Here is a 141,461-nt window from a genome sequence, read left to right as displayed (position 1 = left end):
AAATGTGAAACCAAAAGCAAAATATTCAACAACTTTATCTTTTCCTAAGAAAAAAAGTTTAGTTATTCCTAAGGAGCCAAAGAAAATATCCGTCTAGTCCAATCTATAAATCTCTAGATCTCATAATTTTCCCACCACAGTCTTGGCCTTCCTTCTTCTAAATGGCATAAGTAGCTGGTGCATTATTGAGAGGGTTGGGGAATGAACCAAGAGGAGTAAGTAAGAAAATTCTAGGTCTTCAGAAGATGAATGAATTGGAAATAGAGGGATAATTGAGGCAGAGGCTAGTTTTAATATGTCTCTATTTCCTTGATGGCCCAAGACGTATAATTAGCTGATGACAAGGTCTCCATCAGTTAGGACAAAGGCTTTTTGCCCTTCTTTGAAGGTGGTATTTTCACATATGATTCTTGGACTATTACAGTTGCTTGTAAAATTCCTAATGTCCCAAACCGACTAAATCAAAATTTCTAGGATTGGGTTCTTGATGTTTATGCACACTTAGGTCAGAAATTCTGCCAGAAAGTTATTAACTTGATTGCACATACAAGTACAAACCTTTATTGAGGAGCTAGTTCTCCAAGAATATGTCAAACTTTTGGCAACTTCCTGTAGCACCTATTAGAATGGATGGTCATTAGTGAAGACTTGCTTACTTGGTGCATGTAGCATTTTGTCTCAGGGAGTTGGACTGTCAGATGTTTACTTGTCTTTTTTTTTTTTTTTTTGGCCACTTCTGTGGCATGGGAAAACCTGGGCCAGGGATTGAACCCAGGTCAGTGGTCCTAGGCTGCTTCAGTAACAACACCAAACATTTAGCCTTCCATGCCACAAGTAACTCCCTTTCTTTTTTGATGGCAGAAAAACATGAAATTTAAGGGTAAAGAGATAGAGCAGCATTGTTTCTTTAACCAGGCCAATCAAATTAGTTTCTATTTAATCTTGTTAATCTGCATGTAATTTTGCAAAATAAGCAATTATCTTTTTGACAGCTTATTACATTTTAAATTTCATGTGACCTGTATTTGATACAATCAGAAGAGAATAATGTCTAAAGCAGTAGTCTCTAATTTCCAGTGGTAATAAAATATTTTTAAGTCTTCAAATAGCAAATATTGCTTAGTCATAGCTATATAAAGACTAGAGAAAAAGTTAAGAAGACAAAGTTGAGAAATGCTTCAAAATGTTAAGTTATAGTACAACTCCACCCAATGGATTTCTGTTGAATTTCACTTCTGCTGAGAAACACTATGTATGTTAGATGTCATCTGAATTTATATTTATATTTGATCCCAAATATTTGATCACAATGATGTGAAAATTAAATGATTAATGATATGAATCGAGAAAGGGCTGGAAGAAAATATATCCAGATATAAACAGCTTTAAGATATTTTCTATTCTAAAAATCTTTTCTACATTTTCACATAGCTGTCTATATCTCTGCATCTATATGTAAACTTAATAGTGAAAAATGTTAATAACATGAAAGAAAACTTTACAAAGTTCTAACAGCCAGTGTTTCAAGGCCCGTCATATACATGATTAAAAGGTTATAAGAGCTTAGCTTAGCTCTTATATCATGGTTTTAATTGGTTGTGACTTGTAATCCAATAGTTCAATAAAAACAGAAGTGAGATAATTGCATTTTACTTCCACATTTTCCATTAATTTGGTTTTCTCCTATAGGCAAATAATTTAATATCTCTGCTTCAGTTTATCTTCAGTGAAATGAAGACAAGCACTTTTTTTTAACTTTAGCATCAAGAATTAATTGAGGCAATGACTGGGAACAATTGCAAGTATATGAAGAAAATATTCATTACTATTCTGCAAAATAGTATCATTTCTTTATTTCTTGGAACAATTTAGAAATACTAGTAACCTAATACTTTTGAAAACTTAACCCAAATAAAGAGTGCTAAGAAACACACGAGATTGTGATAAAACAAATAAAAATGAATAAAATAAGTGGTGGTGGAGATTCGTTTAGTTGAGCATAAGAAATAATTGGATATACTCCATGAATCAGTTAAGGGAAGACTTAGGCTGCTAAAAGCAAATTCAAACATAGTGGCTTAAATAAGAAAGAAGTTGATTTTTCTTTTTATATAAGAGTCTGTCTGGAGATGGATGTCCAGACTAGAGACTCACATTCCCAATGTAAGAATTTAGAAATAGATACAACAAATACTAACAGACATAAAAGAAGAAATTGATGGGAATACAATAATAGTAGCAGACTTTAACACCCCACTTACATCAATGGACAGATCCTCTAGCCAGAATTTAGTCATATAGCAGCACCTAGTTTTTAGAGAGGTTAGGAAATGTAATCCCTAAATTGTTTACTGTATTAGCAGGGAAAAGGGTAAAAACCCTTTTGTTTTGTTTTATTTTCTGCTAATTAGCATTCTCCTAGTTATTGTTATATTTAGCTTGGGCTCTGAAAGCAGTTTGTGAAATTGTTACATCACCAGATAGAAACCATATCTTACACTTACTCCGTAGGGGATCTCATCTCATCCCATTGCTTTAAATTCTACCCATATGTTGAAGATCCCCAAATTTGTAATTCCAGCTTTGATTACTGTTGGAAATATACCAGAGTGTCATGGTGAACAGTTTCCTCATCTGTCCATTGGATGTCAAATCAAATAATGGTCATCAATATTCATCCAAAATCTAGAAGCCAGTTTAGATTCCTCCCCTTCACATGAAGGCAATACCTGACATTTCCATTTTGTTTTTCTTCCATTTGTAATAGAAACCCCAAGCTTTAGATGGACACTTGTATCCCAGTTACAAATTATATTTCCACATTCCATTGCAGTCAGTTGTGGTCACATGCCAAATCTCTCTTTAATGGGATACAGACTGAAGCCATACATGGAATTTCCAGGTCATGCCCATAAAAGAAGCAGTGGTAAATGGCATTCTCATACTTGCACTAAATGTTTATAGCAACTTGATTTGTAAGTGACAAAAACTAAATACAATCAAATGCCCATTAAAGGGTGATGTATAAACAAATTGTGGTATATTTAGCCAATGAAATAGTTCTTAGCAATAAAAGGAAACAGATAGATACATTAACATGGAAAAATTTCAAAAACATCATGCTGAGTGAAAGAAGCTTTACACAAAAGAGTATAAACTGCACGTTTACATTTATAATGAATTCTAGAATAGGAAAAATTATTACAGAGTGGCAGAAAGCAGATCAGGAGTTGTCTGGGGGTTTTCACTGCAAAGAGGCAAGCGGTAACTTTTGGGGGATTTTATATATATAATACATTTAAATTTTTTGTTGAAGTATGGTTGATTTACTACATATATATATTTTCTACAGCTCAATTTTAGTGGTAGTTGCATATACACATTTGCTGAAAATTGTTGCCAGTAAATTTAAAATGGTGTAATTTATTATATGTACATCATATATCTATATATCTATCTATCTATATATATATCACAATAAAGTTGAGTGAAAGAAAAGATGACCTTTTTACAGTAGAGACCAAATAGTAACAATTATAGATTAATCATGTCGACAAGGAGCATTTCACAGAAATAGAAATACAAATGTCCATTAGAAAATGTTCAAACTCACAACAAAGTACCTTCAAATTTAAAGTATGCTTTTCACATATCAACTATTAAGAAACAAAAGAGAATTCCAGTGTTTGCTCTGGCAAGAAGACTGGATGTCACCGTTCAGTACTTGAACAAACTGAAAAAAATCAACAATGCTTCTAGGCATTGGAAGTGAGGCCACAGGGTAAACCACTGCCCACAAATTACAGAGACCTACAGGCAAATAGGGAGAATCACAACTTTCTGGAACAGAAATCTCCTGGGGAACTAGTGCTAGCATCAGGAAACCTGTAACTGTAATTGCTGGAGGTGCAGTGTAGACAACTTAGAAAGTTAGAAACTGAAGGGGGGGGGGCTCAGTCTATGCAGGGACCCCACACTTTTGTAAATTTTGCTTCCTAAAATTCTACCAGGACCGTAGAGTGAATATTGGAGGAAAATCCCTCATGCTTTTGGTAAGAGGAGGGGAAAATGTTATTTTTAAATATACCAGAGCTTTTTTTTCTTCTTAAGAAGATCTACCTTTAGGAAAAATTATTTGATCAGATTCTAATCTTCTGGAGCTTTTTCTGAGCCTAACTGACCTGGAGAAAGGGAAATACCCAACTCCAGCTGGTTTTAGTCATTCTCTTCCAGCTGAAGGGGAAGTGGAACAACTGAGAAGCGTATGTGGAGTTCAAGTCCAGAGGCATGGGCTCACTAAAGGACTGAGATCCAATCATAGTACCTGAATATTCCCCACCTCCTACACCTTTCACCACATTGCTAAAGACCTATTTACAGGAGTTCCTTTTACCCAGTATATCATGTCCAGCTATCAAGAAAAACAATACAAGTCATATTAAAAAGCAAATAGCATAGTTCAAAGAGAAAAAGCAAGCATCAGAACCACACTGAGATATGGCAGGGATGTTGGAGTTATCAGATCAGGGATTTAAAATATGACTGACATGCTGAGGGCTTTAATGGATAAAGCAGACATTATATAAGCATAGATGGGAAATGTACACAGAAAGATGGACATTTTAAGAAAGAACCAAGAAGAGATGCTAGGAATCAAAAACACCATGGCTGAAATGAAGAATGCCTTTAATGGGCTTATTAGTGGATTGCACATGGCTGAAGAAAGGGTTTGAGCAGGAGGATCTCTCTCTCTCTCTCCCTCTCTCCCTCTTTTTTCTTTTTACAGATATACCTACAGCATATGGAAGTTTCTGGGCTAGAGGTCGAATAGGAGCTGCAGCTGGGGCCTGCGCCATAGCCACAGCAACACCAGATAAAAGCCACATCTGCAACCTACTCTGCAGTTGTGGGAGCAAGGTCAGAGCTCAGAGATCTAATTCGCATACTCACAGAGACAATGTCAGGTTCTTAACCCCCTGAGCCACAAGGCGAATAGGTGAATTCCTTTTTTTTTTTCCCCAAGGAGGGTATCTTAATAGGGACCTCTGAAACTGGAAAAATAAATGGGTTAAAGCCTGAAAAGAACAGAATGTTCAAGTGCTGTGGGATGACTACAGAAGGTGTAACATTCATGGACTAGGAATACCAAAAGGAGAAGAAAGAAAGGAACTGAAGAAATATTTAAAACAATAATGATTGAGAAATTGCCAAAATATATGTCAGATACCAAACTACAGATCTGGGAAGTTCAGAGAAGATGAAACAATAAACCCTCCAGAAAACTATATCTAGGCATGCCATTTTCAAAGTATAAAAAATCAAAGATAAATAAAACAACTTACACAGAGCCAAAGGGAGAAACAGCTTGTGTGAAGAGGAGCAAAGATTGATCTCTGCTTAAAATCATGGAAGCTAAAAGAGAATGGAGCGAAACATTGAAAACGTTGAGAAAAAGTCTCATCACACTTGAATTCTGTGATTTCAAGAGCCAACATAGAATTATTCTTCAGAAGGGAAGGAGAAATGAAGAATATTTCAAACAAAAATTGAGGAATTTGTTTCCAGTAGACTTTCCTTGGAAGAAGTGTTAAAAGAAAGTTCTCTAAAGAGAAGGAAATGATACAAGTCAGAAACAGATCTACACAAAGAAAGGAAGATCACAGGAGAAAGAATAAATGAAGGTAAAAGAAACTTTTAGGTTTCTTATTCTCAACTGAGCTAACAGACAGCAGTTTGTATAAAATTATAATGGCAACAATGTATTCATTATTTTATATATATTCATATATATGAATGAAGTGAATTACAGCAATGATATAATGGAGGTGAGGGAGGAGTTAGGATTTTTTTGTTATTATGAGGTACTCACACTATCTGTGAAGTAGTATAGTGTTATTTAAAAGTGGACTTGGATTAGTTATAAATGTGCATTGTAAACACTAGGATAGTCACTAAAAAAACATTGTTAAAAGGTATATTATTGTGCCAAGAAAAGAGAGAAAATAGGATCCTTTAAAGTGCTCAACTGGAGTTCCTGTTGAGGTTCAGTGGTAACAAACCCAGCTAGTATCCATGATGATGTGGGTTTGATACCTGGCTTTTCTCAATGGGTTAAGAATCCAGCATTGCCAAGAGCTGTGGTGTAGGTCACAGATGTGGCTCAGATCCTGCTACAGCTCTGATTTGACCTCTAGCCCAGGGAACTTCCATTTGCTTCAGGTGCAACCCTAAAAAGCAAAAAACATAAAATTAAATTAAAAAACATAGTGCTCAACTGAAACCATAAAAAGCAGGAAAATAGTGGAAGACAAAAATAAGAACAAAGAACAAGAGCAACAAAAATAAAAAGTTACATAGACATTAATTTAACTATATCAATAATTACTTTAAATATCATTGGTCTAAACATACCCATTAAAAGACAGGGTGTCAGAATGGATCAAAAACCAAAATCTAACTTTATGTTGTCTGAAAGAAACCCACTTTAAAGTAAAGACACGTGTAGATTTAAAGCAAAAGGATGGAGAAATATAAACCATGCTAACATTAATCAAAGAAAGCAAAAAGTAGTTATACTAATTTCAGACAGATCAGACTTCTGAGCAAGGAAAGTTATTAGGAACATAGGGAGGCATTGCCTTATGAGAAAGGGATCAATTGTCCAAGAAGACATAACAATTCTTAATATTTATATACCTAATGATAGTTTTAAAATATGTGAGGCAAAAACTGGAAGAACTGCAAGCAGAAATATATAAACCTACTATTGTAGCTGGAGGCCTCAACACCCCTCTATCTGAAATAAACAGGTCCAGTGGGAAGAAAATCAGTAAGGACAAAGTTGAGCTCATCAGCACCATCAATCAACTGGATATAAAGGACATCAATAGACCACTTTATTCGACAAAAGCAGGATACATCTTGTTCTAAAACTCACATAGATTTTCACCAAGATAGACTACATTCTAGGCCATAAAACACATATTAACAACTTTAAAAGATTAGAAATCACACTGCACCTGTTCCCAGACCATAATGAAACTGAACTAGAAATCAATAACAAGATGATTGCTGGAAAGACCCCAAATACTTGAAGATTAAATAACGCATTTTTAAATAACACATGGGTGGAAGAAGAAATCTAAGAGAAATGAAAAAGTATTTTGAAGTAAATGAAAAAGAAGACACAGGAGTTCCTGTCGTGGCACAGTGGTTAAGGAACCATGAGGTTGCAGGTTTGATTCCTCGCCTTGATCAGTGGGTTAAGGATCTGTCATTGCTGTGAGCTGTGGTGTAGATTGTAGATGTGTCTCAGATCCCACATTGCTATGGCTCTGGTGTAGGCTGGTGGCTACAGCTCCAATTATACCTTTAGCCTGGGACCTCCATATGTCACGGGAGTGGCCCTAGAAAAGGCAAGAAGATTAAAAACAAAGTTACAATTTATCAATATTTGTGGGATGTAGTGAAAGCAGTGCTTAGGGGAAATATTATAGCATTGAATGTGTACAATAGAAATAGAGGAAGATCTAAAATCAGTCACCTAATTTTCCACATTAGGAAACTAGAAAAATAAGATAAAATTAAACCCAAAGTAAGCATAAGAAAATAAACGATAAGAATTAGAGCAGAAATCAATAAAATTGAAAATGGGAATGCCCATCGACAGAGGAGTGGATAAGAAGATGTGGTACATATACACAATGGAATATTATTCAGCCATTAAAAGTAAAGAAAAAATGGCATTTGAAGCAACATGGATGAACCCAGAAATTATTATGCTAAGTGAAGTTAGTCAAACAGTGAGACACCAACATCATATGCTATCACTTACATGTGGAATCTAAAAAAAAGACACAATGAACTTTGCATAACAGATACTGACTCAGACTTTAAAAAACTTATGGTTTACAAAGGAGACAGGTTGGAGGTGGGGGGTAGGCTGGGGGATTGGGATGGAAATGCTATAAAATTGGGTTGTGATGATCATTGTACAACTATAAATGTAATAAAATTAATTGAATTTTTTAAACAAATAAAAAACAATGTAGATTTAAAAATAAAATGGGAAATCAATATAGAGAATAAATGAAACCAATAGCTGGTTCTTTGAGATGATCAATAAAATCAATCAGCCTCTATCCATGCTACCTAAGGAAAAATGAGAGGACAAATCTATGCTCACAGATTTGATAACCTAGGTAAAATGGACCAATTTCTTGAAAGACATAATTTGCCAACACAAATAAAGGAAGAAATAAACTATAAGGATAGGCCCAAATCTATTAAATAAACTGAACCAATAATTTAAAACCTTTCAAAGCAGAAAGCCCCAAGCCCAAATATGTTCACTAGTGAGTTCCACCAAAAGTTTAAGGAAGAAATGATACAAATCTTATAAATCTCTTTCAGAAGATAAAGCAGAGGAGATATTTTCTAATTCAGTCTATGAGGCCTACATTACTCTAATAATAAAACTAGAAAAGGACATTACAAAAAAAAGAAAAGAAAAGAAAAAACTACAGACCAATATCGTTCATGAATATAAATGTAAAAATCCTGTCTTCAGGTCCATAAATACTGGAAATCATCCAAGTACATTGATGAATTTTTCATTATAAATATTGGATTCTTACACTTTCCTTTAATCAAGCTATCTTGTCCTAGGCCACTAGTATCTGCCCTACTGTGGCAAATGGCCTCTTAATTTGTCTCTCCTTTGCCAAATTGTATGATTGTCACTTGTTTTGTCCCTCTTTCTCACTTCTCCTAAGTCTCTTTCAGGTTTTAGTAATCCTGGACATTTTCAGGTTCTCTAAACCTACCATATTTGGAGTTCCTGTTGTGGGTCAGAGGATTAAGGACCCTACCTTGTCTCTCTGAGGATGTGGGTTCCACCCCCAGCCTTGTTCAGTGGGTTAAGGATCTGGTGTTGACATGGCTGTGGCACAGGCCTGCAGCTGCAGCTCCACTTCGACCCCTAGCTCAGGAATGTCCATATGCAGTGGGTGCAGCCATTAAATAATTAAATAAACTTCCTATATTCTACTAATTTTACTCACTCCCCCAAACCCTTTCTGGACCTCCTACTTAACATTTGAGCCAAAGCTATATAGGGCATCGTGTTAAGAAGCCTTTCTTCAGCCTCAACTGTTGAATTAGTGTCCTTCCCCTGTGCTTCTAGAGTATTATGTTCTCACATAGTTCTAGCAGCTACTATTCAGAGTTTCTTGTCTGTATCTCCCATCTAGACTGTTTTTGTTTTTGTTTTTCCTGAAAGGACAGAATACAACCTTGTTTATCATTGTAGCCATTATTTATCCAAGTATCTGGGACACAATAGCTCCTCTAGTACTATTTGGTGAATGCCCACACCTTCACAAAAGCTAGGCACATTAGAAGCATACGGTTTTCTGAATTAATATGAAAATGGACACACAGGTCATGTTAACTCATAGTGGAATAAGGATAGTAATTCTGGTTTGTTCCATAGCAGAGAGAGTTGTCACAGCTCCTTTGGAATGTTTTGGGAGTAACTTCTGCAAAAGGTAAGGCTATTATAAAATGTTTCACAAAATCTGATGAAAAATCTACCCTTGGGGATCAGAGCTGTAGAAGAAAGTTGATGAAAGAAAATTACTGTTAGACATCTCATGTCAAACAAACCTTATAACTCTTGTTTTGTGCCTCCCAGCTTGAGTGCACAAAAGAAAAATGCAAATTTTCCAAATGAAGTACAGCTAACAGTGCATAAATCTCAAGAAGACAGTAAGATACACTTATTAAAACTTGGCAAGGCTCAAAATGAATGTCTTTTTCTCTGAAATGCCAGCTTTTTTTCTTTTTAAGATAAGCTTTTCCCTAAAGCTACATCAATTATAAATAATTGCTAGCAAAACTGGCACAGCTAAACTTACAGCAAATAAACTAAGAAATTAAACTGATTAAAAAATAAACAAGAGATTTTTTACCTTTTTTGATGGAATGGCTTCAAAAGAATGCCAGATGACCTTCCTTTCTTTGTATATCTAGGAATATTAATATAAAATTATGAGAGACATAACGTTCAACAGTCATTTAAAAGAATTCTCTGGAAATCTAACTTAGAACTTGCCTTATGAAGAAAGTTACTTCATTACATTTCTGACAGTCATCTTTGTCAAGATTACTGAAACCAAGCCATGCCAGTTTGAGCAACAAAGGGAATATATTTTAAGGATACAAGGGTATATCATGGAACCCAAAGGATAGGATGTAGCTAGTCCATAGGAAAGAGAAAACTTCCATACATTTTCCTCCCTTCCAAAATTCTGTTTATCCTTCCTTTTTTCCCCCTTTTTGTAGTTCACATAATAGAATATTGCTAACCAAAGAATTACTCTCAGTCTCAAATCAACATTCTCACACGAAAGAATCTTGTTTCAATTTACTCATGTATTTATGGACTTTGTCTAATAAATCATTACAAGGATGGGCTGCATTGTGTAGGAAAACATGGCTACCAAAATTCATGGGTTGTTACCAGGCAGTGAGAGGGAGATGAGGGGCAGGTTTTTGATGCCAACAATAACTGTTTATCGACCTCTGGATGGAACCAAGAAATACTAGTCTCATATTAAATTAGAGGGTGTAGTAAGAAAAAGTGAAAGAAGGTAATGTTAGGTTCAAATAAACTGTCTTTCTAAAGACACCAAAATCTGAGTTCTATCTCTACCTACTCGACATGTTTATGTAAGTTGTATGTAAGTGATTCAGGAACTGACGTCAGACTTTCTTTTTTTTTACCACTTAGGAAGGTGACTGCTTCTCAGAGGTAAATGTATGAATGACACAGAATAATTTAATATCGCATTAATAAATTCAGGTTGTCGTGTTCATTTGTGAGGAACTTGCAATAAACCCTGCTGGATAAAAAGGGTCAAATATGAGTCTCATATCCATCTATTTAAAGAATGTTAGATGAATGTCTCTCTCAACACCTCCTCCATAATTTTTTGAAAGCTCCTGGGACATTTGAACTTGTCCTTTAGCTTTGGTTTTTCTCTGTATGATGATGACACTCTAATATACATGGTCGGACCCATCACTTTCTCGGCTAGACCTATACTTTTTGATATTTCCAGTTGCTATCCCCAAAATAAAAACTTCAGAGCTGTATTCATTTCTGTGCTATCTCCTCAGTTCTCACTCTGTGAGTAACCACATTTCTTCAACAACCACATGTCTTCAGGCTTCAAATCCTGTTGGGGTTTATGAAATTCCCTTGACTATTTCTTTTGGCCTGTGCCCTCTGCACTGATTTATTCCAGACTCATCGTTTCTCTCTTAGACTAACATAACCATATTGCAAAAGTGTCTCTTTGTCTTCATGTTCTCCTTCAGCTCTATACTCACATTACCATCAAGACTATCTTTGAAAGATCCTCTTATAAGCATACCAAGATGATTCTTTTCTGTTTTCAAAATGATTTTGTAGTAGTTTCCATTGTGAACAGTGTAATGTCCAAGGTGCTTTTAAATTTGACCCCAATACAGCTTTTTATCCTCTCTCCCTGCCACATTGAACCACCCAGAACTAGTGGCCACGGCACGCACATGCACCTCTTGCTCCCATACTTTGTGAATATAGTACTTGGTACATTACATATTAATTATTTGTAGACTCTCACTTCCCTTAATAGACATTAGGTTTCTCAAGGCCAGAGATAGAATCTCTGTTCTTATTTGTATTCATTTTAGGGCAGTGTCTGCAATACAGATGTTGAATAAAGGCTGATTAAAAAACCCTATGCCCTTCCAAAAAACTTAAGCATTTAATTTTCAACTGGGAAAGGACTGCACGTTGCAAGAAGCAGGAATTTATCATATGCCCTGATGATTTTCCCCTACTTGTGAAACATCAGTAAAAATTGCCTTGTGTTATGGAAATTTATTTGCTGAAGAATTTTGTGTTGTGGGTGACAGCCAGAAATTACAATGCTGAGAAAAATTATAAAAGGACAATGTCACCTCCTAACTGTAAGTTTTTCCTTTGCCTTCTTAAAGTAGCTCTTCAGATACTTTTAAATATATTTATATCATAATAATTTGGGTTTTTGAGAAATCTTTTTGTAGTTTTTTTTGCTGCTAAAGCTTAGCTCTCCTTAACAATTTGAAAAATCCCATACATATGTCATAGGATGTTAGAGTCAGTGCCTGCCAGGGCATGAAGAGAGTAGATGCTCCATTTTAAAGTAAGGCTAATTTTTAGGACTCGCAAAAAGATGGGAGAAAATATTTTCTAGAATCTTGAACTGACCACCAATTTCTACTTATAAAAGAGTTTGAGGCACTAAAAGTAAAGTGGAGATTTTAAGAGTACTTTCAAAAACTTGCTGATCTGCCATAGGTCCCATCTCCCTTCAGAAGAGGAAGGCTTGGCATTTGCCCTCAAAATATAATTTCAATAGTTAAGGGCATGGTGTTCTGCACATATAGAATGAACATCTTCTACAGTTTCTTATTAATTAAGGAAGGAGCCACCAGGGTGGTAAAGCTGGTTCAAAAATCTAGGTGCAAGTGACATGAAAACTGTAAATGAAAAAAGCCTACCAATGACATGTAACTTCACAGAATCAGAGCCTTATGAATCGTAAATGATAATCATGCAGAGGTACATTTTCCTAGAGGATAAGATAATCTTTGAGTCTTCTTAGAGTGTACTGAAATGACATGTATTTATTTCCTTATTTCCAAGTTTTAGACGATGTCTGTTAACAGAGCCTGACTGTCATTTCAATCCTGGTTAAGACATACATCAGTGCAGCTGGGGACACAGTAATCTGGTTTTTGATTCCATCTGAGTAGTCAGAAGTGTAACTGTTTGGCCTTGTAGTTGCTGGTATTTAAACAAAAGAGAGGTGACTGTGTTGGCTGTCATACATTCCCAAAGCGTGGCAGGGCAAATGCAAAAGAGTAATTTCTGTAGGGCAGATATGGCACATGCAAAAATATAAGAAATAGTGGATCATTTAAAATTCCATCCAGACAAAAGGACCACTGAGACCCTGCAGAGAGAAGTGAGAATGATCACTTGATGCCTCTGGGGCCAAAGTAAGCAAAGGTCTGAGGAGAATGCACCACCTGCATCTAGAGGAAAGCAGATGAGTGGTCCCCAGTGGATGGGGTGGGGTAAACTCTGGAGAACCGTCTGCTTTAAACACCTGAAGGGCTCATGCCTGTCAAGTTAGGACTTTTCTGCCTTAATCCTTATCCTTTCCTGTGATCCTAACATAGGTAATCATAAGACTCAGTGGATGGAATGATGAGGAATAGAAACATAAGCTTTCCTTTCTTTTTCTTCCTTCCTTCCTTCCTTCCTTCTTTCCTTCCTTCCTTCCTCCCTTCCTTCCTTTCTTTCTTTCTCTTTCTTTTTCTTTCTTTCTTTCCTTCTTTCCTTCTTTCTTTCCTTCTTTCTGTCTCTTTCTTCCTTCCTTCCTTCTTCCTTCCTTCCTTTCTTCTTCCTTCCTTCCTTTCTTTCTTTCTTTTTCTTTCCCTTCCTTCCTTCCCTCCATCCCTCTCAACCTTTCTTTCTTTCTTTATTTGGCTGTGCCCACAGCATTCAGAATGTTCTGGGCCAGGGATTGAATTCGAGCCACAGCAGTAACAATGCAGAGGCTTTAACCTGTAGGCCACCATGGAACTCCCCATAAGCTTTTCTTAATAGTTCCTAGACTCCAGGCTTCCTTGTATTCAGGAAGTACAACTGCTGCAAAAGAGAAAAGCCTTAATACTAAATCACATATGGACCTTTGACAATTATGAGGGACCGGACATTTTCATTACTCATCTAAGAACTTTTATTACCTGTGACTAGAAAGTCCTACCACAGTTTTCTTCCAGACAGTGCCTAGTGACTATAATAAAGTTACTTAATGAATTGGGCTTGCTTAATGGAAGTGTGTATGTATGTGTGTGTGTGTGTATATGTGTGTGCATGCGAGCGTGCATGCATGTGCGTGCATATGAGAGAGAATGTATCTTTTAAAGCATGACTTTGCAGTTATTTCTTGAACTCGATAAGTCTGTGCTCTCCATTTCTCCATGAGTAATTTTTTCTCTCTTAAAATTGAATATCCCTAGCTCAGAAAACTTGTGTTCAGACCTTATCTTCAGACTGGCACAATGAAGTACGGGTTTACCAAAACCCTTAAGAATACTATCCTCCTAACACAGACATGGTAAACTATTTGCAGAATTGCTGGTGTGTGCATTAAATGCACTCTACTTTAGTAGAGAGGATATTCTATCTCTAGAGGTGTTACTGTTTTTACATATTTCATTTCATCACTAATGAGGGTTTTAAAAGACAAGCAATTCATATTTTTCATTTTACTACTTAACTTGGCATGGGCTTGTTTTTTGGCTCTGTTTTGCATGAGTATGCAGAAGAAACTTTGCTAAATATAAGCATGATGTCTTTCTAAGGCTTTTGAAAAGCACCAGAATAATTTACACAATATTTTTATGAGTTAAATTTTCTATTGCACCAGTAAATGCATTGTAGAATTCTGTTTTTGTTTTGTTTTGTTTTTGTTTTGTCTTTTTGTCTTTTTAGGGCCGTACCCACGGCATATGGAGGTTCCCAGGCTAGGAGTCTAATCGGAGCTATACTGCTGGCCTACACCACAGCCACAGCAATGTCAGATCCAAGCGGCATCTGCGACCTATACCACAGCTTATGGCAACGCTGGATCCTTAACCCACTGAGCAAGGCCAGGGATCAAACCTGCAACCTCATCGTTCCTAGTTGGATTCATTTCCACTGCACCACAATGAGAACTCCAAGAATTCTTTTTTGAAGTAAAAAAAAAAAAGTGCTATACAGAAGTGATCAGAAGTTTTATGGAAAATACTGCTCTTCATTGGGTCAGTATTTAAGTTTGTTTACTGTTTCTTCTGTCTGGAATATTTCTTGCCCTGACTACCCTCTTGCTTCCTCTATCCCTGCATTCAGAAACTTCCCTGACCATCTAACCTAAATTTGAACTCTTATTAATTTTCTCTTTCTTGATTCTTCTTATTTTTCAAAGGTCTTGACCTATATTGATATGTTTATTATCTTTCTGCAGCCATTGAAATATATGTTTGATAACAAGAGGGGCCATGTTTTCTTCCCTGCAGTATTTTCAGAGCCTTGGAACAGTGGGCTCTCAATAAATATTTGTTGAATAAATGAATGAATGGATGAATGAAGGGATGTATGCTGGAAATGCCTTTCCTGGTAATTCAAAGCGGCATAGCTGTCTGGGAATCAGTCCTGCACAAGAAACTTCTAGTGGTATTGCATATCCATTTGTAACTTGTTACTGAATTAGATTTAAAGGAAGGACTTGGTGAATTTATACCATGACCACTAAGATAAACAACATAGCTGTGATATCACCACCATTTTTCAAACCACTATGGGCTTGGCTTAGTGCTAAAGACAATATACATTGTTACATTTACTCTTCCATGCTACACCATGTATGTACGCAATGTACTGTTACCTCATTTATCGAATTAAACTGGATCTTATAACCTGCTCAAGGTCACATGGCAGGTGAGCTCTGGCAGCACCAGGACTCAAACTCAGGTCTGCCTTCATTTCAAAGCCCAGTCATAGCCACATGACTGTCACTGTGATTGTCATTTTCTTATGTATGCTGGTTATAATCTTACACAGCTGACTCTTCCAGAGGAAAGCATTCAACGTGTTCTTAAATGAGTACTGTCAGGCACATTAATGTGGAAAGCAGTGGTGCAATAGTTAGTATCAACTGTAACAGTTGAGCTTATTAGTCCAGTAACAAGATAGATTCAGTGTGGATAAGTATAGAATCAACCAGATAGCCTACGTGCATCATATATAAAAATAGAGGTTAAAAACTACAGAATATATAGGAGGCCAAAAATAAGTTTCAGGTGACTCTCCGGAAGATAAAGTTTGTCCTTCCTTCTCTCTCTCTCAAATCTTATACTCCCACACCACCCTGGGTCATATATTTGATATAAGGAAAAGAGAGTTCTAGGCTTGTCAAAGGCTTAGGTTCTAGTCCTGACTCTGCCTATTGTGACACTTGCTAAGTGACTGAACAGCATGCATCTGGGGAGTTCTGAATTGCTTGGGTTAATTAGTGGGTCTGCCATTTGCTGCCTTTGTAATTTTGGATGTTATTCAAACTTTCCGCACCTTAATATTCTTGGATATAAGTTGAGCTGTTACGAGGGTGAGTTAAACAGTACAAATAAAGCTCTTGGAATATGGTAGGGGCTCCGTAAGTGTGAGTCAAACGTTACCTTCTCCAGCGCAAATCTTCCAGCACCTTCCTGTCCCTTCCTCCTCTTCTCCCTCTACCTCTGCAGGGCTCCTTTGCTCCCCCCTGCGGGCCAACAGCCGCAGTAGCAAGCCTTCTGGTTGCTATAGATACCGAGGTAACGCGGTAACCAAGGAGACCAAGGCGGAAGCTCTGGGCGGCTTGCTGCGGCGGGCCACAGTGGGTGACGCAGTTATCTGGGGGCTGCAGGTGGGTCGGTTGCTTGCGGTGGCGGCGGGCGGCTGGCGGCGGGTCTCGCATTTGGCATAGCGGGCTGTATACCCCTTCTGGGTGGTGCGGGTAGCAGGGCGGAAGGGCGAGAAAGGGGGCTGGGCCCGGGGGGAGCTGGGTTCGTTGGCCCAGCAGATGTTTGCTGAGCAGTTGCCTTGTGGCCAACACGGTGCCTGCCAGCTGCAAGAAGCGGCCTTGACTTCCGGAGTTGAAAGTGTTCTTTTTGTCTGAACAAAAGACTTCCCAGCCTGATGCTCATGGAAACATGAACAAAGGTGAACACCAAACAGTGAAACCAGGGCCTTCGTCACATCACTCTGACCTTTTCGAATGAAGTCTTCGAATCTTATTTGAAAATTTTGATTTCGTGGCAAACCATTATCACACCCCTTTGTGTAGCCTTCTTTCTGCCTGGGCGGTCACATACGTCCACTTGGTTCTAAAAACCCACTCCTCCGAGTAAAGGTCACAGTGAGGGGTGTCAGATTCCTGATAAATGTGAAGCTGTGGAAGTTTTTCTTCTCTTATCAATCAGCATTAGAGGAACTCAGATATACAAGTCAGTTTTGTGTGTTCTTATATGCAGAGTTAGCAAGACTCATTAAAAAAAGGAGTCATGTAAAGTTGAAGCCTACACAGGGTTATAAATGTGCAAACTGTATGCTTAAGGAAGACGAGGGGAAAAAAAAATTCACCTCTACTTCCCTCTAGCACCTTATTGGCAACTAGAGGTCTGCCCTGACCTTGCATAATATTGCGAGTTATATTACAAATTAATTATTTGAAAGACCCTAAGTCCTTTGTTTCCTTCAAAACACTTAATACTTCCAACAATTATTTTGTTTGCTTTTAGATTTTTCCCTACTTCCTTCACCAGAGTATAAGTTCAGTGAGGGATAGTATCATACCTGTCTTATTCCTCAGTGCTTAACCTGATACCTGGCACATGGAAAAAAGAAAAATAGATTTGTGGAAGTGGGGAAGAAGGTGTGTTTGTTTTAATTTTTTTCCCATTGAGTTAACTAGTTTAAAGCAGTAGAAAAAAATTAAATACTTAAATGGCACATTATTACTGACTGTACACTATATGTAGGCACTCTACTAATTGCTAGGGATTCAAAGGTCAGTGGTAGGACTGCCCTCAAATATTTGGGATACTTGAGGAAACAACACCTATATAAGCAAAGTAGCCAGAAAAAAAAAATTAACACAAGGCAGCATATCCAAAAGATACACATGCTGTCCTTACAGGAGGAGAAGCTCACTTCCGACAAAAGAAGCCTTCATGATAGGGGTAGCCTTCAAACTGGGCCCTGAATAGAATAAAACTTGGTAAGCTGAGAAGTGGGAAAATAAAGCATAAGGCTTAGGAAGATTGGAATGCATAATGGAGGATCTTAAATACCAAGCAGAGTAGCTCAGTATTTTTTTCCTGTGTATATAGGGAACTATTTAGAGACAAAAATTTGTGACCTTGTATTACATGGGAGCAATTTAACGCCCAGACTAGTTTAGATGATGTTTAAATAAAGTGCTATAAAATTTAGAAAGTAGTTGAGGTCAAACAATTCTTTCTCTAAATTTCCTTTTAAAGACAGGAGTGTGAAAGGGGAAAGAATCTGAATGATATTAATTAGTTATTTTATGTAGAACAATTTAGATTTCAAATCCTAAGAGGAGCTAACAGATTGAGAATAAAATTATAATTTCTGGCATTGTCACCAATCTTGGATTATTTTCCCATACCTAAGATATTCACAAGAGAGCACCTGGTGTAACAGTGGATTGTGTTGAGAATAAATGGGGTAAATAAACTATCAAAATATAAAAGGACTTAGGTTTCTAAAAGATTTAAAACTTGTATTACTATTTGTAATCATACAAAGTTTTTAGTTGATAATGGAATTAATAATACTTTCATATAACTTTACTATTGTGCCTTTCAAACTTTTTTTGAGCTCTTGAATAGTTTGACCCAAAAGCTTAATATGTAAATAGAATGAAATCAGAGCAGCTGTGGGCAAAGCAAAGTATCTATGATCCTCTCATTTACTTTTCAGGGTATTTTCTAAGGCTCTCCACTTCCCTGAACCCCGGACTCTCTGAAGCCCTTTAGTAACCCACATCACTATAGGCCAAGGCTTGGAGACCTTTTGTCCAGTATTCAGCAAATTAGGGAAGGGGAGAGCCCCACTGTTTTTACTGGATAAACAAACTGAAACTCAGAGACCCCACTCACACAAAGGTCTTCAGAACTTAAACCTCGTATCAACTTTTAATATTACTTATCATTTGTAGTTGGAAAGTATTTTAAAGGAATATCTTGCCTCTTGATATTTAAAGCCAAACTTTTTCAGTTGTTCTCAAGGGAACCTGCACATACACACTAGGTAAAAATAGTGCCCTGAAGCAGTGTTTAATTATCACACATCTTGCTTGGTTGAAAGATTGAATGCGCCCTGGATGTTAATCTCTAATTTACTTTTAAGACCTATGGTGGGAGAAAATGGCCTATATTTTTTTATTAGGCCACTGGAGCACAGGATATTATGCTAGGGATCATATGTTTTCAGTTCTTTCCTTAGATTAAATATATATATGTATAACATACATATGTATGTTTAAAATAGGGATTATATCAGGGAAAATATTAAAAGTAAAATTATTTTGTTTATTTAACTCTTTTTAATTAAATTCATTTTCCTTTAACATTTCTTGCTTGGGTCTCTGACTTCTAAGTATTGTGGAAACCATTCTACTCCATCTGAAAGAGCTTGCTTATTAGACCCCATTAAAGTACATGCTAAAGTAAGGAAATATCTTTATTTATTGCTTTTAGGTTTTCAGCTCTAAGATGATCTGAGTCATTAGAAGAGCCAACTAACCTTAGATAAGTTTTCAATTACCTAAAAACAGTGGTTTCCCAAATACCCCTTCTACCAGCGGTGTGATGGTTACGTTCTCCAAGGCTAGAGCAACTCGAATATTCTGAGTTTCAAGATTTATAGATCATCGTAAATTCCCTATTTCCTTTCTGTGGTGGCAGGCCTTGATGCTTAGGTTGCTTTCCCCAAATGGGAACTTATGTGGAAAGATCACTGAAACCGTCATGTACAATTTTGGGACATATTGTGTGTATATGTCTGGGGAAGAACAAGGTTGGGGACAGAAAAACGATGCAGTCTAATAAATCAGGTAATTAGAAAACTTTCCAAATAACGACTGAACTTGTGGTATTTAATTATAAGAAAAAACTTGATTGACCAAAGGACACAGAATTATGAGGTTTGCATAATAGGGTTTATCTGTATTTCTCTGGTTCCATTAGGTGACTAAAGTTTTGTGCTTTCCTATTCTTCCTGCTGATATTGTTATATCCTTGCTATCCCAAGAAAGGTGACTAATTCTCTGTTGGTTTAAGGAAGGAAAACAGGCAGAACAGCTTGACTCACAATAATAATCTTCCTTTTTTCTTCATACAAGAAAATTGGCTTATGTGTGTGACTTGATAAAACATTTAATTGCTAAGAAGCCTTACTAATTGCATTCAGTGAAGTGAAATGCCCCCTGAATAAGACTATTTATTGGTTAAATCACATTATCAGCAGAGCTATAAATCTGAATCATCTCATCCTAATGAAATTTACAGATTTTTTTTCATTCATTTCAGTCTTTATATATCTGTTCAGCTTTATGCATATGTACATACATGTATAAAATTATATATTCAATGCATTGGTGACATTAAGCAATTTAAATTATTAATCATACATTAACTTTGGAGATTCTTTTGTTTTATTTTTTAATGAAAATGGTTAATGATAACATTATGGAACTTTTCATGAACAACTTATTGACAATAGATGAGGGTCGAGAGGTTAGATTTCCTGATTAAGATCAAAAAGGGATATGGAAACTGTGTTACTCTATGCCTTGGAAGTTTTTAAAGGTACCTTTGGTAGCCTCTGATAAAAATGAGACAAAGGTTTTACCTACAAAGAAGGGGTAGAAGCAAAGCAAATCTTAGTTTTTCATTCCTGTGGTATCTTTTGTTCTCTTTGACCCTGGTTTTAGCTTTAGAGACAAAGTTTGGTGGTTGAAAAGCAAGTCTGAGTTAGATATACTTGCTTCTGTCAGAATGTTTCACAGCATTGTCATAATTTCTATGGTTTTCCCTTTGATTTTTAGTTCTTTGAGGGAAGACACTGTGTCTCATTTACCATTGTGACTTCTGTACCCCCAATTGGGTCACATAGGAACAGCTAACTAACTGTAGATCGAAGGCTCAGATAAAATTAGTCCTATGATGCAACCATTATATTACTTACAATATAAAATTTTTTTGTGTAATTCCATTTTTGAATTCTCCTCAGAGAATATATTCCTTCAGAATTTCCTCCAGGATAGTAAAAATCTACCCTTTCAGGCTAGATTTGATTTTTAGAGGTAGAGTAATTGAAACTAGATTTGAGTGGACAAAGCACTTGCTCCTGCTGGACAGTATCATTTTTAGTTTTGAATGAGGCACAGCAAAGTAGATTTGTGTGTGTGTTAAGATGGACTCTGCAGACAATTTCAAAAGAGACATTCCAAAAATGTTTGATCAGTTCTTGCACTGCTTAAAGTATAAAATAATTTCCCAGAGATTTGATCCATTCAATTGTATCAACTCTAGTGTCACAATAGACTTAAACTTGGTGACTCCTGGTCTGATGCCTTTTGTCCTTTGTCTTTGAGCAAACCTCCTAACCTATTTTCTTTTCTTCCCTCTAAACTTTTCACTGACTCTCATTCACTACAGAATACACTGCAAATGCTTTTCTTGGGCATTTAAAGTTTCCTATTATTGGGTCTCAGCCTACATTTCCAAATTTACACCAATTTCCCCCTCTCCATTCAAAAGTTGTTCTTTCCACAATGGGGAAATTTCAACCATCCACATCTTCATATATTAGCCTCCCTTTACCTTAAAGTCCCACTTTAAATGACAGCCAGTCTGCAATCTCTTATTTCTCTCCCTTTTTATGTTTTACAGCCTTTGTAATTACTACCTTGTGTTATGGCTTTTGTGTATAAGTCTTTCTTGTATGCCCTGACTCTGCAGTGTTTGAGCCCAGAAAACAAATCTCCTTGGGCCCTGACTCCTTTATGTCTCTCAGTAAAGTACTGAACCACAATGAATATTTATAGGGGTTATGAGCACATAGGAGCATATATGTATAATGACTGTATCAAATGGTTTGGGCATTTAAGTCTCTGGACTCTATAATATTGCCTCTTATATTTCTTTAAAAGTGTTTTAAGTTTGGAAACTCTTATTTATGTAAAAATTTAATAGTGCATGCAATTCAGTAATTCAGTATTACAGAGTAAATTATTGTAGAGCCATGAGTAATTGGGATACTCAGGAACCAGGGTATTCTGAATAATTTAATTTTCTGGTTAACTTGGAGTTAGGTAAAAAAATCTTTTTTGTTTTATTTCTTGTTGAAAAATTCTCTCTAAATACGCTAATTTCTGATCTTAGGCAAAGAGCATCATTAAATTTTTCTTTGATAAATGAGGATATTAGAATGCCTGTGAGTAATTACTACATACTTTAATTCTCATTTTTGTAAAAGAAGATTTTTGAGTTTGGATTGCATTTCTGAAGTTTTCACTATATTTAGCCTTGGATGTTATTTTTGGAAGAGAACAAATACTTGATATGTATTTTATAATCGTAATCATAGAGACAGAATATGTACTCTATTTGTCTTAATGAATTCATTCTTCACTTTTAGTTGAATGTTTCCACAGTCTTTGGCTATAGGATTGTTCGTAAAATTTTAGTTCCATCAGCTATGTTATAGTTATATTAGCATATAAATATTTGTTAAACATAACATATAACTTTTGCTGCTTAAACTTTGATTCAGCCTTTTCCCTCAAAATAATTTCTGGTTTTAAAGTTTTCCTGAGTTATATGTAGTTTCAAATTTGTAACTTAACTGCTTTACCTCTGACATAATTCTTTTGTCTTTGTTATTTTTTCAGAAGGTTTTGCAAATCACAATAATTTTTAAACAATACTAAGAGAGTAATCATGAACACTAAAGATTTTGTGGTTCTTCCATGGGGAAAACCTGGAAATTCTGTAAAGCTAAAATATAAGTAAGTGCACATATATTTATTGCTTAACTATAAGTAGTTGCTGAAGTTTCTGTATGCTATAATTTAGAGTATTCTTTTCACATGAGGCTGTTTAGAGTTGAAATCAAATTTTGTGAATTTTTATCTCCTTTTTCCTCACATTGCTTTTTATTTTTATTTTATTTTTTTGTCTTTTTAGGGCCACACTAGCAGCATATGGAACTTCCTAAGCTAGGGGTAGTAGAATGGGAGCTCTAACTACCAGCCAGAGCAACAGCAACGTGGCATCTGAGCCACATCTGCAACCTATACCACAACTCACCACAACACTGGATCCTTAAAACACTGAGCGAAGCCAGGGATCAAACCCTCAACCTCATGGATACTAGTCAGGTTTGTCACCACTAAGCCACAACAGGAACTGTCCCTACATTGCTCTTTTTTTTTTTTTTCCCTGAGAAAGTAGATTTGAAGTATTATAAATCTATAATTTAAAAATTAGGACTAAAAATATCTCTTCCACAAGAATCAATGTAAATTGGGTTTATCAACTATTGAAGCAATATAACAGAAAGTTGCAAATATTTTTGTAACACTTATTCAAAATGTTAAAAGAATCACCCTAAGAAACTGAAAGAAACTGAAATTTAAGGAGGCCATTAGAGTGAGGGACCTTTAAACAGGGAAGAGAAATCAGGAACTACCCTTACACTTTGCATAGTTAAAGGACATCAGGTTAAATTCACCTTTTCTGGGAAGGGTATTTTTTGTCTTAGATTACCTGGGAGATGTATTCAACCTAAGCCAATCAATTCTGGGTATCTTGTCAATTTCATGACATGGTAGGAGTACCAGAAGGATCAATATACTGTTTCCATTTAAGATCATCTACAGTCCCTGGAAATTCCCAAGGCCTTCCTCTCAGATATTTTTCAGGGCCAATCAGCATGGGTGAGGGGCAAACTGTGGATTTTTGATTTTAGTTTCTGAGTTCCCTGATCCAGATCAATAGTCTGTGGTTATTCAGTGTCTTTAGAGCTTCCCTAATTCTCCCTTCACATTTGAGATCCTGTGTGTAAAAGCATTGTGTCAGCTGGAAAAATGTTACATTGCATTACCATCATTAGGTTTACTAGTTTTTGGTGGAGAGGGGAACTATCCAATTGCTAGCATTACTAATTTTCCTTTATACAAAAAGAGAAGGAGCTATGTGTTATCTGATTTTGGTGATATGTTTTAAGTCTGTGTTTATACCTATAAACATTCATCCAACAAACATTTACTAAGTACACATGTTCTACACACTGTGCTAAGGAATGATGGATACAAAAGAAAGAGGTCACAATCTTTGCATTCAGGTAGCTTGTATAAGATGTGAGTAAGTAAAATTACTTTTACAAAATAGTGTTAAACATGATGTAATATTAAAGCATAGGCAGCTATGAGAACATGGCCCAGACTGCTAGAGCAAAGATAAGGAGGTCTCTTGGCTTTGCTGGAAAAGTTGTTAGTTGGATAGTTACTGGGTGGAACTTGTGCAAAGGCACATAGACACGTAATCTGTGGACTTTGAGATGTAACCGGTTTACTAAGATTTGTAGAACAAGATTGGAGAGAAGGCAAGGCCGTATAGTTAATAAGTTAACTTACATGGAATTTATCTTGGAGGGGAGGGGAGACATGTTCCCTGGCCTGCATGTCTCCCTGATCCACCCATGATCCACAACTCACAGAAGCTAGCATAGGAACACCCAGTCTATAGTAATTGCTCCAGAGTTTCTTTCTTGCCCTTTCCTTGTTCCTTTCCTTGTTCCAAGTCCTTTTATTTTGACATTCTCTTAACCATTGTTTCAACATCGCCTGACATTTGGGTGGTCTCCAACCCCTTTCTACCTCTTTCCCAGCCCCCAAACCACTTCAGTGGGCTGTCTCTGGCTCTTGGATTTGTTGTATTGACATCATCTCTGTAGGACCAACTTGAGTTGTCCTTCTTACTGTGTCTAAGTCTGTCTTAGACACAGGAGGAATCTTTGGTCATGTTCCAGATCCATGGAATCCCACCATCAATTTGCCCAAGTGGCCAGTAAATAGGCCAGTTTTTTTTTTTGTTTTTTTGGGTTTTTTTTTTTTTTTTTCAGTCTTACCTCTTTCCTCTACCACAGTGGGAGTTTCTAAAACATCAAAGCCAACAAGTAACACAGTCATATTTGTGCTTTTGAACTCTTCCTCTGAAGGCCAATTGAGACTTTGTGCAGGAAGACCAGCTTGGGGACCAATCCTGAACTGTGTCCTTAGCCCTCCCCAGAAATAATGAGCTCAGGAAATGACATCACTGTCCTCCTGGTCACTCCAGGGATTGTCCTGGGCTCCTTCTTTGTCCCTTCCCTGGTCGGTCACCTCCTTCTGCTTGGTCTCCAAATTCAGTTAATTGTTTCCTTATATTTCTCAGATGTTCCTGTTTTTCTCTCCACTGTCTCCATGCAGTCAGACCAGCACAGTCTCTCTATTATTAGGATTACTTAAATAGTCTCCTAACTGGCTGCCTTGCTCTCAACCTTGTACCCTGTAATTAATATTCCATTATGCAGTAAGAATGATCTTTCTAAAATGCAAGTCTGATCAATTCCCAATTCTCTTAAAACCTTTTAAAGATTCTTATTGCTCATAGGACACAAACCCAATTCCTCATCATGACCTGCAGGGCTCTTCATGATTTGGCTGCTGTCCACTTCAGCAGTTCCATCTCTTGCTACTTTTCCCATCCTGCACTTAATGCCCAGTCACAGGGAACTTATAGTTCCTTGACTGACACATTGTTTTTTCCTTCTGGTGCCTGCAGTTTTCCTTCTTCCTGGAATACTGCTCTTACCACCTCCCTTGACTGGCTAAGTCCTTTTCATCCTTTAGGGCTCATCTTAGTCTTCACCTCCTCCAGGAACTGTTCCTATGTTCCCAGGGGCTGGGCATGTACCCTTCCTATGTGCTCAAGTATCTCCCTGTGCTTCTCCAATGAGAGCGCCATTATACTTGGCTTCAGTTACCTTCATGCATGTCTTCTACAGTGGAAGCTCCATTGGGTCTCACATCCTATCACTTACTATAGTGCTTGTTTGTAGGATGGGTTAAATTACTCCTTGTGGAGCAGTTACAATGAAAATAATGCCTCTCTTTCTCAGTCTCTTCAGCTTCTCTGTACCCTTGGACAGTTTTTGCCTCCTATCACTCTCCACATAGCTCTCTGGATTTGTCCACTTGGGGCATATCTTTGGCCCATTTTCTCTTTGGTAACTGCTCACAACCTCTATGAATTATTTCTCTTATCTTCATTATTCTTATTTTGGTTCCTTGCCATTGCATGCATAGGTGCCCACACTATTCAATTATATACATACTAATGTAATAATGAAGGAAGAGATTTATACTCATGACAGATAAGGAAAGCTAGAGAACTAGGTTGGCTTTTTTCTGTAAAGGAGAGAGTCAGTGGCTAATGCTGATAAGGAACCAGAGTTATAAAATGAAGAAAATGGCTTATGTCAAAAGCTTGATGAGCTTCAGATATTACTACAAAATCTCTTGTACGAGAATCTGTAAGGGGGCTCTGCTCTGTCCTCAAAAATTTTTCTTCTTGTTGCTCTCCTTAAGAGGAAACAATAGGTGGTGCATGGCTCAGCTGGAATTTATCCCTTTGATGGTACCAAAACCCTTAATATGTGCTTTCTCCCTAATAGGCCCCAAGCAGGCTTGCTCTTTTCTGTTTTCTTTGTATTATACATACACGGCATGTTTTCCAAGATGATTAGATTAGCAGAAATGTGTATTCTGCCCATACAGAATAATTCTTTTCTTTTCTATTTTATATCTATGTTTTTCATTTTTTTATTTTGAGAATTGCAATGTTTTTAATTTTAATTTTTAAAATTTATATTTATTTATTTATTTATTTGTTTACTTTTTAGGACTGCACCCATGGCATATGGAGGTTCCCAGGCTAGGGGTCAAATCGGAGCTACAGATGCCAGCCTAAGCCACAGCCACAGCAACGTGGGATCTGAGCCTTGTCTGCGACCTACACCACAGCTCATGGCAACTCCGGATCCTTAACCCACTGAGCAAGGCCAAGGATCGAACCCGCAACCTCATGGTTCCTAGTCAGATTCATTAACCACTGAGCCATGACGGGAACTCCCAGAATAATTATTTTAAACATTATGATTCTAACCACTTGAATCTTTCAGACTAAAGACAGTATGAAAATTAGAGAGTAATTTTTATTGTAACTTCTATTTGTGTGTCATGGATGTTTTTGCATATATAAAGACATAGCTCATGTATCAAGTGTATTATGCATTGAAATCTCTAGCAATGTAACAGGAAAAACAAAAGTCTAGGATTTGAAGCAATACTTTGTTTCAGGAGAATATTAATGGAAGGTAAATGCTAACTTTAGAAACCATATTTCAAAGAATACAAAGGAAGTTGTTAAAATACTTAACCATGAATTTATTATCCATAATTTTAATGGAGGGCAAACAATGATATAAAATTATCCCACCTTTTCTTTCTCTCTTTTTTGTTTGTTTTTTGACTCTAAATGAACATTCTGTATTAAAACCTTATTCAGAAATGCTCAAGAACTGAGAATGGAGAAAGTCCAGTTAGAGTTGGAGAACCAAGAGATGGAAAAGAAACTACAAGAATTCCAATCAACAAGGAGCAAAGAAAAGGAAGAAAGAGGGTACGTGACATTTTTAGAGAATTTTAGAGGAATAGACTGAATTATGTCATGAACTATTTTATACATTATTGTCATTCCAGTGATGATCTGATCTAAGTGAATCATTTCTGGCTTTTCCTAATGAACAAGCAGTATTAAATTTCCCCTACTTTTTCTATTTGTGTCCCTTTTCTCCAAACCTTATTTGGTCCTTAATACACTGACTTATTTCTCTTCTTACATTACCCTTTTGAACCATTTATAGTCTGGAATGTTTAGAACAGAAGTGCTAAATTTGTCCTTTGCTCCCATAAAATTGCCATTAACAGGAGATTGCCAGTTTAGGTTTAAGGCATTTTTATTTATTAAGAGACTTTTGGGGGCAGGGGCTTATAGGTACATAGACAAGAATCATATGGACCTTCAAGCATGTTTAAAGTATTTTTAGCAAATGTGCTTTACCTGAAATTTTATTAATGAGAGCTCTCTGATATTATGTTTGCATATCTGTACAAATATTACTGAAAATTTTGCTTTGTTGTAAAAATGATAAATATCATTAAAAATATAATTAAAAGCAAGTAGAACGGATAGTTATATAGTGGAAATTATCCCTTCTTCACTGTAGGCTGACTCTCAGCCTATTTAAAATGTTTCTCTCTACAAATGTCTTATCTTACCCTTGTACAAGCTATGTGTGTATATATGTATATATGTATGTGTGTGTTTGAAAGTATGTTTGTGCTTGTAGATTAGTATCTGACATGTCTCTTATGTTTCTATAAATGAGGTTATCTATAAAAATATGTGAATGGATTCACTCCCTCCTTGTTTATTTGATATCTCTTAGTGCCCTTGCCGTATCAGTGCACTGTGATCTCATTCTTTTAATGGATGCATTGTATTTCTTTGTGTGGATATAACAGCATTTATTTTTCAAGTCTTGATTAAGTTTTTAGTATTTTGTGATTATACATGCTTACATGAATATGCTTCTACATTTATTTTTGCTAACATATATGAGTATCTATGGGATAAATTCCTACCCAGGTAATTTTAGATCAGAATATATGGCAGTTTACACTTTGGTAGACATTGGAGAACTTGTCTTTCCAGTAGGCTTCAAAAGTGTACAACTTTCTCCTACAGAAAATGAGAGCGTGTGTTTTGTGTGCTTCTGGTGGTACTAACTGTTACCAGACTTTTTGTGTGTATTAAATTTGCTTTTTTTTGTGTGTGTGTGCTCAAAATGATGACCGTCAAATATCTCTGAAGTACCTCCTGAACCATTAAAGAAAATTCAAAGGTGTATTGCAGTGTCATTAGTATTTATTCTTATAGCTTTTCTATTTGAAAAGCTATTTATGACACATAACACAACCCTCTCAAATAACCAGAGCCTGGGTTTAATCAAAGACATCTCCATGTGATACATTATCCCAGCTGCCTAAGTTTATTGTTTATCTTGCCGCTCTTATCCTCATGATCCCATAGCCACTTCTCTTGTTGGTTTGTTTGTATTTTTTGTTTTTCCTTTCCTTTCTTATTTGTTTAAATCTTTACTGCTTTGGACTTAGTTTGGGCTTCTCACTGGATCATGAATATATCTGTGAATCAGAGTTCCTGAAATCAGCCCCCAAGAGCAAGTTTTCATTAGTTGAAGAACCTTTTTTTTGGATGTTTTCAAAAATATTATAAAGCTTGACTGGGTTTTCAGCATAGTTAAATGCTTTTCTAAGGTCACATAGATAGTAAATGTCAGAGCCAGAATGAGAACCTGCCACTCAATGGTCAGGAAGATGGAAATCCAGTGTTCTGATCATGGCTTTATTATTTATTATTTCTGTGACCTTGGGCAAGTTTTCCTCTCATTATTTTTTTAAAATGGGAATTAGACTCTCTGCTCTGTTGACTTCACAAAATTTTGTGAGGCTCAAATAAAAGTGCTTTAAAAACTGGAAAATGAAACAGTTTGACTTTGCAGTCTCTGTTTCCTTTCACTGTGGGAGCTGATTTGTGGTCTTAATAAGGAATTCATCACTTAGTAGATCTACTGAATATTTGGGGTATTGTTTTGCTTTCTTTATCTTTTTACGTTTGCAAACCCTTAGCCTTTAAAACTACTTAGAAATCTGTAAGATTTCCTATAAGTCAGTAAAGCTTTCTTTAGTCATTGTTCAGTGTCTAAAAAAATGAAATTCTTCATTTGTGTTTGGACATTTCACTTTTATTCATTTCTTCTCAAAATTTCACAATATAGTATAGCTATGTTTTAGAATTACTGAGGATATTGTGGCCTTATTGATATTTCATTTTCATTTTGTGGTGGCCTGTTACATAGTAACAACTGAATATCCATTTCCTGAAATAGGGAAAATATATTTATTTTCGTTAAAAAGGAGAAATGTATTTAGCAATTACATTTTGTCTTCTGTTTATATATATTGAAGGTCAAGTGGGTATCACTGGAAATCTGGACAAGTGAGCAAATTGGGTAATCATTCATACATGATGTCACAAGATAAAGGAAATGTTATTAAGGTAAGAAAATACCATTTGATTCTCAGGCCATTTGCTGGGAAGATATAAAACATTTTTTCAGATCTTGTGTTTCCTCCCATCCTGAAGAACCTACTAGTCCTGTTTTAATAACTTTACATATTATTGGATTTTGATTAAATTTTATGGGTTAATATACAACTTTCTCTATTCTAATATATTTTTGTTTTTTATATGCAAGTTGATTTGTTGAAATTCGCCTTCAGTTGAATTTTTCTAAACTGAATTTTTCTATTCAGTTCTGGTTTTAAATATGTGAAATAGAACTATGTAGTTCTACACTAAAGTGAAAGTGAAGTTATTTGATATAACAAAGAACCGACTTATTTCTGCCTTTTTATTATTTCATATTTATTTAATGTGTTTATGTTTTGCTTGGATAATAATTATTAATAAACTTGATTCTATGTGTGAAAATACCTAAGGGGAAAATGCTTAAAGTTTTCTCAGCTATAGAATTGCTTTATCTTTACTATGCATTATAAAATATGACATTACATTATATTTAAGTTTAAAAGCAGATGAGTGTCCTTATGTAAAGAAAACTGTTTTGCTTCTCTGGATTCTTTAGTACAAGATTCGTGACTTTGTAAGTTTTAACTTATATAGCTTTTTCTCTTTTATATACCTGTCATTAAACTTTCATTGGGCCCGTTGGCCTCTACGAACATCTTACTCGGCACTTCTAACCTTTTTGCTTTGAAAAGGCATTTTATTCTTTAGTGTCACTCTCTTACTCAGATATGTTTCTTTAATTTTTGGATTAAAAGTTTTATAATCCACTTTGCAATTTTCATTATCTTTCTGAGAAGTGTTCCATGCTTTAGATATTGTTGTAAATATAGTATATTAAAAATGCTGACCCTTTGTGATTATTGATTTATTTATTCAATAGCATTTATTAAAGGCTGTCTGTCTTATGGTGAATTATCCTTGTTCTCAAGGAGATCCTTACCTAATGTAAAAGATGATGCACATATGAAAATATTTACAGGAAAAGTCACTATAATTTTTGCCATTTAGTGTATGAATCATTTGTGCTTAGGAAATAATAGTTGAGTTCTACAAATATTTGAGTCTACTAGATATATTTATAATGAAAAAGTGACAAATAAGTCATAATGTCAGTTCCCATAATCCTCCTAATTAGGTAGGAGGGTGAAAGCATAGGGGCTTGGGAAGGAGTAGAAAGTAAGACTGGGGAGTTCCTGTTGTGACTCAGCAGTAATGAAACGGAAGATGTGGGATGTGGGTTCAATCCCTGGGCTCGCTCAGTGTTAAAGATCTGGAGTTGCTGCGAGCTGTGGTGTAGGTCTCAGGCATGGCTCAGATCCCATATTGCTGTGGCTATGGCATAGGCTGGCAGCTGTAGCTCTGATTTGACTCCTAGCCTGGGAACTTCCATATGCCATAGGCACAGCCCTAAAAGGCAAAAAAAAAAAAAAAAAAAAGGAAAGTAAGATGGTAAGATTGGGCAGGCAGGTAGGGGGCCTGAGTACCAGACTCAGGAGTCTAGACTTTTACATTGGGTGAATAGAATTCCCTGATGGCTTTGGAGCAGGAGAGTAGCAAGGTTAAGGTAATGATGTGTGATCATTGATCTTGATACTATCCAGTGCATTTGGAGTTTATGAGTATAGAAAATGTGATATTTGAATTCTTTTGATCATGTACCACGTCAATAAAAAATATATTTCAGGGCGTTCCCATTGTGACTCAGCGTAACAAATCCCACTAGTACCTTGAGGATTAAGGATCCGGGGTTGCTGTGAGCTGTGGTATAGGTCACAGATGCGGCTCAGATCTGGCGTTTCTGTGGCTGTGGTGTAAGCTGGAAGCTGCAGCGCTGATTCGATCCCTAGCCTGGGAACTTCCATATGCTGCAGGTGCAGCCTTAAAAAAAGCTAAACACAAAACAAAACAATAACAACAAAAATAATATACTCAGAGAATGGACTTTCTATCCATGAACTTTTTATTTACGTATAATTTATTTATATACATACTAATTTAGTAATATATCGTGTGCATTGTGGAACAAAATATGGAAATCAACCAAGGATGATATAACCATGAGTAGATATTTCTTTTTTTCCCTTTGATCTTTTCCTGCGCTCCCTCAGGCATGCATACATGCTACTTTGGAGGTCAGAGTTACAGAGTACAGAAGCAGTGATATAGAAGACTATTGAAAGAATCTAGAGGTCAGATGAGAAGAGTCTGAATTAGAATGTAGCAGAAGAAATATGAAGGAAACATGGAACCAAAACACAGTGAGAAAGAAAATGAAGTCAAATATATAACTGATATTGCCCAGGAGATAGAATAAATAAGGGAGCTAGAAAGAAGTTCTGGTGTTTAAATTTAGAGCTAGCTAGTTGGCTTCCTCCTTCCCTCCCTCCCCCGATTTCTTTCCTTCCTCCCCGAAGCTTTATTGAGGTATAATAGGCAAATAAAATTGTAAGATAGTTAAAGTGTGCAACATGATGATTTGATTTATATATACATTTTGAATGGATTTCCCCTGAGTTAATAAACACATCCATATTTACCTTTTTTTTTTGTATGAGAACACTTGAGTTCTACTCTTAGCAGACTTCCAAGATGTAGAGTTTTGTTTGCATTCTCAAGTGTTAGTTGAAGCTGAGAGAGTAAATGTGCTACCTAAGAATATATAAAAAGGAGAAGAAAGGTATAAAGATAAAGGGCAGGTATGAATGAATAAGCTCAAAGAATATGGAAGCAAAGAGAACTTTAGTGTTTACTCACAGTTTTATATCAGTCAACAGTGCTTTTCCTGTTTTTTCTCATTAAGTGCTTGTGTCACTCTTAAGAGGCAGTTGTTATTCTTCCAGTTCCACAGATGAAGTAATTTAACATCAAAGAAGTTAAATAACTTGCTCCTGTCAAGGGTCAGGATTAAGAACTGGAATGCAGTCTAGTTCTAAGATAATTTGTCAGCTCTCCAGTAAAGGGAGCCTGAGAAGAGAAAGAATGGGAGAAGTAGAGTCAAAGTAATATAATTTCATAGAAGACAAAAATAAATGAGGACATTTTTATAAAAAATGGAGACGTCAACCTTGATTGATGTGCTGTGTATTGAAAAAAATTGAGTATAATTTATCCAGTGTTTTTCAGCAGGGCATTTCTCCCCCCCCCCCCCCCCCAGGAGACATTTGGCAATGTTCGGACATATTTTTAGTTATCACCCCTGAGAGGAATTTTTTTTTTTTTTTGAGGCTAATGGTGTCTCGTGGCTACAAGCCAGGGGTGATGCTGCACATCTTACAGTGCACAATGTATAACAAAGAATTATTTGGCCTCAAATGTCCATGGTACCAAGGTCAAGAAATCCTGTGCTAGATTATATAGATTAAAATCCTGACTTGCTTCCTTAGCTTTATGTTTTTAGGCAAGTGACATAGCCTCTGGGCCTCGCGTTAGCATATTTGTAAACATGCATAGCCATACTTGCTGACTACTTCACAGAGTTTTGAGCAATGTGAGAGATAATGTGTGTGAAACCAATTGTAACATTAACTAAAAATCACATTAAAATGTTTATTTACAGAGACTGAGAATTTTTAAAAACAATAAATTTGATTTGATGGTTGGATTGTTACCAGATGTAAAATATGTATTTCAAGTGGTTAAAAAAGAAAGGCAGATGGCAACAAGTAAAGACTGAAGATCAGTGAACATGAGAACAGAGGGTGAACTCTCAAGGCTTTAATGGGATCAAAGGAGATTTTATTACATGTTTTTTAGAATTGGGGAAGATGTGAGCCAGTTTGTAGCTGAGGTATAGATTCATTCATGGTGACAAAATTGAAGAGCCAAATAAGAGAGGAATCAGTTGCTTTGAAGATGTAGCCTTTGAAGACGTAGCTCAGTGAGGAGGGTTGGAGCCGGGGAAAGAAGCAGATTTTCTCTGAGACAAGAAAGATGGAAAAGAAAACAGGTGGTAGAGAAGGTGCATTTTTACTTTTATTTATTTATTTAATTATTTTAAAATTTTTGGCCACATCCACAGCATATGGAAGTTCCCGGGCCAGGAATCAAATCCAAGCTGCAACTGCATCTACATCACAGCTGCGGCAATGCCAGATCCCTAACACACTGTGCCGGCCAGGGTTCGAACCCACACCTCTGCAGCAGTCTAAGCCACTGCAGAGACAATGCTGGATCCTTAGCCTGCTTTACTAAGGTGGGAACTACGAAGGTGCACTTTCTAGAGGTTGCTTTTGACAGGCATTGGGGCAGCAAGCTGTGGAAAAAATCTTTTTTATTTTTTATTTTTTGTCTTATTGCCTTTTCTAGGGCCGCTCACATGGCATATGGAGGTTCTCAGGCTAGGGGTCAAATCGGAGCTGTAGCCACACCACAGCTCACGGCAACGCCAGATCCTTAACCCACTGAGCAAGGGCAGGGATTGAACCCACAACCTCATGGTTCCTAGTTGGATTTGTTAACCACTGCGCCACGATGGGAACTCCCTGTGGAAAAAATCTTAATGGGAAGATCTTAACATTCTTAGTAAATTTGAAGGCAAGATCATTGTTCAGATTAAGGAGGGGAAATGGGGTGAATTTGAGTTTTGGGAATGGGGAAGGTTTGGAGTAGCCACTATGGGACTCACATTTGAGGTTTAGCTGCAAACGAATGGATTGCTGAATCACCCTAAGAGCCCACTGGGCTTATTCAGCATGGATTTGCAGGGGACCCAGGGAGTATTATTTCATCACAATGGTAGGTAGATGGGAGGTCTAAGAGAAAGGAGGTAAGTTGATTGTAGCTAGCACTGAGAAACTCTGAGTTTGGGCTTTTGAGGGTGTGGCTATTCAGATTGATGCTTAGGTTCAAGGTTTGGTCATAATGGTCAGCTGGCTGAAGAGGCACTTAGATATTCATAGTAGTCAGCATGTCAGAGGGTTTTCAGCATCAGGATGTCAGGTGACCAGGGACAATGAAGTCTCTGTACTCATCACCCAGAAATGTGATGGAGAGAAGCACTGAGCGGATTGCTGCGGTTCAGGTGGAGGAAAATCCTGGGTGTTGATAAAGGCAATGAGTGGGTGGTAAGGACCATCAGTAGAGGCAACTTCGATGAATGATGAGAGTAGAACAATATTCTGGAAGTAGCACTGAGGAGCAAACTGGGAGAGCATTTTCCTTCTCTCCTGGTGAGTGAAGGGAAGTAGAGATGGAACTATATTACCTCTGGAGAGTTCTATGGAGAAGGCTGTTTGTGAGGAAAGATGGGTCCACTTAGTGTGAACTTTTGGAAGAGAGATTTTTAGGAAGGGTTTAAGACATAAGATAGTTAAATTGACTACTTAATAAAACTTTCATGGAAGGGCACATAGAAAAGAATGGCAAAGGTTAAATAGCTAATTGGATTACAAATGAGAATATTTGGAGGGGTGGCTTGTATGGTGAGGAGTGTAGACCCAGCACGGCCGATTTAGGCATTGGTGGCAGGTTGGAGGTGTTTGAGAATGCCAGGAAGGCTGATGACAGTGTAGTCTGAGCCCAGAGGCCCAGGTGATATGTGTCTGTGCGGTAGAGCCACCCAGCTGCCCTGGGCCCAGATGGCGCACCCCTTGAGCATCTCCTGGTGGAGGTATCACTGAGTTAATAAGATATGGGCTTCAGTATATTGAATTCCTGATGTTTTATATATACCTGCATATGCATATCCTTATATATATATATTTGTATGTGCATATGCATATAGATGTGTGTGTGTTTGCATGTATACGATTGTGTGTGTGTGTGTGTGTGTGTGTGTGTGTGTGTATCCCTGGCCCAGCCCTACCCCACCCTCATCTCTTTCCCCAACAGATAAAAATCAGACTCAGGAGGAAATTCTATTTACCTAAAAATAGCAGCTAGCAGTTTGTTCACTGAAATATTTTTATGCAGTTTGATTCATGTGAAGTAAATACTCAGAGAACAGAAAAATATTATTCACAATAACAAGAAGGACCTCTAAAATTTCCCTAATAATGAGTTCAGTTTTCTTTGGTGTATCTGTTCTGCCTAGGTAGCCTATAACCACGTAGATCATGTTGCAATTTGGATGTATCATTAAGGTAATAATATTGGATAATTTGGTTATAAAAATGAGATTAAATTATCTGTAACTTGTAGAGCACTGCCAGTTTAAAAATAAAAGTGTAATTCACATAAAATTGATTATTTCAATCCTATTTTCTTGTCTGCTGTGTTTGGTACATAGCATCTGAGCAGCTCCTTCAAGAATGTGAGTGAACAAACAAATGCCCTTTTGAAGCAAAACCGCTGGATTCACTGAGAATAATCAGGCCTAAATTTTCAAAGATGACTGCAGTTGGTACAGCCGTAGACATAGAGGCAACCATTGTTCTCATATTCTCATGTACAAATTGGGCAATTGAGCATGCAAATTGCAAATTGAAAACGAGGCATGAATCGACAGTGTGTGTGTAAATGTGCACCATGCTCCATAAATGGCTATGTACTTCAGATGCTGGTTTTAATAAGACCAAGGCAAGACCAGCTGGCGAGTCTGTTTCGTTTCTTAAAATCTTAAGAACCAAAGATTTTAAGTGACCATTTATTTGGAATACCTAGCTGTGATTCTTATTTACTCTTTTTTTTTTGGCTACAACTTGGGAGAGTCAGGGATCACAATAATATATTTGAAAGTTATATCTATGATGCTTAAACATGTGGTTCTCTAAATTGGGCAAATAAAGATAATATTAGCTTCTACAGTAACATAAGCGGAATGGTTCAGTCAGAATTCAATTTAGATTTGGTCTACACAAATATTAGACTTGGAGTGTTTCAGAAAGATCAGAGATAGAAAAGGCTTACTGAACCTTTAAAATAATTGAACACTAGTGCTTTCCTAAAATCATTTCATCATGATATATCATTTTTGTTTGAAGATAATTTATGACATTTTATAAAACCGGTTTATATATATTTCCAACATTTAGTTTTCCTTTACAAATTTTCTTTTGATTTAATTAAAAGTTCTCTATATGCATTAATGATGATCTCCTATTATATTATTCTTTCGAAATGTTTTGTTCAAGATGCACCAAAATGTTACGGCTTTATAATATTTTCATTAGTAACTTAAACTTTGAGTTTGTATACCTGACAAATAATATCTATTTTATTAATACAGCTTTCTGCTGGAAAAGTGAAATTAAAATTACTGAGGGAACAGCTTCAAGGTAAACAGTTTGCCACTGTATTATTAGTTGCTGAAGATATAATTCCTTTTACATTTGAATTACATAGAAAATTTAAGTGCTAGAACAAGAACTGTTCATGCAGTATAGATTCTAAACACAAAAATTATAACTCTTTATCTTTGATATTCAAAATATAATTTATCTATTTTGGGGGGCACTTATGTCAAAAATCGACTTATTTTTATTATATGATTATAATAATGGTATTTTTGAAAAGCGAAGACTTTGATGATATTGTTCCTTAAACTTTAATATAATCTTTTAACCAGGAAGAAAATTTTATCAGTACAAAATTATAAATTGAAAATTACTCTGGGAAATTAAACGAATGTTGAAATTTCTTTAGATTTTAATAAATTATTTGAAAATGACAAATACCAAAAGTAAAGTTTGATTTTACAATAATTATAAAAGAAATTAGATTTTTAAAATAAAGGATAAATGCATTCAATTGAATAGGTAGGATAATTTGATAGAGCAAGTTCTAGAAATACATATGACATTTATTATAGAAGTTGTTCTGTGTTGCTTCAGTTTGATGGATAGATGGCACTGAATCCTATAGGAATCCTATCAAAAGCATAGTCTTTAACATTCTGTTACTTTAGTTCAATTACGTTATTTAATTTCTGTTATTTAGTTATTTAGTTCAATTTCTGTTATTTAGTTCAATTCGGTTTACAGCAGAATGGATATGGGTGGATTTGTGTGACCCTGTGGTTGCAGGGGGTGGGAGGGAGGACCCCCCGGGAAGATTAGACTTGGCTACATGCCATTCTTCTTGGGGCAACATATTTAAATACTGTTTGAGCATAATTTCATTACTTTAACAGAAAACTGAACATCATATTTTAATGTGATTGATCTGATTTTTTTTTTCCTTTCAGAGCCAGTGAAAGAGCCATTTAATTATAAAATGGCAAATTCTTTTGAAAGTGAAAAACCCAAGATAAAAGGGAAGGTTTGTGGACAGTGTGAGACCAAAGCTGCTCTGCTAGTACGTGCACTGTAATACCATCGTAGAACAGAACTTTTACCTGGGCTCATATACCCCTCCTCACTTAGCCTGCTTTGGTAGCCGTGTCCTTTTCCTTCGTGACTGTTACTAAGGGTGGAGTGTGCAGGCTGCCGGGAAAGGCCAACACTGCACAGTGCACTGACTCTCAATCTCCCATTCCCGTTAAGGACACCACCTAACCTCCTCTCTCCCTCGGATCATACCTGTCAGCACATAAACATTCTGCAGTATTTCCCAAACCAAAACCACACCAAAAATTCTTCTCTGGTCTCCACACCTCCCTCTGTACCCCTATAACACTTCTAAAGAGTGGTCTTCACTTGCTATCGTTGTATTTCTTCTCCCATTCTCTTTTTTTAATTGAGGTGTAATTTACCTGCTGTGAAATGGATAGATCTTTTATCTATCCCCATCAGGATTATAGATTACCCCATAGGGTTCCCTTGTGCCTTTTCCAATTAACTCCCACAACAAAGCCAGTCACAGTTGTGATCATTTTTAGCAGCTTACATTTAGTGGTGCTAGACCTGTTCTTGAACTTTATATAAATGGAATGCTATGGTATGTATTTTTCTGTGTGAGGCTTTATTGGTTTTCTGTATTCTTGACCCCTTAACATGAGAGTGCCACAGAGCTTAGTCCTCAGACCTCTTCTCTGGTCTATTTATACTTACTCTTTAGGTGGTTTCATCCACTCTCCTGGCTTTAAAGACAAATTCTATTTTGTTGGTTCTCACATTTACATCTCTAACTCACACCTTTCCTCTGAACTTCCAACTCATACTGCCTAATCAATACTTCTACTTTAGCGACTAATAAAAATTGCTAATTTAACATGTTCAAAATTCAACTTTTGAATCTCTCCATCAAAATGTCTCCCCCCAAGTTCTCCTCATGTCAGTAAGTTCAGCTCAAACTTTACTTATCCTGGTGCCCTTTATAAAAGAGCAACAACTGGGCTGTACTCTCTAGTTTTGTGAAGCTGCTTCATCATCTGCATAACGTTTATCACTCTTTAATGTACATTTATTTGTTTGCTTTCCACAAACCTACAATGTAGACTTCACGAGAGTAGGGATTTAGTTTTGTTTGCTGCTCTGTGCGTATCACTTAGACTTATGCCTACATTTTAATAGATTCTCAACAAATATTTGTTGAATAAGTAATTTCTTTAAAACTTTTCTGATATTGAAAAAATTGTTATAATTAAAGCTAACCAAAAGGAAGCTCTCCATTATCTTTTGCAAATAAAATATTATACACACTTAAGAAGCAGTTTTCCCCTTAAAGAATTTGATGATTATAATTAATATTTATGGATTACTATAACTATTTATTATAATTTCAGAGAATTTGCCTATAATCCCTTCTAAGATTGTATTACAAGCCTTATTTCATGGCAGTTTTAACTGAGCTCAGAGAGTTGGAAGGCTCTAATAAAGAGCTAATAATGTCAAATATAAAACCCTGGCTCTTGGTATTAAGCTCTTACTATTACATCATACTAATTTTTTTCTTGCTTGATATAATGATGAACAACATTTTAAGAAATTTTAACAAATTATACCTATCCAGAAATGTTTAGAAAATATAAACAAATGCTAATATTCCTGAAGCTTGAGTATAAAAGCTAAAAGGGACTTACTGGCAGAATTGAACTATTGGGAGTCCACTGCTTATGATCTGAAAAAGCATTTGTATAGGAGCTCTGAGTCACTATTTCTTGTGAATCTTGTTCTGTGTAGAACACTGTTTAAAGGCCATGGAATTTCAACAATACAGCATATGGAGATAAGGCTTGACTTGCTTGGAAGTATAGGCTCTGTTTTTCCAGAGAGAAGGAAAAGCAAGTGAAGGACATCCCAGACAGAATAAATGGCATATGCCTTGGCTGGAAAGCAGATGAGAGTGATGAAGTGTGCAGTGATTACAAAACTGATTTTCCTGAAAACTATTGAAAAATAGATGCCAGGATTTAGTCCCTAACTATTCCTAAAGAATTTCACCAAGATTTTAAGAAAGCGTGTTTTTCTATTTGAAATGCAAATGACATCCCACAGTACTTGCTAAAGCACAACAATAAGTTTTTTTAAGAATTCAAGTGTGGCAGATATAATGACCTCTGCAGTGGTGAACTCTGAGGTTACCTTATGTTCTTAGCTTCCATCGTCTAGATGGTTATGCTGACTGGATAATCAGACTGAACCCTTCCGTATCTTCATCAGGGAAAATTATGTAGGGCTGGGAGGTAAGGATTAATAGCTTACATTTTGGGGGTTTGAATCTCAACTTTGCCTGTTGTTAGCTCGATGACCTTTAGCAAGTGACTTAAATCCTTTATATTTCTCTTTCCTCATTTGTAAAATGGGATAAAACAGGTAAGAGTAGTCTAGAGCTCCAAGTTGTTGAGGATATTGATTAATGTGTATGGAGTATTTAGCATTGTACCTAGCACATTGAGAGGAGATAGTAAGTTGTAGGGCTTTTGTTGTTGGCACACGGTGTATACGTCTCATTCATATATGTTTATAGTAAAAATAAAAACTTCAATTTCCAGATTTCTTATTTTTACAAGAAATTCCATGGGCTTTGGGCTGTTTCTACATGACAAAAGTGAAATGGATAGTTTAAAAGTATATATTAATTTGGCAAGTGTGGATAATTTAATTAAACTCAAATGGATTCTGAAGGCTTAGCATAACTGATCTAGCCTTGATCAAATTAAAAAGATATTTGCTAAAACTGCACTTGGGTATTCCATCATCGAAGAAGCATCTGTGGTAGGAAGGGGCCCATATCTACATTTTTAGTATGTTCCTGCCAGTTATACAAACTGCCTAAAAAGATTTTCCAGTTCGCGGTCATTTTAACCCAATTTAAATCCAAATATGCTTGTATAACAAAATACTAAGCTTAGTTTGCGACTCCAGCTTTGATCTTCCAGTACATCATTCGTTTGGCTACTTTCATTAAAAGACTGTTGTTAGCAAATACTTGGCTTAGAATTATATGCTGAAACTGACTCTCCATCCTATATATCACACTGTAAAAACAGTGTCAAATATTTATGAGAAATTCATTAAGATATTAGCAGATATATTGCAGAATACATTTTGAAATCTGAATTAATACAATGATATTACCGTATATTTAAGTGAATAGCTTTTTATTTAATTTCACACTTACAAATTGTGGATTTCGATAATGCTTTTATCATCATTTCTTTAAGAGACTATAGTTCTTGAAATAATAGTTGAAAGCCTAGGACTAGTTCCCATAGTAGGGATAGTATTTGTTTTTCTTCCACTTAAATTAAAAACCAGTCCTGTGTAGCTAATCGCATTTGAAAAACATTTGGACTTTTTTTTTTTTTTGTCTTTTCTAGGGCCACTCCCGAGGCATATGGAGGTTCCCAGGCTAGGGGTTTAATCAGAGCTGTAGCTGCTGGCCTACAGCCACAGCAAAGTGGGATCCAAGCTGCATCTGTGACCTACACCACAGCTCACGGCAATACCAGTTCCTTAAGCCACTGAGCGAGGCCAGGGATCAAGCCCGCAACCTCATGGTTCCTAGTCGGATTTGTTAACCACGGAGCCATGATGGGAACTCCACATTTGGATTTTTTTTTAAGTTTTATTGATGAATACTTGATTTACAAGGTTGTTATAATTTCTGCCATTCATCAAAGTGATTCAGTCTTACATATACACATATCCATTCTCTTTCAGATTCCTTTCCCACTTAGATTAATAACTACCTGACCATGCAACCATTTGACATATTGGATTTTATTTTCTTGCAGATTTTATCAAGGATTTTCAATAAATCATTAGTACTGCAATTAATAGTCCCTGGTTATTAGTAATATGGGTCATGGGTAAGAGCTCAAGCTTTGAGCTAGACTCTGGGATTGAAATCCTGGCGTGTTAGCTGTACAACTGGACAGATTCTCAGTCATTATGTTTCTTTGTTGCTTCATCTAAACAAATGGAGGGACAATAATCATGCCAATCTCATGGAGCTGCTGTGAGGATTAAATGAGATGAAACATATGAAACCTTAGAATGATGAGAAATTGCTCACTGAGTATTGTGAATATTGCTATTTATTTATTTATTTACTTATTTATTTGTCTTTTTTGTCTTTTTTAGGGCCACACCTGCAGCATATGGAGGTTCCCAGGCTAGGGGCTCAATCGGAGCTTTAGCCACCGGCCTACACCACAGCCACAGCAACACCTGATCCAAGCCGTGTCTATGACCTGCATCACAGCTCAGGGTTAACGCCAGATCCTTAACCCACTGAGCGAGGCCAGGGATTGAACCTGCGTCCTAATCGGATTTGTTAACCGCTGAGCCACGACTGGAACTCCTGTTATTGTTATTCAGTTCTACTCTTTTTTTTTTTAGTTTCCTTTTAGTTCTATAAAATATCTTAACACTTTTAACCTTTTTTTTTCAGTGTTTTCCTGATTATTTTATATTTAGTAAGCATAGCTGCATTATTGTAGGCAACTGTATCACCATATGGGGACTTACAATACAATTTTTAAAAATTAATAGACTCTGGTTGGGTTTTTAATAAGAGTTTAGTCTATTTTTCTTCATCCTATACATTCTTGAGCCTTGTTACTCACTGTGTGGTCTACATCCTACAGCTGCAAGGGCATTACCAGGGAGCTTGCTAGAATTCAGGGTTTCAGGTCCCATTCCAGACTCCCCAAGCCAGAGTCTGTACAGTAACACAATCCCAGGAGATTCATATGCAGAGTACAATTTGAGATATGTCACAGAATTGCACACATCAGCTACCACTGTCCCATACACGGCAGAGGAAGAGCCTCGTTTGTGTCGCCCCAGTCTGTCTCAGCTGCTTTATACTTATAATTCTCTGACAGGAGGAGAGAGACAGGAGAGGGAAGAAGAAATGAAAGTGCCAACGGAAATGTGAGCTCCTTGACACAAACTTTCTGATACCCTTTCTTTAAGCCCTCATGCTTTCTTATTCGTGGTTACTGGTTGTTCTCAACCCGGGCTAAACTCAAGGAAATGAGGGCTATTAGCATTTGCACTGTTTTTGTCCTACTGTAAAGGGTGTTGGAGTGGCTGTACAACTACACAGTAGTAATTACTCTCAGTAAAAATTCCGTTTTCTTTTCTCACTCTCACTCTTGCTTGACACCATCATAGGTGCAGCTAGGTCACACTTCTCAACTTATCTTCAAATTTAAAAAATGACATTTTAACATCATAGAGAATTTGCAAGATAAATATAAACTTGTCCATAGTCATTTCACCAGTCATAAACATTGCTGACATGTTGATGTAGTTCCATCCTGTTTTTTTCTTATACTTTTTTTTTTCCTTTGAGGAGTCTTCTAAGAAGGCTTTTGAAACCACATTTTGAGAATCACCAGTGAACCAGTGCCTTTGAAAGAAGTCTGTAGGGATTTTTGGGTACAAATAGTATATATACCCTTTGAAAATAATTGTGCCATGTAAATTCATACAGAAAGATAAAAAAACTCATCGCAATGAAGTTCTTTTGGCGCAGAGATAACACTGTTTAGTTTTTATCAGGTTAAGAAGTTCGATCTGAGGCTTCCGGGATTTTTTTTTTTTGTATTTTTTGTATAGTTGTATTTACAATGTTGTATATTTACAACTTGTATAATTGTATGTTACAACTTGTATAGTTGATTTACAATGTTGTGCCAATTTCTGTATAGTTGAAAAATTTTTAGTGATTTATTCAGAAATTGTACATACATACATGCAACTAACACATATATCTCAAACCTACTTGTAACTTTTATATTTATTTTGCTATGAGAGTTATTAGAGTTTGTAAGTGATTTTTTCTCAGAGTTACATCTTAACTGAAAAAAATGATTGTTCCATTTCCTTGGGCTTTCAATTTTGCTGACATACTAGGTGCGTAATTGGAGAATTAAAGTTTAGAGAAAAGAGTTCTTTATACATTTTTTTTCTCAAAGTTATATTTTATAAGATTGTATGATTTTTCAATATCTTTTAAGGTATGCCTTGAATGTGGAGAAGATTATTGTTCAGGATGCTTTGCTAAAATTCACCAGAAGGGGGCACTAAAGCTCCATAGAACAACTCTTCTGCAGGTATGACTTTAAAATGCTTTACTTGTGGTGTATTTATAAAATGTTTCAACACAAAGACATTTAAAATATGTTTAATTATCTAGAATTTAGGATAATTTACATTTAATTTCTAAAATTCTATTATGTACAGTCTTTACATACAACTTAAATTTATTTTACTGAACACTAATAGATTTTATTTTGCTGTACATGTTGTGTTTTAATATAACTCCTGAAGCACTTAGCTTGATTAGCGTTTTTAGATTATGCATTCTCTCTATGAACTTGACATTTAAAAATTAGACAATATTTTTATCTATTGTGGTTTCAAATGAACACATGATTTGTTTTAAGTATTATTTCTGTCTAGTTTATAAATAGAAATCTCTTGTTTTCGTCTCATGTTTATTTTATTATTTATTTATTTATTTATTTTTGTCTTTTTGCCCTTTCTAGGGCCGCTCCTGTGGCATATGGAGGTTCCCAGGCTAGGGGTCGAATCGGAGATGTAGCTGCGGGCCTACACCACAGCCACAGCAACGCAGGATCCGAGCCACGTCTGCGACCTACACCACAGCTCAGGGCAATGCCAGATCCTTAACCCACTGAGCAAGGCCAGGGATTGAACCCACAACCTCATGGTTCCTAGTCGGATTCGTTAACCACTGAGCCACGACGGGAACTCCTGTCTCATGTTTATTTAAAAAAAATAGTTTTTTATTTGTTCTCCCCCATTATTGTTTAAATAAGCTTATCTCTCAGGTTTCTACTTTTCCTCCTATATATATATCAAAAGCTTTTATTTATCCTCACACAGTCATTGTTTTTTGAAATGCCTAAACTCAAATCTTGTCAGGTGGCTTTAAAATTCTAATACTTAAACAATAAATATGGCTAAAGACAGCTATAACATTATACCAGTTATATTTGACGCATTGATTTGTCATAGATTTCATTTATTGTACAGTAATTCATTCAACTCATATACATTGAATGCCTTTTAGGCAGCAGGGTTAATGCTAGACAGTGACCCTACACAGGTGAATAGGATCCTGCTCTTAAGGACCCGGAGATAAAAGTGAGAACCAAGGACCTTGTATAATGGGTTAAAGAATTTAATATTATCTCATGGGGTTTAATATTATCTGTATTTAGAAGTGTCACTGGTAGACGTCAATCTTTACATGTTGCTTCAACATATATGTGTTGGTAGCTCTCGTGGATGCCAATGACTGAAGTCATAATAACCATAAAACATAAAATTGACCTCACTTATATCAGTGTTTACCAATGTCAGTTACTTTCGAGTAGCTACTCAGTGTTTAGCGCCTCCTGGCAAAAGTGATAGAGGGAAAACAAAAAAACCATCCACCAACTACTCTGCTGCCTCAGAAGGTATTATACAACTGGATGGTCAAGGTCATAGGAAATGAAAATTAATGTATGTAAAAGGGAGTATAATTGTTATTATTGTACAAATAATATGGAATATAACCAAAGGCACTACACTTTAAGGATAAGGAGTATAATTATCCCACTGTGAGGTCATATTAGAATTTTCCATTCAGTGATTTGTTCACATTTCCTGAATTATCTCTCAGTGAATTTAGGCACTGAGCCAGCGTGTGGAAGATAAAGAGAAAAATGAGACATGGCTCCTTTCCTCAACTTCAGTATTTGACCTTCAAGTTTATCTAAGTCTGGTTCTTTGTCTCTCCCTTCCTTCCTCTCTCTCTTCTAGCCCTCTGTCCTTTTCTGTCTCCTTCCCTCCCTTCCTCTCTCTGTCACACACACACACACACACACACACACACACACACACACTCAATTTCAAAAGACAAACTTTGCCTTTGTGATATGGTTTATTGTTGTCCAGAGGCAGATATGACATGGGTCAAACCATGCTTACTAAAAGCAGTGAGACATAGCGTATATATACTAGGCATGAGCATTTTTCTATTCCATGTTAGTATCATTAAAACAGAAGTATTCTATATGTTAGCATAGAAGGATATGATCTCTCAATTATATTCTTGAAGGTTCTAAATGTGGAATTGATGGGGAAGTAAGAGAATTATTTATTGAGCATAAACTTCATCCCATCCTAGTATCACATTTTCTAGTTTTGGTTGCAGAAGAGGAAAGGTTGGTAAGCCAGAAATAGTAGAATGGTATTTAAGTTCCTAGTTAATCTCAAATTGTAGACTATGCATTCATTCCTAAAAATTAGCATAAATGAATTTCATAATGTGAATACAAATCAAAGAGCATAGCAAGTAATAATGAATGCTTGAGAGTTTTTTTTTTCCAAAATATAGGAGTTCTTTTATGTATATGTTTAAAGTTAAACAGTGATAAATAACTATATATCTTCTATAATCATGTTACTCCTTTGGATTGCTCTCTGGTCTGTAGAAATCAAAGGTACCACTTGGTGCTTATCTTGAGGATAGTACTGGGAAATTCATTGTCTGCTAGGGATGTCAAATTGTGAGGCTAAATCTTAGGAAAGAGCAGAGACCACTTGTATTGAGAGCTAAACATACATTGTTGTTGTTCTCTTTATAGAACATGATTTCACTCACCCAGATTGCTAGGTAATACTTTGAAGGATTGCTAAGTAATTATCTTTTCCAGACAATTCAAGAACATTTGATCCTTCATTTTTCAACAAAACTTTAAATTAAAAAAGTTTTTTTAAAGGAAATTATTTCAGGAGTTTCCGTCGTGGCTCAGTGGTTAACGAATCCGACTGGGAACCATGAGGTTGTGTGTTCGATCCCTGGCCTTGCTCAGTGGGTTAAGGATCCAGCGTTGCTGTGAGCTCTGGTGTAGGTTGCAGATGCGGCTCGGATCCTGCATTGCTGTGGCTCTGGCATAGGCTGGCGGCTACAGCTCCGATTCAACCCCTGACCTGGGAACCTCCATATGCCGTGGGAGTGGCCCAAGCAATGGCAAAAAGACAAAAAAAAGGAAATTATTTCAAAATCTATAACTTACTCCCTCCCAGCTTTGTAAAGTGTACAGTGAACAGAGTCTTACTGTATATCAGTGACTCCTGCCCATAACATTGATGGTAGCTATTACAACCATTATTAATATGAGGCCTCAGCTACCTGATGTAATATGTATAGCTACACATTCATCCTAAGAGATTTGCTATTCTGGTTATACTCTAATTTGCTTCCCTATCATGGCCTTACCCATTGTCTGCCATCACTTCTTCACTTTAAGCAGTTGTCCCATTAGCTGTAAGCTATTTTCTTACTATTTCTCTAGCTGTTTAGCCCCCCTTTTTTCTCATCATCTTGCTTTTTTTTCTCTTGTTTCCATCATTCTTTTCTATGCATGAAAGTTCTTAGTACTGTTTTGTCTTGACCTGATGACCATTGTTCAGTAATATGTGGATATCTCTTCCTGTTTGGCCCTTATTTATTTTTATTTTTTATTTTTTGCTTTTTAGGGCCACACTTATGGCATATGGAGTTTCCCAGGCTAGGGGTCGAATTGGAGCTACAGCTGCTGGCCTACACCACAGCTGCAGCAACACCAGATCCGAGCCACATCTGCAACCTACACCACAGCTCATGGCAATGCCGGATCCTTAAACCACTTAGTGAGGCCAGGGATCGAACGTGCATCCTCAAGGAGACTGGTCAGATTTGTTTCTGCTGCACAACAGGAACTCCTGTTTAGCCCTTATTAACCAGTCATAGTCTTTCTAGTTTTCTACTGTTTTGGTAACCTTCAAAGTCATGAGATTTTTTTTGTTTACCTGTAGCATATACTATTGTACATCAACTATATTTCAATTTAAAAAAGATACAAATTGTGGAGACAAGGAAAAAAGAAGTCATGAGTTTTTTTTTGTTGTTGACTGCTGCATTCATACCTAATCAGATGTTAGAGCAGGCGTCCTATATCTGTATAATAAGCATTATTATATAAAGAGCAAGCTTTCTAGTTAATGGCTACCATACTTTATATTATTTAATCTATGCTGTGGTTTCTGGTTATTATAAAGAATAGCCTATTTTGAGTGTTGTGAACCATTTTAGCCCCTGGCCTGCAGACCAGTTAGATTTTTGTTTTTTAAAGGCTGCACTATCGGCATGTGAAAGTTCCCAGGCTAGGGGTCGAATGGGAGCTGTAGCTGCCGGCCTACACCACAGCTACAGCAACACCAGATCCAAGACATGTCTGTGACCTATACCTCAGGTCATGGCAATGCTTGATCCTTAACCTGCTGAGTGACACCAGAGCTTGAACCCGTGTCCTCATAGATACTAGTCAGATACTGCTGAGCCATGACCGGAACTCCCAGACCAGTTAATCTTTATAAAGTTCACATTCAGTAGGGACCATTTTGTCCTGGCATAATTTGTTTCACTTAAGAGATAAAACCCTAAAAAATTGAAGGCAAAGTGTTACCATTTCCATGTTGACTAACAATTTCAAAGGGCCTTTCTTTTGATTTACAATTGATTTATACTTGAGAGTGATTTCGGCACAAGCTTTTTTTTTTTTCTTTTTTTACCTTCTGTAACCTCTGTTAATAATTATCTGTAAGATAATGTGTAAAAGCATGAGGGGAATTACTGAGGATAAAAATTCTACTTCTATATTTGGAATGATTTTCATCACTAAGGGTTGAAACAAAAGATTTTTCACTGGCTAAACCTCACATTGATGAAAAAGAAGGCTTTACTATATCAGGCATTCCTATTTCCTTTTTAAGAACAAAAGATCAAACAGAAGAGACAAGGTTAATCAGAGATAATGGAATATAGGGGGAAAAACAAACAAAAGGCATTCCATTGTGAAGTATGACATGCACAGAGGGAGGTTGGATTAAGTAAATCATTAATAGATTCTGGTATGTATATTTTCCTAATTGGAATGGAGATTTTCTTAACTGGAAAGGTGAGACCTTGGGAAAGGAGTGGTTAGTAATGCGAGAAGAGATAACTGAGGTAGAATTTCCATGTTTTCTCATATGAGCCATTTATATGCAGCCTCTTTACTCTTTTATTTACAAAGAAAGGTATCCCTATATAAATATGGATTATAATTGGGGATATTTGTTTGATTGAACATACTTACAGGAAAATAACTACTAGGCAGAACCTCAGTTGTCATCAGAATACTACTATTTATGCTATCTGACTTTAGGGTAGATTTTTTTTCTTTCATTTGACAATGACCAGTATCAGCTTTTAAGTTCACTCTATCATTTTTCTGTTAATGTTCAGAAGAATACAGTATTTTTAGGCCATAGCTAGTCATTTGCCTAATATCATGGTTACTTCCTTGGATGATCTTAACATACTCGTTTTAAATGCTCTGTACACACGTGTTATAGATGCAATGTTGTGCCACCCAGAACTTCCTCCTTAGAACTGAGACACTTGCTTCCCTAGCTGCCTGGCGTGTTGCCTGAAGATAGATCAGGAGTTGAGCCCCTCCCCCCAGAAATGCCCTTCCCCAAAGAGAACTGACACCTTTGAGCCTACACTCAATCCCTGGAGGCAGCCCATCACTGGCCCAATATCTGGCTATGCTAGAGTACAAATTCCCTCAAGCCCTTGCCTCAGTTTGGGACAACTCTGATGGGCCATCACAGCTCCTCCCTTGGAATGAGCAATTACATCAAATTCAGTTTTCCTCTGCACCCAGTTCTGCATCCTTCACTTCCCCAAAAGTGTTCCTCTCAGAGCACTCCCCAGTAAAAGTCAGGCAGGCAAATCTTAGAATTTGTCTACTGGCAAACCTGACCTGTGACAATATGTAATTCAGAGTCCAATTACTTGCAATTATTTGCCTTATTTTATAGTGTACTGCAATTTTTCAAGGTCACTACAAAACCTTTCTTTCTTCACTTTCCAGATTCTGAACCAATTGAGAAACAGATATTAGAGTCAGAAGGTAGAAATCAAAATATCAATTGTATTATCGATGCAATCAGAATTGGAGGCTGTTTCACGAGTGTTCAGACAAATCCAGCTTCCTCATACTTCCTAGAATTGATTTTTTGTCACTCTTCCTCCCCCCACCACCCAACTACCATATTGTGGACAGGACCTACCCAGAAAAACTCCTTAATGGATGTCTAGATTAGGATGCATCCTCTGGGAAGGCTGCCCTTAGAGAATCCTGAAGGGCAGAGATAAGCATGTGCACTTTCTTTTCCCAAAGTCTCACAGACAAGATGGAAATATAGAGATGGGGAGTAGATGTTCCCTCAAAAAAGGAAGTACTATAAATTCACATGATTTTAGAGTCTAGGTCATGTCAGTATGTGGTATGACATGATATGTTACATCCTAACATATAAATTTGCTATTTATAAATATTAGTATTACACATAAGGAAAAATAAAATATTTAAATATATATATATAAACAACTGAGTATTGGCATGTTTTTCTTCTTTCTTAAATATGCATAATGCTATTAATGAGTATTCCTTGTACTACAAGTCTGTGTTCATTGTGATTCAATATGATTATCACTTTGTACTTCCTCTGTCAAAGGAATTTTTAAAACTATATTGTTGATATCTAGACATTCTTTTATAAAAGCTTCAAATTTCAAATAAATTTCAAATCCTGTGAGGAGAGGAACTATTTGTCTTGTACATCACCGTATTCATGGAGCTTAACATTGTACCTGGTATGTTAAAAATCACTTTTTTTTTTCTGTGGCCACAGCCACAGTCACAGCCACAGCAACACCAGATCCAAGCTGCATCTATGACTTATACCACAGCTCACAGCAACACTGGATTCTTAACCCACAGAGTGAGGCTTGGGATCGAACCCACATCCTCATGGTTTCTAGTTGGGTTCATTACTGCTGAGCCATGACAGGAATTCCAAAATTGCATTTTTGAATGAATGAAAACATGAATTGAATCCTGAATGATATGATCAAGCTCATGAGATAACTTAAAACTACATTTTAAGTAGTAGAGTTTATTTTTCTCTGAACTTTGAAAGCCAAAGATTGGATTATTAAAAGAGTGTGTGGTATTTTAATATGTTGGTGAAGAATTAACAAAACTCTTTCCCTTTGTGTCTGAGAATTTGACTTTTAGTTAACTTTCTAGCTCTTTTCCTAGGAAACAGATAAAGCACCTAATATCATCTCTGTTCCTAGACAACTTACTCATGATAAATGACTTCTGATTGGCAAATGGCATCTGATAGAAGGGCTGTAAATACCTGAGGAAGCCTAAGCTCCTTGAGCACTTTGTAACTGGTGAGCTTTGTAACTGGCACATGGGCTGTGGGACAGATGGGGATTGACCCTGGTCATTTTCCCATTGGCTCTGTGAAATAAGGCTTCTAAATGAGGTATATCCCTCACCTAGCTGAACAGTACTTCTGTGTGAACTATTGCAGGACTCTCAGCAGAGAAGAACTGATGCCTTCCCACTGGCAAACTGTTGTTCCTGTTCTTATCCTTCTGAGCATACTGTTGCCATGAGTAGTTTGATGACAGCCTAGTGAGTCTAAAAGTTTAGTTTACCCAGGCAGACTCTTTGGAAGACATTGCAGTTAAATCTTTGATTAACCAAAATTTCAAATACCAGAATGATGTGAAACCCAAAAGTTAGATAAGGAACACTTATAGAGCCATCATTGACAAGAATTTTTAAAAAACAGTTTTGTCAATATATATTACATACTGTACAACTCATCCATTTAAAGTTTACAATTCAATGGATTTTAGTATATTCACGGATATGTGCAACTACCACCACAGTTAATTGTAGAACATTTTAATCACTTCAAAAAGTAACCCTGTAGCATTTTGCTACTTCTTTCATCCCTCTCTGCCACTCCTCCCAACATCCCCCTGGCTACCACTGATCTACTTTCTGTCTGTATGCATTAACCCATAGATTAATCCATATATTTACTGTGTATTGCATCACACAATATGAGATCTTTTATGACTAACTGCTTTTACTTAGTATAATGTTTTCAAAGTTTGCCCATGCTGTGACATGTATCAGTGCTTCATTTATTTATGGCCAAACAGCATTCCATTGTATGGATATATACCACACATTTCTTATCCATTCACTGTTTGATGGACATTTGGCTGTTTCCACATTTTGGCTTTTATGAATAATGCTGCTGTGAACATTTATGTACAGGTTTTTATGGGCATACGTTTTAACTTCTCTTTGCTGTATCTCTAGTAGTGGAATTGCTAGGTCATATGGAAACTCTAATCGTTAATTGTTTGTGGAACTTCCAGAGTGTTCCCCAAAGTGGCTGATCCATTTCACACTATCAGCAGAGTATGAGACTTCTGATTTCTCTGCGTCTCAGCCAACCTCATTATCTCACTTTTCGATTCCAGTATCCTAGTCAGCATAAAGTAGTATCACATTGTGGTTTTGATTTGCATTTCCTTGATTACTGGTTGTGTTGAACATCTTTTCATGTGTTTATTGGCCAACTTATATATTCTTTGGAGAAATGTTTGTAAGGATTTTTGAGAAGGCAGTTTCAATATATGGAACATTTTAAATATGGGACATTTTAAAGCCTGCACTTCAGTGAAACCGCACCTATGATGATGATATTTTTAGATGCCGGTACAAAGAAAAGCTAAGGAAAGGGAAAAGACTACATTTGAAAGGGTGTGGAAAAGGAAAGGTAGGATATCTGATACTACTAGTGAAGACTTAGGAGAACATTCGTGGTTTAATGAGTATATTACAGAATCAAGTGAAAGAGTAGCAGATACAGTGAGAAGGAAGACACAGTACATAGGTTTAATGCAGAGATGGCCTGAACTCTTCTCAAAGGGAAAAGAGGGTGTTTCTGTAATATTTATGCAAAGGGAATTTAAGATAAAATTCATATATATGCAAGCTCAGAAACTTTTAGAGATGGTGTGAGGGTCAGATTAAATGACAACAAATGTAAAAGAATTCTTCTTGCAGCAGGTGCTCCATACATTAGGTTTTATTAGTAAGGATATGGTATTTGTGGAAATTCAATGCAATTCCTATACCATCTAAATTTAGAACTTAGAAAACAAAGTACATTGATTTTAATGGGTTTAAAGAATTAATGAAATATTTACTTTTGATTTTAGGGATGTTGTCAAAAGTATTCTAATAATAATATATTTTGGAAGACTTTTGTGAAAATAAAGTAAGATAGATTTTTAGAGAAGTACAGACTTCTTTATTATCCAAATGAATAATAAGAGAATCCACGTATTAGAGGGGACTATAAAGAGCATTAGTCTAAGGACCTGTGAATTGCTTCTAGCCAATAGACTATGACAAAATGAAGGGGTTTTGCAGATGCAATTATCAGTTGATTGTGAGTAATTGAAAGGGAGCTTGCTTAATCAGATGAAAGCTCTTAAAAGGGAGAGTGAGGCCCTCCCTGAGGTCAGGGAGATCCTCTTGTTGGCCTTGAAGAAGTAATTTGCCCTGTAGTGAGAGGGCCTGGGAAAGGGCCACGGACAAGAAAGTGTGGGCAGCCTCTAGATCTGAGAGCAGCTTCAGGCTGGGAGCTAGCCTGAAAACCGGAACCTCAGACCTGCTGAATTCTGCCAACAACCTTATGAACTCAGAAGGGAACCTCGAATACAGTAAGGCCCACATCTTGATTCCTTCCTAGAAAGGAATACAGTAAGGCCCACATCTTGATTCCTGGCTTCTGAGACCCTGAGCAGGGCATCCAGTTAAGTTGGACTTAGACTCTGACCCATGGAAACCACAAGGTAATAAATGTATGTTGTTAAAAAAAAAATCATTAGTCTAATCACATGTATGACCCTTGATGAATCAGTCACAGTGATGCTGGTTATTTGAGGAGTCTTCATGATTTGCAGGTGCTATTCATATTATCGTACATTTTTTTCATGGAATCTGACAAATTTTACAGGGGTTTTCTTAGTATATTTTATGTTCATTGGTCTTTATGGGATTAAAATTGTCCAATTATAATGTAACAGCATTATTATATATAAAAACATGGCAAATTATTGATTGTTATTTATTAGTGAATTTATTCTACTATGCCTAAAAATCTGTTATTTAAAGCATTGAGTATTAAATCATTTGTTCTTCATGCAGCTAAAATATGCATAATTGCTGAAAGCAGCTAACTCATCTGGATGCATTATACATGTAATATTAGTTGAAAACAATAGTAAGTACTTGCTAAGATAATTAATATAGTGCATAATTATATGGCATCAAAAGTGCAAATAGAAAGCAGATTGCAGGTGTGAATTTCTTATGTTGTTTTCTTGTTGCTATTCTGGCTCACTTTTAAGACTGCTCTCTAAATAGAAATTTTAATGTTGTAATACAACTTGAAGGGCAAAATTATTTAGAACGAGATCACATTTTGTTATTTTTCTTAATACCAAGGGATTTAAAACTTTGACAATATATTACCATTTGAACTGTTACATTTATATGCAATATTGTCTTATTTTTAAATAGTTTAACTATATCAAGTGTGTGTTATTTCATTATTCTCACCTGTTACTTTATGACAGTACTAAATATTGAGTCCAGATTAGTTGTATTTGACACTTACTGTCTACTGAATTGTAAATTGCATTTATAATCAGAGGTATGTGTCCAGGTCCTTGCTTATTTTTATTATCTCTTTAAGTGTCAAGAAGAAATAATAATACATAAATCTTTGATTAATAAAACCTGCGCCATTAGACCTTTAGAGGAAAGGTAAATCTAAGGGTGTGAAATAATGCTGGAATAAGCAGTGAACTTCAGTCACATGAATTTCACACTTCCAGGATTTGATTTCCAGGACTAATTTGCAATAAGTAAGTTTTTGTGCCATTGACATTTTTGTACTACTTATGCAAATTCCATATCTGTTTTTAGAAATATGATGAGCAGAACTGGATTTAGAACATGATTCTCTTGTGAGTTCCTCTGTTGCAGCTTTCTTTCACCCTGTAAATATTTAGTTTTCTTCTGTTTCTTCATATATTTATATGGGGACTTTTACTCACACTCTATTTTTCTTTCTGGTGTCTGCTATATGGAAATTTCTGAGCAATGTTTTTCGACTTTTCAGCTGACCTGAAGTTAACTTTTTCTTTCTTTTGTTCCTAACAGTAGAGGAGATCTTTGGTCAAGTCATTCATGTATATCTTTTACTTCAAGTTTCATAGAGAATTCAGAGATGACCCTATGGTAAAGCCTGTTCTTAAGGAATAAATTTGTGCTAAGACTCTCTGTAAAGATGGTGTCATCAGAAAAGCAAAATTACAGCTTGCTCTGAGAATAGAGGATAATGTGAAAAAATTGAGAGATTAAAGCTCCTCTTTTTCATTCTTATTTAATGGGTTAGGAGGTTTCAAATTATCTATTTTTATAAATAAATTATTTTTACTTTGCAAATATATGTTTCCTAGGTGGAAATTTAATGAGCTTATTGTGTCTTATCATAGATTTATGATATTTTTAGAAATTTATCTGCTTGGTGTGTTAGTATTCCTTCTTTTCTATGTAGCTCCCAACTCAGATTAAGTCTGGTTTATAATTATTGCTTTTAGGTAAAAGGATCTTTATACTATTATCATGCACTCTGTTTAATGCAAAGTATAAACAGAAATATGCTAGCAAGATAATCTGTGGAGGTTTCTTTGGATAAATAAATCCTGAGCAAGTGTTTTGATGATTTTTTTAATTAAAAAGTTAATTTTATTAGAAATTAAAGCATAATTCTTCAGTGTACATGTATTAGCCACCTTAACACAGTATATGATTTCTGAAAAACTTCCCATTCTGGGCAGTCCCCTACCTAACTAACAGGGATTCAGAAAAATTGGGATTAGGGGAAGGTCAATCAAATCCTATGGCACTTTGTGATCAGAGCCCTAACAAAAACAGTTGGCCATCCTTGTAAAACCCCTGGTACATGTACCTTGAGGACTTGTGCTACCTTCTCTGTATTTGGTCCTGGTAGCAAATAATTTCTAATGACATCATGTTTGTCAAAATGAAAACTCTGAATCAAACTGTTGCCTCCTTTATTAATCCATTGTTTTAAATCAGAAAGAGAAGCTTTACAACTTACTTATTTACACTCACATTTTTTTTTTCCCAGATAGCTTAACTGGAAAGCTAAAGCCATTAAAATAATCTGTTCTTGCACTGTGGGAAGGCATTTTTATAGATTTTCAACTTTTTACCTAAGGTCTTTATATATTACTAAGATTTTGGCTTTAATTATGAGACAGCTTGTCCCCGATTGCCTCGAAACAGTAATGTGCTGGAAGAGAAAAACTTAAGAATCAATAAAACTCCGCAGTTATACTGACATCATTCCCCTATTTACCAATTGCATATGAGGTAATTCACATCAAAGAAACCAGAGCAAACTGTACTTGGGAAAATATTCTCAATAAGAGAGGGAAGTGTTTCCTCCAAAGTAAGGCATATATATATATATTTTTTTTTTTTTTAAATTCCATTAGGGCATAATTTGATCTTTCTGCAATGATTTTTTTTTAATAGTTAAAAGCTATGCAAGTTCCACCTGTGTCCAGCAATCACTCTAACCAATCATAATGTTTCTCAGGTTCTATGTATAAGACAGTTTTTCTTTTTTTTTTTTTCTGTGTATGTGTATATGTGTGTACCTCTATCTCTGTTACCTATTTGCCCAGCAAGTACAAATGAAATAACAGAACTCTTCTACAGAAACTAGAGTTTTCAGTTTTTAATACAAGACTGTGGTTACAGTAAATCTATTCAAAAATTTTGCAGCTGGAAAATCAATGAATGTTAGCACCATAAAAAGAGACATTTCAGCATTTTTTTTTTTTTCGAACTTAGGAAGTCACATAGGTCTAAATTATGTGTGAAGGTCTTTGAGCTGGAACTTCTGGATCATATGAGGAGGCATGGCTATATCAACATGATCATTAATATTTATTGCTGGATAGCCAGGGTTTGGGATGATGATGGTAGTTAGAGTTTTGAAGCACTGACACTGCCATAAAGTATATCATTTTTCTAACTAAACTAAAACTTTTTACTCTTGGACCTTAACTTCTATAAGGTGCCATCCATTCCAAAATGCTATAAAATATCAACCCTCTTTACTTTGATTAATGATACATTGTCAGAGTGATGAATTCTTCTAGAGTGTAATTTGAAAGATAATATCATTCTAGGGAAAAAAAATGTTCAGGTGAGAATTTAGAACAGTTACAAGATGAAATCCTACCGTCATGCAGTGTAGTGAAGGATGTCGAGGAATCTGGAAATGCTGGCAGTAAATCACATTCTTTGGCTTTAGTTTAAGCTTCTATCCTACTGTAAGATATATGATTTCCTATGTGCCCTGAACACTGCTTTGGTTTGATTTTTGAACATTTTGAGCACGTAGAGAGGTTGCACAGATAATTTTATGCAATTATGATACTTAATATTCATGGTTACCTATTTTAAATATTTTATAAAATAACCATTACATTTTAGTTCATTGGTTACTTAAGACTTAAAATGATAGTTGTTATATTATTAAGTGAAAGATAATGTGTTTTGTGTTTTAGATCCTTCCAAGCAGAGATAAAAGATTGACAGGATATATGCCAAACTGTTACTAGTAGTCACCCCTATGAAGTACCTCTTTTTCTTACTTTTTAGTATGGTGGCATTATGATTTTTTTTTTACTGGGTTTCTGTAAACTTAAAAAAGTGTTGATAATGCAAGACTAAGTCAGTGTTACTATTTCTCATTGGGAATCTCTTGAGTGTGTTGGGCAGGAACTTTTCTCAAAGTGTACCATTCCTCACATTGCATAATATATATTAAACCTGGTTATCACCCAATAAATGTCAGTAATGCTCTCCAGTAATTGTGAAAACCTAAGATGCATCCCCACACTTTCAAATCTCCTTGTCAAAGTTGGGAAGCACTGATTCTTACACTATTAGCCTTAGCAAAATAATTTATCTTATTATTTAAGATCTCATGGAGGTCTCATTATATGGGAGTAGGGAGGATGTAGTGAAGTCATGGTAGGAACCAGGACTGGAAGTGGAAAGTTGTTGAGAGCCCATGCAGACTCTTTCTTCCACTTTTTATTATTTTTTCCAAGGTATCTACTTTGTATTTTTCTTATAATTAACAAATTATGAAAATACATAATAGGAGATCAGTGTCAGAGAGACCAAATGTTGCTTTCTTGATTCCAAATCTAACTAAATCCCCATGAGCTCAGCCTGGACCAGGTACTCACTTTTGTTCCATGAACCATGGCCCAGAGAGCAGAAGTATGTTCAGTAATTGTATCTTTCACATGGGGCTGGTGAGGATGAGCACTTCTGTGGGTCAGGGAGAATTTATGGTAGAACGGAAAAATAAGAAACTGAGCATTCACCATGATACAAGTCTCTGCTATGGTCAGACTAGCAATGCAGGAAGCTACTTGTCTATTGATTTATTTTCTAGTCAAAATTCCTTTTATTGAGGTTTAATTTATATACTATGAACTTCACATCATAACTGTACAATTCAGTGATTTTTTTTTTAAAGTAAATACAAACCTGTGCAACAGTCACCGCAAATTGAGTTTTAGAACATTTTCCCGTCACACCGAAAATGTCCTGGTGCTTTTATTTATTTATTTATTTATTTATTTATTTATTCTGTCTTTTTGTATTTTAGGGCCACAGTTGCGGCATATGGAGGTTCCCAGGCTAGGGGTCCAATCAGAGCTGTAGCCGCCAGCCTATGCCACAGCCACAGCAATGCTGGATCCAAGCTGTGTCTGTGACCTACACCACAGCTCATGGCAACGCTGGATCCTTAACCCGTTGAACGAGGCCAGTGATCAAACCCATGTCCTCATGGATGCTAGTTGGGTTTGCTAACTGCTGAGTCATGACGGGAACTCCTCTTGGTGCTTTTGCGCATTCAATCTTTGCTTCCACTTCTAGCCTCGGGCAACCACTGTCTGTGAGCTATTGCTATAGATTTGTATTTTCCAGAAATTTCACATAAATGTAATCATTCCTATGAAATATTTTGTGTCTGAATTTTTTCACTTAGCATAAGATGCCTGAGATTCTCCCACAACATTGCATGGATATAATATATCATATTTTGTTTATCAAGTCATCAATTGATGGACATATAGATTTTTTTTTTTTAGAATTTTGGCTGTTAGAATAATGATACTATCATTATTTGCATAAGGTCTTCATACAGACATATTTTTATTTCTCTTGTGTAGCTACCTGGAAGTGGAATTGTTGAGTCCCATGGTTAGTATTGTTAAGTTTTCAAGAAACTTCCAAACTGTTTTCCATATCTATACCATTTTATATTACTCATGAACAATGTATGAGGGTTTATAAATATAAAATTATATGTATATACACACACACACACAATCATTAGCACTGTCCTAATCAATGTGAGATGATATCTCGTCGTGTCCATATGTCAGTTGCTGCAAAGAAAAATTCTCATGGGATTTTGATAAAGATTTTCATGGAGTCCATAGATCAATTTGGGAAAAATTGCCATCCTAACAGTGTTGTCTTTCAGTCTATGAACCTGATTTTGTTCCATTTAGATCTTTTAAAATTTCTTTTGTTAATGTTTTCTAGTTTTTAGTCTTCAGTTCTTGTGCTTTTTTGTTAAATATTTTCCCAAGCATTTTATGATAAACTCACATATTATAGTATCTCTTTTTTTAAGGTACCTTAGGGTTTTCTACATATATGATTGTATCCTCTACAAATAAAATAGTCTTACTTTTTCTTTTCCAACCTAAGTGCCTTTATTTTTTTTTCTAATCTTATTGTGTTAACCAAAGGCACCAGTAGATGTTAAACAGAAGTGGGAAGTGTTTACTTTCTGGCCTTGCTCCTGGTTAAGGGCAAAGCATATAATCTTTCGCTATTAATTGTGATGTTAGTTATAGGGTTTTTGTAGATGCTCTCTTCAGTTTGAGGAAGGCCCTTTGTATTCCCTGTTTATTGTGTATGTTTCCTGCTCTTATTGAAATGATCATACTCTTTGTCCTTTATTAATATGGCTTATTACAATACATGATTTTCAGATGTGCAGTTAAGATTACAGTATTGGGATATAATTTCACTTGGTCATGGTGCATAATTTGCATGTTGGTGGACTGAATTTGTCAAATGTTTTGTGAAGGAATTTGCATCTATGTTGATGTGGAATATTCGCCTGTAGATTTATTTTTCTGGAATGTAGTTATCTACTTTGATATCAGGGTTGTATTGGCCTTATAAAAGTAGTTTAGGAGTATTTCCTCCTTTATTATGTGTTTGTACTGGATTAGTTTAATTTCTTAAATTTTGGATAGAATTTACTAGTGAAGCAGTCAGTTTGGGATTTTTTTCCATAGGAAGATTTTGAATTACTAATTCAGTTTCTTTAGTGCTCTATTCTACTTTTCTATTTTTTTTTGTATTAGTTTTGATAATTTGTGGGGTTTTTTGTTTGTTTGTTTTTGTCTTTTTGTCTTTTCTAGGGCCACATCTGCGGCATATGGAGGTTCCCAAGCTAGGGGTCTAATCAGAGCTATAGCCTCTGGCCTACACCAGAGCCACAGCAACATGGGATCCAAACCGTGTCTGCAACCTACACCACAGCTCACGGCAATGCTGGATCCTTAACCCACTGAATGAGACCAGGTATCAAACCCACAACCTTATGGTTCCTAGTCAGATTCGTTAACCACTGAGCCATGACGGGAACTCCAGTAATTTGTGTTTTTCATTGAATTTGTCCTTCGATCTATGTTGTCTGTTGGCATAACTTTTCCAAATTATTTTATAATTCAGAAATTATTGTAGGTCTATAGAAATGTTCCTTATTTCATTATTGATTTTGTTAATTTATATTTTACTTTTTTCTTGGTCAGTCAGTTTAGCTAAAAGTTTATAAATTTTTAAGTCTTTCCAATTTTAGTTGAATTGATTTTTTTCAATTGTTTCCATTTCATTGATTCTACTCTGATCCTTATTTTCTGAATTCTACCTACTTTTTGGACTTTTTTCTCCCCTTTTTATACTGTGTTGAAAAGAAGCTTAGATTATTGATTTTAGCTCTTTCTTCCTTTCCAAAATAGCACTTAAAGTTATCTAACCACTGCTTTTACTGCATACCATACATTTTGATACATTGTATTTTCATTTCCAGTCAATTTTCTAATGTTTGTTGTGATTTATTTTTCATCCAAAGGTTATTCATAAATGTGTTGTTCAACTTCTAAATATTTTATGGTTTCCCAAAATTATGTGTTGCTGATTTCTATTTTTTGTTGTTGTTGTTGAGGTCAGAGAACGTATTTTCTATGAATTCAATTCTCATGAATTTATTAATACTTATTTTATGTGGAGCATATATTTGTTTTAGTTTCATATGAACTTGAAAAGAATTCATAATTTAATATTGTGAGTTTGAGGATTCTTTAAATGTTCCTTAGGTCAAGATAACTTGGTGTTGTTAAGTTTTCTATGTCCTTACTGATTTTCTGCCTATCTCTTTGATTAATTTCTAAGAAAGGGATATTGAAATTTCTAATGACACAGTTAGTAGAAAATCAGTAAGGACAGTCTAATGATTGTCTGTATATATATATAAATTTATAATTATATAAATTCTATTCTATAAAATTTATATATATTATTTATAATTATATATAATATATTTAGTTTTATATTTATGTTTCTGGGTCTCTGTCTTTCCTCTGGTGAATTTAATACATTTAAGCCTTAAAACCTTTCCGTAGTAGTATGGCTGGGAATGTCTTTATTTTTGCTTTCACTTTTGAAGGACAGTTTAGTGAATATAAAATTATATTTGGCATCTCTTTCCTTTGAGCACTTTGTGTCATTACACTACCTTTTGGGTCTCCACTTTTTCAGATATGAAATCAGCTTGTTATTCACACTGATGTACCCTTCTATGAGATGAGTCATTTTTCTCTTGTGTCTTTCCAGTTTTTTTGTGTGTCTTTGGGTTTCAGTAGTTTGATTATGATATGTCTTGGTCTGGATCTCCTTATGTTTATCTTTCTTGGGGCTTATTGAGATTCTTGGATTTTTGAAGTAATAATTTTCATCAAATATGACAAGTTTGTGGGCCATGAGTTCTTCACATTTTTTATGCTCATTTCTCACCCTCTGATACTCCTATTGAATGTATATTGGATGCTTAATGCTATCCCATAAGTTCTCAGCTGTGTTCATTTGATTTTTTTAATCTTAAATAAAATATATAATTTTTATTTTTATTTTTGGATCACTCCTTTTTATTTAAAATTTTTTTAGTGAAGTATAGTTGATTGATAATGTTCCTTCCAGTTTCTGAATATATAGCAAAATGACCCAGTCATACATATATGTACATTCTTTTTTTAAAATACTATCTTCCATCATGTTCTAACCCAAGATATTGGTAATCTTTTACATTTTGTTTTTCATATTAAATTAGATGATTTACCTTGGTCTGCCTTCAAATTCATTGAACTGTCTTTCATTTCAAAACTGTTGTTAGCATACATAAGTCATGCTCAAGAATTTTCATTTGGGTTTTTTTTTTGTGATTTCTATTTTTTAATCTATCCTTACATAGCTCTCACTTTCAGTTTCACCCCAGTAAGTGTTTGTGTGGCCCACTGCTCATCCCAGTTGGGACTAAAACCTCAGGCTGTCAGAGCTATAGCTTTTTCCATTCATTAATGACCAAATTTTCTAGCTCATGCAACTTCAAGATTTTTCTCTCCACTGGAAATCAAGCATACACTCTATCCAGCAAGGCCAGTCGCTTTTGTGACAGTAATCCGCAAACTTGGGAAGGGACATTTAAAATAGGAGCAGCCCCACACTAGGAAGCCATACATTCTTGATGTTCTTCACTAATTTCAGCATAGTTCTTGAATAAATGTTTCTTAACTTGTTTGCTTTTGGTTAATTTCCAGAGTTCTGAAATAGTTTTAAACAAATTTATCCAGTTTAACATTTGTTTTATGGGTGTAGAATTATTTACTGAACTTTTCATTTCACTGTAGTCAGAAATCTGTTGAAATTGGCAAGACTTCTATTTTCTGGGTATTTAAGCTATTTGTTTTATTTGAAGAGAAATAGTATACTATTGTGATCTATATAAAATGACAACACTCATTTGAATGCTCTGCTTTATGTCATCAGTCTGCTAGGTGTTTTTCATATGAGATATGTATTCTTCATAACAGCTCTGCATGATAGATATTGTCTTCATTTTACAGGTGCAAACATTTAGGGTAAGAAAGGTAAATGATTTGCCCCTTTGTGCTGCACTTAATAGTACCATTGATTTTTCCTGTGTTGACATTGACTCAGGTAGCCTGGGTATAAGGAACAAATGTTCACATGGAATTTTTAGTCACTTTTATCTCAGTAAGTCAGTTAGATTCAACCAACATTTCTCAAGTACTTATCAACACCAAACAATGTTCTAGTTGCAAAATGTGAAGGACAGGGCTTTAGGGAGGAGAATTGAGAGAGGAATATGTGTGTGTGTGTGTGTGTGTGTGTGTGTGTGTGTATGTGTGTGTATGTGTGTGTGTGTATACACAGACCCATACACACACACACATATATGGCACACACACATGTCATTGGTATAGAAGACAGAATAGACATGGTCTCCTATCTCAAAGAATCAAGGGATTCATCCTCACAAAGAAGACAGATGTATTCAAACACCTGTAACACAACTGATGAATAAGCATTCTGACAAATGGTACTCAAACCTTAATGTACATTCAAATTCCATATCAAACAGCAGATTTTGATTTAGTGAGTTTGAATGGGACCTGAGATTTCATATTCTTAGCAAGTTTTCAGGTGATGGCTGATATATGAATCACACATTGAAGAGAAAAGCTCTAGCATAGATGTAAGCTGAGAGTTATAAGAGCACACAGAAGATATGAATTTTTTTTGTTTTGTTTTTTGTGTTTTTTTTTTGGCTGTAGTTAGTTGAGGAAGAAAACTTCATCTCAGAATGATTAATCAATTTCTCTTAGACTAATGTCAGCATCCTGGGAGCATAAGCTGTCTCTCTCCTTCAATCTACAGCTAATAAAACATCCATAATTCAAAAAATCTTCCTCTGCCAAACATATCAGGATGCCAGAAAACTCCACACATCTGAGTGGACTGGAACATAAAGAAGAGGTGAAACTGATGAAACAGCAGAGGTGGTGCTCATGATCCCAGACCCCTGCCCACGGTGGGTGAGCCCACAGCCCTAGAGAACTCAGTAGCAGCAGGAGAGATGGAGCATACAACTCCAGGATCTCAACTGCAGTGGTGCCCATGGCTATAGGGAACCAGGCAGCAGTGGTGGCAAGGACCTACCACCCTGGTCCCTCCAGTCATGGTGGGTGCCTGTGATTCTAGCATCCCCTTAACCTTTGGTAGTGGTACCCTTGGACCACAGATGCTTCAAGTGTGCTCATTACCTCTGCTCCTCCCCACATCATGGTGGCAGTGCCTGCAATTCAGGTGGCCTTGGATGTGGTGCAGGGGCCTACTATCATGTTGGCAATGCTAGTGACAGCAGTAACACTGGCAGCAGCAAAGCACCAGCAACCCTGGAAGCATAAGCAGTGACAACTTGGACACCAGTGACAGCTCTGACAGAGACAGTGGTGGATGGAAAGTCCTCATTCTCAAATATAGGCAGAAGCAACTCAGGTAAGAGAAACCAAAAAGTTGTGCTATAGTGCCACTTACTGAAAAGCAAGAGAAAGTTCTTTAATACCAACTTGTTTAATTGTTAGACTCAAAATAAGATAAAGTTTTGTTAGATAAAACTTTTATCTAAATAAGAAAGGTGTTTGCTACTTCAAATGTACTGGCCGAGGAACAACTCATCAAACACTGTGAAAAATCATGATAACATATTATCACAAAAGAAAATGATAATTCTCTAGAAATCAAACCTAAAGTCATAGAATAATGCAGCCTAACTGATAGAGAATTCAAAATAGCTGTCATAAGGAAACTCAGTGAGCTACAGGAAAACTCAGAAAGGCTGTTCAATAACCTCAGGAATAAAATTAATGAACATAGGGAATGCTTTAGCAGAACTGAAACTAAAAAACAAATTCTAGAGCTCAAGAACTCTACAAATGAGATGAAGACTTCAGTAGAAAACACTGGAAGTAGAGACCATAGGGAAGAGAGAATTAGTGAGCTCAAAGATATAAAAATAGAAATGATTCAAGTAGAAGAGGAGAGAGAACTAAGTTTTTTTTTAAATGAAGAAATTCTATGAGAACTATCCAACTCTATTAGGAAAGGTAACATAGAGATGATGGGTATTCCAGAAGGAGGGAAGAGGAGGAAAGGAGCAGAAAGTTTATTTAAAGAAATAATGCTGAGAACTTTCCAAATCTGCAGAAGTTTTGCTCCTCCCCACATTATGATGGCAGTGCCCACAATCCAGGTGACTGTGGATGTGGTGGAGGTGCCCACTACTCTGGTGGCAATGCTAGCGACAGCATCGATAGCAGTAACAAGTCTGGAGATACAAGTCCATGAAGCTATGAGAACACTTAAATATTTCAATGCAAAAAGACCTCCAAGACACATTATATTAGAACTGTCAAAAGTTAGTGATAAAGGTAGAATTTTTAAGGCAACCAGAAGAAAAAAAAAATGTAGTAACCTATAAAGTAACTCCATCAGGCTCTTAGCAGATTTCTCAGGAGAGACTCTATAGGTCAGAAGACAGTGGAATAGCATGGAGAAGTAAAGTCTTTCCAAGACAAAAACAGAGGAAGTTTATTACCATTCCCTTCCAAAATGTTGAAAGGGCTCTTCTGTTTGAAATGAGAAAGCAAAAGTACACATGGATTTGAGTAATTTGATGAATAGAATCAGCAAATTATAACTCTATTTCAGAATATGTTAAAAAATTATAGAATAGAGGTTAAAGGGGAAAAAGTAGTAAAAATAACTATAAATACTTATTTTAGTTACAAACTCACAATATAAAAATAGATAACTTTTTAGCCAACAAAAACATAAAGGGGAAGAGGAAAAGAATGGAACTAAAATAGGCAAATGAAGATAATATGCTGCCAGTAGAAAAAGGACTATTTATCTACAAGACTTTTATATGAACTTCATACTAACCACAAAACATAAATCTAGAGCAGAGACTTAAAATATAAGGCAAGAGGAAATTGAAAAACATCATAGAAAACTGCCAAAGTAAATGGCAATCATAGACATAAGGAAAAAGAAACAATGGAGATATAGAGCAACTAGTAAACAAAGGATAAAACAGCAGTACTAAGTCCTCATCTGTCAATAATCACCCTCAATGTAAATGGATTGAATTCACCAAAAACACGGAGTGGCCAAATGAATTAGAAAACAAGAACCAACTGTATGCTACCTCCTGGATACTCATTTCAGCTCTGAAGTGAAGGATTAGAAGATGATACTGCAAACAAATGGCAGCCAAAAGAAAGTGCTTGTAAACAGATTCTTATCAGAAAAGATAGACTTCAAGCTAAAAAAAGTAGCAAGAGACCAATATGAACATTATATAATGATAAAGGGGACAATTCATTCAGAAGATATAACATTCATTAATATATATACACCTAACATAGGAGCACCAAAATAGATAAAGTGATTATTAACAGACCTAAAGGGAGAAATTGACAGCAACAGAATAATTGTTAATAGCAAGAAACTTTAACACCCCACTTATATCAATGGATAGATCATCCAAACAGTTCACAAGGAAACAGCAGCCTTAAATGGAACATTAGACCAGTCAAATTTGACAGATTTGTATAGAACATTTCATCCAAATGCAGCAGAATACACATTCTTTTCAAATGCACATGGAACTTTCTCAAGGATATGTTTGGGAACAAAATAAGTCTTCATAAATTTAAGAAGTTTGAACTCATATAAAGCACCTTTTGTGGTGACAGTGGTATGAAATTAGAAATCAACCATAAGAAGAAAGCTGGAAAAACCATGAATATGTGGAAACTTAACAACTTTCTATTGAACAACTCTTGGTCAATGAAGAAATCAAAAGAAAATTTAAGAAATACCTGACGACCAAGAAAAGTGAAAATATGACCTACCAAAATCTTGGGATGTAGCAAGAAGTTTGTAGGATTACAGGCCTATCTCAAAAAACAACAAAAATTCTCAAATAGACGTTCTAAACTTACATCTACAGGAACCAGAAAAAGAAGAGTAAATGAAGCTCAAAGTCAGTAGGAGAAAAGAAATAGTAAAAATTAGAGAAGAGACCAATGAAATGTCAAGCTTGTTCTTTGAAAAGATTAAAAAATTGACCCACTTTTAGCTAGATTCACTAAGAAAAAAGAATACTTAAATAAAATCAGAAAACAAAGATTAGAAATTACTGTGGATGTACAGAAATACAAAGGATTATAAGAGAATACTATGAATAGATACCCAACAACAACAATAGGACAACCTAGAAGAAATGGACAAATTCTTAAAATCAAATGACCTTCCAAAACTGAATCATGAAGAAATAGAAAATCTGAATAGACACCAATCACTAGTAAGGAGATTGAAACAGTAATCAAAAACCTTCCAAAAAAACAAAAGTCCAGGCCTAGATTGCTTGACAAGTGAATTGTACCAAACATTCAGTGAAGATTTAATACTTAGCCTTCTCAGACTCTTTAAAAAGTTGAAGAGGAGGGAGTGGTTATTTTACAAGGCCAGAATCACCTTGACAAAACCAGACAAGGACAACACAAGAAAATACAATTACATGCCAACATCTCTGATGAATGTAGATGCTAAAATTTTCAACAAAATATTAGCAAATCAAATACAACAATACATTAAAAGGGTCATATGTAATGATCAAGTGGGATTTTTTCTAGGGATGCAAAAATGATTCAATATCTATAAATCAATCAACATGACAAACCATATTAACAAAGTGAAAAAAATGATGATTTGATACCAATTTACAGTAACAACTCTCAATAAAACAGATGTACAAGTAATATAATCAGCATAATAAAATCTTTATATGCCAAACCCACAGCTAATACCCTACTCAGTGATGAAAACCTGAAAGCTATCCTTCTAAGATCAGGAATAAGACAAGGATGCCCTTTCTTACAGCTCTTATTTAATATAGTATTGAAGGTCCTAGCCAGAGCAATTAGATGAAGATAAGAAATAAATAACATCTCAATTGGAAAGAAAGATGTAAAACTGTCATTATTTGTGGATGATATGATTTTACTTATAGAAAACACTGAAGACTTCATTGAAGAACTATGAGAAATAATAAATACTGTAAGTTTACAGTAAATTTTCAGTGAATATAAAAAAGGTTGCATTTCTGTAATTTAGCAATGAACTAGAAGAAAAATAAATTAAGGAAACAATTTATTTAACATCACAGCAAAAAGAATAAAATACCTGGGAATAAATTTGATCAAGAGGGGAAAGAGACTTTATACATTGAAAACTGTTAAAATATTGTTGAAACCAATTGAGGAAGACACAAAGAAATGGGAATATATTCCATACTCATTGGAAAAATCAACATTGTTAAAAATAACGTGTGATATATTTTTTCACATATCTAGGAACTTTTAGGTATCATAGCCTGCTATTGTGAATTTCTAATCTCTATGATTCTGTTACATTTTATACCTCTTAGTTAAGAGGTAGATGGTTTAGGTTTGCTCTATAATTATCTTCTTATAGGATACTTTTAACTTTGGTGCTCAAAAGTTTTATTTTTTCAAAGTTCAAGCTGCCCTCCAAGTCCCCCTCCCTTGCTATATGGCAGTGAGATGAAAGGAGATTCTCACCTCCTCCCTTTAATGAATTGCTTGTACCTAGTCAAACATGAAAATAAATAAGCAAATTAATTAAAAATAAAAACTCAACAATCTAATCTCTGCACAAGCAATTACATATATAAATAACACTGTTGTATGTTTTATATGAATATTGTTAGGAGAGGAAATTCTGAGTTCTTATCACATGGAAAAACTTTTTTTCTCTTTAATTCTGTATTTATTTGAGATGATAGATAATTGCTAAGCTTATTGTGGTAATCATTTCATGATTAATGGAAGAATAATGTTCATACCTATCAGAGATAAAATTTAATAAATTTTAAGTTTTAGGAATCAAAAGTAAAACATATTTTCTGTGTTTACATAATTCGGTAGGGAAAAGGGATTAAGATGATAAAAAGAAGGTCTTAATTCTAACTCAAGCTCCAACATTTTGTATCCATTTGGCTTTGCTCTAAGCTTTATGAGCTTGGGTTTTCTTATCTAAAAAATGGTGATCCTAATATCTGTTCCCTTTCCCCGCATGCTTATTTTAAGAATGAGAAAAATAAAGTATACATACTTAGTCTGATAACCAAGAAAAATAATATTTTAAAGTAAATTGTTGCAGGAAAGAAAATTCATACTTATTGGCATTTCATTTATATTGAATTAAAAGACTTTTCAGACATTTAGATATAGGATTTCAACTTACCAGCTATTCATCAGTTATTTATCAGTTATTCATCTTATTTTCTAGCAGTAAACTTAATTTATGAATAAAATCATTTTGGGGGACATTCCAGAGTCTCTTAGTATGCTACCTAAAAAATGTTATAAAAATTATTGAAACATTGATAGCAAGATTCATCTTAGGACAGGAATAATTATTGTTTTTGTTATGTAAATATATATTTGAATAATAATTCTATCTTGATAATTTATATAAAATTAATACTATTGTTTTTTGATATTTTTAAAATGCAAAATGTAAGCTAGAAATTTTAACCACCTTTGAAATCAACAGTCCTTTATTCTAGGGAATTGAAAATAAAGTTTAGATTGAATTACTTGGATTAAGAATATTTGTTAAAATGCAGGTATTTCTGGAAAAATAAAGTATTACCATTGGCTTAATTTCTTTTTTTTTTCCTTCCTTTTTTAGGGCCACACCTGCAGCATATAGAATTTCCTAGGCTAGGGGTTGAATCGGAGCTGCAGCTGCCAGCCTATGCCACAGCCACTGCAACACCAGATCTGAGCTGCATCTGTGACCTATGCTGCAGCTTGTGGCAACATCAGATCCTTCATCTACTGAGCAAGGCCTGGGATCAAACTTGCATCCTCATGGATACTAGTCAGGTTCTTAGCCTGCTGAGTCACAACAGGAAACCCTTTTTCTCTATAAATCAATTTCATTCAGGTTTAATTTATGAACAATAAAATGCATCCATTATTTTTGTGTTCGCATTATTTAAAAATTGTGGTAAAATACAAATAATGTAAATATTACTGTCTTAACCATTTTTAAGTGTACAGTTCAGCAACATGTTCACGTTGTTATGTAAAATGCACCCCTTTGAAGTGTGCAGTTTGATTAGTTCTGACAATACATTCGTCAGTGCACTTGTGTAACCCACCAGTTACACAGTATTTCTGTCATTCTCAAAATGTTCCTCTGTGCCTCTTTATAATCTCCACTAACCTCAAACCAATTAATATCATCAAGTAGACAGTAAGTGCCAGCAAGAATATGGTGGAAAGGGACCTTTGTACACTGTTGGTGGGAATGTAAATTAGTCCAATTGCTATGAAAAATAATGTGGTATCTCCTCAAAAAATAAGATTCAGCCATTCCACTTCTGGATGTATATCCAAAGGAAATTAAAACAGGATTTTGAAGAGATAGAAGCACTCGTGTATTTATTGCAACATCATTCCCAGTATCTAAGATATGGAAACCTATATGTCCATCAGTGGGTGAATGGATAAAAAAGATGTGGTATATCTATACACAATGAAATACTATTCAGACATGAGGAAGGAGGATATCCTTTTGCCATTTGTGACACCATGGATGGACCTGGAACACATTATGCTAAGTGAGATAAGTCAGACAGAGAAAGGCAAATACTGTACAATTACATTTAAATGGAATCCAAAGTCAAACTTGTAAAAAAAGAGAGTAAAATGGTATTTACCAGGGGATGGGTGGTGGGGTGGAGGATAAGATTGAAGTTAGGCAGTAAATAAGCCAGGGAGGTCTAACGCACAGTATAATGAATATAGACAATAATGTCATATTATAAATGTGAATTTCTTTAAAAAAATAAGGACTACTTTGGGCTGTAAAGGTTTTTTAAAGATTCTTGGGAAAATTTTGAGCAGATACCATAGGTTTGTATATGGATAGCAATAATGTGCATAGGTCACATTAGACACTTTTCATAGATAAATTTATTAATTCAGTGTGAAATAACGCTAGTTAATTTGATGTTCACTGATTTATTCCAGAATCAGATTGCAGTGAATCTGAACGGATTTATAGAAGGTCATAACTGAAAGTTTCAGTGTAATCTCAGCTATTTAAACAAAGTAGATGAAAATTTAAACATAGGAATATTTACATGGGAGAGCATAAATACTTATTTCTGATCCCTGTTGAAGTTTTCTTCTGTCTTTAGGACATTTACTAAGGAGTAAGACCTATTTATTTATTTTTATTTATTTATTTTGCTTTTTTAGGGCTGTACCTGCGGCATATGGAGGTTCCCAGGCTAGGGGTCCAATCGGAGCTATAGCTGCCAGCCTTTGTCACAATATCAGATCTGAGCCGTGTCTGCGATATACATCACAGCTCATGGCAACGCCAGATCCTTAACCCACTGAGCAAGGCCAGGGATTTAATCCACAACCTCATAGTTCCTAGCTGGATTCATTTCCGCTGCACCACGATGGGAACTGCGAGACCTATTTATTCCATTATGTTCATAGAGCCGGGTTTTCAGAGAGGACTCTGAAGGGTCTGCATCTTCCCTCTGGAGTTTGTTTGGTTCGAGCTTAGATGGGATCTGAATCCTGAAGGGTCCTTGGGAAGACCAGGGTTATTGCTGATAGGAGACCCCTGAGTGAACAGGGGTGTCCTGAGATGCACCTGCTCATCTAAAGGCATTTGACAAGGGGTTTTTGTTTGTTTGTTTTTTGTCTTTTTAGGGCTGCACCTGTGGCATATGGAGCTTCCCAGGCTAGGGGATAAATCAGAGCTGTAGCTGCCTGCCTGCGCCACAGCCACAGCAATGCAGGATCTGAGCCGTGTCTTCAACCTACACCACAGTGCACGGCAACACTGGATCCTTAACCCACTGCCCACTGAACAAGGCCAGGGATCCAACCTTCAACCTCATAGTTACTAGCTGGGTTTGTTAACCAATGAGCCACGACAGGCACTCCTAACAAGAGTTCTTGAATTCTCTTTTTCAATTATTTATTTTAATCCTGAAGTTCTTCCTCTCCTCTCCCCAGCACCTTATTTTGATGTTACTTTGCCATATGCTATTTACTAGGCACTGGGGTAGCCATCCAAGGATTTGAGAGGATGTGATTTTTTTTTTTCTTTTGGGAGTTTTTGGTATGATAGAATAGATAGACATCAAAAGATGATTTTACACCAATATTGTGTGGCCTGGCAGAGAGCTCCTCGGGTAGGAAGAGGGTAGAGAGAATGGGTAACTTATGCAGCTGGGGGAGGAGGGCAGGGAAAGCTTCCTGGACATGGGGGAGTAATTCAGGGTGATTCTAGCATGAGAGTCACAAATCTGCCAGGAAAAGAGGGTAATAAAGGAGGGAGGGCCTTCCTGGTAAGTGAAACTCCTAAGCAAAGGTATGACAAGAGACACAGCTTGGAGTTTGCTAGGGAACCACAGGCAGAGGCACTTTCCAATGTGCACTTTTTGTATAGTTAATACATTCTAAAAATATTTTATCACCAAGAAAATACTCATTACTGCTTGTTCAGTCTTCCACAAGATGAGCTATATTTAGTTCTTTAGCTGTGATGTGCACAAATTAGCACATTATCTTTTTGGGGTCGACATAGTAGAAAGGCTGTGAGTCATTAGAATTACACACACTTCCTAGCTCTGGTCACTTCCACACTCACCATGTGACCAAGGGCAAGTCATTTAATCCCTCCAAACTTCTTTTTCTTTATCCTGAAAACAGAGGAAAAAGAAAAGTTATATTGTAGTGTTGACTTAAGGATTAAATGATATGTTTTTAAGATACTTAGCATAGTATGAGCTCAAACTAGCCCTTCAGCAGATGGCAGCTCTTGCTCTTATGTGGTTGATATAAATGACAACTTGTACTTTTCAATGTTAAATAAAATACATGGAATTTTATTCATCACAGACTAATGAGAACATTATTTAATATAGCTAACTTATTTAGGCTGACATATCAGGCTTTTTATTCATTTTTTTAATAGGCAAAATCTCAAATATTATCCAATGTGTTGGATGTTGCCCATCAGTTTATAAAAGAAGTTAATCCAGATGAACTCAAAGGGGAGAATCATTCTGCAAAAGAGATGAGTAAAAGTCAGTATAAACCCAAATCTCTTCTTCTTCAGGGGAGCAGCTCTGAGGTAAGCCCAGAAAAATATAGTAGACATTTTCCATCATACATGATCACAGAGACAGTCATTCATATAGTCAACTAGAGCTATAGAGTTTTGAAGATCGTTTGATCACTTTGTCATTTAATACGAATTTGTTTTTTTATTAATCAAAAACATTTTTATTGGGAAAATCCTTTCAAAGAGATTTGCTTTTGTTTCACTGGCTATTGTTTTTTTTTTTTTTTTTAATTGTTATTTTCCCAATACGATTTTTTTTCTACTGCACAGCATGGTGACCCAGTTACACATACATGCACAAATTCTTTTTTTTTTGTCTTTTTGTCTTCTCTAGGGATGCACTCATGGTGCATGGAGGTTCCCAGGCTAGGGGTCCAATCAGAGCTGCTGGCCTATGCCAGAGCCACAGCAACATGAGATCCGAGCCGCATCTGTGACCTGCACCACAGATCAGCACAATGCCAGATCCTCAACCCACTGAGTGAGGCCAGGGATCAAACCCACAATCCCATGTTTCCTAGTTGGATTTGTTAACCACTGCGCCACAACGGGAACTCCTACACATTCTGTTTTCTCACATTATCATGCTCCATCATAAGTGACTGGACTTAGTTACCAGTGCTACACAGCAGGATCCCTTTGCTGATCCATTCCAAAGGCAATAGTTTGCATCTATTAACCTAAGCTCCCAATCCACCCCACTCTCTCCCCCTCCCCCTTGGCAACAAGAAGTCTATTTTCTAAGTCCACGATTTTCTTTGCTTTGGAAAGGTTCATTTGTGCTGTATATTAGATTCCAGATATAGATGATATCATATGGTATTTGTCTTTCACTTTCTGAATTACTTCACTCAGTAGGAGAGTCTCTAGTTCCATCCACGATGCTGCAAATGGCATTATTTTGTTCTTTTTTATGGCTGAGTAGTATTCCATTGTGTATATATACCACATCTTCCTAAACCAACCATCTATTGATGGAAATTTGGGTTGTTTCCATGTCTTGGCTATTGTGAATAGTGCTGCAATGGACCTGTGGGTGCATGTGTCTTTATTAAGGAAAGTTTAGTCTGGATATATGCCCAAGAGTGGGATTGCTGGATCGTATGGTAGTTCTATGTATAGATTTCTAAGGTGCCTCCATACTGTTCTCCACAATGGTTGTACCAATTTACATTCCCACCACCAGTGCAGGAGGGTTCCCTTTTCTCCACACCCTCTCCAGCATTTGTTATTTGTGAACTTATTAGTGATGGCCATTCTTACTGGTGTGAGGTGGTATCTCATGGTAGTTTTGATTTGCATTTCTCTAAAAATCAGTGATGTTGAGTATTGTTTCAAGTGCTTGTCGGCCATCTGTATATCCTCCTTGGAGAAATGTCTATTCAGGTCCTTTGCCCATCTTTTAATTGGATTGTTGGCTCTTTTGCTGTTGAGTTGTATAAATTGCTTGTATATTTTAGAGATTAGAAGCCCTTGTCAGTTGCATCATTTGAAACTGTTTTCTCCCATTCTGTAAGCTGTCTTTTTGTTTTCTTTTTGGGTTCCTTTGCTGTGCGAAAGCTTGTCAGTCTGATTAGGTCCCATTGGTTTATTTTTGCTTTTATTTCTGTTGCCTTAGAAGACTGACCTGAGGAAACATTTGTAAGGTTGATGTCAGAGGATGTTTTGCCTATGTTCTCTCCCAGGAGTTGGATGGTGTCTTGTCTTATGTGTAAGTCTTTAGCCATTCTGAGTTTATTTTTGTGCATGATGTGAGGGTGTGTTCTAGTTTCATTGATTTGCAATGCAGCTGTCCAGGTTCCCCAGCAATACTTGCTGAAAAGACTGTCTTTCTCCCATTTTATGTTCTTGCCTCCTTTGTCAAAGACTAATTGACCGAAGGTGTCTGGATTTATTTCTTGGTTCTCTGTTCTGTTCAATTGGCCTGTATGTCTGCTTTGGTACCAGTACCACACTGTCTTGATGACTGTGGCTTTGTAACATTGCCTGAAGCCTGGGAGAGTTATGCCTCCTGCTTGGTTTTTTGTTCCTCAGAATTGCTTTGGCAATTCTGGGTCTTTTGTGGTTTTTTTGATGAATGATCCTTTGACTGTATTGCTTTCTGCGCATTTTCACCCCATCAAGAAATGAATATGTGGGAGAAACACACAAAAAAAAATAACACAATGCAATATAGCAATTTTATATTCATCAGGATCTCAGGCTAAAAATATAAAACTATGCCAGTTATTTTAGGTGACAGGCAGTTTCACAGTTATTTAAAATCAGATTTATGCCAGATAAGCTTTTATCAGCTCATGTGTATATATTTTAATAATATTGTTATATTGATTCTTTAGCAAGATACAGACTTCCTCAAATGTTGATCCTTGTAATAATCCTCACTTTTTTAAATGCCACATCATTCTTTCATTGTAGTTCAGAAATAGTAACTTGGCCAGAGTTACAGGGCTTGTTACTTTGTGACAGAATGAGACTTGAATTTCAGTCTAAGTTCCAAATCCTTGTTCAGAGAATATAAACCATGCTGTATGTTAGTAAGGCCTCTTTACAGCAGAGAAACTGAACTTGAATTGTCCAGGAAGATTAGCATTTTGGCATGAATTTCACTAATAGAACTTCCAAGGGTGTTTGTGAAGAATCGCTGAATGATTTACAGCCTTATTATGGGAATAACAATGTACTGAGGACTGATTGTGTGTCAGACACCATCCTATATATTTTATGTTTATTATTTCTTTTTATTCTTTTAAAATTATTTCTTTTTTTCAGAGAAAATAGTGGCAAATTGCAGTTCTTTATATTGACCAAGATATCATTGATAGAGGGAACTTTGATTTGAACCCAGACCTCATGACTCCAAATTACCTACTTTTAACCATTCCCCAGAGGCTGTGGTTTTAAGGATTTCTCCTTTGTGCCTGCCATCTTACCCATTTGTCCCATCAATAAAAATAGTGATGCATCAATAGTTAACATATATTAAACACCTTATGCTAGGCATTGTGCTCAACGCTTTAATTGCTTTCTCTTATCCAATAATCACAATAACCATATAAGTCTTGAATTATAATTACCTCATTTAACAGATGAGAAAGAGAGGGTTTAAGTAATTCACTCTTCTAGAAAACTATAGAGCTTACTCCTTTGCCTGTGCTTTTAATCTCTAAAAGAATGCTGCCTCTTATCCACATGGGTAATTGTGTATGCTTATAGACACTCTACCTTAACTTAAAAACCATTAATTCAGTGGTTTCATCCAAGAGTGCACCTTAGAATCAACTGGAGAAATGTTAGAGAAACATGTAACTAAGTTTGGCATCTCTGTGGATGGGTCCAGACCTGTGTGGTTTTAACAATAGCTCAGTCATTCTGGTGGACATCATTGCTCTCAACCCTCAGGTGTTCACCTGTACGTAGTGCACATACTAAAGAAATGCCCTCTCATATGTTCGGTCCTCCTCTGTGCTAGAGAGCAGAGGTTCTCCAACTGCAGTAACCATTAGAAGCACTTGGTAAGTTTGTTTAAAATGTGTATTCCTGGTTTGCCACGCAAATTTTGATGTTTTATGTCTGTTGGGTCCAGGAATCTGATTTTTAATTGGCTTACTAAGCAATTTGAATGCTGAGAAGAGTCAAAATGGTATTAAAGCCTGATATCTGTTTCAGGGCTTTTCTTATGGATTCAAGCCAGTGGATGTCCTTAGAAAGGGGTCCAGTTCATAAAAGAGCTTTCCTCTTACAGATGGAAACCTGAATTTGAAATCCTGACTCAGATTTTCCTATAGCTTTGTAACATTGGGCAATTTACTTGACCCTTTGATCCCCTGTTTCCTTTTTGGGGGAAAGTGGGGATAGTAAAACATATTTTGCTGGGATATCATGTAGCCTAGAGAGGTAATGAATGTACAGCAATGGATTCCAAGTGCTCCTTCAAATTTCCTAGCCTCCGAGAATTGGGCAGGGTCCTGATGGGCTCTGAGTGGAAGTGACACATGACAGTTTTGGGCTGAAATATTTAAGAGCCAATGTACAATCTTCTGCCTTTTTCCTATCCTGTTACCACTGTGTGGAAGCCAGGTATTCCATAGGCATAGCTGTAGAATGTAAATGTCTTTTATCTCTGATTGATTGCTTGGATGGGAGCTGCCCTGGAGAGCTGCTGGAATCACCAGAATACTTAACCCATTTTGTATTAAGCACTGTTTTCAGTGCTTTTTCATTAGTACAGCATTCATATGTATACACACACACACTCACATATTGTTTACTGAATACCTCCCCACGTACTTCTAAGGCTTAGTATTTCCACACTAAATTCGTTACCTCTTCTCCAAAATCTATAGATGTTTCTATGGGTGGCAGCCTCTCTCCTAGCTTTCTGAGTCAACAAGAACAGTTATTTTCTATAGTCATTTCTCTTCCTCCTTTGCACATCCAACCCATTACCATGTCTCATTTTATTTTTATTTATTTATTTAATTTATTTTTGTCTTTTGCCTTCATTTTACTTTATATTTATTTATTTATTTATTATTTATTTTTGTCATTTTGCCTTTTCTAGGACCGCCCCTGCAGCACATGGAGGTTCCCAGGCTAGGGGTCTAATCTGAGTTATAGCCGCTGGCCTACGCCAAAGCCACAGCAACGTGGGATCCAAGCCGTGTCTGCAACCTACACTACAGCTCACGGCAATGCCGGATCCTTAACCCACTGAGTGAGGCCAGGGATCAAGCCCCCATCCTCATGGTTCCTAGTCGGATTTGTTAATCACTAAGCCATGATGTAAACTCCCACCATGTCTCATTTTAAAACCATCTGAAAACTCTTGAATATTTGGTCACTTCTAGTCTTATTGCTATTCCAAATACTGAAATTAGTTTTTTTTTCTTAAAATGCAAATGGATATTAAAGTGAAAAGTGCATATAATTCTCTCCCCTTATAGCAGTTAATCATAATTCCAATTTGGTATGTATGTATTTCTTAACACAATTAATTATTTGTTGCATACTGCTCTGCATAGTGCTTTTTATACTCAGCATAATTCTGTACTTCATATAGTATACTCCACAGCCTTCTCATTCTATGTAGTGGTTGTAAGATACTATATAGATATTATAAGATACTATGTAAGATACTTTACTATATATTGGTTATGAAATAACTTTTCTGCTGTTTCAGTCTTATGCTGGTTCAAAGTAGAGTATAAAGAATAGTTTCGATGAGGGCACAGAAAGAAGAAAGAAAAAATAATTTTGAAAAATATTGTTTTGCATATATATATATATATGTATATATATAGATAAAATCCTAAAATTCCTAGGTGAAGAGGGTTATGCACTTGTGACATTGATAGATATTAACAAATGGATGTAAATTTTAATTGGTTTCCTTGTATCTGAACTAATTATTCTCCAGTTTTTTTCTCTCCCACACTGCTGTATGAGGCTCTTCAGTAGCTTTGCATTTCCAGTATGTTTAAGTGTTAATTTCCTCTGGATGGTAGCAGAATCCTTCACAATCTGACCCTGCTTGTCCTCCTACGCTTTATATTTTCTCATATCCTGTTTGTTTGTTTGTGGGTTTTTTCTTTTTTTTTTCTTTCTTTTTTTTTTTTTTTTTTTTTTTTTTGCTATAGCAGCCACAGTTCTGCACCACAGGAACTGTATACAGTTCCATACCACTGTGCTCTTTCACTCCATGCCGTATGTATATATATATACACACACACCGTTCTTCTGTTCTGGAATACTGCCCCTGCTTCTTTTTGCCCATAGGATTCTTATTTACCTGCTTTTTGCTTCTGTTTCTATTGTAGGCTTATTAACATGGATTTCTGTGTCAATGGCTAGTATAGTGTCTATAGATTCCAGATGCTTTTTGTTTACTCTATACAGGCATATACAGTCTTCTCTCAATTGTTCTCTAACAGTCTGCCTGTTTATTGTGCAATTAAGGGCTGAACATAGAGGATTTACTCTTGTATCTAGAAGATAATGCACTGGAGATTTCACAGTTTGATCAGTGTAGGTAATGCACATTTGATAATTCAGCATTGGTGTGGAATTTCTTTTGCTTTAGTTCCCTAATTAAGCTTTTTTCTCTGATTCACTGGATAACTGTCAAATCCTACCTTTATTTTCTTCTGTGTGTTCACCATGGAACTGCATTTTGTTCTGAATTCATCCTTTCCCCCATCATTATACTGAGAAGCAGGCAGTGTTTCATATTTATTAATTTTTCCATTCATTCAACTAATTTTAATGAACACCTACTTTGGGTCAGACGCTTACTTACTTACTCTTGGCAGTGAGGGAACAGAAGGAATTCCTGATCTCATTACATTCTGTTGGGAGGGACTGATGATAAGTAAGCATGTAAATTCAGGATATGTTATTAGGAGAAAAATACTTTAAAAAAAACAAATTTTAAGGATAGGAGGTTGGAAAATGGGGTAGAAAGAGGCTGTATTCTTAGGGTCATTGTTATGGTCCTCATGTACTCTCTAAGTAGGTGATGTTTGAACTGAGACTGAATGAAAGGTGTTTCTGGCTGTGTGAAGATATAGAGAAGGTTCATTCTCTGAGCTCATGAAAGACCTTCAAGTGGAATGTACTTGATGGGTTCTCAAAACTGCAAGAGTATAAGTTTGGCTGAAGCAGGGTGAATGAAGAGGGGGAAAATTGTAGAAACTGAAGGAAAAGACAGGCGAGTACAAAGTTATGTAGGGTCTTGTATGTTCTAGCAGGAATTGAGGGCTTCATGGAGAGTCCATGGAGGGTTTGGGGCAGAGGAGTGATTTACCTGTTAAGAAACTGCTCTTTCTGCTGTAGGGAGGTTACAGGGAGTGGGAGATTGAAGAAGTCAGAAGGTTGGATACCAGGCTATCACTGCTCTCTAGGGAAAACACTGGTGAATAACATAATTATAAATCCTTAGTCCTGAAGTCTATATTTTTATTACTTTCTGAAGAGACCATTTATAACTGCTTATAAAGTTTTAAAGAAATCAGTAAAGCATATATATAAGTACAACTTAAAAGCATTTTTACTCAAAGTTAAAAAATAATGTGTGACTCACAATGTTCAAAATTAATGCTACCTGTATTTTAATATACAGAGCACTTAGTAAAACACACTTAAGATACATTGTTATTGGTTTAGGTAGAAGTTTCAACAACAAGAAAAGAAGACTGTGCAAATCCACGACATAGGCTTTTGTGTGAAGGGCCATTGGATGAAGAAACTTCTGCCCAATCCTTTCATGAAGTTTTAAATCAGTGGAGAACTGGGCGTCGTGATGACGAGAAATGGAACGTACATGCAGCAAAACCAGGTACAGCTTTTTTTTTTAATAAAATGAATGCTTTAAAATAAAGCTGAAAGTATTTTCTCTCCATTCTCTGTGAATATAAATGCAGTGTTCAGAAACTATTAATATTGAGATAGCAATTTGATATAACTCTTCAAAGGAGTAGTCACTGTATGACCGTTGTTTACTGGTTTAATATTTATAGGACCCTGAATTGGGTGTTGGGGATATATTTGCCTTTGTATCCTATGTAAATTCAGGCTGTCGGTTGAACAGAGAAATGGCTCTTTCTTTCAGCTCCTCTACTCTCAGCAGAAAGTTTTTGTTAGAATGACTATTCCTTTATTGAACTGTAATTACAATACATAAAACAGGAGGATGTGTGAGAGAGAGAAGTAAAAAAATTTTTTAATATGTCTGGAGAAATATATTTCAAGGACTGCTGTGAAGTTCAGGGGGATAATAAATTTTTTTGTTTTTTCTTTCTTTTTGAAGAAATATTTCTTGTTTTTATTTTTCCTTGGTGATTTTCACACCCATATTCTAGACAGTGAAGATCTAGATGACTAAAGTGTGTTGTGTTTCCCAGTATCTATTAAGGGAAATCACACTTTTAAAAGTACTCAATTTATTAATTTTATTACCCAGAATCTTGTTGAGACATCCAATTGCTTTTCATTAAAAATAAAATGTTAGTAATACATTTAAATCATGTAACTTAGTTGATAGCATCCAATTTTATGATTTTTATTTTATTTTTTTTCCAGCGGAGGAAGTCCCTTGATTATTCTTCTTTTGTAGCATAGTATAATTCCTACTGTCAAGATATCACTTGACTTCTTCCCAATTAGAATTTGATTTTTACTAAGTAATGTTTTCTCTCTCAAATATTTTTCCTATATTTGTTCATGATGCATCAATTTTGTTAATATTTCTGAATTTATTTTTGTATCCTTTTTTATTAGGTACCTCAATATAACTCTCATTGACTGTGTTGTTTTATGTGCTCTTTTATTTGTGCTTTTACTTTTTTTTTGTCTTTTGTCTTTTTTTTGAGGGCCACACCCATGACATATGGAGGTTCCCAGGCTAGGGGTCTAATCAGAGCTGTTGTCACTGGCTTACACCAGAGTCACAGCAACATGGGATCTGAGCCGTGTCTGCGACCTACACCACAGCTCATGGCAATGCCAGATCCTTAACTCACTGAGCGAGGCCAGGAATCGAACTCTCAACCTCATGCTTCCTAGTCAGATTTGCTTCCACTGCGCCATGACAGGAACTCCTGTCCTTTTACATTTTCATGTTTATTTTCCTTTTCTACTTTGAAAGGGACTAAGTATTCTATAGAAATCTACCTGGAAGACATAGTATTTAAAAATAATAGGAGAACTGATGTGTTGTAGCTGAAGGCTGAAGATGATTGTGGATGGAGATGCTTAAATGGAATTGAACTGCCTGATTTCAGAGGAATCATGGCAGCCTGGAATGGTATAAGCCAGATGTTGGCATATAATCATCAAAGTTGTAGTGGAAAAATTACCAAAATAAAGGATAAGGAAGACTAGTGATTGGAAAGTTTCAGTTCACAGAGATCTATAATACTAATTGGAATATGTAAGAATTAAGAAGTTGTACAGTCTCCTATTTTTTCTTTCTGAGGAGAAAATATTTACATTTGATGTATAGAGACCCAACTTGAGCTACTATATTGGGGGATCAGAGTTTTTATGAGGTTCTCATCCCTAAGCCACACCATAGATCTGGAGTCCCTTAATTTAGATAGAAGCTGGGTCCTTCTGCAGGATTTTTTAGTGTGGCCACAAGGGTATACTATGTATCTTCCTCTTAGCCTTCACTACAAAATTTTAACTATTTACTAGGATAAACATGCAATGAGGAAATGCAACGCCAAGACCTGCAGGGGGATATTAGATTCTGGGCCTGAACTGACATTATCCCTGGTGACCCTAATTACCACTGTAGTCCATCAGTTAGTCTCAGAAATTTAAGGAAGTAAGGTGATGAATGGAATCTTTATTCTGTCTCATAGTGCATTGGGACTGTGAGGCCATTTTGTGGTTATTTTCTCAGCCCTGATTACATATTGGGGATGAATATACTTAGTAGCAGATAAAATCTTTCTATTGAAAGTCTGACCTATTGCATGAAGGTTGTTACAGTGGTACCTAAGTAGAAGATCCTAGAACTGTCCCTCCACCCCACCGTCTTTGCCAATGCTCATGCTAAAATACCATGCCAAAAGGCATTGTAATTTCTGCAGATTGCAGAGATTAATGCCAACATCAAAGACTTGAAAGATGCAGGAATACTGCTTTTTATCATATTTCCATTTAACTTACCTATTTAGTGCAAAAGCCAATGACTTTGAAAAATGACTACAGGTTAGAGTGAACTTGGTCAGATGATGATGATACAGGTCACTGTTGCTTTGCTAGATGTAGTGTCTTTACTGGAGAAAACCAACACATTCTCTTTGGGGAAGACAGACAGCTATTGACCTAGTTGAGGGGTTTATTTTTCTGAAAAGTGACAGATTGTAAATATTTTAAGCTTTAAGGGCCTTTCAGAAGTACTCTGCCTTTCGATCATGAAAGTAGACATAATGTATAAACAATTGAGTGTGACTATTTCCCAATAAAACCTTGTTTATGGACCCAAATTTGAATTTTTATGTAATCTTCATATGTCGCAATATATTATCCTTCTTTTGATTTTTAAGCCATTAAAATATGTAGAAACCACTCTTAGATTGAATGCTCTACAAAAATAGTTAGTGGGCCAGATTTTGCTACTCCTTGACATATCAAATGTTTTATTTTCTATTTCTATCAATAAATATAATCTGAAATATTTTGATATTATATGGCAGAGGTAACAGTATACCCTCACAATCTTGCTCCAGACTTACATTAGCTCTCCAGCTCTTTCCCATTATGTAAGTCCCAAAGGACCTTGATTGTCTTGCTATTGCACAGAAGATAATGCTTGCCCATTAGACTGATGGCATGATGCTAAGTAGATTTGGTGAGCAGGGAGTATCTGTTACAGAATGATTGTATTGTATCCTTTCCATCATGGATGGGGCAGTAATTATTCCTCATGGGAAAGACTGGATATTTCAGAAAAGGATTTGCTTTCTCTCCCTGTAGTGTATCTGCCAACAGAAGTTTTGTCATCATGGTATCTCACACAACATTGTCTTAGAGAAAAACACTCCTTTTATTATGAAAGAGATACAGGAATAGACTAATTTCCATGGAATTCAATCATGTTACTATGGGCAGCAGTATTCAGAGGACTTAATAGTTTTGTGGACTGACCTTGCTAAAGGTTCAGTGTGGGTTCCAGCTGAGAAACAGCATCTTTTAAGTTTGGGGTGCTTTTCCTACAGGGTGCTCTTTATTATAAGAAACTCCAGCAAAACTTTCATTATAAAAGAAAGCTGAAACTACCCACTGCCATTTGGGGGCTCATCAGCACTGAATTAATAGTCAGAAGGGGCCACTGTACTGCTGGCCATTTTATTTGAACACAATTACAAAGGAACAATTGGATTGTCATCACAGAAAGAAGATAGACTTCATCTGCAAGCTGTTCAACAGCATACTTAACTTTTCTTTGTTTAGTAATATTGTTCATTGGAAAAATGTGGCAACCCAATGAAAAGAGGGCTTCTGTGGTCTTGAATCCTTTGGAATGAAACTTTAAGTCACTCCACCAGGTAAGAAGATCTTGGCAGACAGTAGCATAGAATGGTCTGTGAGAGAAGGATACTGTGGTAATCAAGTCAAGGTAGGCTTCCAAACCAGCTACAAAATGGAGAACCCCGGCAGCTATGTTTTATATTGAATGATTGTTTTTTTTTTTCCTGTCTCTTTTACGTGATACCTAATATAACCTGTATTACTGGTATCTAACATTTAAATTTAGATTTCAGTTGAGAGTGTCACTAAACTGATCTCCCTATGATACACGATGGCCATAGAACTTTGTGTTAGGCCAGCAAAGAAGACAAAGAATGGCATAGATATTGGAGGAAAGTTGGTAGAATCTGTGTGGTCAACAGTGTGCTTTCTATGGAGAAATCATAAAGATAAGGACTTCTACTAATATGATTTTTTTCTTGCCCCAGAGTATTATGATTAGGATGGTTTTTGTTTGTATATACTATATGCATATGTTTATAAACATTTTCCTTTTCCTAAGATATTAAGTAGATGCAAAAGAACATTTATAAAATTTATATAGTTTATGGAGAAAACAAAACAGAAAGCCCTTTCTCTCTCCCTCTTCTCTCCCCTATATCACTTGGGTTTTGTGTTTTTTCATTTCCTTGATTTCCTTGTGGTTTACTGCATGTGTGTATGTCTAAACAATATATTGTTACATTTGCACATATTTGAACATTGTGTAAGTAAAAAGCCAGTGTATGTATTCTTTAATTTAATCAATATTATTTATTGGGATTCACTCATGAAGATGTGCATTGTTGTATTTCATTCATTTTTACTGCTAAAGAGTCATCTGTTATATGAATATACCTGCTTGTCTGTTTAAACATTGATAGTTTATTAAACTTTGATCTGTTTAAACATTGATGGTTTTTATTATCACAAGTACTGTCTGGTATGAATATTCTTGCACAGGTCTCATGATACACCTGTGCACTCTCGTCCAGGTGTCTGTTCCTGGAGGTAGAACAGCTGGGTCTGAGGGTGTGTATGTCTTCAGCTGTACTAGGTAAAGCTGAATTATTTATCAAAGTACTTGTATCAGTTTATGCTGCCACCTCCAGTGTATAAGAGGTGTGGCTGCTTCCCATTATTACCAACACCCAAATTGTCAGATTTTTTTAAACGTTGCTGATCTGATAAGGGTGATATTGTATATTTAATTTGTGTACCTCTTTAGAAATGACATTGAATATGTTTTTCTCTGTTTCTTGGCCATTTAACATAGTAGCACGCTTGAATTTTCATTTTCCAGTTGTCTCTGTTATTGATTCCTAACTTCATTTCATTCAAATGTAAATTCTCACTTCCTTCAGTATGAAAGGCGGTACTTATGATGGCCTAGAAGGTTCAGTGTAATCTGAAGTACCTATCTCTGTGATCTCATCTCCCATTACTCTCCCTCCTTGTTTTGTTTCAGTCGTACTGGCCTCCTGGCTATTCCATCAGAGGCCTCAGGCACATTTTTGCCTTAAGACTTTTGCAGTGTCTATTAAGAAAAATACCACCATCCCATCCCATCATTATGAAGAGAGCATCTCACACAAATTCTTACAAAATGCATCTAGGGAACCAGTAAACAAGGGAGCAAACCAAAACCTAAGTTACCTAGCGTATGTGGCATTTTTCAGGGAAACATGCCTCATAAATCCATGTGTTCTAGATTTGTTTTCTATAGGCAATTCAAAACAAAATTATCCTGCTAAATGCATTACATAGCTAAAGACACTCTTTCTAGAAAACATCATTAATTTACCAGAAGGTCTAGTTATTAGCATATTCACAAGCAGGTTAACCCAGGCCACCTGCCATCTTTATTTCTGGGAACATGCCATTGTGATGGGAGAAGAGTGAATCACAGGCCAGCTGCTTCATCTGCTTCCTCCTCATCACCCTTCTGGACTTGGTGGTTATCTTGCAAGCCAAGTGGCTCTTCACCATGACCTAGGGAAAAAAATAAGTGAGTCCTCATTTTTTTTCTTTTTGCTTTCTGGTGGAGAAATGTTTTGTTTTCTTGTGGAAAGGAGGACTCACAGTAAACAGCTTTTTTTAATCCCCCATAACTTTCTCTGGTCCTTGATGCCTGCTCTTTCAGTTAATGCATTCTGATGGTGATTCTCAGAACATCTTCTAATTGCTTTCTTTGGAATTTGGGAGGAATTATACTTCATTCACTTTGGGAAGAATAGGAGTGGGGTTACTTACATTCTTTTGGTTTATTTCTATTCCTGGCATTTAGCTCTTTCTGAAAGATATTCATTAAAGGATACAGTACGAGCTTGGGATTATTCTCTACTTTAGACTATAAAATTAATTTTTTCCCTCTTTACTATTTCCATTTCTTTTCTAGCATATTAAGAGGGGTAATATTTAGGAAGGTAGAGAGACTCGTGACTCTGGATGTACCCTGCTTTCTTTCCCAGAAATCTCCATCAGTTTTAAATATCTCTGAGTAGTGGTTCTAATTTGGTAGTACTTCAGAAACATCTTAAGCATCTGGAAGTAAATTGCCATGTAGATATAAATTCATGAGGACAGCTATCTTCTCTAGGTGCCATTCTGAGTTATTTATTTTCTGTTTCCCATAATGTGTAAATATTATTGTCAGTGGCTATAACACATACCTTTATGTGTGTGTGCATTTGTAGAATATATAATGAATCTGTTTGTATTTATTTTTATTGTTTAAAATAATTAGTTGCTTTAAAAAGCTGTGTGAATCAAATTTTTTTCATTTCAAGAAATTATTGAAGAAAACCATCTATACATTAATATAATACATCATCAATATTTAAAACATTTGCATAATTTAAGCCTAGAACTATTGATTATATAGGTAAATATCAAAGTACATTTGCCTCAAAAATGGTGAGTTTTGCCTCTTGAGCAAAGATATGGTAATTTATAGACTAGCTTGTATTAATTATGTACGTTATGTTTATTTTTATAGACTCACTGGAAGAGTGTGAAGTACAAACTAATATGAAAATTTGGACAGAACCACTTACAATTGAATTTAAAGAAGACAGTCTATCCTATATGGAAAAATTATGGCTTAAAAAACACAGACGGTATTATCTGAATTTTTGTGTTATTAGAAATGCAAAAGCTATTTACAAAGCTATTTACATTCCTTGCTTGTGTGACATGCTTTTTTGCAATAATTTTACATATGTGCTTCACATTTGCATAAATAATTTTAAAGCAATGTTAAATTCCTGTGAAGTTTCTACTGTTCTGATAAGAATTTTTATTCAATTTATGTATGTAATCCATGATTGATTTAGGGTTTGCCTTGAGAAATAGAAATGCATATGTGGGAAAAAAGGCACACATATGGTATAGAATTTAAGAATAATCACAAAAATAATGTGATAAATGAAAGATTACTCTGGAAAGGTATTGCTCTCAGTTTTTTTACACTGGCATAAATTTTTGAGGCTGTACTTTTCAGAATCTACCTTTAAGTTATCAAACCTTTTATTCTTTTATTCAAAGAGTATATCTTTAGATGCACCATTTCTTAAACCGTTTAAAAGTTACAGTATTAAATAGCAAACATAAATTATGACTGAATACATGTTAGAGTCATTCGTAATTGTGCTGTGATAGAAGAGCCATATTGAGAGATACCTTTAAAGGCCATGAGTTCCGTTTGCCCTTGTAGCAGTACTACTTACACTCCTTTGTGCCTACAAATCAGCTAGAGACTGGCGAAATCCAAATTCTTCTTCAGTATGTTTGGGCGGAGACAGATTTTGCATTTCTGGGCATGTGCCAGGTATTTCATAGAACACACTCAACGTGGGCCTATCTGGTGTTTTTTCATAATTAGATTGAGGTTGAATATTTTAAGGAGGAATGCCACAGAGAGGGCATGCCCTTCTCAGTGCGTGATACCTCATACCATCATACTGTTGGCAGATCTCATCACCAGGCTGTTAACCTTAAGTGCATCGTTCACGTGGTGTTCACCCAGGTTCTCTGCTGTAAAACCACTCTTTTCCCTTTATATTGTGGTCTGTTCAGGCTGTTAGATTATCATAGACTGAGTGGCTTATAAATAGCACACATTTATTTTTCACAGTTTCCTAAGGCTGGGAAGTCCAAGATCAAGGTGCCAGCAGACCCGGGGACTGGTTCATAGATGGCTATCTTCTCCTCACAGGGCAGAAGGGGTGAGGGGTCTCTCTTGGGTTTCTTTTATAAGAAATCCCATTCATCAGTGCTCTACAGTCATGACCTAATCACCTCCCAAAGGCTCACCACCTAATACCATCACCATGGAGGTTAGAATTTCAACAGATGAATTTTGTGGGGACACAAACATTCAGAACAGAACTTTCTGCTCGTGGCCCTCCACAGTTTATGTCCTTCTCACATGCAAAGTATGTTCATTCTATACTTATAGCCCCCCAAATCTTAACTTGTTCCATTATTAATTCAAAGGTCTAAAGCCTTATCTAAATATCATCTGAATCAGATATGAGTGAGATTCAATGTCTGATTCATTCTGAGAACAATTGCTCTCTGTGAACCTATTAAATCAAACATGTTACATGTTTCCAAAATACAGTGGTGGGTCAGGCATAGGATTGATATTTTCATTCCAAAAGGGAAAAATTGGAAATAAAAAGGAGTAACAGGCCCCCAGGAGGTCTGAAACCCAATGGGGCAAATTCTGTTAGAACTTAGGTGTTGACAATTATCCTCTCTGTCTATGCTCTTCCATCCAGGCCCACTGGGCAGGAAGCCCCACTTCTGGATGCACTAGTGCAGGGTTACCCTGCAGTTTTCCTGGGCTTGCTCTAACAGAGGCTCTCTGAAAAGGGAGGGATAGACCTGACGATTTCTGAATTGCCTTCAAGATCGTTCTCGTTTCTAGCTTTTGATTAATTCTGTCTTGTGCCGAGACCAGCTCAGCAGGTGAAGGCTGAAGAACAGGTGCTGTGAAACTTAAAAGATTAACATAAAACAAAACACAGAGACATTTATCTTAATTACATGTGGGGACCGGGGCACTCAAGGTCTCAGGGACCAAGAGCGCCACCTCAAGAAACCACACAGGTTTTATTGCACTCTATAAGATGACATCAAGCGAGTAGGGGGCTGTAGGTGCAGGATGTAGTGTTTTATTTATTTTTTAAAAGTCACATAGCTGGTAGTTGATTAAGCTTTTACTCTAACCTTTAGGCATCTAACAGTCATTAGCATTGAGGAAGCCTGGCATCAGCTATCTATCTATGAATAGCATCTAGAGAATCACCATTGTGATTCTGCTGACAATCTGTGTGCCTATCTGCAACAACCCTGCTTGCCTACGTTTGCACTTCATTCTCCTTGCTAATGCATATCCTGTTAATGACCCCTCATAAACCCCTTAGGGCCATGAGGCTCATCTTCCTCTTATTCTTAACAGGACATATCATGCTGTGCAAACGGCATGCCTAGACCAATGCATTAAGTCCTCATTCAGCTGACCACATGAATAACTTATGCCTTTAGGTCTTTGTTCTTAAGCTTATGTTATTTACCAGCACTGTGACTGTTTTTCAAGCAGGAATATAGGGTAAAGGTAAAGCAGAACAAGATGGAGTTTTCAGCATAGAAAATAGAAACAGAGAGGCTAAGAAAAGATTGTAGAAACATGTCTCCCAACAGTCTTGAAGTCATTTCTCTCTTATTGCATTTTGCTATGAGCAGTCAAGAGAAGCCAGGCCTCTCCCTTAACACTTTGCTTAGAAATTGCCTCAGCCATATATCTAATTTCATAACTCACAAGTTCTACCTTCCATAAAACACTAGGACATGAACACAATTCAGTCCAGCTCTTTACCAATTTATTAGCAAGGATTGCCTTTCCTCCACTGTCCAACAACTTGTTCCTTACTTCCATCTGATACTTCATCAAAATGACATTTACCATCCATATTACTATTGCCATTCTATTCAGAATTACTTGGGTGTTCTCTAAGACTACTGAAGCTTTTTCTAAAACTCTCTTCTTTTTTGTGAGCTCTTATCAGAATTGTCTTTAAAGGTCTATTAATAGCAATGTAGCTTTTTTCTAGCATGAACTTCAGACTCCTTCCAGCCTTTATGCATTAGCTAGTTCCAAAGCTGCTTTCACATTTTAAGGAATTTTATAGCAGCCCCCTCTTTTGGTACTAATGTCTATCTTTGTCCATCTGGGTTGTTATAATAGAATACCATAGACTGGGTGACTTATAAACCACAAACATTTATTTCTCAGTGTTCTGGAGGTTAGGAAGTCCAAGATTAAGATACCAGCAGATTCAGAGTCTGGTGATGGCTTACTTCCTGGTTCATAGGAAGAATCATTTTACTGTGTCTTCACAGGGCCCTCCTGGACCCCTTCTTCTTTTTTTGTTAATGGCTACATCTGTGGCATATGTAAGTTCCCAGGCCAGGAATTGAATCCCAGCTGCAGTTGTGGCCTATGCCACAGATGTGACAACGTGGGATCCTTAACCCACTGTGCTACAGAGGGAATGCCAAGCCTCTTCTGTAATTTCATGTAGGTGCTCTACCTTCATGACTTAATCACCTCCCAAAGGCCCCATCTTCTAATACCATCACACTGAGTGTTAGAATTTCAACATTTGAATGGGGAGGGGGGCATGGTCACATCAGAGTAATTAATAAATATTTCAAGGGAGATACTTTGAGACTTTGAGATGATGCAAAATTCCATTTTCCTTAAACTTTTATCTACCAATTTTAGCTTTATTGGTGGATTTTTGCCTGTAGCCATAATTACTCTGTTGCTCTGTTGGTGATTTTCTATTTCCCATATTCCTTCTACATTTATTAATTGGAATTACTTGAGGAAGAAAATCTCTTCTACCACTTTCATTTATTTATTAGTTGTTTATGTTGGTTCATAGATGTTTATTTTATTTGGATTAATATCCAATACTATTTTCATTTATTTTGTGACTCAAATTATTACTACTTTGACCACTGAGAGCTCTTTCAGGGTGACTCCTCTCTTCTCCCAATATGTCCTTATTCTTTTGTGTTTGTTTGTTGATTTCCATTGAACATCTCTTTATTTTTCTGTCATCCAAAGTGCATTTCCCTGTCCTAACCTAGGAATCATTTTTGCAAAGAATCATCATTACTTTTACTGGAGACATATGCAGAACTGAAATCTTGATTTGGGTGTGTACCTTGTCATAGGTTCTAGGTTTTCTCAGAGAACATCTAGGGGATATAAGTGTATGAACTAACTCAGTGTACACACACATCTAAATTTATTTCTGCACCTGTCTACGTGGATATCTATTAAGTAAACATGAGTTCATGTTCATACCTCAGACTCCAGACTGGCATCATGTAGTTCACTTACATTGTCTCTCTGCTTATTTGTATTTTCTTTCCTGCAGTGAGGAGAATCTTGGCCCTCAGTATCTATAATATATTTATTAATTTGTCACACCTAGTATGTATATAAGGCAGTTTCAGAATTGCTAACTAATATCACTGTGACAAACAAATTAACCAACTAAACTACCCTGTTTGTGTGCAATGCTTTCTATAGTATCCAATCAAAATTCTGCTTTCCAAAATTGCTTAGGCCATGACATTCATTTCTTTCCCACTTCCTTTAAAGTGGTTCTACCATTCTTTGGGGTACATGCATATCTTGAGCACTTTAAAAAATTTGAGTAGTTGTCTTGTGTACAGTTCTGTGGGTTTTTTTTTTTTCTGAAGCTTAGAGCCACATGTTCTCCACAGTAGCAGACAGCACCCCCAAATCCCTATGCTTCTTCCTTTTTAGTTAACCCTTCTTCCTCAACCCATAGCAACCATTGGTTTGTTTCCATCCTTATATATTTGCCTTTTCTGGAATGTCATATAAATAAAACTGTAATATGTAGCTTTTTGTGTCCTTCATTTAGCAATATGCATTTAAGATCTATCCATGTTCCTGAGTGAGTCAAAGTCTGGCCCTTTTTATTTGCAGAGTAGTATTTTACCATCATGATGTATACTTTATCCATTCATCTGTTAAGCAACATCCTGCTAGTTTCTAGCTTTGGCAATTATAACTAAATCTGTTATAAACATTTGCATATAAGTTTTTGTTTGAATATAGGTTTTTAATTCCCTGGGTAAATACCTGGACCAGGTTGGCTGGGTTGTATGTTAAGTGTATGTTATCTTGATGAGAATCTGCCAAACTATTTTTCAAAGTTTCTGTACAGTTTTGCTTTTCTTCCTGCAATATATGAGAGTTTTAGTTGCTATCCGTCCTTGCCAGTGCCTGGTATTTTCAGTGTTATTTTGCTTTTTTTTTTTTTTTTTTTTTTTGAGGGGGGCGGTTTGCTAATTGTTTTAATAGGTGTGTAGTTGTATCCCATTGTGGTTTATATCACAGGGTTTTAAGTTCATTCATTTACTATTCTGGTTATTCCTATATAACTAATGTCCATGTTGTCTATATCTCTTTTAAACTATGATGTCTATAACGGTTTTTCAGGTATGAAACTGAGTAGTGTATATCTGTCAATTGCCTCTTTCCAGCTTGGGAATTAGTACATAAAAGTAACCCCAAGGCCACTTATCTTTTTCAGTGGCTGCCTTTCAAGGCCTTTCAGTTGAATTTCTTAGACTATAAAAGAATGACAATTTTGTTAGTAAATGACCAGCATCATTTGTGCTTAAGCACATCCTAGAAGCTTTAATCATGGGTGCATGAAATGCTGAGCTCTGCTGAGTACTGAATGTTGGCAAATTTTCTTAGTAAAGAAGAATGGTTAGTGAAAATATTCACTAAAGTCTTATTTGCACAGCTCCTATGTTTTAAAATTTTATTGGTATATAGCTGACTTCCTGTGTTGTATTAATGTCAGGTGGACAGCAAAGTAAATTGGTATACATATATATATATATATATATATATATATACAGAGAGAGAGGTGTATATATATATATATTTTTTTTGCATTCTTTTTTTCCCATATAGGCTATTATAAACGACTGAGTATATTTCCCTGAGCTATACAGTAGGTTCTTATTAATCATCTATTTTATACAGTAGTGTGTATATGTTATTCCCTACCATCTCAATTCCTCCCTCCCCACCACAGCTTCCCCTATGGTAACCATAAGATTACTTTTTTTTTTTTTTTTTGCTTTTTAGGGCCACACCTGTGGCACTGGGAAGTTCCCAGGCTAGGAGTTGAATCAGAGCTGTAGCTGCTGGCCTATGCTGCAGCCACATCAATGTGGGATCCGAGCCGCATCTGCGACCTATACCACAGCTCAAGGCAATGCCTGATCCTTAATCCACTGAACGAGACCAGGGATCAAACCCACATCCTCATGTATAGTAGTTGGGTTCATAACCTGCTAAGCCACAATGGGAACTCCCCATAAGATTCCTTTTGAAATCTGTGAGTTTGTTTTTGTTTTATATCAGTTCTTTTGTGTCATTTTTATTAGATTCCACATATAAGTGATATCATATGATATTTGTCTTTCTCTGATGCATTTATGATCCTGTGTTTCAGAAGAGTTTCCTATAATGTTAACCATAATCATGGTTTAGACTTCATTCCTGCCTATAAATGTCATGTTTTATAAAAGGCTTTAAGGCTCATAAATATATGTTCTATTGAGTTTTGGTTTTGTATTTCTTTTCTCATTTGTAAAGTAATATTTTTGTACTTTACCTGCCAATTCATAAGTGTTGATAGATATTAGTGGTGATCTTAATTTTTTCGGTGGATCTTTTTTGTTATTGTTGGTGAGATAACATTGGTTTATAATATTTTATATTAGTTTCATATGTACACATCATGTTCATCTTCTGTACACACTGCAGTGTGTTCATCACCAAAAGTTTAGTTTCTATCCATTACCATAATATTGACCACCTTTATTCATTTTGCCCACTTCCATAACTCCTCACCTCTGGTAACCACTAATCTGTATTGATATTTTTGTTTTTGTTTCATTTATTTATTTTAATATTCCATTTATGAGTGAAAACATGACTTTGTCTGACATATTTCATTTATCATAATACTATCAAGGTCTGTCCATGTTGCAAATGGCAAGATTTTATCTTTGTTAATGGCTAAGTAGCATTCCATAGTGTGGAATATTTTTTTTATCCATTTATCTGTTGCTGGGTACTTAGGTTGCTTCCATATCTTGGCTTTTATGTTATAAGTAATACTGAAAAGGGATACATATATCTTTTTGAATTAGTGTTTTCATTTTCTTTTGATAAATACCCAGAAGTGGAATAGCTAGATAACATGGTAGTTCTATTCTTAATTTTTTTTTGCTTTCTAGGGCCACACTTATGGCATATGGAGGTTCCCAGGCTAGGGGTCTAATTGGAGCTATAGCCACCGGCCTACGCCAGAGCCACAGCAACTCAGGATCCAAGCCGAATCTGCAACCTACACCACAGCTCACAGCAAAGCCGGATCCTTAAGTCACTGAGCAAGGCCAGGGATTGAACCCGCAACCTCATTGTTCCTAGTCAGATTCGTTAAACCACTGAGCCATGGCGGGAACTCCTCTATTCTTAATTTTTTGAGGAATATCTATACTGATTTCCAAAGCAGCTGCCCCAGTTTTCATTCCCACCAACAATGTATGAGGTTCCCTTTTCTCCACATCCTCTCCAACATTTATTTCTCCATTATTTGTTGATCAATAGTGTGTTAATTTCTGTTATTTCTTACCATTGAAATAATAGCTACCCTAGTAGGTGTGAGGTAATATCTCATGTGGTTTTGATTTGCATTTCCCTAATGATTAGTGATGTTGGATATCTTTTCATGTGCCTGTTGGCCATCTGTATTTCTTCTTTGGAAAATTGTATATTCAGAGCCTCTGCCTATTTTTAATTGGGTTGTTTAGTTTTTTCTTGTTGACTTGTGTGAGTTCTTTGCTGGTTTTTTAAACCACCGAAAGATATTAGTTCCTTACTAAATATAAGATTTGCAAATATCTTCTCTCATTTGTAGGCTGTATTTTTGTTTTGGTGATGGTTTCCTTTGCTGTGTGGAAGCTTTTTAGTCTGATGTAGTCCAGTGGCTATTTTTACTTTTGTAACCAATAGATCTTTTAAATGCTAGGAAAGTTTCAAGAAGATCGTATGATTGGGATTTAGAGTATTTTAAGGGTGAATGTTACAAATTAGCTGATATTTCTAGTCCAGTTCCCCTACTTTTTTCAATATATGTACTTATCTGTTCTAGCTGATCTTCAGAAGTTCCAGGATAAATTTCTAGAATGCTGATTTCTAGACCCAAACCCAGACAGACCTAAAAATCAGTGTTAAGGGTAGGGATGAGATTCTGCATTTAAAAAGACCTTCCATGGTGATTCTGATGCAAACTGTATAACACTGATTCACACAATAAATTTAGAACCTCTTATCACAAGAATGATTTGGTGTATTTGGTTTCCCCAAAATGAATTGTTCAATGCTCAATAAATATTTGTTTTAATTTTAAAAGAGGAAAACCTGGTGAGGTAATCCAATTCCCAAGCATATTTCATTTTTTTATTTATGTGGCATGATCTTTTTGTTTTATTTGTTTGTTGTTTTTTAGGGCTACACCTGCAGCATATGGAAGTTCCCAGTCAAGGGGGCGAATCAGAACTGCAGCTGCCAGCCTATGCCACAGCAACATGGGATCTGAGCAGTGTCTGCAACCTATACCATAGCCCATGGCAACGCCAGATCCTTAACCCACTGAGTGAAGCCAGGGCTTGAACCTGCATTGTCATGGGTACCAGTTGGGTTTGTAACCCCCTGAGCTACAACAGGATCTCCCTGTGGCATAATCTTTTATCAAAGTATTGGTGCAAGTGTCCCAATATCCAGAATATAGACTTAGTTTGTCAGCTAACTAGCTGTTTGTTCATGGGCACATCGCTTGAATTCTCTTGGTCCACATTTTCTCATATGCAAAATACTCAGTTTAGAATATGGGGCCCCGTCAGCTCCAATACGCTATTGTCTGAACTCTCTAAGTCTTTGGTTCAGGGCTTTCCTCCTACAATTAGATAAGTTTTCACTTCAGAAGGGGGAGTATTTGGATATTGGTACAGTTAGGTGTATCTGTGATTGAATTTTTAGTACGGTATAGCCATGTCAAACTGAAAAGAGTTTTCCAGTGGCCAGATGCCAGTTTTGTCTTTGACCTTTAATCTCTTTAATATTCATTACTTAATTAAATTATGGGTGTAAAATGATAATGCTCTTCATGGGAGTTCCAAGTGTGGCTTACTGGGTTATGAACCTGACTAGTATCCATGAGGATGTGGGTTCTGTCAGTGGCCTTGCTCAATGGGTTAAGGATCCGGGATTGCCGTGAGCTGTAGTGTAGGTTGCAAATGTGGCTCAGATCCCACCTTGCTGTGGCTACGGCATAGGCCGGCAGCTGCAGCTCTGATTAGACCCCTAGCCTGTGAACTTCCATATGCCACAGGTGTAGCCCTAAAAAGCACTCTCCCCTCAACACACAAAGACATGCTCTTCAAAGCTGAATAATGTGTAATACACATAGTCACAGTTTTCCAGGAGATTATTAAATTTTCAATGCCTTTACAAATTGGGAGAGAGAGAAAAGCAACATAGAGTAATGATTAAGAGGAGTTCCCATTGTGGCTCAGCAGTAACAGACCTGACTAGGATCCATGAGGATGTAAATTTGATCCCTGGGCTCACTCAGTGGATTAAAGATCTTGCGTTGCTGTGGCTGTGGTGTAGGGTGGCAGTTGCAGCATGGATTCGACCCCTGGCTTGGGAACTTCCACGTGCCACAGATTGGGCCCTAAAAAAGCAAAAAAAAAAAAAAAAAAAAGAACAGGGGCTTGGGAAGGCAGACTGCTTTGGTTTAAATTCTCTTTGTCTTTACTATCTGAATGACTTAGAACAGTTGGTTTACTTCTTCGTGCTTCAGTTTTCTCATCAAATTAAGATAATAGTAGTGCCTATTTATATTCACATTAAGATTCAGTACCTCAGATTGTTTAGAACATAGCCTACCTAGTAAATTTTAAATTTTTTTTTTTTTGTCTTTTTGCCATTTCTTGGACCGCTCCAGCGGCATGTGGAAGTTCCCAGGCTAGGGGTCGAATCGGAGCTGTAGCCGCCAGCCTACGCCAGAGCCACAGCAACTTGAGATCCGAGCCATGTCTGCAACCTACACCACAGCTCACGGCAACGCCGGATCGTTAACCCACTGAGCAAGGGCTGGGATCGAACCCTCAACCTCATGGTTCCTAGTCGGATTCGTTAACCACTGCGCCACGACGGGAACTCCTAAATTTTAAATTTTATATAGATGTTACTTGCTCATCTTATTAAGAATCCTCTGACTTTTATATGGGGACTCCGTGAGCATGCATAGTCTAGAGGAACCATGCAGCTACTTATATGCTTAGTTAAAAAGTTAATCCCTTCCCCATAATTTGGGAATATCCTCTGGAACCAAATGCACATGACCTCTAAGAATTCCTGAGCTTTGTTGCCTTGTATTTGAGACAGGTCACATCAGACCCCATTGTTAATTAGGTGATAGATACTACAGACAGAAGACCTCATGCTCATATAATGAGAGCCTATTTTATTGCCCTGTTGGCTTGGTGGAAGTTTAGAAAAATGTCTTCAGGAGTTCCCATCCTGGCACAGCAGAAATGAATCTGACTAGGAACTATGAGGTTGCAGGTTCGATCCCTGGTCCCGCTCAGTGGGTTAAGGATCTGGCATTGCCATGAGCCATGGTGTAGGTCACAGACACAGCTCAGATCTGGCATCGCTGTGGCTCTGGTGTAGGCTGGTGGCAACAGCTCCGATTAGACCCCTAGCCTGGGAACCTCCATATGCCACGGGTGTGGCCCTAAAAATACAAAAGTCAAAAAAAAAGTCTTCAGTTCTTTTAGAATTTATCAATATAATGCAAAAGCCATGAGATACAACACATATTTGTAAATAAGTTTTTTGAACAGTGTGATATGTTTCATGGACACAATGTGTTTTTGCCAGAACACTGAATTCTATCACAACTTTGATTTTCATCCTAAATGAAAAACAGTAAGATATGCAATTAAAAATTTCATGGATGTTATTTTGATTTACAAAATTGTTTTAGTAGATGAAGATTCTGTTATATAGTTGGACTTTTCTTCTGGAAATTAGAAGTACAACTATTGTTTGAACATTAATTTCTTAGATTCACTTCCTTGAGAAGTAAATCAAGATCTTGTCTGAGGAGGTTTCAGATAATGTGCCTTAGGCTCTTAATTGCTTATTTATTGTTTTGTAGAACTCCACAGGAGCAGCTTCAAAACATGGTGCCAGAGACATTCATACCTCCGAGTAAAACCACTAGCAAGGCACAGTGTTCTCAGAGTGAAAATGATGAAGATAGTGAAGGTTAGTTCAGTCTTGATTGGATATTTTCAAATTTATTTCAAGCTATATATACTGAGCATTAATCAGCATCTGCTTTTGGTTTTATTTACTGTATCATTATCAACTGTACTATGTACATTTTATCTCCAGATCAAAATCATGCATACTCTTCTTCCCATTTCTAGTTTTGCTTTGTCTTAGTTTAAATAAGTTTTATTTAAAAATTCAATATTGTAGCACAGAGGGTTAATGAGAAGAACATTCTTCTGTCGTTTCCTGTGTTATCTGAAGATGAATTGCCAGATAAGGTATATTCTTTGATGATATTATTTTGTAAACTTTTTCTAGTTGAGGATATCAAAATACAACCCCCAGCTCTTTTTCTGCCAGTAGAAGAATTAAACATAGAGAGACCTGAACCATCTCTAAAAATAGTTGAACTGGATGTAAGTACATAATGACCACTCATTTTACTTAACAAGCAGGAAATTCATAACGTACAGTTACAACTACATATTATTTTCCACAATATTCTTTTTCATAATTCAACATAGTTTAATAGTTTAAGTTTACCGTTGTTTGAATTTAAAGGTGCCAATAGGAATGAAACAGAGTGTTGTTTTAATGTAGACAGTAAATTTGTGAGCTTAATTGATTTCGTGTCATAGCATGGGAGCTAAGAAGACATCTCACTTATTTAACTTGTAGAAGTGTACTCTGGTGTTTCTTTTATTTAGTGCTTTATGTTATCAGGCTTTTAAACAAAGATTAGACTCATTATGTGATACCTACTTAATGAAATTTGTATACATTTAGTTTGTTGAATGTCATTTACTACTATTTCCTATTTAAAGGAAATAATATTAAGATTTAGGGGATTTAGTATAATAATAACTTGAATACAAACCTCTAGAAGATACCAAGTAGAATCAGCTGGAGCTAGAGCCAGCCGGAGATAGAGCTCGAGGCTGAAGGTTTAAGTTGTGAAAAACTCGGCATATTTCTGCCTTTCTAGTCCTGTCACCACTGAATGTACCACCCATCCTCCGTGTAGATCTCACTGTGGTTGTAACAAAGATTAGAATGGAGGAAGTACCTTTTGAAGTACCATTTTCTTCTTTAGGTTAATGACTTCTGCTGTGTGTGCATGTAAATGTGGCATGTATGTGTGTGTGTGTGTATGCCTAGCCACATTTTGATTTCTGCTCTGTATAAATTGAAGATACTGAAAAAATAAATACATACATGCATATATATGTGTGCATGCCCTTCATTAAATTATTGATGCATGGAGTAAATTTATGACATGCTGGCTTATGCTGAGCAGAGAATTAAAAACATGAGTCACTAATTTATATGGCACTCAGTAGTCACATAATAAAACCCAAGTTGTTATTTTTGGTTCTGGGTGTGTTAGTCATGATAAAATGACCTGACACAGCAAAAGCACTCAACAAATATCTATTGAATTTGTTTAGTTCTTCTAGAACTTATGTTCTATGGCACATAGCGTATGACATTCTTTGTAAAAGGAAAGTTCTCTAAATGTTATGTACAAGCTAACTAATATATAATAAACTTACTGAACATACTAATATTATACATCATGTGTTTAATAAGACTTATGAAGTGGAACTTGAAGAACCAGGAAATATTGTGCCTTATAAAGTTGAATTAGCTGATGCAGACAGCCAACAAAGGTAAGATCTTTCTAACTCACTTTTTTTTTTTTAAATCTGGAAACTCTTTAATAAAGGAATCATGGACTCCACCCTCACAGAGTTAATCACCTTCCCAAGGTCCCCACCTTATAATACTAGCATATGTCTAACTTGTTTTTGATATTTATTAAAAACTCACAAAAAATCAGCTATCTCGACAAATTCGTGACATAAACATGTGACTTTAATGTTAGAACATATTTTACTTAAGCCATTGTTAAATTTGGGTACAATATTATTAATGTTTATCAACATCCAATAATCAGAAAATTACTTATAATGATATATTTGTATTCTGACATAATGTCTGGATTATTTAATGAGGACTTCTGAATCTAGGAATTATTATTATTTGAAATGGCTGGCCAAGTCTTATAGATTTCATATGAACTTTCTCATGTTCTCCAAAGATGCTCTTTGGACTTTCCTTACCTCAATTTTTTTATGAACCCTAAATAAAAACAAGTGTATTAACAATTAATTTGCAAGACAAGAAGAGCCACCAACCTATAGACAGCTTCCCAGGCAGATTTTACTCTGTAATAAATAAATGAATTATAATGATTCAGTTTGTACATTTTTTAATAATTTTGTCATTTCCAAATGAAAAATAACATCTAGCTCTGTTAGTAATGTTAAAAATTACTCCAAGTCCTCTTTGCTAGGATTTCAGGTGTTTTGACTACAGAGTACTAAGTTGAGTAAACAGCAAAATGAAGTCCCTATTAAGCAGCCCCTACACCAATTCTTTGTGTATATGTTCAGATCAGCTTAGGCCTCTGTCTGCATTTTGGAAAAGCCATGGGCCTAAGTGATGCCCTTGGACTCAAAAAGTCCCATGTTTGGACACATAGACCCAGATATCTAGCAAATGTGACAACCTTCTGGTCAGTAGATACGAGGTTTATATGAACTTCTGGATTCCTCAGAAAAGGAATGACATTTCTAATCTCTAATTTGATTCTTTCATATATCGTTTCACACGTCTTTGCTTTGACCTCCATGTCAGACAAGGCAGAGAAAGTGACTGTTATGGTTTGACAAGTTCTGCATCTTGGGTTTGGAGGCCCTTCTAGAGCTTCTTCTCTATGAAGAGCCACAAAGGATCATAAGTGATACAAGAGGACCTTTTTGCTTAAGCATAATCCATGAGTTTTTATGGTGGTACTATGTGGAGCTTATATAAATATCAAGTATTATAAAATAGATTATTTAATTCATAGAAAATGTTATTCAATTTTAACTGTGCTTGTATATGGTAATCTTCATTAAAATTGAAACATAAATGCTACATATAGATTTTGAACTTATATGGTTCATGATGAACAAATAAAAATTGTATTTAAGCTTATTACTTGATTCTCAGTTTGATGAAATTGAAAAATAGCTCTCCGTTTTTATAAGAACCTAAGAAACAACTTATTTCAGAATATTAAAAAAACTTTCAATTAAAATTTTGCAGTTAAATCAGGTTTGTCAAAGTTGCCTGTTTCTTTTAAATTCATAATACTGTTTAGTTACTTGAAGTTTAGACTGTGTCCACAGTATGTTAAAACAAATATTAAATTAATGTGAATAACCCTATTTCTTTAAGGTTTTATTATATTTATTTTAACAAGCTGGGTCATTTTGCTTTCTGTTTTATATACTCAACTCTTTTTTTTTTGCTTATCCCTAAACATGAAAGTCGTGCATTTCATCATTACCAGAATGCTTTTCTGTATGAAAAGGACATCCACCAACACCATGTTTTCATCAAGGAGAAAACAAACCTCTTACATCTTCTGAGCAACAGCTCCTCTCACTGTAAAGATAATTCAAAAGGTAACTTATACTTAATATTATTAAGAATGAATGTTAGTAACTTTATAAAAATAATGTATATTTCAGTATGTAAAAGCTTTGCCTATTTTGCCATTCATTTTAAAGCCATAAAATTTAGTGCTCAGAAGGAAATTGGTTGAAAATACATAATTTTGTACTAAATAACCCTTTTAATCAATGGGGAAGAGTATTTGTATTCAGAGGAAAAAGCAGCCAATATAGAACACTTTAAAAGTTATTTTGGACTGAGCTAGCGTTTAAAAGATTACATGGATGGACTTTTAATGACAAAAGTCTGATTGGCACCCCTTTGCTCTTCCTTGCATTACTTCTTTTTCTAAAATATTTAAATTTGATGTAAAGTTTATGTAAGAGATAAAACCAAACCAAAACAAATCATCTGTTTATGTATCTGCATTAATTTTACTAGTAGTACCTTTGGAATCTAGATTAGAATATTGTGTGCTAATGTTTGGTTTCATTTCCACAAGCTGAGATCATCATTTAAAGGCAATCATACCAACATCTTCTGGCCTAGGATTCAGATTTTTTTTTTTTCATTTCTGCCTTAAATTTCTATGTGACCTTGAACATAATCCTTTCTTAGATCTCATTTTCCTAGATGAAAATATAGGAACTATATTATTTCCAAGATGCTTTTCAAATATTATATCTACTTAGGATTGGTAGAAAAAAACCAATAAATATATCTTATGCAAATAATTTGAGAGAAACTAGAGATTATTAAAGTAACTAGTTGTAAAACTGATGATTAACTTTTCATTTGGTAACAGATGGTAGAGAATAGTGATTTGTGGTAATCCTGCTGGTTTTAATATCTTTAGCTACTAAGCCTTTAAATCATATGACCATGAACTATACCCACATGGGAATTTAGAAATTTGAAGTGCTCCAGATCTAGGCCAGAAGGTATTTTTCAAACTACCTAGAGCATGTTGTTCCAGTTGCCTTTTGGAAATTGCTGAATATAAATGCCCATTAAGTGATAGACTTTAAAGTTTATTTGTTTATTTATTTTTAATTTTTAAATTGTTATTTCCCCAGTACAATGTTTTCCTACTGTACAGCATAGTGACCCAGTTATGCATACATGTATACATTCTATTTTTTTCCAATCATCATGCTCCATCATCAGTAACTAGACATAGTTCTCAGTGCTACACAGCAGCATCTCATTGCTAATCCATTCCAAAATCAATAGTTTGCATCTATTAACCCCAAGCTCCCAATCCATCCCACTCCCTGCCCCCCTCTAAGCAACCAGAAGTCTATTCTCCAAGTCCATGATTTTCTTTTCGGTGGAAAGGTTCATTTGTGCCCTATATTAGATTCCAGATATAAGGATATCATATGGTATTTGTCTTTCTCTTTCTGACTTACTTCACTCAGTAGGAGAATCTCTAATCCATCCATGTTGCTGCACATGGTATTATTTTATTCTTTTGTTATGGCCAAGTAGTATTCTGTTGTGTATATATACCACATCTTCCTAATCCAATCATCTGTCAATGGACATTTGGGTTGATTCATGTCTTGGCTATTGTGAATAGTGCTGCAATGAACATGTGGGTGCATGTGTCTTTTTCAAGAAAGTTTTGTCTGGATATATGCCCAAGAGTGGGATTGCCAGGTCATATGGTAGTTCTATGTATAGTTTTTTAGTTTGTTTGTTTGTTTTTGTCTTTTTGGCTTTTCTAGGGCTGCTCCAGTGGCATATGGAGGTTCCCAGGCTAGGGAACCTAATTAGAGCTGTAGCTGCCAGCCTGTGCCAGAGCCACAGAAATGTGGGATCCGAGCCACATCTTAACCTATACTACAGCTCACGGCAATGCTGGATCTTTAACCCAGCATTGTGAAAAGTTTCATTTGTGCCCTATATTAGAGCAAGGCTGAGGGTTGAACCGGCAACCTCAAGGTTCCTAGCCGGATTCGTTAACCACTGAGCCACCACAGGAACTCCTATGTATAGTTTTCTAAGATACCTCCATACTCTTCTCCATAGTGGTTGTCCAATTTACATTCCCACCACCAGTGCAGGAGGGTTCCCTTTTCTCCACACCCTCTCCAGCATTTGTTATTTGTGAACTTATTAATGATGGCCATCCTGACCAGTGTGAGGTGGTGTCTCATGGTAGTTTTGATTTGCATTTCTCTAAAAATCAGTGATGTTGAGTATTGTTTCAAGTGCTTGTCGGCCATCTGTATATCCTCCTTGGAGAAATGTCTATTCAGGTCCTTTGCCCATCTTTTAATTGGATTGTTGGCTCTTTTGCTGTTGAGTTGTATAAATTGCTTGTATATTTTAGAGATTAGAAGCCCTTGTCAGTTGCATCATTTGAAACTGTTTTCTCCCATTCTGTAAGCTGTCTTTTTGTTTTCTTTTTGGGTTCCTTTGCTGTGCGAAAGCTTGTCAGTCTGATTAGGTCCCATTGGTTTATTTTTGCTTTTATTTCTGTTGCCTTAGAAGACTGACCTGAGGAAACATTTGTAAGGTTGATGTCAGAGGATGTTTTGCCTATGTTCTCTCCCAGGAGTTGGATGGTGTCTTGTCTTATGTGTAAGTCTTTAGCCATTCTGAGTTTATTTTTGTGCATGATGTGAGGGTGTGTTCTAGTTTCATTGATTTGCAATGCAGCTGTCCAGGTTCCCCAGCAATACTTGCTGAAAAGACTGTCTTTCTCCCATTTTATGTTCTTGCCTCCTTTGTCAAAGACTAATTGACCGAAGGTGTCTGGATTTATTTCTTGGTTCTCTGTTCTGTTCAATTGGCCTGTATGTCTGCTTTGGTACCAGTACCACACTGTCTTGATGACTGTGGCTTTGTAACATTGCCTGAAGCCTGGGAGAGTTATGCCTCCTGCTTGGTTTTTTGTTCCTCAGAATTGCTTTGGCAATTCTGGGTCTTTTGTGGTTCCATATAAATTTTTGGATTGTTTGTTCTAGTTCTGTGAAAAGTGTCATGGGTAATTTGATAGGGATTGCATTGAATCTGTAGATTGCTTTAGGTGGTATGGCTATTTTTATGTTATTAATTTTTCCAATCCAGGAGCATGGAATATCTTTCTATTTCTTTACATCTTCTTTAATTTCTTGATTCATGTTTTATACTTCTCGGCATATAAGTCCTTTACCTCCTTGGTCAGATGTATTCCCAGGTATTTGATTTTTTGGGGTGCAATTTTAAAAGGTATTGTGTTTTTGTATTCCTTTTCTAATATTTCATTATTAGTATACAGAAATGCGACTGATTTCTGAATGTTAGTCTTATATCCTTCTACTTTGCTGAATTTGTTGATCAGTTCAAGTAGTTTTGGGGTTTAGTCCTTTCGTTTTCTATATATATAGTATGTCATCTGCATACAGTGACAGTTTTACCTTTTCTCTTCCTATTTTGATGCCTTTTATTTCTTTTGTTTGTCTGATTGCTGTGGCTAGGACTTTCAGTACTCTGTTGAATAGCAGTGGTAGGAATGGGCATCCTTGTCTTGTTCCAGATTTTAGTGGGAAGGCTTTCAACTTTTCTCCATTGAGTATTATATTTGCTGTGGGTTTGTCATAAATGGCTTTGATTATGTTAAGAAATGTTCCCTCTATACCCACTTTGGTAAGAGTTTTATCATGAAGGAATGTTGGACTTTGTCAAATGCTTTCTCTGCATCTATTGAGATGATCATGTGGTTTTTGACTTTTCTTTTGTTAATGTGGTGTATGACATTGATTAATTTACTTGTGTCAAACCATCCTTGTGAACCGGGGATGAATCCTACCTGGTCGTGGCATACGTTCTTTTTGATATGTTGTTGGATTCGGCTGGCTAAAATTTTGTTGAGAATTTTTGCATCTAAATTCATCAAAGATATTGGTCGATAGTTTTCTTTTTTGGTGGTATCTTTGTCTGGTGTTGGAATTAGGGTGATGGTGGCATCATAGAATATCTTTGAGAGTGTTCCTTCTTCTTCAACCTTTTGAAAAAGTTTAAGGAGGATGGGTATAAGTTCCTTTTTGTATGTTTGGTAGAATTCTCCTGTGAAGCCATCTGTTCCTGGACTTTTATTTGTAGGGAGCGTTTTTATGATATATTCAATTTCATTTCTAGTGATCGGTCTGTTCAGTTGATCTATTTCTTCTTGATTCAGTTTTGGCAGGCTGTAGGTCTCTAGAAAGATGTCCATTTCTTCTAGATTGTCAAATTTGTTGGCACATAATTGTTGATAGTATTCTCGTATGTTTTTTTGGTATTTCTGTAGTATCCGTTGTGACTTCTCCTTTTTCATTTCTTATTTTGTTTGGGTTTTTTCTCTCCTCTTCTTGGTGAGTCTAGCCAGAGGTGTGTCTATTTTTTTACCTTTTCAAAGAGCCAGATCTTGGTTTGATTGATTTTTGTCTATTGTTTTTTGAATCTCTATTTTATTTATTTCCTCTTTGGTCTTTATGATTTCCTTCCTTCTGTTGACTTTAGGTTTTGCTTGTTCTTTTTCTAATTCATTTAGGTGGTGGGTTAAGTTGTTGATTTGAGATTTTTCTTCTTTTTTGACGAAAGCCATCTTTGGCCCATTTTTTTAACTCGGCTCTCTGTTTTCTTACAGTTGAAATTTTAGAGTTCTTTTGCATATTTTGGATAACAATACTTTATGATGTCTTGCAAATATTTTCTCCAAGTATGTGGCTTGTCTTCTCATTCTTTTAGCAGTGTCTTTCACAGAACTGAAGCTTTTAAATTTTAATGAAGCTTATCAGTTATTTCTTTCATAGATCCTGCCTTTTGTATTGTATCTTAAAAACTCATTACCAATATTACATGGATTTTCTCCTATATGCTAGGAGTTTTATAGTTTTTGATTTTACCTTTAGGTAAAGTCATTCATTTTGAGTTAGTTTTGTGATGATTATAAGGGTGTGTTCAGATGTATTTTAGAGCATGTTGATGTTCACTTGTTCCAATGCTATTTGTTGAAAAGGACCATTTTTTCTCTATTGTATTGCCTTTACTCTCTTGTCAAAGATCAGTTGAGTATATTTATGGAGTTCTGAATATGGATTCTTCATGCTGTTTTATTGATCTATTTTTAAACTTTTGTTAATACTGCATTGTCCTGATTACTATAGCTGCATGGTAATTCTCAAAGTTGTATAGTGTCAGTCCTCTGACTTTTATTCTTTTCCTTCAATGTTGTGTTGGCTATTCTGGGTCTTTTGCCTCTTCATGTAAATTTTAAAGTAAGTTTGTCAATATATACAAAATAACTTACTGGGATTTTGATTGGGATTACAATGAATCTACAGATCAAGTTGGGACAACCTTCCGTCTTAATAATATTGAGTCTTCTCATCCATGAATATGAACTATCTCTTCACTTATTTAGTTTTTTTATTCCTTTTTTTTTCTTTTGTCTTTTTAGGACCACACTGTGGCATATGGAGGTTCCTAGGCTAGGGACAGATTTGGAACTGTAGCTGCTGGCCTATACCACAGCCACAGCAATGCCACAGCTACCTCTGCAACCCACACCACCGCTTATAGTAATGCTGGATCCTTAACCCACTGAGCAAGGCCAGGGATCAAACCTATATCCTCATGGATACAAGTCAGATTCATTTCCACTGAGCCATGATGGGAACTCCTAGTTCTTTTATTCTTTCATCGAGATTTATAGGTTTCCTTTTGTAGACCTTGTACATAATTTTTAGATTGTAACCTAAATATTTCATTGTTTGTGTCCTTGTAAGTGGTATTGTGTTTTTAATTTTAAATTCCACTTGTTCATATTGGTGTGTTGGAAACCATTGACTTTTGTATGTTGACCTTGTATCCCATAGCCTTGCAATAATCACTTATTAATTCCAGGAGTTTTTTGGAGTTTTTTAATCAGTTCTTTTGGATTTTGTACATAGATGGTCATGTAATCCGTGAACAAAATCAGATTTATTTCTTCCTCCCCAATCTGTATACCTTTTATTTCCTTATCTTATTGCATTAGGTAGGACTTCCAGTACAATGTTGAAAAGAAGTGGTTAAGAGTGGACGTCCTTGTTTTATTCCTGATTTTAGAGATAAAACTTTTAGTTTCTTTTCATTAAGTACGATGTTAACTGCAGCTTTTTGTATGTAATCTTTGTCAAGTTGAGGAAGTTATCCTTTATTTCTAGCTTGCTGAGAGTTTTTTTTTTTTATCATGAATGGGTGTTAGATTTTATTGAATGCTTTTTCTGCATCTATTGATAACTGTGATTTTCCTTCTTTAGCTTGCTGATATGATAAATTAGAATAATTGATTATTGAATGTTGAACTAAGACATCTAATTTTAATGACTTTACAGGGCTTCCAATTAATAGACTAAATTAAATCATATATATACTTTCTACATCACATTTTAAACATTATTAAAAGGCTATGTTGTCACCTTTTCAGCAGCAATAAATCCTAATATTGGAATTTTACAATCTTGAAAAAATATTGTAGAGGTTGGTTATAGGCATTTACATATAGGAAATAGCATCTATTTCTACCAAAAAATCAGATTAAGGTAATTTCTATTCAAGTTTAGGAGGAAAATACACTACTATCATAAAAGTTTCATTAACTTGAATAGCTTTTATAAAGTTTTTCTATAAAAATATTTCCCTGATATACAACTTACTGCATTTCTCACAGTACTTTTGCAGTTTAAGAGGTGATATTGGAAGTGGAATTTCTAAGTACTGCCTGTAATTGCTGAGTTACATAAACATTTGCAACAAGAATGTCCCTTGGCTGTAGGGCAGAGTTTATATCACCGGAGACTATTTTAGTCATAGCTTCTACTATTTTGCACAACCTATTTATAGAGATAAGACATGTATGTTGGGAAGAGACTAAGCAATGATCAGATGAAGCTGTATTCCATCTGAATAAGGAAGGGTGTGTGTGTGTGTGTGTGTGTGTGTGTGTGTGTGTGTGTGTGTGTGTAAAATGAAAGCAATTTGGTGTGAACATTTTTAAAAATTTTCCTTCTTAAGAAAATCTAGACTAATATTTCATAACTTTGCGTACACATTATAATCACCTGGAGAATTTTGTGGAAGGGAAAAAAATAAAATAAAAAACAAAAAAACAATGTTTAAGCCTCACTCTCAATGTCTGATTTAATTGGTTTGAAGTCAGGCCCATACACTGACAGATATAAAGAGTACCTTTAGATGATTCCATTGTGTAGCCAGGTTGAAAACCAATGATCTAAACCAAGTGATTTATTTAAAGAAGACATAATGAGGTGGGTGACTAATAAAATCTTGCTCATTTTGTAGTTTTCCAGAGGCAGGTGTCCCAGCTTTAACATTTTCTAGGTCCCTAACTGCTACTGTTTCATCTGGCAGATTTCCCTTTGCCCTTCTTCATCACTAGTCAGGCCAAGCAAAAGAAGTAAAATGTGGAAATAAGGTTTCCTCTGTGGTATATATCATAAATTGCTGATAAAAAATGTGAGTGGGAGAGGGGTAGGAAAACAGGAATTAAACCGCAAGCTGAAATGGAAATTCAATTTCAAGACTGAATTACAAAACAAAACCTTATCTTCCTCCATTAGTCTAAATCATTTAGGTTTGAATGTATAAGTAATTTAAGATTGTAATTTATGAGTATAAGCAGAGTAAAAGTATTTTAACACTGAGGACTCAGTAAAGAAACAATGATTAAAAAATAATGTTTATTGATAAAGGTTTACACTGTTTCTGAACAGTTTAATCAATTTATTTGTTGAAGTTTATTTAGTTAACTTTGTAAATGTGTGTCTTCCACAGCAGGAAGTTCAAGTACAGATTTTGATGACATTGTGGATCCTGATGTTTACTCTCCTGCTCAAACATTAGAGGAAAACAGCTTTTTTGAGAGAAATTTCAAAGAAGAAAGCATAGATATAGAAACTAATCAAAAGCATGACCATCCCTGTATCTCACTTGAGAGCAAGGATTCTTCGCCAAGTACAGATTTAGAAAAACCCTCTATTAAGGAGAAATTATCTCAAGAGGACAAGGGATCCTTGGAATTTAGCAACCTGCATGAGGATTCTAATACTACAGAGTCACCACTGGTAGATATCTGTTTATTATGTTAAAAATGTTGTAATAAATGTCATAAAAATTTCATATTGACACTATATTCTTAAATGTTACTTCCTATTGAATTTAAAATGTGTGACCTTAGAGTTGAAGAGTAGCTCATATGGGAAAGAATGTTAATGACTTACAGAACAAATTCTAATATGGTAAATGCCATTATAATGAAGGGATTTCTGTGACAAATACTTCAAGGCCCACCTCATGCACCATGGTAAGAGTGCTGTTTCTTTTCTAAATGAAATTCAGTATTATGAATAGTTTAGTATAATAAATCCTTTCTAGCTTTTTACTCTATAGTCACTGGTTAAAATGAAATAAATGCACCTGTGTAGATAAAAACAGTTTTTGTGACTTAATATAAGATTTAAAAGGTAATTCTTCAGGATATGTCTAATAAAGAAACGGGAGTATAGTTTTTGTTTCTTCTCAGAGAAAAAAAGATGAAGTAGCTCATTATTGCATTATTGCTGAACTTAAAAACTATATTTGAATCTCTATTCTATGTACTAAAAACCTTAAGTGGTTGTTTAATATCAATCAATAATAAATTATTTAGAAATTGGACAAATCAGGAATTCCCATTGTGGCTCAGTGGTTAACGAATCCCACTAGGAAACATGAGGTTTCAGGTTCGATCCCTGGCCTTGCTCAGTGGGTTAAGGATCTGGCATTGCCGTGAGCTGTGGTGTAGGTTGCAGACGCGGCTTGGATCCCGTGTTACTGTGGCTCTGGTGTAAGCCTGTGGCTATAGTTCTGATTAGACCACTAGCCTGGGAACCTCCATATGCCATGGGAGCGACCCAGGAAATGGAAAAAAGACAAAGAAAAAAGAAATTGGACAAGTCAAATGATAAATTCTTTGAAAACTGCGAAAGTAAGACATTTTAACCAGACTTTAAATCCATGTACAATGAGTCTCCATGGTGCCTAAACTGAAGATGGGACCAAAAACGTACAAGAATGAATATTGAGCTGCTGCTGCTTCTGTTTAGGGTATTGGATTTCTATGCCCACTCAGTGACAGGTCTTGTTCCTTTCCAAAGTGGGAAATTGGAACTGAGACCTCTGGAAAAGTCTCAGATCCATAAAATTCTGCTCAGTCACTGAAGAAATACACAAGGAGACATACTCACAGGTGCAGAAAGATGAAAGGAAACTCATTTCTACAGGGAATCTGGCCCAAGTCAGTGAATATCTTATCTGAAAAACGGAAATCTTGAGTTTTCATCTACCATTGGGCTAGAGTTTAAATATACATTTCTTGCTTGAAATCATCAAGCCAATAAATTAACACTAATATTAATCAATAAACATGGATGTATCTGGCAAAAATAAACCCCAGTCCCATCTAGAAAGATATTTCTACAATTTAGCCAATATTAGATTCCTTAACATAAAGCTCCACTTCAGCTGAGCTTTTCCTCTTTCCCCAGTTAAGAAAAAAGTTGATCATCGAATTAATTTCTGCCTACAAAATAAAGAACTCTGACTTTCCAGTTCCCACAGGGCATCATTCTAACAGCTAGGTGACACATGCACATGTTCTGTGCTGTTATAAGAGAGGCTTCCTGAGAATACAGGGCCCAGTTCTTTTATACTGGGCATAAGCCTGCTGGACCTCTGCCCTAGGTGGAGACATTATTGCCTGTAACCTAATAAAAGACATTTGGCAGAAACTCACAGATATATAATCTGTGGAAAGCAATGAAGCAATTAAAATGAGTGAAATAGAACCACTTGGGGAATTCCTGTCGTGGCTCAGCAGAAATTAATCTGACTAGGATCCATGAAGATGCAGGTTGGATCCCTGGCTTTGCTCAGTGGGTTAAGGATCCGGTGTTGTGGTGAACTGTGGTGTAGTTCACAGACGTGGCTCAGATCTGGCCTGTCTGTGGCTGTGGCTGTGACATAGTCCAGCAGCTACAGCTCTGATTCTACCCCTAGTTTGGGAATCTCCATATGCCTTGAGTGCAGCCCTAGGAAAAGAAAGAAAGAAAGAAAGAAGAAAGAAAGCAAGCAAGCGACAACTGTATTAACATGGATACATCTTAAAAATGTGACATTAAAATTTAAATGTAAAAGGATATATAGAATATAAGTCTGATAGCATTTTTGGAATCATTTAAGAAAATTGTAACTTTTAATGGATTTATTCAGTTGTAATAATAGAAACTTACACTGGAATAGTGTATGTCAACTTCAATACAATAATACATTAAATTCCACTTATGAAGTGTTTTATATATATATTTGGTATAGATACCCAAAGCAAGTCTTTTATTGATATTGCATGATAAAGTTATATTATGTGTTGTATGTATCTACATAAAGTATTTCATAGCTAAAATTGGAACATTACAAAACTACTAGACCTTTTAATCCCTTATACTGCTGTTATTAATAAAATAAGTGGTAAATGTGTATATCAAAGAGCACAGTGCTTTATACATAGTGGTAGAATCTACTTTCATTTCATCCCTAAGCACTAAACATGAACTGTTCTTACTCTCTTCCTGTCCTAGTAGAAACCATCCCCTGAGCAAAAACTGTTTAAAAATCTGTTGTGCTCCAGTAGAAAATTCAGGAGTGGGCAGTAGGGGCAATTTTTAGCAGAGGCATACTTGACTTCCAAATGGAGTGAAAGACAATTCATTTTGCACTACAGTTTCCAGAAGTTGAGTTCTTCATAAAGGGAGAACTTTATGCAATTGAGTACTAAGTTGTAGAGCAGCAGCAGTGAGGTAGGGGCGTGTGCCGGGAAGAACATGGACTAGTCAGGAGTTCTTGGTTTCGGATCTAAAATTACCAACTTGGTGAGTTTGGGAAACAGATCCATTCTCATTGTTTTTCTCTGTTAATCTAGGCTTTAAAACAAGCTTTCCATATTTTCAATTGTTTAATCCACGTTTGAGCTCCACTAGACCTGAATGTTTCTGTGAATTGGTGATCAGTGTCTGGGAGAGCCAGTGAAGATGTCATGAGTAGGATGGACTTGGACTTGTCTTTGAAGGAAGTGCTTTATTGGTCACTAGCTTGGTTTTATAATATCTTATCATTTATATGACTTGCGCATTTCCTTAGAATTATAATGATTTTCTTTGTGTGATTGCTCCCTTGAAGCAGACTGAATTTAGGTATTATTTAGATACATTAGGGAACTGATAAATACTGATAGCCACTCTGATTATATTTTAGACCCATCTAGAGCTCTCACTAGTGCATCTCTAATCTGTTTCCTACTAGACTCATGTATTTTTTAATCCCATTTTTATTCTTCTAGCATGAGGGCATATCAAAATACAAATTCATATAGTGGTGGAATAAACCTAGGCTTCACACCAGCCACATCTGTATTCAAAATCCTGTTCAAATTATTTAGTTCACTCTTGCCTGTTTCCTACCTGAGTATTTTCTTCATGGTGAATGTTTTTTAACTTGGATTTTCTCTATGGCCATGATCAGATCAGATTTATTTCCATCAGTATTTTACTTTTGTCTCTGGATTTATTTTACATGTAGACAGAGACACTAGTTCAAAAGCACAGTATTTGAGAGAGACTCTGTTTTCCAGAGTAATTAATGTGCAAAGAAGGGAGAAGGGAAAACTTTAGTTTGTTTCATGACCTTCTATCCTCCTTAGATTCAATGGCAACTTTCAGATAATTACTATAATTGTTATTTATACATTTTTCTGAACTCACTGTATATAAATCTTGTGTTATTATTTATGTCTCCATAACAAGAACCTAAATTTGATGTGGGCAGAATCTGTGCCAAGAACATAGTAGGTGCTTAGTGAATGAATGTGCTGCTTTGTGTTGATGAGATAAAATATACTTAATTTTGTTGAATATTCTGTTTCCTAGTTGTTACGAGAAATAGCCCTCAGAAGTAAACCCATAACTGAACAATATCAAGGACTTGAAAGATTCTTTGTTTTTGATAAAAATGAAAGACTCAACTTACTTCCTTCTCATAGCTTAGAATGCAGCTACTCCAGTACTAGGATTACAAGTGCAGGTAAATTCTGATGTAAAATCAGATGTTAGCCTATGGACCAAGCTAACAATTTGTAACACCTTTTATTTATTTATTTATTTATTTTTAAACAGTATGTCAACATCTTAGGAAATTCTGGGCAATTCTGTTCAATAAATAAAATCATTTTCTTCTTGTCTAGCTGAAATTATTAACCTGGTGTGAGTCACCATATATTTATATTTGACTAATATCAGAATTAAAAAAACATGACTGTAATGAGACAGAGAGATTATTTTTAGATTTTAGGAGTGTGGGCTTTAGTAAATTAATAGATGTTAATTTATTTTTCAAATCAACTTAACTTCAAGTAAATTAATTCTTCAAATCACTTTATTAACTGTTAAGTGTTTAATGATAATTCTTAAAAGCCATATTAAGAGCAAATCATAAAATCTTAGGATCTGTGTGATTTCTGAGATATATCCACAATTTCCTTTTAAAGCCAGGACTTAGTGTCACCTAATCTTAGATTTCCTATGTATTCAAATATATTTATTCATGTACAAACTATGATAGTTTGTTTTATTGCTATATAATTTTATAAATATTTGTCTCTATTCAAACTTATATGTGTATTTTTGTATGTGCAATATCTTTGCAATTGAGAATTCATTTTTTCTTTTTACTATATAATTATGAGATTTTTCTCTTCCATAATATATGCCTCACTCTTATAACTGATTTTATTTAGCTAAATATTATGCAAAAAGACAATAAATATAATCAAACAATAACATGGATGTCTCCTCTTTTTAAACTTTATATAATTTTACTGTTTTTTTTTTTTTCCATTTTAGGAGACAGAGAATGGATCCCAGACCATAGTATAAATGCACATGTTGATAATGCAGTTGCTGTAGGTGTTCTGAAGAGTACCCAGCACCCATCATCAAGTGGAGCACAGCAGAAGACAGGTAAGATTGGCTGTAAGGTGCCATATTGGTGGCTCACTTTGTTTATTAATTTGTCTCTTAGCAGTATACTAGGCACTTGAAAATTAGTTTTTGCAGTTACCTAATTTAAACTTATTCATTTAAGCTGTCCTGGACTTTTCTTCCAAAACCAAGAAATGAAGAATAGACATTATTCTTCTCAAAACTTAAATTTTATAGTCAGTTATTTTTCTATAACAGTGTATTAGGGAATATTTTTAAAATGTAGCTCAGGATATGGCATATATTTTGAACAACCCTTATAAAACACATACTCAATTTCATTACACTTTTGGAAGCAATATATTTATACTAGATATTTCATACCCCTCTGCTTAATTTGTATTATAATCAGATACAACCATAAGATTGCTACTTGCTGCTATAGTTAAGACACCTCTGCTTTAAAACCTAATGCTTAATGTGTTGGCCCTGGGATCTTGATTTCTGCTCGTTACCTCTATTCTCTAGTCAGAATAATTTCAAGATTTTCTATAGGTTAACTCTTTTGATGTATTGAGTGCTCATTGCAATATTTTCCTAGTGTGCATATACAGAGAATTTTGACATTATTAAAATCAGTAGTATTATTAGATCATTATTGTTATCCTAAAATACCTGCTAAAGTAGATTTACTTTTTGCAGAGTTTCATACAAAGTTGCAATAGATGACTGATGAATTAAAGCAGTTCAACTCACATGTTGAGTATGATAGCATCATGCTGGGCCCTAAAGGAAAAGTGTGGCCTAAGTCATGTTCCCTTATCTTCAGGTGCTCACGTTTCAGGAGAAACATTTGACAAAGGGGGCTTTTTGCTTTCATCTGAAGGCCATTTCAAGCTAGAAATTTAATTATGTATGATTTGTCCAAATATTTAAGATTTATATATCTCTCTTGCCCTGAATCCTATGATGAAAACTACTTGGCTAGCTTAGTTTCTTTGCATATGCATTTATGTTAAGAATCTGTCAGATTTAAAAGGTTTTTTTGGGGGGAGGAAAATCAATTCATTTATGATAAATGTTTCTTGGCTATATAATTAGATACCTATTCTCACATCAGACAGTCCAGGGCAGCTTTAAAAATTCTGGTTGCTTCCTTCTGAGGCAGTCAAAGGAACTGTTTTAAGTAGCTATATATTGATAAAAACTAAATCGCATGCATGCTATGGGAATTTGTTACTAAGGCAAATCTTTATACATAAGTAGCCAGATGCCTTTATGTATCAATTTGTAATGATCAGATGAAATCAATAATTTACTACTAAGAACATTTGAAGGAGTACCTACTGGTGGCCTGGTGCCGATGGTATAAAATAAGCCATCTTCCTGGAAGCCTGAGGGCTTAGGGTCCAGTTCAGAGCCTCTGGAATGTCAATGTGAACATAAGCACCTAGGAAACCTGTTGTAATGTGGACTTCTCCACCTGACTCTTAGAAATGCCCATTCGTTAAGGCTGAGATAAGGTCCAGGAATTTGCATTTATTTTATTGACAATTCCATGTTATGCTGATGTAGATAGTCCAATAATCGTACTTTGAGAAAACTGCTCTAGAGACGTAAATACATAAATTACACCATATATAATGAAAGTTTATGGAAAAACTGTGAGTAACATACTTCTGGAGGCTGATAGGTAATTAATTATAGTGTGCCTGTTTGATTATAATAGAGGTAGATGCCTATGCAGTGTTTTAGCAATGGTGATGGTAACATAATTGGTTTGCCATTGAAATGCATAGATATTCAAGATGTTAGAGAGTAGGTAACATTTTATCCATATTTTACAGATCTTCAGTTAGAGATGGAGGGATATGACTTTCTGGACAGAAATAAAAATGAAAATTTCCTGGCTATGCTGCACATTATAGAAATCTCTGAACTTATGCCAATATACAAAGGAATTCCTATTTCATGAGATTTTTAAGTTTGTGTCAAAACATGATAGCTAGGAGTTCCCATCGTGGCACAGTGGTTAACAAATCCGACTAGGAACCATGAGGTTGCAAGTTTGGTCCCTGCCCTTGCTCAGTGGGATAACGATCCGGCGTTGCCATGAGCTGTGGTGTAGGTTGCAGACGCAGCTCAGATCCTGCGTTGCTCTGGCTCTGGCGAAGGCCGGTGGCTACAGCTCCGATTAGACCCCTAGCCTGGGAACCTCCATATGCCGCGGAAGTGGCCCAAAGAAATAGCAAAAAGAAAAAAAAAAAACATGATAGCTATAAAATACTGTGTTTAGCAGCAAGTCCATTGATTCTCCCCACTCACTGCCAAAACCTACTGCTCCCCCATCCCAACTTCCTATCTCTATAATCTGAGGAAATTATAGATTAACACTCTTTGTAGTTACACTATAAGTATAGAGAAGAAATTGTCCTTGGTATTAGCTCAGGAATATATGCTATAATTATTAATAAGACCAGCCAAATATTGGGAAGATAATGTAAGGGGGTGCTTTGGGTTAGGTTAATGGGCACAAGAATGCTGCTAAAAATATGGATTACTGAATAATCTTTAACATAATAATAATTATTCTTACTATTCTAAATAAAACATTAGAATTGGATGAAGCATAAGTGGACCCAGCATGCTTTTTGCATAGTGTTTCAATAACAAATAACAGTCTGATCAAAGGACTCAATATTTTTTTCCTGAATAAAGGTTATGAAACATTATTGTCTTTTTAAAATTTATTTTGTTTTATTTATTTGTCTTTTTATATTTATTTATTTATTATTTTTTTTTGTCTTTTTGCCATTTCTTGGGCTGCTCTTGCGGCATATGGAGGTTCCCAGGCTAGGGGTCTAATCGGAGCTGTAGCCACCGGCCTTCGCCAGAGCCAGAGCAACGCAGGATCTGAGCTGCGTCTGCAACCTACACCACAGCTCATGGCAACGCCAGATCCTTAACCCACTGAGCAAGGCCAGGAATCAAACCTGCAACCTCATGTTTCCTTTTGGGATTCGTTAACCACTGAGCCACCACGGCAACTCCCATTATTGTCTTTTAATCTTCTTTCTCCACTGTGTAAATTACTGGGAATTTATACACTAAAAATGTATTTTCTGAGTTCCTGAAACATGGAAATTTTATTTACATCGCCAGTTATTGCATGCTATTCCAAAGGGAATTTCCTGTGTATATAATCTACAAACTGGACTTTACAAAAAATATATGTAATGATCCCTTTAGTTGTGGGACTTTTCATTACTGCTCGCCTTAACTCTGCCTCAGATCTTAACCGCAGCAATAATATAAATAAGCTTATACAGGAAACATAGGAGGGGAGGACATTCTCACCTAAATGAACAAAATAAGTAAAATCAAGGACCAAATTGAATCCTTTCTGTCTCTTACTACATTTTAGGTACTTTAAATTACACTTTGAGTATATTTCCAGGAAGAAAGATAGTCTCTCTCTTTGCTGTATGCTAAGCATAAGTCTGACCCACCCCCAGTGTACTTTTTTCCCAATTGGGATCAATTAGCCTCTAATAATGTGGCAACCAGATGTTATGAGTTCAGCAAGCATTTGTACTCTCCTGAATTTTCTGAAGGGCATCTACATTATGTCAAGTTTTTCCTCACTTCATATTTGCCTATGTTGGCAGAAGTCCATTTCTTCCTAATATAATCTTTTGTTTATTTTAAGGATTTTTAAATTCCTTTAAATTTTATTTGCCTGAGACATAGCACAATACAGATAGAAATGTATGTTGTTTTCCATAGATCTAGAAGTTAATATTTATATAGCAGAATTACTGTTAGACTCTCTGAGCTGCACTTCTACCATTGTTGTTCCCTACTACTGCTTCACTATTGGGAGTGGCAAGTTTGCTTTTCTTGATGACTATAGGCAAAATATTGATTCCTTACATATTATAGATAAAAGGGGAAATCATTTTCAAATTCTAGTCATTAAGATAAATCTTAGGGATAGTAACTTTTTTTAAAACATAGTCACATTTTAGTCAGTTGTTTATCTTTGGAATTGTCTCTGAGCACAAATAGACACAAGAAATCAGAATCTTAATTGATTCACAATTTCATTCCAACAAAAATTGTTTTCAAAATTGATTTCTGAAATGTACATTAAAATTGCTGCCCTTTGGGACTTACCTTAGTTTTAATTGCTTAAATAATTACATACTGTATTGAGATTCTTCTTAGGGTACTAGCTACCTTGAAACTAGATCTTTTAAGTGTAAAAAAGAAAGACAAATTCAAGAATCATTAACTGTTTAATACATGACAATTGCCTGTAGCCACCATTCTGAAATTTACATTTTCCTTTGAGTCAATAGATTGGGCATAATGTTATATGGCATATGTTCAGTCATGATGATTTTTATGATAATGACAATAGCACTTTAAAGAATCTAGTACTTTACACAACACCAATTTGTATTAAGGGAATGCAAGATTATCTTATAATATAAATTATGTGTATTTACTATAAATATATTTATCTAAATCAGAACAATGATTCAGTATATTAAAAATATACCTGCACTGGATACACAATTAAATACAGAAATCGGTTGCATGTCTTTACACTAACAATAAAATATCAGAAATGGAACGTAAAATAAAAAAAAAATTTAAAGTTGCACCCCCAAAATAGAATGTGTAGGAATAAACCTGACCCAGGAGGTGAAAGACGTATGCTGAGAACCATAAAATATTAATAAAGGAAATTGAATATGACACAAAGAAATGGAAAGATATCCATGCTCTTTGATTGGATATAATTAATAAGAATTAATATTGTTAAAATGGTCACATTATCCAAAGCAATCTACATATTTAATGTAATTCCTGTCAGATTACCTATGATGTTTATCATAGAACTGGAGTAATTAATCCTAAAATTTATTTGGAACCATAAAAGACCAAGAATTGCCAAAGCAGTCCTGAATAAAAAGAAAAAATCAGGAGGGATAACTCTCCCAGACTTCAGACAATTCTACAAAGCTACAATAATCAAGACAGTGTGGTACTGGTACAAAAGCAGACATGCAGATCAATGAAACAGAATTGAGAGCCCAAAAATAAACCCACACATCTATGGTCAGTTAATCTTTGACAAAGGAGGCAAGAATATTCAATGGGAAAAATTCTCCTCAGCAAGTGCTGGGAGAACTGGACAGCTGCATGTAAATCAGTAACTAGAACACACCCTCACACCATGATAAAAATAAACTCAAAATGGCTTAAAGACTTAAACATCGGAAATGATATTATAAATCTATAAGAGATCATAGATAAAGCATTATCTGACATAAATCATACTAATATTTGCTTAGGTCAGTTGCCCAAGGCAATGGAAATAAAAAAAAAAAAAGGAGACAGTCAAATCTACACGCTTTTGCTTAGCAAAGGAAACCATGAACAAAATGAAAAGACAACCTACAAAATGGGAAAGAATATTTGCAAACAAGGTGACTGACAAGGGCTTAATTTTCAAAATATACCAACAACTGATGCAACTCATCAACAAAAAACCAAAACAACCCAATTGACAAATGGGCAGAAGACTTAAATAGACATTTCTCCAAAGAAGACAAATGGCCAATAGGCACAGGAAAAATGCTCAACATCATTAATTATTGGAGAAATTCAAATTAAAACTACAATGAGGTACCCCCTCACATAGGTCAGAATGGCCATTATCAAAAAGTTTACAAATAGCAAATGCCAGAGAAAGTGTGGAGAAAGGGAACCTTCCTACATTGTTGGTGGGAATGTAAGTTTAGTACAGCCACTATGGAGAACAGTATGGAAAGTCCTCAGAAAATTAAAAATAGAATTACCATATGATCCAGCAATCGCACTTCTGGGCATATATTTAGATAAAACTATATTAAAAAAGATGTATATATACATCAAAAAGATATATATTTAAAAAGATATATATATTTCATAGAAGAACTATTCACAATAGCCAACCAGAACATGGAAATAACCTAAATGTTCATTGACAGATGAATGGATAAAGAATCTGGTACATATATACAATGGAATACTACTCAGCCATAAAAAAGAATGAAATAATGCCATTTGCAGCAACATGGAAGCAACTAGACATTATGCTGCCAAGTGAAGTAAGTCAGAAATTATGAAAAAGACAAACATCATATGAGATCACTTATATGTGGAATCTAAAATATGACAATAATGAACTATCTATGAACAGAAACAGATTCACAGACAGGAAAACAGATTTGTGGTTGCAGAGGGGGAGGGGGAGGGATGGATCAGGATGTTGGGGTTATTAGCAGATGTAAGGTATTATATACAGAATGATTAAACAACAAGTACAGCACAGGGAACTATATTCAATATCCTATGATAAATCGTAATGGAAAAATATACCTGCAGTATGAATTTCTAAATTTGTACCTTAAATATTCTTTGGGTCTTTATTAAAGAATCTTGCAAACAATACCAAATGATATATATAGTTATGTTCTGTTAGTGAAAGTTTGGAAGGGATTATTTTTTCCTACTATGAAAGAAACATACACATTGAAGAAACCAACCAAGTCAACCTATGAAATAGATCAATCGTCGTGGTGACTGCCCTAGTGGAACAAAGTAATAACCTAACTCAGATCTGTGCTTCTGGAACCTTTTCACTGAAGTGCCTTATAAAATAGCACCTGAGAGTGAACTCATATTTGGAAAATTAGAGATGTGCTCTCAATTTCATTAAAGCCTGTGTTTTCTAAAAGATTTCCAAACTGGTCTATTTTGTCTTCCTATTTGTTTTAATAGAAGAATGTTACACTCCATCAGATAAAATTGGTTCACTGGGAAATGGTACCATGTTTATCCTACAGGTTTTTTTTTTTTTTTTTCTCCTCCAAGGCACAGTGTGGTATTGTCCTAGAATTTAAGAAACATGGCACAGTGATTGTCTATGGGATAGATGATAAGATTGGAATTTGAGTTGTTCTGGAATTGATGGGTTTACAGATGTTTTGTTTTAGTTAATATTAAAATTAGCTTGCCTTTTTTTTAATGCCAAAAAAATCATTAGAGAATAACCCAAAAGTGTTCTTTATGACATAGGGAAAGTAATTTGGGATTAACAAATTGAGTTAAATCAGAAGTTCATTTTCTTATAAACTCCGTTGCATGAGTTTGACTGTTCTAAGTTCAGGGAGATGATATTATGTAACTTTAAGCATTCATTCAGAATTTTTAAAAGAGTAGTAGATTTACATTTTTTTATTTTGTGTTTTAGGCCAGACATCACAGAGACCTTCAACGGCAAATTTACCACTTTCCACCTCTGTGAAAAGAAGTTCCAGCTGTCTTTCCTCTTCTCATCCCCAATCAAGAAATGCAGCTGCTCAATCACTGTCTAGAGCTGCTTCTGAAATTTCAGAAATTGAATATATTGATGATACTGACCACAACGAGCCTTTCTTAGATGACACTGCTGATCAACAAACCTTAGATAGTTTGGAAGAAGAATTAAATGTGCTGAGAAATCTTGCAGGTGATGATTTTTTTTTTTTCACTGCAGGGAATACTAACTCTGTCTTCTGCCTGATTCTTCATACCATGCTCCATGAAAACAAGCCTTTCCTTTTTCGTCTTTTAACCATCGACCTCTGTGTCTGTTTTCTTGACTATCTTCCAATGTCACTCTGATAATAAAATATGTGCTATAAAATAAGTGGATGCTCAGCCACATCAGAGATGGTCCCCTCAGCTCACATAATTCATTGTTAAATTGCAGCTTAAGGACAGAAAATTTTTTTTTTCTCCTTTCTACAAACTCACTGAGCATCCAATCTCTGTAGCTTTAAAAGCCACTGTTCAACGTGTTTGTTGGAGAATTGAACTGTTACATCTTTTGAAGCAGTTTCTCAAGATTCAGTATGTATACAAATTCCCCAGGGATCTTGTTAAAATGTAGACTCTGATTCAATAAAGCTAGGGTAGAGCCTGGGATTCTGCATTTTTACTAAGACTTTCCAATTTTGAGCCTTTTATTTTGATTCATTTCTAGAAGTTTCTATTGCGGCATTCTTGAGAATGTCGGTGTGTTATCTTTATGGTTGATTGGCAGGTCAGCAAGATTAATTTAGTCGATTACAATTTCTTTTTCCCTCTGCACTTAGTAGACGTTACTCCACTGTCTTCTGTCCCTGGATATGATGCTAGTTAGTCCTTTGGCACAGTTTTTGCATTTACCTTTGGTTTGGTTGAATTTAATTGTCAAATAGTTTTTTCCCCCAGTTAGAGCTCTGGGCAGCTCTATTGTTTGAGTCCTATCATGTTTGAGAATGCATCCTACCATTTTCAAAAATTTTTCATTATTTATTTATTCACTTTTAATGTTTTTATTATAGTTGATTTACAGTGTGTATGGCAAATTGTGAGTAATTTCCTTCAGTAACTTTTCTCTTAAACTTTGCACTCACTGATTCATCATTTCCTGGGTCTGAAATCTGCTGTGAAGTAGTCTGAAATCTCTGATGTTTCCCTTCACCCTCTCTCTTGCCTGTGACATGCTTCTTTCCTGACTGGGTGTTTGAAGAATTTTTTTTCTTAATCTTTGAAATTGAGTTACTGGACCAGGATTATGTTTCAATGTCAGTAATTCACTATTTCTTAAAGCACATAAGTTCGTCCTTATTTTCAGAGAAATTTTCTGCTATTGTGTATTTGAATTTCTTTTCTATTCCATTTGGCTTTCTCCTGCTGAGAAATGTCTATGTTAAATCTTCTTTATACAATGGATTTACTTACATTTTCTTCAACTGTTTTAACCAGTTTGTATTTTCTTTTGCATTTACCGTGATTATCTCAAATTTGTCTTCTGTGTCAGAATTTCAGTTTTCAGCTGGTTGTAGTCCATTCTTTATTGCTTAACTTAATAAATGAGATCTTTATAGGTATGTTTGGATTTTTTTGTAATTTTTACTTTGATACAATTTTATACTTAACAGAAAATTTGCAAAAATGCAAGAATAGTATAGGAACTCCCATATCACTTTACCTAATTAATCATCTGTTTGTCTTTTCCTCATTTGTGTACACACACACACACACACACACACACACACAACTACTCTTTTTTTCCCAAACATTTTGAGAGGAAGTTATAGACATCCTGACCCTTTAAAATTACTTCAGTGTTTCTCACGGACAACAGCATTGTCTTATATAACCACAGCACAGAGATCAAAATCAGGAAATTTAACATTGAAAGTTTATAATTCTCTAATCCACAATGCATATCTAATTTTTTAAAATTGTCTCAGTGATATTCATTACAGCTTGCCTTTTTCTGATGTGTGATTCAATCCAGGAATATGACTGTTTTCCTTTTTGATGTCTGATATGTTGTTTGATCTTTGAAATAAGGTTTTATTCTTTTTAAAAATGTCATTTTCATTATTTCTTTTGTAGCCAAAGGACTTATGTGGGAATTTTCTTATGGTCTTGATCTGTTATCTATCAGATTGGTCTTTCATTTAGTCATTCTTTGTGTGCCATGGATTCTTGGATTGCCATTCATTTGTGTAACTGGCTGTTGTCATTTCTTTGTATCTTATTTGAACACATGTGTTATGGGTGACTTTGTTCATATCCTCTTCTTTTCTGATATAGTGAGACTGCATTCTCCCTGAAATGCTCCCCACAGGATGTGTCCATCTTCTCTTTGGAGCTACTATTTGTGGGTTGGCTGTTGCACTCTTTTCTGTATCCTGCTGGCTTAAAGATACAGGGAAAATAGATGGACTGGGGAGCTTAGCCTCCTTTATTGAAGGATCTGGGTTCTCCTTTTTTTTGGATTTTATTAAATGCCCAAATTAACTGAACCTGACTTCAAGTGTGTAGTGTGTTTTGTCCCCAACAGCAGGTTTGCAATTTTCTTTTTTTTTTCTACTTTTTTTTATTGTTATTTTTTTATATATTTTTTTATTTTCCCACTGTACAGCAAGGGGGTCAGGTTATCCTTACATGTATACATTACAATTACATTTTTCCCCCACCCTTTCTTCTGTTGCAACATGAGTATCTAGGTTTGCAATTTTCTTATTGCCTTTGCTAAAATTTTATGGTGGATGTTTAGGGCTTTAAAAATACTTTGCATATTTTCTCTTTACATCCCACTTTTTTCCAAATTGATGTGGTGTTGTTGAGACATGTAAACACCATAGATGACTCTTCTTTTCCTGTTATTGCTTTGTGTGGATACTGGGTGAGAAGGGAGGATGGACAGCAGTAGCCCCCAGCTATACCTCAGTGACTCTTCTGTTTATTCCTTTGGTTGTCCTTAGTCAAAGTTTATTGTATGAACTTGTACCTCTTTCTTTGGTCCCTTTTATGATTTTATTTTATTTTTACTTCGCTGCTTTTTCTGTTTATTTCATTAGGAGTTGGAGGAGGAGGGTCCTTGATCCATTTTTACCCATCATTCATTTGCCTTACCTCACATGACTAAAAATCAAATGTAAATATCCTTGGAGGTAATTTTCATATTAAAAGCTGATTCTTAAATGAAGCATGTCAGATCTGAATTGGATCAAAAGGATAATCATACAATTTTTAATCAGAAGATGAAAGCCTTTTATTTTGATAAATTGATGTTCCATTATTTACAAATGAAATACTTTACAAACAGTAGTCTTTTTTTTGTTTGTTTGTTTGTTTCAAACTTCTCAGCTTTTCCATGTCCTTTATCAGGTTTGTCCTTACATGCTTCACTTTTCCCCTGTGTTACTCAATTCCTCACACATCAACACTAGCATTTTCAGTAGACTATGTAACTTTTCATATACATAAGCAAGCAGACTCCATGTAGCCTGTGAACTGCCAGGGCTTTTCAGATAGTCCAGGAGCAGAACACAATCCCTTACTCATACTTGACCCAGGAATGGTTCTCTTTCTATTCAGGAAGGTTGGCTTTGGATGAGTGAGGGCACAACTTCGGTGACATTCACCTGGAGCCAAGGAAGGAAGAGGACAGCACCTCAGCTGAATCATCCCAACAACCAATGAGGCAGCAGATGCTGTAGTACAATCAGGCCCTATTCTAGAAAATTCACTGATTCTGCACAGGCTTTTGTAGTCTGCTCAGCATCAATGGGCAGAAAAATCCCACCCACGTGTGTCACTACTCAGGCTGTATTCTGGAAAAAACCCTTCAGGAGGAGCTGCACAATTGGACTCTTATACAAATGGAAATGAGTTCACATCCCCAAAAAGCTGCCTTTTTGTGAGCAGCAAACCTTCTGACTGGTTTTCTGTTGGCTCAAGGATACGGCCACCTCCTCTAAGTTCTAAGGAAACAGCCCTGCCAAGAAGCCTGGAGAAGAAAAGACAGAAAATAACTACATAGACTCCAGTTGCAGAGGCTGATGGTAGAGCCTTTTCAGGGGGAGGCTGGGCCAGCTGGCTGGGGTGTGTGCATGTGCAGGTTGCAGACACAGCTTCCCTCTGAGTCAGGAGACAGAGGCAGCAAAGCAGGGTGGTTGAGAACCAGGCTCTGGGGCCAGGGGTCTGGTTTTGAAACTTGAAACCACAACTTCCTGGGTTCCTGACAGTGAGCGAATTACTTTCTTAACCTCACTTTGCATTGGTTTCCATGTATAAAAGATGAGTATAGGTGAGTATAAATAATGGGGCTATCATAAGATTGTTCAATGATTGAATTCAATTATAAATTATATCATATATAATTCAATCGTATATTATTAAATATTCATGAAAATTTTCTTTCTTCTCCACACACACACATTCTTAACAGTTAAATGACCAGTAAGTAAGCAGTCCTGAAAAAACTTAAATTATACCAGAAACCAGTGAGTGGGGCTTTTGGTATAGTAAAGTAAGGTGCTCTTGGAAAATCCAATTTTCAGTCAAAAACATGTAAAATCTTTTTCCGTTTTAAAACTGTTTTCTTCTTGGCCACTTTGAGGATAATAGTGAACTATAGCTATAGTTCATAATTCCCTTCACAGATATCTTTAGTAATACTATAGTCACTCCCTTAATGATATCAACCTATGAACATAATTATCTTACCAAGGCACTTTGTCAGTTTTTGGATGTCATTATAGCCTAAAAAATTGGAAAATATCAGAAGATATAAATTATGAGAAAGAATCAGTAATAGTACATTGCAAAGCATTTGTTTTAAACTCATTCTGGTTTGTGGTTTAAGAGAGAGTTCTTGTAATCCTTAAATTCCCATGGCAATCTTATATTTGTACAAGTCCACAGGTACTGAGCCAAGTAATTATAGAGAGGAAAGGACTTTTTCTTAAATAAGAAAGAATAAAAATCCACCTGATAGTAGCAGAAGTAGCCATACTGTCTATGATGTAAAATACAGAGGCAGTGGCTACCTGAGTAATTGGAGCCTTTTATTCATACAGGTTGACCATCAGGTAAAATATTAAACTATAAAAGGGCTAATCAGGATTTATAGTCAATGAATTAACTAGCTAACTCTTGTAAAGGCAGTCAGGTTAAGATGGGCTAGAATGGCAATCTTTTTGCTTTAATACATCTTTGAATTTCAGAAAAAAATATTAAATGCTCCATATAATTGAAAGTCAACATATTAAAAAATGCTGTTATAAGGACTATGAACCCATTCAATGAACACTAATAATCACAGTTCTTACATGTAATGTTGCTCTGTGATCTTTATAGCTACCCTGTGGGGTAGAAGGGACAGATACTACTTGAATTTCACCTTTGTGGATATAGTAAGTGACATTCTGGGTGATGCAGTGACTGCCTCTCTTGGGTGCCCAGAAGCTCCCAGGCAAAAACCTGGGCAAGTCTGCCCCACATTCCTTTGTCTCAACACCAGACCATAGTTCCACTTAAATAATTTGAAATCCTTACTTCAAATTACTCTTGTGACCAGCGGAGAGAGAGAAAGTGTGGGCAGAGTAAAAGAAAAGAAAAGAAGGCATGGAGGATAAACAAGGCAAGACAGTGGTGAAGGGGAAAGAGGCTGACAGGCTGGACCTGCGCTCACAGGCTGCAGGGCTAGGGTCCTGGTTGTCACACCTCCCGAGCATTGAGATGTCCTTTGTAGCTGTATGTCATCCTTTAGAAGTTGTTCTTATTTTTGTTATTGGTTTCTAATTGGGAAATATCCTGTCTGCTTTATTTCTGCTCTTTGAAGTTTTTGACCTGTTTCTTTGGTTCTTCTTTTCTTCTTTACTTGGTTCCTTTGTTTATATATGTGTCTATTTCCCCATAGAATAAAGTTTTATGTACCTGTTTTAAATGACCTGAGTTTTATAAATTCACTGTAGAACTTAATATATACCCAACTTTTCCCCTTTGCCATTCTCTATTACTGCATTTAAGAGATTTTTCAATGATCACTCTTATTCCAGTGTTAGAACAGATTGAACTTGAATCCACTCCTCAACAATTGGCTGACTTGATAGTTCTAAATCAAAACGTCCAATATAAACATCAAGGCAGCCTTCCCTGGCCCTGTATGAGAAAAATCATAAGACTTAGTTTTAACAGTAAACTATAGTAGGATTTTGTAGGCAGTTTTATTTTTCTCTGCCTTGAAAAGTCAAGTAATATCACCTTTGTACCTGTTAAATTCACAAGGTGTTGTGAAATATAATTTTGAGAATAGGTAATAATACAAAAATAGCCCCATTCTACTTGCACAATTTGAACTAGGTTTGCACTCACTCAGGACTCAAGTGCCTCACAGAAGTTGAATATCGCTCCTGGTGGGATTCCTTGGACTAAGCATCACCATTGGACCTTAGCACTGTGTTCTACCAATTCCAAACCCTAAACTGACTGCTTTCCCATGAGTAACATTCTTTATCATTGGGGTATATAAAGGGACCTTGCATAGCTGTCTTTCTTCATCTTGTGGAAAAATAGGAGAGAAAATAATAGACTAATGCTAAAGAATTAGATTCTGGAACATAGTGATTTATTACATTGTTGAGCTAAAAGAGCTTAGGTTGAGTTCCAGTTCTTCTATTATGCAGTTGCGTGACATTGAACAAGTAACCAATCCCCTGTAGGCCCTCAAATCTCCAACAATGGGGGCTGGGACAAAGTTTTAGCTAAGGAATCTTTTGTTTTTCTCAAAATTAATCTTTTTTTTGTCTTTTTGCTATTTCTTTGGGCCGCTCCCGCGGCATATGGAGGTTCCCAGGTTAGGGGTCGAATCAGAGCTGTAGCCACCGGCCTACGCCAGAGCCACAGCAACGTGGGATCCGAGCCGCATCTGCAACCTACACCACAGCTCACGGCAACGCCGGATCGTTAACCCACTGAGCAAGGGCAGGGACCAAACCCGCAACCTCATGGTTCCTAGTCGGATTCGTTAACCACTGCGCCACGACGGGAACTCCTCAAAATTAATCTTATATGGAGTTCCCAAAGATAAATGAGAGCGAGGAAAACTGTCCTGATTGCTTTGGGGTGGTGGGAGTGCAAGCCTTGTCCTTCAGCCTACTGAATTTCTCCATGTATCACAACTTGGAAGTCACTGAGCTTTTAAAGACACTGCCAGTCATAAATGTATTGCGGTCTATCTTGCTGAAGAAATAATCTAAGTTACCTTCTGTTTTAAATTTTTTTTTTAATTTTTTTTTTGTCTTTTGTCCTTTTAGGGCCACCCCAGTGGCGTATGGAGGTTCACAGGCTAGGGGTCTAATCAGAGCTGTTGCCACCAGCCTACACCAGAGCCACAGCAACACGAGATCCAAGCCATATCTGTGACCTACACCACAGCTCATCCCAGATCCGTAAGCCACTGAGTGAGGCCAGGGATCAAAGCCGCAACCTCATGGTTCCTAGTCGGATTCATTTCCACTGTGCCACAAGGGGAACTCCAAAGTTACCTTCTGTAGGGGAATCTCTACTTGCTCAAAACCTTCACGTTAATACTATTCACCCCCCAAAATTATCTTTAGTCAAGTGTATAATACAAGCAATTTGGTGTTTGGTCCTTCTGATCTTGGCACTTTTATGAAAATGAAGGGAAGAATATCAGCCAGTAACTTTAACAGTTTTCAAAGTCACCATAGCATAACCTCATGCATAAGGTGATAGATCTTACAACTTTACCAATGGTAAAAAAAAGGCATCATGGCCTAACATAGTAATTGTATTTATTCCTATACTTGACTTTTTGTTAGTTTATCTAAAGGTGTGTTTGCTTATGCATTTGCTTATTTAACTTGCACTATTTGTCCTTACCCAGGCTGAATCACAGGCCAACTTACTGAAAAGGAAAAAAATCTAAGACTTCTCCCTTTTCACAACCACGTGGTTATTATCTACCCAAACAAAGCAAGGAAGTCTAAAAAGAAAGAGCAGCTTTTCCAAGACTAACCTTTGACTCAGATTGTTTGGGGGAAAACCTCTTATTTCTTAGAAGACAAAAAGATATAATAAAGTGTTTAACATTCAGGCAGGTTGAGGAGTTGCACAACATCTTAGCTTTAAAGAGGATCACTTGATTTTTCTTTGGGATTTTGTGAATTTTCAGGGCATTTGGCACAAGTGTAAAGTATATTTAGAACTCAATATGGCTAGGTAAAATAAGTCAGATAGAGAAAGACAAATACTGTCTATACTATACTATACAAATACTAAACAAATATTACTTACATGTGGACTCTAAAAAAGCCAAAAGCATAGAAACAGAGAAAAGTATTGGTTACCAGGGGAGAGGGGTAGGAGAGATGGGGAGATGTTAGTCAAAGAGCACAAACTTCCAGTTATAAAGTAAATAAGTTCTGGGGATCTAAGGCACAGAACAGTGTTTACAGTTAGTGATGCTGTATTATATACTTGAAAGTTGCCCAGAGAGAAGATCTTAAATATTCTCACCAAGAAAAGAAATGGTAATTATGTGGCATAGTGGAGGTGTTAGCTAACACTGTGGTGGTAGCCATTTTACAGTATATAAGTTTTTCTAATCAATACATTGTATATCTTACATTTATACAATGTTACATGTCAATTATATCTCAACAAACCTGGAAAAATGGAGGAATTGCTAAAAAAAAAAAAGTCTATGTGATTAAAGTGATATGATACCCATCTCCTAATTTGGAATCTCAGATCAAACTTAGCTCACATTGTGCCCATGCTACAAATACTAGAAAATTTAGATTATTGATTATCTGTACTGACAGTCTTTGTACTGCTGTGGTTTACTCTGAGTAAACTTTCAGCACCATATGCTATACATTTGTTTCTTGAACTTATGTGTTGACAATGTATGAAATCAAATATTTCAGATCCTTTGGAACAACTTTACCGCCTAACCACAGAAGAGTTACCAGCCTTCCACAACCATTCGCTGAGTGTAAGTCAGACTACCCTAGATTTCCTTAAGACCTCATGTGCAAGGAGCCCCCATGAAGTTGAGACACAGAGGTAGGTTAAATCTGCAGCTTATATGTACAGATAGTACACAGTAAAAATTTTGACAATCTCCAACTAGTTATCTTTACTACAGAAAGAAAAATTGTCCTCATGTGTGTACTTACATATGGCCATTCTCTGTAAAATGTTTAGGACTTTTGCTGACCTATTATCAGGATTTAGTAAAAGGCTTATGAAGTTGTTACTTTAATGTGAAGAGATAATTCTCTGCTGCACAATGTGTGTCAGGAAAATGAAAAGACATTTGGAATTTAATAATCCTTCAGCCTTTCTTCTTATATTGAAAAGCAATTGCCTTACTTGCATTCATTAACTTGCTAAATTTCAATACTTTCCATTAATAGACTCTTACTCAATGTGAATAAAGTTTTTCAAATAGAATATTGAGAAGTTTCCTTCTTGAAATCGTCTAGATTGTTGATGATAGCATATTTTAATTTGCATAATTTCATTCTTTCTTTACATAAGCTAAGGTTTAGAGATGGTTATCAGTTTATAAGGAACATGGCTTATACTAATAAATGCTTCAGAAAAGTACTCATGTCAGTCTATTTTTGACATACTAGAATTCCTTGAAAAAGGAGGAGGGATCCTTCTAAAAAGACTAAAATAAATGTAAAATAAAAGTGCCTTGAATTGTAAATTCCTCTGTTGGTTTGAAGTCTAATATTTCGGTAAAAGGAAATGAGGAATCCATTACACTGTCCTTCTGAAGGAGGGAATCATTTAGCTGTGCTCCTAGAATTTTTTTTATTTCTAACACCACCTACATTTTTTCTAAGGGATCAATACAAATTTTCTATTTTTCCCCTAAAAAAGTCATTAAGAACAAAGTAAACCAACAACATACTCTCACCATGATTTCATAAAAGAAAGGACCTTTAGTACTAAAAATATAAGGAGAACATATTAATAGAATAAAGCACAGTTCTTTAAAATTAAAAATTTTATGAAAAATTTGTTACCTTGTCCTTTTTTTTTTTCTTCTCTCCTTAGACTAGTGAAAACTTATTATAATTAGATTGAAATCCACTGGTCCACTGACAAGGGCTTAGGAAATTCTGATTTAGCCTGTGTTGGACATAAAATCCAAAAAAAAGGGTTATATCCATCACAGAGTGAAGTATTTTTTATTATTCAGTAGTATGCATGGGCTGAATTTCTAGATACCTTGGACCAAAATATCTGAACTCTTCAGGCTTCTCTTTTTCCCTTCATTCTCTGTTTTCCCCCAGACCTCAGGAAGCAATGCATTAGAGTTTCCACAAGTTCCTCTCCACCATAAAATACAACAAAATAAAATAACTATATAATTGCTGTCATTAATTTTGGTTTTGGCATATCTTGACTGGCTATCCACATTGTCCTAATTTACTGTACATGAAAGAGGTGATTTGTCTAGCAGTCTATTCATTGGGATTCTATTAAACAGCCAATGTAATGACGAATGTTCTTAATGATGACCCTGAGGCTCTGCAAGTTTCTGAAGTGCCTTCTGAATCATCAGTGAAAGACACAACCAAAGACCATAAAAACTCTTCTCCTTAGTTCTTTAGTTCCTTTGTGGCTTTATTTCTTGGTAGAGGGAGAATGATGAGAATTTCTCATTAAAAGGAGGCTTGGTATATTGGGCACATTGAAAATTATGGTCTCAGTCTGAGATAGCCCCCTTACAGCTGTCTGCCTCCAATGACTTCAACTTTTGCAGTATTGATCAGAAGATAAATGAAGAGTTGAAACCTGGTTCTGTATATTGTGTATTGATCTTTTAATGTATTTCCAGCTCTCCTGAAAAAGATACTGAAATTCAGTCTTGGCAGACACTTTCTGAAAGCAGTACAGATGAAGAGGAAGAAGATTTTCTTGAGGAACAACATGTCATGACATTCCCATGATCACAGGGTACCTAGTGGTCATTTGTTCATTACTTTTTCCACTTTGTATCCAGAGTAAAGCAAACAACTGAAAAAAGTTATCAAGTGATTACCTGTCCTAGAGACTTTGATTATTGTCTCTGATACTTCAAGGTTTGCAGACTAATAAAAGTTAGTGAAATTACAAGTTTAAGAGCATTTTCTTTTTTCTTTTTCTTTTTTTGATTTTTAGGGCCAAACCTGTGGCATAGGGAAGTTCCCAGGCTAGGGATCCAATAGGAACTACAGCTGCCGGCCTACACCACAGCCACAGCAACTCTGGATCACTTAATCCTCTGAGCTAAGCCAGAGATCAAACCTGCATCTGCATGGTGCTAGTTGGGTTCATTATCACTGAACCACAGTGGGAACTTCAAGAGCGTTTTCTTCTAAATGATATGTGTCAAACACTAATCTGTATATAGTATGTATCATATTAGTAAAATTTAGTGAAACTTAAAAGGTAGGTTATAACTATGTCTCTAAGAACTTAAAAGATAGTATATGATTATCTTTTAAAAATTACCTAATTAACTTTATATTGAGGTATAGTTGTATAGTATTATATAAGTGAGCACTTGATTATTGTTAAAGTAATACTTAATTAAAATATATTTTAAATAAATATATCATCAAAGTACATTTGATGGCCAAGTTATACTTGGCAGTATCATTTATTGAGCCTGGAATCCATTTTTTCTTTGGAGATTATAGTTGTTTGTTTGTTTCTGTTAGTGTTTTTAACATTTATTGATAACATTAAAGTTGCTGCTAGAAGAGAAAAAAGATGACCTAAAATAAAGTAGACATAATACTTGCCATTCTCTGTTCTAGCAAAACACAGAAAATACCCCTTGAGTATCTTATTTGGGGAGGGTCAGCGTGATGCTTAATTTTATGTGTCAACTTGGCAAGGCTAATGTACTCAGATATTTTGTCTTTTTAGGGCTGCACCCGTGGCATATGGAAGTTCCCAGGCTAGGGTTCAGATTTGGAGCTGAGCAACAGCAACACTGGATCTGAGTAGCATCTGCTACCTATGCCACAGCTTGTAGCAATACCAGATCCTTAACCCACTGAGCAAGACCAGGGATTGAACTCGTGTCCTCATGGATACTAGTCATTTTCATTTACTGTTGTGCCAGGACAGGAACTCCTGGAGGAATTTTTTCAGATGAGATTAACACTTAAATTGTTGATTTTGAGTAAAGCAGATTATTGTCCATGTGTGTGTGGATCTCTTCCAATCATCTTAAAGTCTTAAGACAAAAAAACGACCAAGGTCGTTTAAGAAAGAGAAAATTCTGCTTTCAGATGGTCTTCAGGTTCAAGCTACATCAGTTCTTCCCTGGGTCTCCAGCCTGCTGGCCTGCTCTGTAGATTGTGGATTTGCTAGCCCTCACAGTTGGTTCTGTTTCTCCAGAGAACTCTGACTAACACAAATTTGATCAGTCTAAAGGACTGTTGTGATAGAGATAATCATTCAGATTATCTGGAAATGTTATCTGGAAGTGCTGAATGATAGTGATCCACTAGTGTTGAGTGACAGTGGATCCTGGTGTTGGTAGGTGTTCAAGGTTTTACATAATTTTATAATGCAAGGGCTTAAAAAAGAGCAGAAGATGACATGGGAGGGCAGTTTTATGGGTGTTGCTCTGTGACATTTTAAGACAGCTTCCCCTTAAGAAGTTGGCTCTGCAGGTTGGTTATGCCATTACCCTAGCATAATCATATCTCAGGGTTCAAATTCTCTTTTCTAGGTAATATTCTGATTCTAAATTCTGAGATTCTGGGTAGTAATCCCTTATACGAGACTGATGGTTGCTTAGTGCAAATCTATCTTTGATACTTTTTTTCACGGCATCAATAAATTGTTCTGGTATTCACACATATCATCTACTGACAGGATAGAAAATGATGATGAAGAGACCTATAGCCATTTCTATGTCTTTTAGCATAAAACACCATTTATTCAAAGTGATTAACAAGGTGAACAATAGGTAATCAGAAAACCCAATCGTACTATCAGAATAAAATTTTTCGAAGGAAATGGATATCTTAAGAGTGTGACTCCTTGGTACTTGTCACTGTCTTCTTAGCACTTCAATCACAATGTCATAGACGGACAACAGGGAGTCCCCCTCGAATCTTTGCCATTTGTGTCAAAAGCCTTTCTGGCATCTTATCCTGAGGCTGTGGCTTTCTGAATTTTAGTATCTATAGTTAAAATGGGGATCTCCTCTTCCTCTGTTAAGCTAGGAAATTGTGTTGTTTTTCTTTTCAGCATTTCTGCTCAGGTTTAAAGTTTCTTGGCTCTCCCTACTCTCCTTTGCTCTAAGACAGCTTCCTTTTACCTTTTGACAGAAAAGGCAATTTTTTTCTAGGTACAATTTATAAAACTCCAGTGTTTTTTTCTCAGACATGATGGCAGGAGATGTCCTAGTCTCATTAGGAAAGTAGGACCAACTACTATTCCTTCTGCCTATTCCATCATAGCTTGAATATTTTATGAACTAGCTCAAAAAGAGGTTTTATAAGATGCCATCACCTTTTATAATATAAGAATTTTGAAACAAAAAAGAAGCTGATAATTAGTTGTCATCAGTGCATTTCTGGTAAGAATTTGAAATAAGGAGTGTACTGTTGACTTTATCACTTGACTTCCAATATAACATTGAAATTAAACATTGATGGTCCTTTGGGGGCAGAGCAGACCCCCTTCTGCCTTTATTTGCCTCCCATAACCACACATCTAGAAAAGTTCCTTAATTCCTTTGCCATTAGTCTAATGAGGAAATAAAAACTAAATAAGATTAGAACCTTTGCCTGAAGCAGCTTCAATGTGTTACCTCATTTTGGAGATCAGCTTAAAATCGCTGTTAAAGGCATGCACCCAGTCCTGACTGTGGAATTGAGAGAGTTACAGACATTCTAGAATCACAACCATATTACTAATTCTAGAGTTGGTACAGTGTGCCTCTAGCAACTATTGGACAAATGATCACATGATTTTATATGCATGTTGGGATTTAGTAGTTGTATATGCACACTTTCCTACTCATATAGAGCCATAGGAAATTCTATAATTTTACAGCTCTGGATGTGTACACATGATGAAAACAAATTAAAGTTAAAAGATATTTGGTAGTTTTAATATGTTGTTGGATATTCATTGAAATCATTCACATCTGTTGCACTCTGAGTGTGTCACACAACACCCGCCAATGGAACACCACACCCTTAAGACCACCTAATTCTGTGTTTTATATGTGAGATGAACAGAAACACTTTCTTGAACAAATGAATGTTACACAATGGCTCCATATCTATAACGCACTCAAATATTTTAAATAATGCCTTGATACAGACAAACCCGTTCTTTTTGTGCTTATGATTCAGTTGTTGGAAAGATGAATGCTTATCTCGTGTTGATTTTGGCTACATGACACTTCTCATCCCCAAGTTGACAAAATGTACCTTCTCAAGAGACTTTCCCTAATTTCTATCTAAATTAATTCCCCTTGTTTCTTTTCCTTTATTCTTTCTCACAGTATCCTACTTTTTCCTTCATAGATTTTTTTTTTTTGGCTTTCTGTATTTTTAGGGATGCACCCGTAACATATGGAGGTTCCCAGGCTAGGGGTTTAACCGGAGCTGTAGCTGCTGGCCTACGCCAGGGCCATAGCAAAACAGGATCCAACCTGCGTCTGCAACCTACGCCACAGTTCACGACAACGCCAGATCCTTAACTCATTGAGCAAGCCCAGGGATTGAACCTGCGTCCCCATGGATACCAGTCAGGTTCGTTAACTGCCGAACCATGATGGGAACTCCCCCTTCATAGCTTTTATAATAATTTATTTGTGGGTTCTTTGAATATGTGTCTCTCCACTAGATGATCCAGTTCAATAGAGCATGGATTATACCCATTTTGTTCACCAGATATGCTATGCCCCTATCATATGTGTAGCTCAGACTGGGTGGTCGTTAGTAATGAATGAATGCATGAATGTTCAGGATCCAACTGATAAGCTACCTTAGTCCCTGACTTTTCCCAGGGGAAGACAGACAGTATGATATATGTTGTGGGAGAAACACAGGTTATCAAGTTACACCATTTACTGGATGGCAAATCACTTATTTGAATATGTTTCTTTATCATGAAATGCAGAAAAAGATACTGACTTGACTTAGCTCAAAAGATAGTGTGAGTATAAAATGCAGTAATGAGTGCAAAACCCCTTGGGACTGTAAGAGGCTCTGCCATGCTATGCTTATTATCTTCATTTCTCATAGGTTTACCCTACAATCATTGAATATAGAGACAAATTAATGAATGGATTAATTAGTGAATTTAGGATCAAGTTGACATAATGATCCATAAAAATCACTCAATATCAAAAGCAAAGAATGCTTTCAGTGAGTTGAACAATTAGATTGAATATTGTTTTAAGCTGGTATTTATTTGAAATCTAAATGTTTAAATTTATTTTATTAAAAATCTTTCTGAAACATCATTCCCTGTATTTATAGATTTCTTCCTTCATATGTAAAGTCAGAGTTTTTAAATATTAAAATTGCACTGGTACTTTATAAACACCTGGTGCATCATACTTCCAGAAAGGAGAAAATTTAAAAACATACTATTTATACCTTCTCAAATCTGTTTTTATAGAGTAATCTGTTTCATCATAATTTTCACCCTTGGTTATTTATTATTTGCCACATTTGCATGAAAACAATCTTTATTTCCTCAGAGTTCATCTGTGCCTGTAGTTTATCCCCCACCTAAAGTCATAATTCTTTGTTAGTGACACCCTGATTGTTTGCTGGGTAAATGATTATGATGTTGCAAACAGGATTATAGCTTTAGCTAGGGAATAACCAGCAGGCACAGATGAACTCTAAGGAAATAAAGATCCTCCTCTTTTAATGCAAATGTCTTTCATAGTTAAGGAAAAGGAAAGACTATTCTTAATGTTCTCCATGTGTTGACAGTTATGTATAAAATGAAAAGAATTAATTGATGGGATTATTTTGTGTGTGTGGGAGGGTTTCTTTTCTGATACATATACAATAATAGTTATGGAAACACAGTTGTGAAGAAGCTCTTTATATGCCCTTAATTCTGCCAGAAGAAAGCAATATGTGAATTGCTTTCTATAGAAAAAAACAAATACACATTATTCTACGTACACATGCTTAGAAAGATTTCTAAGAGGGGCATGTACTTCATCTCTATTTTAAAATTAATTAAATCTTATATATTCAACATAAGTATGAAAGATGTTTTAGGGTAAGTTTTGATATGATTTCATATTTAAGTAATTGTCATATTTTTATAATGTTTTGTTTATTCAAATAATGGCAGAATTCTTAAACAGCCTCTGTACTGAAAAAATGAGAGCTGCAGGTGGAGGCAAGAGATAAACAGATGCACATTTTATTTTTCAAAAGTAGTCATGACATTTCCTTTCTCCTCCTACCTCCTATCCATAGTCCTGGAAGAATATCTTATAAGTTAGACAACCAAATTAATTAGGATTTGGTTTAATTGTATATTACAAGAAGCATCAAATAACAGTGGAATAACATGGAGGAGTTTATTTCCTTTGTTAAGTCTGGGTTTAGACAGTCAAGAGTTCTTAGGGCAGATACATCTCTGTGGTTTGCATCCTCATGGTCACCTCTTCATAGGAGATGGTTGCAGATCTTTAGCATCATGATCTGCATTTGAAGCATCAAGAAGAGTGAAAGCTGGGAGAACACCATAGGCACCTCCTAGCTGAGGCAGCTTCCTTTAAACCAGTCTTTCTGGAAATCTCACACACTTCTGCTTACATTTCATTGGCCAGAACTTAGTCACATCTAGATGTAAGGAGCTTAGAAATGTAGTTCCTTAAGTGATCACATTGCTGCTCAGAATAAAAGTGGGGCTTTGTTACTAGGAAGACAGAGTGGATACTGAAGTCATGGTCATCTCTGTTACAGCCTCTGATGATCTTTCCATTACTGATCTATAGTTTCTTGCTTTCAGAATATACAGATTTTGAAGTTAATGTGGTTTGAAATGTATGGCAGAAACCAACCTTTTTAAGATTTAAATAAGTCAAATTGAAGAGACATTGCTATACTTAAATCATTCATCTTCTTATATAAACCATACCTCTTTTTCAGTCTGAAAGATATACTTGAGTTATACAGAGACATCAAAATTATTCAGCTTCATGTTTTCACCTTAGGACTTCTTGAAACACATTCCACATCTCTTTAAAGTTCAGTCTTTGGACTGGTGCCCAAATCCAAGCTGCTTTGGCAAAGACTTCAGTGCACTCTTTTAAAAATACTGGTATATAAAATATTTGTCTCAAATGAATATTCCAATATTAAGATATTTTGAAACCTATGATGTTGGAAATCTTTACAAGAATACATAGAGAACAAATATAAAGTAATTTCTTGTAGGATTGTTGAATATCAGTGCATTTGGGACGGGGATTACAGATGGTCTTAGAGATAAAACCCCACAGTTAAGTTCCCATAGGGAGGAACTTAAATTCTCTAAAGGCCACATATAAAATGAGAGATTAATTGCTTCAAACTGAGTTCTGGGGACTTCTAGGGTTTCTTGATCTGGTGAGGGAGTAAAAAGGGTGACTGAGTTGCCCAACAAAAGCATTTGTACTTGGATGTTTTTTATATAAAGATGTTTTTTGTAAGACCGAAAAGACTTCCATGACAAAAGTAAGAGATTCTTGACTTAGTGTCCCAGAAGATCTCTAGACCCCTCTCAGTCCGGTGTACCAGGCTTTACATTCTCAAAGAATATTAAATGTTAAGATATGCCACTGGACTTAACGTGTCTTTGATGTAAGACCAAATGCCAGAGAACCCATGGAAAGAAGATAGTTTTTCCTCCTCCTCCTCAGTTCATTGAAAGTTATTCAAGAATAATTTAGTCTTAGCTTCCTGTTTTGCCAACTGACTTCTAGTTAGATTTTTTTCCCTGCATGTACAGAAACACACTCAAAATACTGAAAGTAAAGTAAGTTTATTTTAGTGAGAAGTGGAATTGTATGAAAATCCAAGAACAGGAACTATAGGAAGAGTTAGCCTCATAGGAATTTAAGGTTCCTGAACCT

At 35.8% G+C, this 141,461-nt stretch overlaps 1 protein-coding gene across 1 annotated transcript; it reads left to right on the top strand.

Annotated features, from left to right (window-relative positions):
- The first annotated feature begins 22,642 nt into the window (after nucleotides 1-22,642).
- On the top strand, nucleotides 22,643-134,493 carry ZBBX (zinc finger B-box domain containing). Its single transcript, XM_047785850.1, has 19 exons — nucleotides 22,643-22,721; nucleotides 27,325-27,438; nucleotides 29,868-29,958; nucleotides 37,157-37,205; nucleotides 38,114-38,223; nucleotides 44,282-44,377; nucleotides 73,715-73,873; nucleotides 81,029-81,200; nucleotides 87,882-88,002; nucleotides 99,256-99,365; nucleotides 99,693-99,790; nucleotides 100,965-101,044; nucleotides 102,753-102,889; nucleotides 110,688-110,977; nucleotides 114,872-115,025; nucleotides 115,844-115,960; nucleotides 123,228-123,485; nucleotides 132,259-132,397; nucleotides 134,190-134,493. The coding sequence occupies exons 1-19, from the start codon at nucleotides 22,654-22,656 to the stop codon at nucleotides 134,299-134,301; spliced, it is 2,475 nt and encodes an 824-aa protein (XP_047641806.1). The 5' UTR covers nucleotides 22,643-22,653; the 3' UTR covers nucleotides 134,302-134,493.
- Nucleotides 134,494-141,461: the final 6,968 nt, after the last annotated feature.

The sequence above is a fragment of the Phacochoerus africanus genome, chromosome 1 (genome assembly GCF_016906955.1).
Source record: "Phacochoerus africanus isolate WHEZ1 chromosome 1, ROS_Pafr_v1, whole genome shotgun sequence".
Classification (NCBI taxonomy): domain Eukaryota; kingdom Metazoa; phylum Chordata; class Mammalia; order Artiodactyla; family Suidae; genus Phacochoerus; species Phacochoerus africanus.
Note: the sequence above shows the minus strand (reverse complement) of the source record. Positions and strands in the feature narration are given on the sequence as shown.

What these genes read in the sequence shown, in the direction of transcription:
- ZBBX (XM_047785850.1), top strand. Translation starts at nt 22,654, where the DNA reads ATGAACACTAAAGATTTTGTGGTTCTTCCATGGGGAAAACCTGGAAAT. An exon ending in ACTGAGGGAACAGCTTCAAG is followed by an intron (nt 37,206 to 38,113) that starts GTAAACAGTTTG and finishes TTTTCCTTTCAG; the next exon opens with AGCCAGTGAAAGAGCCATTT. An exon ending in TGTGCTGAGAAATCTTGCAG is followed by an intron (nt 123,486 to 132,258) that starts GTGATGATTTTT and finishes CAAATATTTCAG; the next exon opens with ATCCTTTGGAACAACTTTAC.